Below are 138,993 nucleotides of genomic sequence, written 5' to 3' on the forward strand. Positions count from 1 at the left end.
TATCCCTGAAATCCCAACACCCAGCCGATCCAGGGAGTATGAAGCAATACCATCCAGTGGTCCATCAGGCATTTGCCAGTTGGTCAGTTCAAGGAAAGTCAACAACGCTTGGTAAACAGTGAGATTTCTGGCCGGTAAGGTTTCCGAATCCCCACCAAAATCTATAGAGATTTATTTTAATTTATTATCTTAATCTATTATTTTTTTGTGTTCTTATTCATTTTATAGCTGTTAATTCAATCACTCAAACTGCATTTTACTGCTTCTGTTACTGCTTACTGTAAAAAAAAAAGCTTCATTTCTTAGACATTTTTTCTCTCTCTTGAAAACACCATCAACATGTCTTGCTAAAGAGGAACATTTGCCACGAGGGAAATATACCTTTTATAACCAGAAGCAAATTCAAATTACTTGGTAGGGAAGAAGTTCCGTTTGGAAATAAAAGTTATTTTTCAAAATTTAGAATTAGATCATAAAAATGATAGGTTAAATGTTGCAGTACTGACTTTCTTTTTAATAGAAAATCATGGGGAATAATAACAAATAATAATACTCAATTGAATCCCACAGATCAAATTTTTCACTGCATATCATACACAATTAGGTAAACGATGGTGTATCTGGTGGTGTTATGTATGCTGTACGGTGGGACTGCTTTGTCGAGTGTGTTGTAATGTCACAATCAGTCACTTTAATGTAAAAGCCGCACTTTTTTAACGCGAATGGCCATATAGGAGAAACCTTTAGCCCGGTTGTAATAATGGGGGCACCGTTACATTTCTATAGTACCAACAGATTCCGCGGTGCTCTTAAAATTGAGAAGAGCTAAAATATTTAAGAAGGAGAATTTGAAAGTGGCAGTAGTTTGAACACGTGTTAAGACATGATGCTACTGAATGGAAAGAGGGCCCTGCTCTTGGGAGCTTACAATCGATTTGGTGATAAAGGAGGAATTCGACAGTAGGAGAGGGCCGCTTGGGCGATGATGACTTGATTGTCCCCAGGGCTATATGGATAATGTTGATTTTTGCAGCTGGGCATGGTGGATGGCTTCCTTAGGACTTAGGGTATTAGTGGGGTAGGTTATATGCTTGGGTTGCTTTTTAGTGAGCATTAAATGTTAGTAAGTAGGAGAGAGTCCAACTTCTTATTGTATCATTTTGTAATGTATACATACAATGTAATTATACATTTCCCTGTTCTATTTGTTATAGCCATTTCTTTCTTTCACAGGCTAACTGTTTCCCATCAACAACATTAATTACTTCCAGTGTGATAACACATATCCTCTATTCTGTTCTGAGTAATGGCCGTTGAATGATTGTTAAATGGTAGATTAACTCTCCAGGCACAGGTTTGTAGAAATGTATACCACTGCAAATCTTCTCTCTCTTATCACACTTACTTAGCACTCTATGGATTGCAATCACCCTACAATTATGTCAATACATTATTAATGAACTATGTATGTATTAGCCAATAAATCTTTAGGATGTCAAAATAGAGGCAACTTAGAAATGGTAATGATCGTTTCCACTTGAAGCGATTGTGTACTTGTGTACGAAGGTTAAACAATGTCATTGATAGATTTTGATGGGTATCCAAAAGTTAAAAGGATGCCATCAATGGTAATGGTCATTTTAACCAACACAAGGAATCTCACACACTCTCCCACTCTCTGCTTCATGCACTCTCACATTCTCATTCACTGTCTCTCACGCTCTCTTAGAATGTGCCACGTATCTTCTTGTTCTTCTGTCTTTTTTCTTTTCTTGTCCCCTACTACAAAAAGTCTTCTTTGTTCATCTGCGTCTCTGTGGACAATGAGATATGACCTGTCGGTAAACTTCTGCAAAATGGCGGAGCTTCTTGGCACACGCTGTCCCTCGAATGGAGGAACAGGGGAGAGGGTGTAAGGAGTAATTTCTTGGAAACCCAAGTGGGATTAGGTGATAAATAACAGGTGATAGCGGTGTAAGGCAGAAACAAGACTGAAGATTTTTTTTTAGAAAAAGAATGAGGAGGGAATAATTGATGGTATTTAATAACTAGGAAGAGGGCTGCAAGTTATTTTGACTGCTATTCTTAAAGAAGGTTTATTTCTGAATACTTTCAAACCTGTGGGTCTACATTTATTTTCATCAGCGGAACTCAAAACCTACATTGTTTGCAATCAGAAAAGTTATATGCAGTTTAGCTAATACTAATCATTCAGTTTTCACAATTTAGCTACACATAGTTTACCCAATGATTTCAGCCTAGACCAGTTCTGAAACTGATCCCCTATAATAAAACATCATTAACATATTTGCACAAAATGTTTAACTTAATAACATTTTAAATGCCAAGAAAATACAACAATTAGAAATAAGGATATAATATTATAAATCTGTAGTCTAAATAAAGGGGGAATACATGAAGAACATAATTTCTTCCCTACCTACAAACTAATTTATACATAAACGACATATAATCAAGTCCAGTAGTTGTTTTGATGTAGAGTATGATGTTGACGTAGTTCTTGCACTTTCCAATGTTGAGGTTGGTACTATAGTTGCACCAGAGGATGCTGTAACTGGTGTTCTAGTTGATGGTGATTCGGTTGTAGAGGCTAATGTAGATGACGTTGTTGATTCAGTTGTAGAAACCTGTGTAGACGGTGTTGTTGATTTAGATGTAGAAGCTAGTGTTGACGGTGTTGTTGATTCAGTTGTACAAGGCAGCGTTGATGGTGTCATAGATTCAGTTGTAGACGTTGCTGTAGATGGTGTTGTTGATTCAGTAAAAGCTAATGTAGATGTTGTCAGTTTGGTTGTTGGGACTTGTGTTGATGGTGCTGTTGTAGAAGCCAAGGTAGATGGTGGTGTTGATTCAGTTGTAGAAGCCAGCGTAAATGGTGGTGTTGATTTAGTTGAAGAAGCCAGTGTAGATTGTGTTAATTCACTCATTGAGGTTAGTGTAGATAGTGTTGATTCAGCTGTGAAAAACAGTGTAGATTGCGTTAATGATTCAGTTGTAGAAGGTGGTGTTGATTGTGTCATATATTCAGTTGTAGAAGTCACTATAGATGATATTGTTGATTTAGTTGTAGAAGAAAGTGTAGATGGTGCTGTTGATTCAGTTGTAGAATCCAGGGTGGATGATGGTGTTGATTTAGTCATAGAGGTTAATCTAGATGGTGTTGTAGATTCCGTTGTGGAAGTTAGTATTGATGGTCCTGTTGATTCTGAAATAGAGGGTGGTGTAGATGGTGTTGTTGATTCAGTTTCAGAAGCCAGCGTAGCTGTTGTTGATTCAGTTGTAGAAGCCAATGTAGATGGTGTTGTAGATGTTGCTATTGTAGACCGTGGTGCAGATGGTGTTACTAATTCAATTGCAGAGGCTAGTGCACACAGTGTTGATTCAGTTGTAGAAGCCAATATAGATGGTGTTGATTCAGATGTAGAGGCTAGTGTAGATGGTGTTATTGATTCAGTTCTAGAAGCTAGTGTAGAATGTTTTGTTGTTTCAGTTGTAGATGGTGTTGTTTCAGTTGTAAAAGCCAGTGTAAATGGGGTTGTTGATTCAGTTGTAGAAGGTAGTATTGATTGTGTGAGAGATTCAGTAGTAGAATTTGCTATAGATGGTGTTGATTCAGTTGTAGAAGCTAGTATAGATGGCATTGTTGATACAGTTGCAGAGGTTAATGCAGACAGTGTTGTTGATTCAGTTGTAGAAGCCAGTGTAGATGGGGTTGTTGATTCAGTTGTAGAAGCTAGTATAGATTGTGTTGTTGTTTCAGTTGTATATGCTTCTATTGTAAATATTGTGGAACTTGGTGTAGATGATATTGATTCAGTTGTAGATGCTAGTGTAGATGAGGTTGTTGATACTGTTGCAGAGGTTAATGCACACAGTGTTGTTGATTCAGTTGTAGAATCCAGTGTAGATGGGGTTGTTGATTCAGTTCTTGAAGGTAGTGTTGATTGTGTGATAGATTCAGTTGAAGAAGGTACTATAGATGTGGTTGCTAATGTAGACAATGTTGTTAATTCAGTTGTAGAGGCTAGTGTAGATGGTGTTGCTGATTCAGTTGTAGACCTTAGTAGAGATGTTGTTGCTGACTCAGTCGTAGAGGCTAATGCAGATGGTGTTGTTGATTCAGATGTAGAGGCTAATATAGATGGTGTTGTTGATTCAGTTGTAGAAGTTAGTGTAGATTTTGTTGCTGTTTTCGTTGTAGATGTTGCTAGTGTAGACCGTGGTGCAGATGGTGTTACTAATTCAATTGCAGAGGCTAGTGTAGATGGCGTTGTTGATACAGTTGCAGAGGTTAATGCAGACAGTGTTGTTGATTCAGTTGTAGAAGCCAATATAGATGGTGTTGATTCAGATGTAGAGGTAAGGGTAGATGGAGTCATTGATTCAGTTGTAGATGGTGTTGTTGATTCCAGAATAGAGGTTAATGTAGATGGTGTTGTTAATTCAATTGTAGAAGCTAGTGTAGATTGTGTTGAGTTTTCAGTTGTATACCTTGGTATAGATGGTGTTATTGATTTAGATGTGTAGGCTAGTGTAGATAGTGGTATCGGCCTAGTTGCCACAGCCAGTGTAGATGGTGTTGTTGATTCAGATGTAGAGGCTAGTGTAAATTGGTTTGTTGTTTCAGTTGCAGAACTTGGTGTGGATGTTGTTATTGATTCAATTGTAGACACTAGTGTAGATAGTGCTGCTGATTCAGATGTAGATGGTGTTGTTGATTTAGATGCACAGGCTAGTGTAGATGGTGTTTCAGTTGTAGAAGCCAGTGTAGACAATTTTGTTAATTCAGTTGTAGGGGCTAGAGTAGATGGTGTTGCTGATTCAGTTGCAGAAGTTAGTGTAGATTGTGATCTTGTTTTGGTTGTAGATGTTACTATTTCAGTTGTAGACCTTGGTGCAGATGGTGTCATTGATTCAGTTGTAGACGCTACTGTAGATGATGTTGTTGATTCCGGGATAGAAGTTAATGTAGATGGTGTTGTCAATTCAGTTGTAGAAGCTAGTGTAGATTGTGTTGTTTCGTCAGTTGTATACCTGGGTATATATGGTGTTGTTGCTTTAGATGTGGAGGCTAGTGTAGACAGTGGTATTGGCTCAGTTGCCGCAGCCAGTGTAGGCGGTGGTGTTGATTCAGATGTAAAAGTCGGTGCCGATTGTATTGTTAATTCAATTATCGAGTTTAGTGCAGATGCTGTTGCAGAGGCTAATGTGGATGGTGTTAATTCTGTTGTAGATGTTAATGTAGGTCGTGTTGTTGATTCAGTTGTAGAAGATAGTGTAGATTGTGTTGTTTCGTCAGTTGTATACCTGGGTATATATGGTGTTGTTGATTTAGATGTGGAGGCTAGTGTAGACAGTGGTATTGGCTCAGTTGCCGCAGCCAGTGTAGGCGGTGGTGTTGATTCAGATGTAAAAGTCGGTGCCGATTGTATTGTTAATTCAATTATCGAGTTTAGTGCAGATGCTGTTGCAGAGGCTAATGTGGATGGTGTTAATTCTGTTGTAGATGTTAATGTAGGTCGTGTTGTTGATTCAGTTGTAGAAGATAGTGTAGATTGTGTTGTTTCGTCAGTTGTACACCTTGGTATAGATGGTGTTATTGATTTAGATGTGGATGCTAGTGTAGATAGTGGTATTGGCTCAGTTGCCGCAGCCAGTGTAGGCGGTGGTGTTGATTCAGATGTAAAAGTCGGTGCCGATTGTATTGTTAATTCAATTATCGAGTTTAGTGCAGATGCTGTTGCAGAGGCTAATGTGGATGGTGTTAATTCTGTTGTAGATGTTAATGTAGGTCGTGTTGTTGATTCAGTTGTAGAAGCTAGTGTAGATTGTGTTGTTTCGTCAGTTGTATACCTGGGTATATATGGTGTTGTTGATTTAGATGTGGAGGCTAGTGTTGATAGTGGTATTGGCTCAGTTGCCGCAGCCAGTGTAGGCGGTGGTGTTGATTCAGATGTAAAAGTCGGTGCCGATTGTATTGTTAATTCAATTATCGAGTTTAGTGCAGATGCTGTTGCAGAGGCTAATGTGGATGGTGTTAATTCTGTTGTAGTTAATGTGGGTCGTGTTGTTGATTCAGTTGTAGAAGCTAGTGTAGATTGTGTTGTTGATTCAGATGGAGAGAGTAGCGTAGCGGGTACTGTTGATTCAGTTGTAGAGGCTACATCTGATGGTCTTGTTGATTCAGTTGTCGAAGCCAGTGTAGATGGTGTTATTTCAGAAGTAAAGACAAGAGTAGGTAGTGTTGCTGATTCAGTTGTAAAGGCAAATGTGGATGGTGTTGATTCAGCTGTAGATGTTAATGTCGTTTGTGTTGTTGACTCAATTGTAGAAGCTAGCGTAGATAGTTTTGTTAATTCAGTTATAGTAGCCAGTGTAGACTGTGTTTTTGATTCATTACTAGAAGTCAGTGTTGATGTTATTAGTTCAGTTGTAGAGGCTAGTGTAAATGGTGTTGATTCAGTTGTAGTAGCCAGTATAGATTGTGCTGTTGATTCGCTTGTAGAAAGTAATGTGGATGGTGTTGTTACTTCAGTTGCAGAGGCTGGTGTAACTGGTGATTCAGTTGTAGTAGCCAGTGTTGATGGTGTTGTTGACCCAGTTATAGATGCTAATGCGGATGATGTTCTTGGTTCAGTTGTAAATGTTAGAGTAGGTGATATTGTTAATTCAGCTGTAGAGGCTAATGTAGATGGGGTTGTTGATTCAGCTGTAGAAGCCAGTGTAGATGGTGTTGTTAATTTAGTTGTGGAAGCTAATGTAGATGGCGTTGTAGTTGATGTTATTAATTCAGTTGTAGAGGCCAGTGAAGATGATGTTGATTCAGTTTTAGAAGTTAGTGTAGATGGTGTTGATTCAGTTGTAGATGCTAATGTGGATGTTGTTGTTGATTCAGTTTTAGAAGTTAGTGTAGATGGTGTTGATTCAGTTGTAGGTGTTAATGTGGATGATGTTCTTGATTCTGTTGTAGATGTTAGAGTAGGTGCTATTGTTAATTCAGCCGTGGAGGCTAGAGTAGGTGTTGATTCAGAGGCTTGTGTAGATGGTGTTGATTCAGTTAAAGGGGTCTGTGTATATTGTGTTGTTGATTCAGTTGTAGAGGCTAATGTAGATGGGGTTGTTGATCCAGATGTAGAGGCTAATGTAGATGGGGTTGTTGATCCAGATGTAGAGGATAGTTTAGGTTGTGTTGTTGATTCAGTTGTAGAGGCTACTGTAAATGGTGTTGTTAATTCAGCTGTGGAGTCTACAGTGAACAGTGTTGTTGATTCAGTTGTTGAGGCTGGGGTAGATGGTGCTGTGGATTCGGATGTAGTAGCCAGTGTAGATGGTATTATTGATTCATTTGTAGAAGCCAGTGTAGATGGCGCTGTTAATTCAGCTGTGGAAGCTAGCATAGATGATGTTATTAATGCAGTTGTAGAGACTGGTGAAGATGGTGTTTCAGTTGTAGAGGCTAGAGTAGATTGTGTTGTTGCTTCAGTTGTAGAGGCTAGTGTAAAGGGTGTTGTTAATTCAGCTGTAGAGGCTACAGTAGACAATGTTATTGATTCAGTTGTAGAGGCTAAGGTAGATGGTGTTGTTGATTGTGTTGTAGAAGCCAGTGTAGGTGGTGTTGTTAGTTCAGTTATAGACACCAGTGTAGATAGTGTTGTTGATTCATTGGTAGAAGCCATTGTTGATGATGTTCCTAATTCAGTTGTAGAGGTTAGTGCTGATGGTGTTAACCCAGTTGTAGTAGCCAGTGTAGATTGTGTTGTTGATTCAGTTGTAGATGCTGTTGAAGAAGGTGTTGTTGATAAAGTTGTAGAGGCTAAAGTAGATCTTTTTAATTCAGTTTTAGAGGCTAGAGTAGATGATGATATTGATTCAGTTGTTAAAGCTGATGTAGATGGTGGTGTTGAAGCCAGTATAGAGGGTGTTGATGGTTCGGTTGTAGAAGCTAGTGTAGACTGTATTGTTGATTCAGTCATAGAAGCTAGTGCAGTTTGAGTTGTTGATTCAGTTTTTGAAGCCAGTGTAGATGGTGCTATTAATGATGATGTAGATGGTGATAATTCATTTGACGATGTTAGTATAGGTGGGGATGTTGTTTTAGTAGTAAAAGCCAGTGTAGATTGTGATGTTGTTTCTGTTTTATGTGCCGGTGTAGTTGGTGATATTCCAGTTGATGCTAATGTAGGTGAAGTTTGTATTGCTAATGTTTGTGGTGTAAAGGATCTCTTTGTGATAATGGTTTGTAGTGTTTTAGGTCGTGTAATTCTTGATGTTAAAGTTGTTGGTGGAGTTGTAGCTAATGATTTGTTAGGCGATACTTTGCAAATGTTATCATCAGAAAGGACTGTTGTGATATTGTAATTCCATTGTGGAATTTGTCCAAAATCACTTTCCTTTTTATGAAAAAGTTGTGCAAATATCATTGCCGGCACATTCTTAACATAGTAGTTCATGAATAGAGTTTTCACCTAAAATATAAAATAAAAATTGTGTGATTCAAATGTAAATAATTTAAAAAATAATTTAAAATAATTATTATATAATTAACCCATATGATTTTCACGTCACATGATACATCAGGACGTCTTTCAGTTTGCTTGCTTGCATTTCGCTACATAAAATTTTACCTAGACATTTTTTTTTTTATTCTGTAATTTTAATATTCTGATTCTTTTGAGCGGAGAGTTTTGATTAGGATGGCAGGTATCCAGAGATACCGGCATATTTTTTATTATTTAAAATTATTCAACCTGAATTCCATTCTGAAGTGCAATCAGATAGCTTTATAAATTGCACGTCTTCATCTCTTTCACCCAGTTAAGACAAATTAAGATATATAAGTCAAATATTCTCTGACAACCACATGCATTGGAAATGCCCGATTATAGTCAATCATATGTTTTTGATGACCGATCTGTTGTTTCAATTGAGAGGAAGCAGGCAGAGCTTACATGGTTATTTAAAAGAAAATATCAGCCATCATATGCATTTACGCTTAGTGGTGCCTTTATATTTTTGTGGTGCCCCCTTGCAATCCGCAGAATCCCCCATATGCATTTGCCCCTTAAGCTACCCCGGTTATTTTTGGTGCAAGAGACATGTTTGGCTTTAATAAATGCATTTTAAAATACTAACAAAGTACCTTAAATGCTGGCCTACATTTAATTGTCTATTATTTGCTATAACTAGAACTTTATACACTTACTTCAACTGAGATGCTAAAGGCTCGAATTAAAATCAAGTCTTCCTCACATGTGTTTTTTACGTAATGCTGGGTTCCTATGGGAAAATACACAACGTCTCCGATGCCAATATCAAGCTCAACGGCTTCTTCATTGATTAACCCCACCTGGTATAAAGAAAGATCTGCTTATGAAATATGTAGAAATAATAATATGACAATGCTCAATATTAGTAACTAATATGACAATATTAGTGCTCACAAAGTCATCTTCACACACATTGCCTTTTATTTTCTGTTCCAATTTATAGGTGAATTGTCAATACATGCCAAGGAGATCATAGGAGACCTTGTTGTTATATCGTCTTTTGGGACAACTCAACCTAACCCATCCAATGTGGACAACTCTAAATTCCACTTAATCAAACTCAACCAAAATAATACTTATGGCAAGTTGGGAAAATATGGGTAAATATAAAAACCGTTGCTAGCCACAGATTCATTATGCTCATGGTTTACTCATAAAGACTCAAACTTTAGTCTTAGATTCAGGATAGCCGTATCCCAATCCTTTTCCGCTTCTGATGGAAGGCTGTTCCACTTAATACTTCTGAGCCTCTAGTTTTCTATTATGGGCAAAGTATCCATAATATTTCACAAGCACTTTCCCATTCTAATGTACTGTGCCACGGAATCTCTTATCCGCATATACCCGTTACTTGCAGGGCCGGCCCTATAATGGGGCAGACTGGGGCAATTGCCCCAGGCGGCACTTTAGAAGGGGCGGCACTTTGCCGCCCCAAGCGCTTTTTTTTTGTTTTTTTTTTTGAAGCGGAGGAGAGAGAGAGGGGCACCGAGTGGTTTTCGCTTACCCGCTCGGCGCCCCTCTCTCTCTCTCCTCTGCGGCGAGTCTCCCTGTTCGGTCCCGGTGCCGGCTTGTAATGCAGAGCGCCGGAAGTGACGTCAATTTCCGGCGCTCAGCATTACAAGCCGGCACCGTGGCAGAGCAGGGAGACTCGCCGCAGGACTGTTTAAAGGTAAGTACCGGGGGGGGCGGGGGTAGATAATGGCGTCGGCGAAGTTTAAAATGCCGCCCCCCCCGGCGTCGGCGGGGGGGTTCGGGGGGGGCGGCGTTTTAAACTTCGCCCCAGGCGGCGTTAAGTCTTCGGCCGGCCCTGGTTACTTGATACATCATTTTGAGATGAGCACAAGGTTGGAATTGTGCGAGTGTCTGAACGTTTCGCCTACATTCACATCTATTTCACTCTTCAGTGCTGGATAGGAGCAGCTCTGATCTATGCAGGTAAACATGATACTAGCAATGTTGGGTTTTTTTATATGGAGAACTGACTTCTGCCCTGTGGTAAAGATGATTCAGGTTGTCTCTTCATCATACACAGTGATCTCAGGAAAGTGAAATGTATCAGTCTCCTGCAAAACCCACATGAACCCCTGGTTTATTGAAAACATCCAAATGAACCCCAATACTTACATTTTCAATATGTAAACATAATTTATATCATAGATGGAAATAGCTACATTTGTGTTACCTTTCCACAGCCTCTGAGCACGTATCCCATCTCGTGGGCATTCAAGTGGTAGTGTGGTAGCCACAGATCAAAGGGGCGCAGTCTAAGTACCCCCAGGCTCAAAGTATCTGGATGCTGAAAGTAAATGTGCAAATGTTGGTATCTTCTTTTAAGGCAGTTAATACCTACCCCAACATTTGAGGTGTCCTAAGTGAGTATTGAGGAGGTCCTTTTACAGGTAGGGAGGGGTGGGAAAACCCCATGAGGGTTTGGGACCACCAGCCCGCCATTCCCAAAGAGCCACCGCTCTTTGCAGGTAAACAAAGAAGAAAACGCTGCTGATCGACCACAGACTGACTTCTTGAACTAGCAATGTAAACAGGTTGCCATACTTACAGACAGGTGTAGTTTCTTTCTAACGAGATTTTGTTTGTTGGAATTTTACCCCCTTCTTATGTGTATCTATATGGACTGCCTGTGCGATCTACATGTACTGTATAGTATGTACAACCGCATCTATTGGTGGTGAATCTGTTTTCGTGTACATATCATGTATTGGATGCACAGCTATTTAAAAGTAATAAAGTATTTTACCGAGGATAAAGACTCTCCATATACAACTTCGCTTTCCTTTCTTCCAGTATTGTTTTTGTAGAAACCTGCCCAGGTAATTTCACCTCCATTGTAGACTAATTTTCTTGCACCTGAAAAAGAAAAGCAACATTGATCTTGCACACATTTTAATAAAAAGTGTAATAATTAAATTATAAACAATTACAATGTTATTTTATCTACCGCTATGAGTTATGTGGCCTGCCCAATCAAAAAAAATAATTTGCTTACATTTCTAAGCACTATTTTTGAGGCCACACTTACCCCTTTTGCCTGCCTTTTTGGGGGCATATCCCCTCTATCTGCCCATTAAAGCTGCCTGATGATAGAGCGCACTGACAAGTGCAATAAATTATTAAAGTTTCCAATTCCAGCATAGAATGTAAAAAATATAAGGAATCGGTCCCAATATTTGTCAGGTGGGTTGGAAGATTAACATACCAAGTTGCTTGTGTGCTACCGGAAGGAGGATTTCAAGCATTTTCTACTCTTTCCCGGCATTGCATATAGTAACAGAGGAAAAAATATTCAAACGCAGATGGATATTCTCAGCGTATTCTTCTTTCCATTCCCTATGGCGGTGTAAAGCAGTTGAAATGGTTGGAGATGCTTAGTCCCCATAATTAATTACTGGATTGGAAAGGTGATGGGAGCCGGCGTTGATGAAATTCTAAATAGTCTAAAAGTAGAGGGCTGGAGTTTTAGATGTAACGTAAGGAAGGTGGGTAGCTAAATGGAACACCCTTCTGCAGTGGAAGAGGTCAATACAGTGAGGAAATACAATATTGTTTCTGCGCTTAGTGAATGGAGCCCAATTGCTCCTGTCTTTAAAAAAAAATGCAACATTTGGGAAACTATTAACAGAGAAAAACAAATATGCACAAATTATACACAGAAACAAGTAATAAAAATTCCAGAATACATTATATTAAAGGGTGTGTAAGTCACATGTTCTTAAACAGGCATCACAAACGAAGAAAGGGAGATGGCGTATGGATTTTAGTCGTACCTTCAAGATCATAAAAATACTTCCAGACCAACTTATTTTCTGATTGTGGGTACCGGCGTGTCGCTGGCTCTGTTAGGTTTTGGGGAAGATTAATTATATTTCCTTGTTTTTCATGCCTGAAACCTCTGATAAAGTCAACTCCAGCTTTTGGCTGCAGAAAACAAAATAAAATGTAAAAAAAGGGAAGCATCCCTAAAAGCTATCTATCTATAGATCCTTCTGTCTTATGCTCTGTCCCTTTATCTGTCTGTTACCAAGTTCTTTTTGGCAGCTAAAGATTAGTCAAGAGGGGCAATAACTGTCCAGCCCAGTTGGGTAAAGCCCAACTTCAATCTACTTTATAACTTTTATTCAAGGTGTTGGTGGCTGTCTTTAGGTTTTGTATGTAAATCTGGTCCTCATAATTACGTTAAAAAACAAAATCTTGTTTTCTACGCATTAGGTGCGCTTCACATGCAAGAAGGGCTAAGCTATATGGGACTGGGGACCAAACACCTTTCCCCAACCACGACATTGAACACACTGACCTGGAGGGCCAACAATCAGCTCTGCGTTCTACAGCCTCCAGGTAAAATCAGAAGTGTTCTTAGGTATGACTGTTCTGTCACAAGGAGTTATTAAAATCTGATCACTGTAAGCTTGAGTTTTGTTCACTTACGTTAAGCGTTCTTGTCAATATGTCTTCAGGAGTCGATGAAAAAAGGAGATCTACTTCAGCCGTGAAAAACTCATTGTGTGTAGAGAAAAAGAGCACAATAACCGACTCCACGTCCCCAATGTTCTTTATCCAGTGAAGGTTATTTCGGGGTATGAAGAAGATCTGACCACAAGTCACATTGTATGTGATAGCTGGCTCTCCGTTTTCATGCATTACCCCTATCCATACGGTCCCCTTAAAAATCATGAAGAAAAAAAATATTACAATACAATTGTTGATATAATGTATTCAATTCATCTTTTTTCCTAAAACATGCATTTAAAAATACCTGTACACATACATAGAGCTAAGCAATTTTTATACTGTTCTACTCTTGGAATTTTAGAACATGGCCACATACTTATTAACATTAAAAGGAATATTGATATTTTTAGTTCATGTGACCGATTTCTTACATTTTGATTGTAGTAATTTGGAATGCTGTTACTTTTCTTTTACCTGGGAAACAAAACCATGAGTGTTTGCCTGTAAGTTCCAGTGGGGAACGCGCAAGCCCCCACGTTTTATACGCAAGATACACAGAGATATTTGTGACTGGTGTTCGTGAATGCTTGCACCAAACAGTCTAGCTTCTTCACTCGCGTAATCACTGTCCTTCATTCTGTATCTTGCACATCGCAGGTCTCCTCCTTCAAATTCCTCCACCTGGGCACAAAACAAACAAGAACAAAATGGTAAAACTAGGAAATGATATCCATTTACTCGTCTTTGCGCCAAAGTCTGTGAATAAAATACAATACTCAGTTATTTAATTTAATTTTCTGTTATTTACCATGAATCCAAATAAAATACCGTACCTGAGATTTCCAGAGGTGCATCACATACTGGAATGTAACATCTACATTTTTAGCGATTTCTGCAGCGGGTGGTTGGGTGGTAGGAGTGTACGGGTGCTGGGGGGCTGGAGTTTCTGAATTAACAGCTTTTGGTGGCAGACGTCCAATGAAAATAGCCGAAATTATGGCTATTCCTATGGCGGTGATGATAGTGCTGGTCGTGAGACAAATGATAAAGGTTTTACATCCTTGCCAGTATCTCTCTTCCTGGAAGAAAAACAAAAATAATGGGTTTTGTGCTCCATTGTGTCATTTGCGATACCTTATAAACGAATCCTAGGGTTGTCGTTACGTGTAGAATTAATTATGACATCAGGGTGATGCAATCGTAGCTTCTGCCCTAATGGCATAAAATTGTGGATTAAAGCTGGGGTAGCGGTTGGGATGATGTAGGAGATAAAACCCATCTCATCTCTCTTCTCTGTCATATCAGCAACAATCCCTAACCAAATAAAAGGGATGGGGATCCTACAGAGTCTTTCTCATTACATTATTATTCATTAATACAAGTTATAGCTTATGCATTTTGATATTTCAATATAAATGGTTTTGGACGAACACAAGATTATTTTACCACGAACAGTCTATGGATGGATTAACATAGGGGCTGATGGAGCTGAAGCTCAGGACCCATGACTCTTTAGTAGACCCAACAGCGGCCAAGCAAAATTACTTCTCCTGACATAAGACGTAGGCTGTTGTAAGAATGAGGAGAGGTGCTGTCGTAAGGGCCCACTTTTTCTTAAAGTACCTGCCCCCCTTCTTTTACTATAAAGAATCAGCGTTCTTTTTTATGTTTATTATATGCTTGGTAAAGGATGTAGACACTTTTCTTGAACATGCCTGCTCAACAACCCTTTCTATTATTAACAACGCATTGTACACTTTTGTTTGCTACTGTATATACAATCATTCTGAGTATCATTACCACTACTTGGAATATTCCACACTTTCAAGTGTGTGACTCATTTAGCTTCTAATTAAGCCTTTTATTGCAATGGGGATACGAGCCAAAGAAGAACCCATTATAGATCGAAATGACTCATGTTTAAGTATGCATAAGCCGGTAAAGCATGGCATTGAAGTTTAATGATAACTTACATGACTGCTTTCATCTTGAAGTTCACAGTTGTTTGGTTGCCATTGCTGACTAACCTAGAACATATAAAAAATATAAAAAGGAAAGTTATTACTTTAGTCCCCGTGATTTTATTGGTTGTTATTATTGATCAATTTGTCTCTCTACAATAAAATGCTCCGCGAATTGTATCGTAATACTAAAACCCCGGGAACCCCATAAACAAACAATGTATTTGAAAGTACTTTTAAGGTATTTTTATATGCATTGTTTAGAGTTGAAAGAATGTACTTACCATTGTTCAGTGCCACTGATTGGCTGCTTGAAGCAGCCAATCAGTGGAAGGAAAGCGCTTTGCTAAAAATTAATCAACAGGGGTCTCCACCGAGGGTCTCCCAAGCTAGTCGTTGCAGGTGCTTATTGGGCCGGGAGTAAGAGGGGAAGTGAGTGGTGAGTGGGAGGGTGGCCAAAAAAATTTTCCTCACTCAAAGACTGTGGGAAGTAGCACTTCACCCAGAGACTCCAGATCAAATAAATATCATATAAATATAAATATCATTCATGTTCTGGCATGATACACGTGATTTAGGATATTTTTTAAACACTCAAATCCTAATCTAACAAAATGAATATAGTCAAATAATTAAAACAGTAAAATATTAACAATTCGGGTCTATTTACTAACATCTTTTATTAAAAGTCGATCAACCTCAATATCAACTCATTCCTCACTGAGGACAACAACATAAATGTTACCTAGAGAGATGGTGGTCGATAAGTGGAAGAAGATTCATAGAGTGAGGTCATTTAAACATATATAGAGTAGCCATAAAGTTATCCTAACTATAAGATAAATAAGACAAATAAAACCTGAGGTTTTTACAGCTGGAAAAAAATGTCCAAATGGTTCTTATTTGCTGTAAAATTCTATGTTTCCATATTTCCAACTCGGGTATATTTAACAGCACTTACTGATGATCAAAAAAATATTGTGTGAAATTGTTTTACGTTTCCAATGCTTTTAGGACAACTTAACCCCTATGTACCTGTTTGTCCTTGAGGCATGTCCTGCCCTACTTTCCTATGAACCAATTTAACTATTTTGGAAGCTATTCAATAAAATGCGTCTAATTATCTGACTGTTACCGGCTGTAACCAATTTTTGAAGCTGAAACCAATTTAAAAGGAATTCGCAAATAGAATAAAAAAATGTGATAACCATTACATTTCAATATGGCGCGTGGGGTTTTTTTTACCATTCAAATATCAAAAGCTATATGAAAAAATAAACTACAACCTACTGCAACTACAAAACTTAAATATAAAAAATACAAAAATATTCAAAACAAAAGTAAAAAATTATTGAATTGAATTGTTGGAATTTCAAAAATTATAATTTATTAAATAAAAGCATATTAGCTATGCTATTATAACATAAATGTCTCAATAACATGCCATTAAGCTTCAATGTAAAAAAAAAAAAAGTGCAAGTTTGTAACCAAGAGAAACATAAAAGTACTCTCATGTCATATTACTAAACATATATAGAATGATAGAATTTGATGGCCCCATTCATCCATCTAGTCTGCCAATTTTTCCTTCTGTAAACCTTAATCAGATCTTGGGCATTCGGGAGCCATATGCCAATCTTTAAATTCCCTTAAATACTGTATTAAACTTTACTACTTCGGCTTGGTGGCTGTTCCAGTTATCCATCAACCTTTCAATAAAGTAATTTAATTTCGTTAATTTTTAATATGGATCACCACGTACTTACCCTGTTAAAATAGTGGGATAAGAATGTCTTGGGCATTTGGGCTTCTCAGTTGTGCGGCGTCCAAGCCTGACCGCAGTCCTACACAGAGAGTGTTCGATTTATGTTTTTATAATCATATATTATGTTAGTTGTTTAACTGGACCGTTGGGATACTTTTCAATGATGAATTAAAATGACTAATGCATAGAAATGTCATATTTTACAATTCACCTTAAATACATTAAGGAATCCTCCCCACGTTGTTAACTAGCCGTTTAACACATGTGCCTGATCTGAATGATCTCACGTTATTTTTCAGAATTTCACTAGACCTGATTGTTTGTTTAAAACGTTGCTATTCATTTAACCCAGAACAATAATTGTCCTGACAATTAAAGCCAGATGCTTCTCAAGTGGACTCACCTGGAACATTGCTGAGTTCAACAATAAATTCAAAGGCTTTCATCAACGCAGACGATGTCTTCTTGTTGCATCAAAATTAATTTGTTGGTTTTAGAGATGTTCTGCTAAACAAAAAGGGATGTCTAATATATATTTATTATATTATATATATATTTTTTTTTTTTAACAAACTGCCCGCGTCTCAGAATTTAGTATCCATTTAAATTTATTTTTTAAAGAGCAAATATATGCAAGGTTTGGTAAATTAGAGATATGACAACAAATAGAACTGAGTGAGAACAAAATAAATTTTAGATTGTAATATTATTTGGGAACCTCTTGTTTTCAAGAACTTCTGGACTAACTCCTTCTGGAATCAAGACCCCTTTTGTAGTCTTTTTTACTTCATCCTAACGTTCAGAACACAAATGGCAATTAAAACTGAGCAGCAGAAACGTAAGAATTGGGAATCTGAGAGAATCTGTTAACTAATAACAAACCATCACAACCAGCGTGTAGAAGCCTGTACTCCGTGGACCTACATTATAGGCTTTGTTAATTAAAAAACATCTCTGTCTCCTTTTGAACATGATCAATACCTGCCTTTAGCCATGCCCTGAAACAAGGATGATGAAATATCCAAAGTATGATTTCTGCTAAAAAAAAATAAATATTATTTTATAGAATTCTAAAACCATCCCCATGAGCTAAATGCTTTTTCTTATTATTAAGGACAACTCACGCGGCTATAATATTTGAGTAGTAAACGTTGTGAAATGTGCTGTACCGTATAGTTCATGTCGTATTGCTAACATAAAACTGAAGCTAAAAATCAATAATAATTGTTTGACTCTAGAAGATTGATTTTAATTGTGATATTTAAGAGCTGCCAAACCCATGGGCGTGCAATGTGTGCAACGCCTGGGGATGAGATGTCAGGATCTACAGCATTGTATTATCATAATTACCGTATTAACCTAAAACTACACCCCTTATTAAGGATAAGTAACCACAAAGACATGCGATTGTGGTCACCCTTGTTAAGATCATTGTTAAGAAATTAGTTATCTGTTATAATTTAGTTTGATCCCTCAGAAATGGCGGATCTCCGTCAGCTTCGTTCTAGTGTAGGTTTTTCTTTCCTTAATGAATTGATTTGCTTTGAGAAATGCTTGCAATAAAACTGTTATCTGAGACATGGCTTAATACCCTCATGACCTTAAAAATAAATTATTAATTGCCACTGAATTGTTTCATTAGGTTCAACTTTTACTGAAATCTCAAATTTGTGATTTTTCATTCAAGTTTCAATGTATTCTCTTTTTTATTCTGCAATAATTCCTACTCTTCCTCTTCAAACTGGCTATTGGGATATATTTAGTCAGGCCGAGTTTGGCCATTGTCCCAATATCTGGTTCCTCCATGGACAATCATGGAGAATGGTCCTCAAACCATATCTATCTGTTTGCCCCTTTGAACATTATTTGACTCTTGTTTATACCCCAGTATGAGGTTTTTTGGAACCTCATTACCATAGCGTACCTTAAATATGTATGTATCTGTCCTGATCACTTATCACCGCTTGGGAAAGGGGGTTGTCATGGACAACAGTTCTCCTGCCTCCAATTTCATCTAAAACCCAATAAAATAGAAACTTGTGCGCTCTACAGCTGTGATGATCAATGACAACAGTGGCAACATTATACAGTATCTTATTTGGATGAAGCCCCGCCCCATAGGAACGGGTGGGTTGTATTAGCTCCACCCATGCCCCACCCTGTCCTACCTATGCCCCACCCCTTGCCCCCTCCCTGAAAAAAAAGCCCATGGCCATCTCAGATTTTTTTTTTCTATTTTAAAAGCACCACAAGGCAAACCTAGAGACTTGATAAATCTTGTGGTGAAAACTGGTAAGAGGTTCAGTAGATGAAAGACAGGAAGGGGAATGCAGTATATCTCTGTATGATATGTTTATTACGTCTTATAACACCTGTGGTAACATGTTGCATGTTGGAAAATGTTACTCTGCGCGGATCTTGCCGCATGTATACACGCCTGAATCAGGTGCCCGTGGCATATTGCTGTGACAAGTGTGAGCAAGCTGTCTGCTTGGAATCTAAGATACTGGAATGCTGAAAAAGATAAAAAAAAAGATTTCACTGCTCCAAATGGCAAGATCCAAGGACCCCCCTTGGTCCTATTTTCTCGAATATTAACCATATCCCACACTACGCCAGAGAGGCGATGACGGAGATTAATACGTGTCTAAAAATTGGGCCAAGTCTGGGGACACGGCATTTATATTATGTTTATATATTTGTTGCCAACTTTATTAGGGTGAGAAGCGCAGACAGTATTTTGTTTTTTGGACACGGCATACTTTACAGATTACATACGCTATAGTAGGGATGGGCGGCAACTCAATGATGGGTTTAGGAAAATCGAAACTATAATTTGGGGGAAGGTTGATAGAATTAATGGAGTAGCTGGTGTAGATTCGAGGTTGGACTTCCGTTATTCATTAGAGGGAATGGTGGAATCAGAGAGGATTGGTTTGGTCCATCTAGAAGAATTTGCAAAGTCCTGGCGGTCTTGGTACCCGAAGACTCAAATGTGACGTGTTACTGTTACAGAAAGAAAACCTTCATTTTTGGCCTGTCCCCACTTATTGCTGAATAAATTGGTATTTGCTTGAACCAAGGTTGAGCCCAATACCTGGCTCAGCCCTGTTTTATAATTCAATTTCAATATTAATGAAAATAAATCCATATAGTTCATCAAGTTACACATTGTTGTGTAAAAGATTTCACACAAATCACAAAAAAATATGCAAATGATACATTAGATGAACAAAATAATACACCAGGCATAGGGTCAGCAGAACATTTTCTTTAAAAAAAAATTTAGTTTGGTGTGATATTAAGATTCCCCTATTTGTATCCCCTCTGGCCCTTGTTCAAAGTAAAGTCGTCATTATCTTCTCTTTCATCATGCTATCAGAAGTTTTGTAATGTTTAGTATTTTCTATTATTTCTATTATTTTGTAATAACTATTGATTTCCTTATAATCTGCTATATCGCTGTATATTCCACTTTCATGAAAAAACGACCACCCCATATTTAAAGCCATATATTAAATTTGATAAGACGACCCCTCTTAAGTAGTGAATTCCAAATCTGGAATGGCGCTCGCTTTGTGCGTTGGGGTCATGATGGAATAGAAAAGGATCTTCCCCAAACTGTTCCCACAAATTGAAAGCAGAGCATTGTCCAAAATGTCACTGGAAGTAAGGGGTCCAAACCCTGATTTCAGTAATTTTTAGGGGATGTCCCAATACTTTTGTCCATATAGTGGCACACAAAGCAAGGCTGATAAAGATATGGCTGGACTAGTTTGGAAGAACTTGACCTCAATTCCATCGAACACCTTTGGGATGAATCTTTCGGCCTTCTCGTTCAACAAGTGCCTGATGTATATATATACGCTACCGTTCAAAAGTTTGGGGTCACAGAGACATGTCCTTGTTTTTGAAAGAAAAGCACATTGTGTCCATAAAAATAACATGAAATGGATCAGAAATGCAGCGCACACCCCAAACGGTAGCGGATATATCACCCAGCGAGCAGATACCGTGTATTTATCGTAAAACACATCTATGCATCTTGCCAGGCGTCAGAGCTGAAGTCATGTTAATTAGAAGCTGGTAATTCATTACATACGGTGTTTGCGGTTGAGCTAATCTTCCATGTCAGTATATTTCTGTTTTCTATAGTAACAGGTGTAATTTGACATTTATACTATAATTATTGTAATAAAATGCTGTAGATCCTTATATCTTGTCCCCCGGGCGCTCACTGCTTTACACACCCAGGTGTTTTGCGGTTTTTTTAAATGTTACAATTATATAAATCTTCTAGAGCCAATCAAGATAATTCTTAACACCAGTTATACTATGTCATTAAACTATAAAAACATAAATGCCCGGGATATTAGCTTTAACCGTATCTCTAAACCTTGACATGTATGCCTGTTAGCAAATTTTTTCTCCATCCTCTTTTTTTTCTTTCATTCATTACGGTTTTCTCGTCCCTTTCTCCTGTGTCTTCTCCTTAACCATGCTTTCCAGTCTTAACCGTTCATAAATACCCTTGTATGGTCCATACTATACAATGCTACTCTAAACTGTCTTTTTAGCTGCTTTCTAGAATTTGATTGACCAGTTTTTATTTATAGACAGAAAGCAATTTAACAAATTACATATGTGTTTATATATCACCGTTATTTGTGTTGCATATATGTAAACTCTGCAAAATGTTCCCATAGGCCTTGAGTATACCAGTTGATTCCTCAGGGGCAAGGCTCTAGTCCCTGGGTGGGTTGATTATGTTTAGCTCCGCCCAATTCCGGTTCCGTTCTAATCACTTTTGCCACCTTTCATACTCAGGCTAGTTATACCCTTGCTATCTATCTATCTATCTGTAACCCTGGTATCTATATACCTCCAGTTACCATAGATACAGACTTCCTGGGCAAAGAGAGTGATCACTGGAGCACTGGGCATGACTTGGGGCCAATAGGAAGTAAGGCCCTTCCCCCAGACTGCCTGGGGAGTAGAGAGAGAGAGACTGGAGGTGGCTGAGCTGGGGAAAAAGGAAGGGTGACTTGGTCTCTACAGAAAAGCACCCCAAGAGATCTCTGTACCTTCCCTGTTGCTGAGGATCCCACAAGTCTCTGCTATGAGGAGCTGATTGATTCCTGGGTCAGGCTGCTAGGTGTCTGAAGGCAGATGTGCTGCAGTGAGCTTGCCATGTGGTTCCAGTTGGAATACTGAATCCAGCATACAGCAGAAGGCCTACAGAAGCTAAAGCTGCCAGACTGCACCAGATATCAGAGGAAGGTACTCAGGATTAGTTACAGGCACTGAGACCATCACTACCCATTTCAAGGGAAGTATTACCTCCATCAAGGGCCCCAACATCTATGTGCACCAACGTTACCCCAGGGGACTGATAACTATACAAGGTTGGGTTCCTAATTATTTGGGGAGGCGGGTGATTTGGACTGGGCTTGATTCAGCTATATTTTGTTTGCTGTATACCTGTTGATATTATTGAAATGCTGTTGGTTCCTGATCTAAACTAATACACGAGTTCATCTGTTTGACAACTTTACATTCTTTGTGTTTGAGTTATATATGTGTCCTAGTACACTACACTCTAATTCCCTGGAGTAATTACTAGGTGGAGGCACTGCCAAACGGTCATATTAACCCCTAACTCTCCACTATGCAGAGGCCAGGATCTCCTGGAGGCGCCAGCCAGGGTGTACACACTATGATGGATGTCAGGCCCAAAGTAAAAAGTGTTACATATCTATCTATCTATCTATCCAGTCATCCATTCAAGGGGTTTCCTTGAGTACACAAGAAACAGAATAAATCAGTAAATAGCACTACGTTAGCTCCATAATAACAATAATGTAATTGCAGAAATAATTATTTTATTATAAATAAGGCTAAAAACAAGCAGCATAATGTCAGAAAAAAGCATACGATGAATACATCATAAATATATATTTTAATGAAACTTCATTAATTATAAAAAAGTTCCTAAAGGGTCTATCCAGACCGTGTTGGGACCTTTGATGACCATCTCGCACATCACAGCTATTATGATTAGCAATGCAGAGATATAGAGCTTTGTGATCACCTGCAGTGGGGATCAGAGTCCAAAAAAAGGGGAACAAAGAGTATCCCTCTTCCAAAAAATAAGACTAAAAATGAATAACTAATTAAACTGAGTTTAATCCAATAATAAACTACAGTTATGTCACCATGACATCATAAAGGGTACTGTCTGGTTCCAAGAGCAATCCCTGAGGTCTATAAAGACCCCAAAAATACCTCCTGAAAAAATGTGAAAAAGAAAAGAAATAATAATAATAATTAAGGCAATTTAAACAGCGAATGCTTGCATGGTATTATTCTACAGAGACGATATTGCTAAATTTAAATCTCATTTTTTTAATATTTATTCATACTAAATGATTCCATATCAAAAATTGTATCAAAAATAGCCATGTTTAGTGGATAAACTAAAGATAAAAAGGGGAATCATGAACAAACATTTGGTAAACATGGAAAAAAAATCACTGGCGACTGGGGTGGGAAAACCCCTGGTCATGAAGGGAACAGACGAGGATTAGCTTCACCTCAAAAAAACACGTTAATTATTTTAATTAGAAGAAATACATCTCCTTGCAAAAAAGTCGTCGTACGAGTGCTCGTAAGTATTACTATTTAGGGAATATGTTACAAATATTTTCACCTCGCTTTAATTATGATTTTAATTTCATTGCTTATTCGGCCTTTTGGGAAACTCTACCTTGTTTTGGTCCTGAAGCAGGTAATGAAATTTAATAGAAAAAAAAATCAATTCCCTTTAAAACTATTTGGATCAGCAGTTTCTGGTTATTTCTTCCCATCGCAACTATTAAGCATAGTAAGTAGGCCATCCATAGAACTCCAACTACTATCAGGATCCACATATAATAGTTTCATTTATTAAAATTTACAATCTTGTGCATTTTGCTTGGCAACCAGTGCAGTGGTTTTGAAAATATTTTTTAAAAAAGTTTACCTAAAGGCAGCTGAGATCCCTGTCCGCGTCTTCACTTTTATCCCCTGCCCATCCTTGCAAAGTCTGCCTCGGCCAATCAAAAACAATCAGTATTCACACGAGAAGTTTGGGGGGATAATCATGCAGATCCTGGGAACGGAAAGTTTAGTTGGCTGCTCTCATGCTTTACTTCTAAAATGTGTTTCTCTTCTTTTTATTATTATTTATTTTATTATTATTATTATTTATTGCTTTATTATTTCAAATGGACAGATGTGCTTTAAAAAAAACGACTGAACCGCTGAAAAAAAAAATGAACATCCTTGAGCTTTTCTCTGTATTACGTCTTATTCATATGCGGGTAGTCGGCAGCTTTTGATCCATTCTACGATGTATAATAAAACATTGATTTCTCCATGAATTCCAGTCTATCACATGGCATCGGCCGCATAAATCAGTGTGCATGAATAAGCAATGCAGGTCAACGGAGAGCTGTTCATCACGTATTCAACGTATGGGTGACTACTAACATCAGCCATCCTTTGGTCGATTACTAAATGGGTTAGGATATGATCAGGATTACTGTTTAATGAAAGCTATTAATCATAGTTCAAGCATGTGAGCGGCACTTTTCTATGGACTCGAGCGTCTGAACAATTCCAAATGGAATTTTCTAACGTTGCGCGTGTTGAACGATACTATGACATAGAATAACCTTAGTGAATAGAGAAGAAGGTTCCTCCGCATGGGTGGATAAACAGATTTTGGGTAAAGGTTATTATGTAGATTTTTTTTAGATATAAGCCTAAATAATGTTCTGGATCACCATAGAAAACATGTTTAGCAACTGATCCTTTCATCGCTGAGGATTAGGAAGGATTAAATGTAATTCCTCATGTGACCGTCATATGTCAAGTATATACGACATGGTTTCTCTACTTTGTCCGGGTGATTATTAGTGTTCAATCAGCTATATGTAATTGTATTGCAAAGAATGAGAAGCAGATAAAACTGGGCTATTGAAAGAGACACGAAAAAGTAAATACACAATGATGCTTTAAATAAAAAACAACATATACATTTCACGTTATTGATTATTTAAAGTACTGCCCCCTACAGTGTGTGAGTGGTATAAGCCCACAGATGGAAATCTGTTACTCATTCATGCATCCTATATAACAGTAGAATGTAAACTGCATACAAGTGAAATGTTTATGTGGTCGCCCTAAACTTAAGAGACCAAAATCAATCAGATAAATCAATTGGACCCCAATGGGATGCTTTGGCGTCTTCTTGCAAAGCCTTTATCAGATTTATCCAAGCAGTCGCTACAAGAGTAGGTCCAGAAGATTGGAAGTTGACAATTGTTGTACATTGAGACAGAGGATGAGAGAGTGTGAATGAGAGTATGAGAGTGAGAATGAAAAAAAAAACAGAAATGCAAATAAAAAGTCAGAGCTCTCTGGTTTGTTTTCTTGGTTGTTTTGTCGGAATATTTTCAGACAGTTTTTATTACGAATCCGAATAGTCGTGTTTTAAAGAGGCTGGGCTGGCCCTGTATACTGCATAGTTAATGTGTAGTGATTTCCTAGTTGCAAAATATGTGTTATGCGGGGCAAGCTCAGACCCTACTTGACAATTCTTAACACCCAGCGAAATAAAGGAGCAGACAATTTAAGCTCATCTGCAACCTCCTTGTTTAGTGATCACAGCTCAGATTCATGACTCCTCGGCACTTTTTCTATTTCTCATACAGAGGAACACTTGGGAAGCATTCATTCCCTGTTCCCACATAGCCTTTATCGTGCGCCTCAATATTTTAAACTGTTAGATTGTTTGGACTGCCTCAAGTCTATATTGAAACTTTGAAACCTTGATAGGTTACTTGTCAACGACCTGAAAAAATCCTTCACTTATATTGTTTCCCGGAACCCTTTTGCGTCCTGTGTACATTAATTTATACATTTTACTGAACCTGTCACTTTTCCCAAATCCTACACTAAATAAATCTATATAGTGATGAATTTATTCAAATAAACACAACGTATGTGCATACCAGGGACCTCCCAGGATCTGGCCACCCGAAGCCCTCCCTGGACAGCCATGTGAGGGGGTAGGACTAGCCACATATGTGGACGCAGTAGCCGTATACATGGGAAAGGTTAATCCTAAACGCAGTTTAAACGCAATGCACTGTACATAGGCAGCACTTTTATGATGGGACAGACCCAAATTTGACGGGATAGGACCCAAAAACAGGACTGTCCCAGTAAATTTGGGACATTTTTCAACTATATGCGTTGGAGTTTTTAAAAGTAAGTAAAACAAAAACACCAATATTACTAAATATTCTGAATGAATTAACCTATAGTCATATAACATCAGATGCAAATCTTTGGTGACATCTGCTGGTAGGTTTGGATATTGCACACCTAGCTTCTATTATTTCAATGTTTGTATTAAAATATGAATAAACTGGATATTTATCTAATGTATATTTTTGCTGTCTGGCGTTGGAGCCACCATACAGTTTTTCTCATGGAAACATTCTGTGGGTTCAAGGAGGCGATGGGGTTCTTTGCATTTATACACAAAAGGAAGGGTCATGTAAAAAAATCTGCATACCTCTGAACTTTTTAAATGCTATGTGACTATTCTTGCAATAATAGGATCTGTCAATAACTTAATGTGTCAGCTTGCTGTATATATATATATATATATATATATATACATGGAGATGGAACTCTTATCACTTCAGAAAATAACTGCTATTATAAACTGCCTATATCATTTATTTTTTTACTTAAAATAGCAAAAGCAATTTCCTTTATGATTTCTTATCCTGTGATCAAACTAATGTGCACTTTGCTTCCTTTTAATTAGATTTTTTCAGTGTATTCTATGGTAATTTCCTTCATTTTTAATATACATCATCATGCGCATCTCTGTTTTTGCCGAACTAGCCCATGTGTGAGGTCATAATGAAACTATAATGCTGTGTTTCTATGAGGTACGGAGCGCAGGTCTGCTTACAAAATAATTGGTCCATTTGTATGTCATTTAATTACATACAAAATGGTTTATTTCATATTATGTTTATTTTTGTCATCTGCTCTTTTTAGTCCATACCAGGCAAAATCAGAAACAGGAAATCAGGTTTAAGGGGGAATTCCTTATTATTATTATTATTATTATTATTATACATATAGGTCAGTACGTATCTTTACATATTTTTATAGGAAAACTTATTATTATTGTTGACCAATGAAATGAATACTGGGTTATTAATGAATACTCTGTGATATTTTCTCTGAAATACTAACGTTCTATCTATTGATTTAACTCCGTATTAGTCTAACGTTCTATCTAGTAATAGAAATAGATTTCTACTATCATTTTCTGGAGTGATATTTTCCTATTGTAAGGCACATCTATATCCCCCTAATTAGAAAGTGACGTCTGTTGTTCTAGAGCAACGCTGTCCAACATCTTCTTTGTAGAGGGCCAGATTTTATCGGACTAACAATTTCACTATTTCACTATATGACCAAAAGTATTTGGACACCTGACCATCACAAAGTTGGAAGCATACAATTGCCTCTGTATGCTGTAGCGTTAACATTACCCGGAAAAACAGCCCCAGACTATTATCACTCCTCCATCAAACTTTGGGATAGGCACTATAGGTACTACGGGTGGGTACCGTAGCATCTGCCAAACCCAGATGTCTCTATAAGACTCCTGGTGAAGCCGGATTCATCACTCCAGAGTCCAGAGGCGGTGGGCAAATGTTTGTCTATGGAGGTGGCTGCCTATGGGCTTGGCTTTATGAACCTGTTAGCCCAATGTATAACCACCTCCAGGGGCCAAGGCTGGCCCTGATACAAGGCAGCGGGCCTGATAATACTTCCCTGTCCTGGTTATCAAAGCAGAACCAGAGACTAAGTAACCAGCTGTGATTCCCAGAGGCTCCAGACCATATTGTGACAACGCGCACTACACATCCTTGTCCAATTCACAGGAACACACATAAAAAAACAATTACCTTCTTACAGTGGCAGAAAATCCTGAAATTCAAACATCCCACAGGCCATTTAGCACCGTACCTTTGCAGAGTCCATGTTTGCCAATTTCCCCAATTAAAAAATAATAATGTCTTTAAAACCATTGTCATAAAAAATATTTTTATTACATGATCTACAGAATACAAGAACATCGGCATAAGATCTCAAACATATACATTTAATAACACTGGAACGATTTAGAAAAAAATATATAACAGTCATTACAAATTGTCAACCGTATTCCGTTGGTTAATAATGTTGCATAAAAGTATATAGTTATAAATATCTGCAAATATGGCTCCGTTATTCTTTGCCAAACCAATCTGACCTCGATGCCCACAATGGGATCTGGGGGGACGTCAAGGCCAACGCAAACTCTACTGAGAAGACTCCATGAGTAGCCACATTACAGATTAGTAACTTCACAACTCAAAGAATTCTACCTACCGTGCTACCTACCCACGGGATGTTTTTAACGTATAAAGCAACTTTATAATCATCTTTAATCAACATTATCAAAAGAAAAACAGTTCATAGAAAATAATAATCGTTCAGAATCAATTGTAAGTTAGTGATGCATTCCTAATACTTTGTCAATAGTGTTAATAAACCGTTACTCCAGATCTGAACATATTAAAATATAATTTAACCATTTCAGTGTCAGAGCTAGGCATAGCCCTACCGTCACCAGATCTGAGCATATTAAAATACATTTTAACCATTTCAGTGTCACAGCAATGCTTTGCCCTGTCGTCACCAGATCTGAACATAGTAAAATGGATTTTAACCATTTCAGTGACAGAGCAATGTTTTGCCCTACCGTCACCAGATCTGAACATATTAAAATGGATTTTAACCATTTCAGTGACAGAGCAATGTTTTGCACTACCGTCACCAGATCTGAACATATTAAAATACACTTTAACCATTTCAGTGTCAGAGCAATGCTTTGCCCTCTCAACACCAGATCAGAACATATTAAAATGGATTTTAACTATTTCAGCGTCACAACAATGCTTTCCCCTTCCTTTGCCAGATCAGAACATATTAAAATATATTTTAACCATTTCAATGTCACAGCAACGCTTTGCCCTACCGGCACCAGTTTACCATTCATGACACCATGTTTTAGAGCCTCCCTAAACTTGCATTTTATTTATCTTGCTCTTTGCAGGTACAGAACAGGGGTGTTCTTTGCTTACAAGGCGCAAGCAGTCTATTGCTTTCTGATTTCATTTTAATGCATGTATGAAATAATTGATAGCCTCTGTATACAAGCAGAACTATAAAAAAGTGGAATAAATAAACAAGGATAGTAAAAATCTATCATACGCTGCAATCAACATAGACTTATGTAGATAGTCAAAGGGGCATTTCTCAAATCTTCCCATATTTACAACAAGCAAATGTGACCAAGGTCAATAACTGCTGTCCTTTACAATACTTTAACGAGGATATCTGGTAGTATTCAGGTTTGAACTAATGTTTAGCAATGTGAACGAGTGTATCGATCTGTCCAGCATTTAGGGTATATTCACAGCCTGGTCATCTGCAAATCTTGGAATCTTCTTAAATTCATCTTGGTTCTTTTGGAAAAGCTGTGCAAGGATGTGATCGGCTGTAGCGTGGAAATAATCATCCATATCCAAGGTTTCCAACTAGAACAAAAAAAAGTATTTTTAAAATCGTTATTTTGTGTAATAAAATTATCATTTATATATAGTAACAAAGTAGCAGCAACAGAACTTTACAGAAAGTAAGTAGCAAACCAGAACTTTAACACCAATTTCTTTTCTGACAATTGTTAACTGTTCAAATATATATTTATATATATATATACCGTATTTGCTCGATTATAAGACGAGGTTTTTTCCAGAGCAAATGCTCTGAAAAATACCCCTCGTCTTATAATCGGGGTCGTCTTCTAATCAGACCCCAAAAAAATGCTGGCGCCATGCTGCTTACCGGTCGCGAGCAGCGTCTCTTCTGTTAGAAGCAGGGCAGGAAGCTTGCAGCGTCCTCACAGAACTCTATCTCCCCCCTCCCTCCTCTGAGGGCGGGGCCAGAGAAGTTGCTACAGCCGGTCCCCTGCAGAAGTCTGCGAGTGGGAGATCTGCAGTTCAGGTGAGGGGGTGGGGGAGGGTTTTTGAGTATGTGTGAAGTGTGTGTGATTAAGGGAATGAATGAGTATTTAAATGTTTGTGAATGAGTGTGAGTGTGTGTGTGATAGCATGGATGTGTAAGGGGGGTGGGGGTTGTAGCATGGCATATGGAGGCTGTAATCCCACTGCTATCATCCCCAGGTTCCAGCATGTACTGGCTGCCTTGGCTTGATAGGAGTGTGATTGCTGTTAGCAGTTTGATATATATATATATATCAAACTGCTAACAGCAATCACACTCCTATCAAGCCAAGGCAGCCAGTACATGCTGGGTTAAAAGGCATATCATGGGGCTGAGTGGCATATAGGGGGTTAAAATGCATTTCTGGACCTCCAGAAATGCATTTTAACCCCCTATATGCCACTCAGCCCCATGATATGCCTATATACCTCCAGAAATGCTTTATACCCCCCTATATGCCACTCAGCCCCATGATATGCCTTTTAACCCCCTATATGCCAGAGTGGCATACAGGGGTATAAGGCATATCATGGGGCAGAGTGGCAAATAGGGGGGTATAAAGCATTTCTGGGGGCAGAGTGGCATAACTGGGGGGGGGCAGGTTGGCAAATAAAAGGAAATTTAAAAAATATATTTTTCTCAATCATAGCTTTTATTAAACATGAAAATAATTTACATTAATTAATATTTACTGGTAAAACTTTTTCCCTATAGGGTAGTCTTATATTCAGGCTTTTTGTTTTTTTCCTAAATTAATATTTTGATTTTGGGGGGTCGTCTTATAATCGGGGTCGTCTTATAATCGAGCAAATACGGTATATATGTGTATGTATATATATATATATATATATATATATAAATTTTCATGGGGGTTTTACATTAATAAAAATACCAAAAGACAATACATCTGAAGAAATTGTAAAATACTGACCTTAAAACTTTACTTTAGCTAATAGGATACATTTCAATGTTTACCAAATAATCTATTTATCTGAATATTGTAAATATACTGTATGTGGTTTGAGGTCTGCTTTATCCTTGAGAAATGTTAGGGGAGTGATGGTGCCCTCTAGTGGTAAATAATGTAGTTGTGCAACCTCCTATGATAACAATAACTTATTTGTTACAAGTTGATACTTTTATTGGCTACCAAATATAATAGATTGCAAGCTTTTGAGACAATCTAGGGCTCTTCTTCATGCATATTAATGACTCCTCACCTGCTGTTTCTGTAAGTCAAATTGTTATGTTATATACTACTTGTTATGTTCTGTCTACCCATTGTACAGCGCTACGGAATTTGATGGCGCCATATAAAACAATAAATAATAATAAAATAATAATGACTTTTATTGCTTTTTTTTCTGAAGCACAGTCAATTAGAACCAGAAAACTATACCATACCTGCTAACATTTCAAAAAGTATAAAGAGGGACACCTTTGTTCTGGGGGTGTGGTTAGAGGTGTGGCTGGGGCGGGGCTTTTTACCTTGTAACTATTTATAAATATTATGAGTAAGGCACTGAGAGAAGTAGAATATTCTTTCTTAGATGTAATGTAAAGGAGTTTTACTTTGCTGAGAGGGTGGCAGATAAGTGGACCAGCTTCCCAGCAGAAGTGGTAGAGGTTAATACAGTGAGGGAACTTAAACATGCATGGGATGGGCATACGGCTCCTGAATCCAAGACAAGGACTGATTAAGTCCTGAACAGCAAGAAAAATACCAGACTAGACGGGCAGAGTGGTTCTTATCTGCCATCTTTCTTGATTTAATTCAATGCTTTTTTAATTTATTTTTTTTTATTAATAAATTTTATGAATTAATACGTTTTGATTAATTTTAATTTAATACAATTTAATGCTTGTAACTTATGTTTAGTGCTGCTACAAATAGTTTTATATTTTGTTAGAACCTCCAAGTTTAATATTTATCTAGAAAGGGAGAGGGCCGGATTTTCCAGGCAAGAGACGTTCCTCAGGGGCGGGGCCGTGTGAATGTGTGTGGAGCTAAATGTTAACTCCTTATACACCACATCATTATGTTTGATATGTTAGGTCTCCATGATGTTTGCCTTGCGTGTTCTGGTCATTCTGTTGCTAATAAAGTTGCCTGGGATTTAAATATGATACACACCTGGTTTCCGGTGCTGAAGGCCAGGATCATGTATAAATCTTCATCGCAGACACTTTTAATGTAATGCTGTGTTCCAATTGGGAAGAAGAACACGTCGCCAACACCCACTGAGAACTCGGAAACTGGTTCTTCTCCTACAATTCCAATCTGAAAATAAATGAATTATTAGTGCGTTTATCCTCGGGGCTCGGCAGGAATAAATCCAGAAGATGGCCCTGATTAATAACCAGTGATAAACACAAAATAACACATCCCGCTGAAATAATTATATCACAGCAAGGTGAAAATCCAGCAGAATAAGTCTCCATCCTCCAAGGTGGTTTATTTACTAAACCGTGGGGCCACAATAAAATTGGTGAGAAACCTTGAATCCCATCTCCCCATCTTTACTTGGCCAACGTCTTTCCTCGAGTCATCTACAAACTATTCTTTAGTGAATATCCAAAAAACTCTCTATGACCTTCTGCAGCCTTCTACACTCTCCGTCGTTCAAAAAGAAAGATGGGATATAATAGTACGCAGAGATCTGGTTAAGAATGATTGAGCGAATCAAGATAATTTGATTGAACCCAATTAAGATAATTACCAAGCCGCATCCACTGATGACGTATCCCATCTCGTGAGCGTTGAAATGGAAATGTGGCTGTCTCAGGCCGTTGCTGTATATCCGTAGGGTTCCCAGGGTGAGCGAGTCCTTATGCTAAGCACAAAACAGAGCAAGTTCAGTTGAAACTTGGCAGCGCTATTGCCACGATCGGTTACTGTGTATCGGTCTGTATACTTTTTCTACTAATTCATTGTGAAGATAAATGCTTGGCGCAGAACGATACTGATTTTAAGATTGTAAGCTTGCGAGCCGGGCTCTCTCCACCTAATGTATCGGTTTGTCTTAGTCTGTCAATTCCCATCTTGTCATATCCCTTGAATATATGTATTGTATTAAGTGCTGCGTAAACTGTTGGCGCTATATAAATAAAAGATAATAATAATAATAATCTTATCTACAAAAGGGACAGACACATGTTGGGTCTTCAAGCTTCACGTGATGCTGTTAAAAAGAATTAACTGAAGAGACCGAGCAGTAGAGTGAAATACATCATTCAAATAGTGGAATGGAAGATTACTGATATGTTATAGACGTATAGATGATGTATATAAAAAAAAATAGTGTTTCCTTTAATATAAATATAACAAAAACATTCACAAGACCACCAGTAAGGTTTTGAGGATCACCCTATCCGGGAGAACTTTTTTTTGCCCAGTCATTTGGGAAATTAAAAATTGACCCTAAAGCATTTTCCAGTCCGATGCCTAAAGTTGAAAACTAATTAATTGTACTTTTATATCGCTAAAAAAAGACTCGAACTATTTACCATATTTAAGGATTCACTGTAGACTTTCTCATTGTTGTTCAGACCAGCTCCGTTTCTGCGATAACGCGCCCACTGAATGATACCTCCGGGAAAAACAAATTCTCTCGATCCTTAAAAAAAAATAAATAATAATATTTACTAAATATTCGGAAGTGTCGTAATCCCAGGATATCTACAAGAAGAAGCAGAAGTGTTTTCTCCTCTGCAGGTCGTATGATTGACATAGCCTCATGATGTCATACCAGGGCCCCATCGGTAAGAGTGACCTCAAGTGGTCTGGATTGTGAAAATATTGACTTGGCAGGTAATTAGATATACGTGGTTTTTCGTGTTTATTTGTGGTTTTATTGCTGGCATGCGCAAAAATAAGGGTTTCTATAATAAGGAATATTGTGGAAGATGTTATCCATCCCCGCATGAACTACCCTGGGGTTTCATTTAAAGGTCATTGTTCTAAATATGTTCTTTATATGTAAAATATAAGAATTTAACACAATTCTGGAAATATGTTTTTACATTTTTATTTATAAAAGCAAAGATTGTTAAAGTTGAATAATACTATTTGAATAGCTCAAGTTCCTCTAGAACGTCAGCTTCTGAGCCGAGTCCTCTTTACCTAATGTATCGCTTTGTCCGTTCTAGGAGCGCTGGCGGAATTGTTGGCGCAATATAAATAAAAGATAATAATAATAATAAATACCTTTCAGGTCATAAAAGTATTTCCAGACTAGACTGTCCTCGGACTGCACGTAGCTAGCGTTCTGGATGAGCTCCATGAGATTCGATGGGAGATTGATGGCTTGATCTTCATTCGGTTTCTGGAAGGTCCGGATGAAGCCCACCCCTCCTTCCGGCTAAAATAAACACAATAAAACAAAGGAGCCCATTGAAAGCCCATTCAGAAAAACACATCTCCGGGTCTGTGTGTATGCGGGGGTTAATAAAGGGGCCGATGTGTTCGCTCTATACCAAGACCGGACCGGCAGATATATCGCGGTATTTATTAACGAGGACAATTAGGGGTTATGGATAACGATCACTTCTGGTGCAAAGTCCTTGAAGCCGAGCATTCCAATAGCTGTCACTAACACAAGGGGTTAAATTGGGTATTTGCCCGATGGCCAGTCTGGATCACCTTTAATCATATGTATGGACTGTATGGCGCTATATAAATAAAATATAATAATAATAATAATAATAATAATGATAATACAATAATATGAATCAACTGTTCTTTCCGTAAGTTAAAATGTTCTTTTATCTTCTATGCATTTAAGTATTTTTCTCTCTATATATTTATTATATGTATTATATATATCTTGTCTCCCCTTTCTCCTCCAGCGGGTACATATAACACACCAATAGAATATCCCGATTCTCCCTTTTTTTATCCATAAAGCCCGATGTTTGATCCTCTGCTTACTGACCTTTAAGGAGCGCGAAGCGATATCCTCCGGGGTCAGGAAGAACGCGTCGTCCACGTCGAGAGTCTTAAGCTCGTCGTGTGTTGTGAAGAAGAGGAGGAAAAGGCAGTCTTCATCGCCCACATTCTTCACCCAGTGGAGGGTGTTCTTTGGGAAGAAGATGACCTGGCCGGCCGTCACGTTGTATGTGGTCACGGTGTTGGCACCATCGTCGACAATGCCAATCCATGCCGTACCCTGCGAGAGCAAACCCAGCAGATGGCGATTACCAGGGATTCTTATCTAATCGCATTAAGATCATCGGCATTAACGCATTTAGATAAACGCCCTCAGACATTCCTTCCAGAGACGTCCTTTGAGGGTCCATTGAGGTCTTGGAAGCTGGTGTGACTCGACGTGTTGGTCCACCATCTTCTTCATGTTCTCTATGACCCACAGGGCCGAATCCGCAATATCTGTACCCGGCGGCGTAACGTTACATTGTTTCGCCCGCCGTTATTTCGAACGCTGCCTGGATTTACCTACAATAAGCCGAGGTGTTTCTAGAGATATCAACGGCATGGCGGCCCCGCGTACCTGTATGAGAAAGCCGTGCTCGTTGGCGTTGAAATGCCAGTGCGGGGCTCTTAACCCTTTGCTCACGATCCGAAGCGTCGCGATGGTCATCTTGGACTGGTGGTTGTTGATGCTGGCCCCGAAACGCATTTCGTTCTCGTCGGAATATTCGCTGGGGTTCCTCCTGAACCTGGCCCACTGGATCTCGCCTCCTTGGTACTCAAACACCTTGAAAACAAGCGAGAGACTCTCAGACGTGACACTTTATTTCCTAAAGGAATTCATTTGCAATAAAACACGAAGCACATCAGGTGGTTTGAAATAATAATATCGATTAATTGATATGTTCAGTGTCTCTGGGTTGCTATGTTTTGCCAGAAGTGGTTGTTTCATAGCGCAGCATTACGTCAGCTGAGATAATAAGCCCCATTGCGCAAGACGGTAGGAGCCGAGAGATACAGGCTATAAAATGTAATTATTCAATCTAGATATGGCTGATAATGTTAGCTGCCTGTAAGTTTTTTCCATCATTGTTTTTTATGATCTCTTGCTTAACTTTAATAACTACATCTACTGAAGGGGTAGTACGGAAATGGAGCGGCCAAGCAGCAGAAGTGGTAGAGGGTAATACAGCGAGGGGGATTTAAACATGCATGGGATAGACATACGGCTCCTGAATCTAAGACGAGACCAAGGACCGGTTAAGCCTTTACAGCAGGAATAATTGGGCAGACTAGATGGGGCAGAATAGGTCGAATCTGCCCTTAAATGATATGTTTCTATAATATATGTAATAATCCATGCAATAACCACATATTAGTATATTGGGTTAAAACAGTGCATATTTTTGTTGTCGGCAAGAGTAAAGGGGGCATCAACAAAGTGTACCCTAGAAAGTCCCCACCTGTCCAAAAAGGGGTCATAAGGGGTTGGCCCCCAGCAGAAGGAAGCACGCACTGTGTTTTTTGGACTACAACACAAATTAATCTGAGAAAACCAGAGGACCTTCATCCTGAGGCCCTTTCAGCTGGCTGAGACTAATGAGAGTTGGTGTCTCGCAGGGAAACATGTCGTCGGCCGTTTTTAACATACGTTCCTTCGCCGGATTTCAAAAACCCTTGCTCAGCACTCTCCGCGGAGCTCCGACGTGAAATTCAAACCCCATCTCCCGGCAACAAAGCGAAGGAAATGGAGCAACACAGAGCGACCTCGCTGGACGTTCCTACAACAAATACGCGGCCGGCTTCACCAGAAAAGGAAACGGCCCGTCTCGGCTCATGTGTTTTTTATGCAATAGTTTATTTTTTTCATATTACCCGGTGTGGGACTGGATCCAGGAATGTGATTTTGCTGACTCAGCACTTAAAAAATATGTTTTCCGCGGACCTGTTATTTGTTTTTTTTATAGATATAATTTTGTTTTTACAGCAGTTTTGCTGACAGCACGTCCCGCAATGAACTGCGCCGCTGCACGCTGGATTCTATACAATGGCCGTCCTTGTCCTGACCTGGAGGCCGACCAGTGTATGTTTGTGGTCTCCAGTATTTTGGGCTCCAAGTTGCCGAGCCGGGCACTATTACGATTATTACACGGTATACAATAATCTATGCAGTGCAAATGACTCTCACAGAAAGGATCCAGTACTGGAGTATAAAATGCTAAATGTAAACAGGCTATTATATTTGCTATTTTAACTGTAAGATGTGAAAGTTTTAGTTTTGCGGAGAGATTTAGAACATGGGACGGGCATAACGTTTCCCTGAATAGAAGACGAGGATCAAATAATGTTTCAGGTGTTTAGAACCGGGCAGATCTGATGGGCTGAAGGACGCTTATGTGCCATATGTTTCTATGGTCATAACGGTGATTTATTTAGGTGCTGTCCTAGGCTTGGCCCCTCTCATCCCTTGGGGTTTGCCTCTTCAGCCACCGTCCCCTCTGCTGTGATCTGGGATATGACATCATAGCCCCTGTTTTCCCGCATCACCTCCCGATCACCCAATCAATGCTTCCTGTTGGTTGGGACATTCTCTTGGCTCTTACGACGATAGGACCACTTTAAAGCTTTGCATTAGGATTGCACGAAATAATCTCCGGTGTATATTAAACGTACGCTTCCCTTACCTTAGATTTGCCGAGATGGTTCATGAAGCTATAGCGGCTGTCAGCGGGTTTTTGTGGCGGTTTGGCGTCCATGCCGGGACTCATCGTGTCCTGAGCGGTTTTCTCATTGAAATGCCCGACGTAGACCAAGGACAGGATCAGCACTCCGATGGCTGTGGTTATGAGGCAAGCCAGAAAACAAACCAGGAAGATTCTCAGGAGCGACCATGAAGGTTTTTTCTTTTCCTGAAAGTGGAGAATAGAAGCCCGTTATCTCCATGTCTGGTTCCTCAACCCCCATCACGGACCATCCGTCCTTCCATTTCTTTCAACACCTGAGCAATTTGGATTCTGTCCCAACATTAATTATAAAACAAACATTTCAACTCCCTAATTATTACTTATTCCGTTAGATAGCACCATCATATTCCACAGCGAAGTACAAAGGGGTAATATTACTATGCATTATGAAGGGCCGTCCCAAGCGAGCTTTTGTATTAAGGGATGAGCTGGTTCTGTATCATGCAAGCGGAGACATCGCTGCTTTACTTATGCATTATGCAGGGCCAGCTCAGCCCTTCTACTAGTTTATACCCAATCCCATTGTAAATCAATAATGAATCAATGATCAATACCAAATGATCATTTCTCAACTGATTTATATAAAGAACTTTTATTATTCGGGCATTATCCTTTAGATGCTGCGGACACATTCACAAGAATAAGTATTATTATTATTATTATTATTGCGCCATGATTACTAATTATAATTTTGAATTTCCAATTTTTATTTATTTTTTTACAATTAAACTCTCATGTTTTGCCCACCTACATAGATGTCTAAAAAAAACCTGGGGTCAAACTTTATAATAAAATAATAGGATATATAATAATATAAATAAAATATTGGACAGCCTTAACCTACAAGAAAAATAAAAGTTTGAAACATAATAGCAATATATAACACAATTAAATATATATATATATATAACAGCAATATATAACACAATTAAATATATATATATATAATAGCAATATATAACACAATTAAATATATATATATATATATAACAGTAATATATAACACAATTAAATATATATATATATATATAACAGTAATATATAACACAATTAAATATATATATATATATATAACAGTAATATATAACACAATTAAATATATATATATATATAAAACAGTAATATATAACACAATTAAATATATTTTTATATAAATCGATGTATCGATGATATTGAGCATACCTGAAAAGAATAAGGGTACATTTTGTTTTGTTGCGTTTTGGGGTTAAAGCCCGCAGCCCCTTCTTCTTGCATTTCAAACCCTCCGTTCTCCATTTCTGAGACGGTCTGTAGGGTAGATGAATGTCTGCTAAACGGTTCGCTCTCTACCAGTTCCAATGATGTTCCTCGAGGACCTGCCACCTTTTTATAGCCGTTTCACAAGGAAGTAATCGGTGTTTATTAGACGTAGTATGAATACGTTTCAGTGAAGAAGAAAAAAAGGTATATCCAAAAGACTGGATGAAATGTTAAGGGCAAGGTCACGTCTCGCCATCACTGCAGTTTCCTCAATAAACGCTGTGTGAGTCACAGAAGGAAAATGTTTAAGAAATCCACATTTCACAATATTCTCACTTTACACAGATCACAGAAAAATAAATATATATATCTACCCTGCACCGAGTTAACCTGAACATGTAATGGCATTTCCCTCTTTTATATGATATATTACGAAATATTGCCCACTTGTGTCTAAAATATATGCTGGGAGTTATGTTAAAGAATAAACTTGCAAATTAAAAAAAGTATTATAGTAAATCAGTTAGAATGAAATGATTTATCTATATAAATGTTATGTTTACATATATTTTTTTTGGCGTATATTGGCAGCGATCTCCCAATAGTTCTTCATGCGCCATCTTTACGGCAGAAAAAGTGAAAGGAGAATTTGCGATGGAAATACATTTTTTTTCTCTCCATGCGCATATACAGTAATGTAGTTTGACAAAAACTTTGTTTTTAACTAAATCTGTTCCAATAAGCCCCCTTTATCTGCAGACCTGGAGGCAGCCATTGTTGTCAGTCATGTGATATTTTGAATGACTTTCGTGCTCCAACACCACACTGAGCTGATGCTTTATGGCAATGCTAATGAAGTCCGTTCCTCCAGACACTCATTTAAACAGAGTGTCTGGCTGGTTGGTTAAGCCTGAGCCATTCTATTCTTTACCACAGGCAGTATGAGAAATATAATAGTATGCAGGTTTCTGAAAGCATTATATTAAAGAATTATCACAATATTTTTGAAAATGGGTTTTAACGAGATACTAGTAATGAAAAAAATAATGAGAGTTCCCATTTAGGCAGGTCCCGGTGGAAGCATAGAATTTAAGATCCAAACTCATTTATTTCATTATGTATCAACATTTCATTAAATGGCTATACGGCAGGGAGGCGCACCCCAACAACTAGGGGAATGGAAATACAGCCCCTGACGCATTTCACGCTACATCTGTCCGTACCTGGGAACTCTCCGGTTTAGCCAGGACACTCAGGGTGAAACGCTGGGTTTTCTGGGTCTCCGGGTGACTACTGGGCAACTCTGGGTGGCGAGAGCGGCATTCCCAGCTTCCCACCCACTTCATCAATGGAGTGTGTCCCGCCACATTGGTGGGGCCACCCACAACGTCAATGGGACCGTCTACCCGCATCCCGCAAGGGACGTAGCCAGAAAGTCTCCAGCTACGCACCTAGCGTTTAATCACACGCCTGCCTCTCCACCTGGCATGATTCCCTCCATATAATCTTCCAAGAGGTTCTCAGGGCCAGACTGAAGGGGTAACGCCATCTGATGACGTAAGTGCTGGATATGTGTTTACATGGTTACCAGAGTAGCAAATTGGGTGAGCGTGTACGTAAATATATATATGTTATGAATAAAATAGAAAACATACATGACATATTAAGTGCGCTGATTACAAAACCTATCTTCCATAAATTGGAATCACACAGACAGATCCATAAACACTCCCTAATGACCTTGTAGGCTCAGTGGATTTCAAAACTGGTGAATTCCTGTCTCCGATTAACAGATTATTATGCAAATGTATTAAATCCTTGGCAATCATATAACTAGAAGATAATTTCAAAAAGAGATCAATACATTTAATTAATTAATGAAATTAAATTATTTAAATATGTTATAGTGAAGAAACAGTCCAAAAATAAGTTGAAAAGCGTTAAATATGGCACCACGCATTAAGAATTGAATTCCAGGCTAGGGTTACTGGGATGGGGAAAGCAAAAGCAATATCATCAAAAATACCAAAAATCTAACTTTTAATAAAAATAGCATACCACAAATATTTCTCAGATTGCTACCTTTGGGAATTGCATCTTTTGTGCTGAAATGCTGGGGTCTGGGGTCTGAGGCGATTGGGAAAACATTTGGTCTATTGTATGTTTTTCTTGGTCCTATATGCTTGTCATGTTCACCTCTGATTGAGGGTCCACCATGACTTCTGCTGCTTCACTCTAATCAAAGTAGAGCTAAGGGGCAACTGAACTTGGGGTCTAAGTTCCGGCCAGATGTCTAGGGCAGCCAAAGTCAACAGGTGAATCAGAGATGTCAACATTGAAATGAAGAGCGACCAAAGATCATTAAGACACTGTCTCACTAGATGAGCAATGGGGGATGACAATGTCACTAAGACTCAAAGTACAATACAGCAGTGTCATGATGCCGGACCGTACGTAGAGCGTATGTATGTTTAGTAGACATTCTTTATGGTTGAATGTCATCAAGCAGACCTATTCCCAGTAATTTATGTTTGCCCAGGCCTAGGGCAGTAGGTCCAGGAGGGTGGCAGTGCCTCTGCCATAAAATTAGGGTCAGTTTTCCTTCCTGAGCGCTGCTCAATAGGCTGGTGACAATGGAGATCTCTGATATCCTCGATCAGACCATTCACATTATGAAGGACTATGCAAAGTGGGCTCTACTTCCATAGGACAAGGTAAAATGCACCTTTAAGACAATGGAGAGCCACAGCAATAAGGCTGTCATGCGAGGACGGGACGGCTGGGGCTACTGCCCTGGGTCCGGTCTAGAGGGGCGCCCAAGATAAATACATTACGGCCTATTCCACTGACCAAAAATGGTCGTTCCTTGCCTTTCAGAAATGTTGTGGGCTTTTTTGATTCATAAATGAAATTCGTTGTCACTCACTCCCACGCACTCTCCCTCACACTCTCCCTCACACTCTCCCTCACACTCTCTCTCACACTCTCCCTCACACTCTCTCGTCTCTATATCTTCTCCTGCAGCCGCTTCAGTGCCTCCAATTCTTGTTTTTCTCCCGGCTCTCCGCTGCGTTTCCGCACTTCTCTTCTTCTATGGTGAGCATGAGAGAGTATGAGAGAAAAAAAAACAACAAATTTCATTTTAGTTTTCATTTTTTTCCTACAAATTAACAAAATTGGCGAATTTTGTTAAAATTAAACTCTGTACAAATCCTGATCCACAAGTCTATTAGAAACATCATTCCTAGTACCAGAAATAATTATTTAAAATCCTGCCTCATTCATAATTTATGTGGGATAATTAATAGTAATACGGCGCGGGAGTCGGCATTGAGAGGTTGTCGCCGTATAACCTGAGAAAAGTTTCTTAAAGGTTTCTGTGTTGCTTTTTGTGTTTAAATGACTTGGCATACATGCAATAAACATTTGGTCTATTGTATGTTTTTGTTGGTCCTATATGATATAAATCAATAAATAATAATAATAATAATATAATGCTAATTCCTGGGCTGTTTTAAAAAAAATGACATAGCCCAAACCATGGCACATGGAAATTCAATAAGATACGGTAGTGAAGCCCTTTGTTAATGATGATTACTGGTCTATTCTAAATTCACTAGCCCACCCAGACTCCCTAACCTGAACCCTGTATTTCTTAATACCTTAATTTAAACATGTCTTTAAACTAAGGTCCCCTGTCCTATAACTAATAACCTGCTGTACCTATTTTTGTGATGTCATTAGCATGATGTCATTTTAACCCGTCTCCTGCTCCAAATTCTTTCCCCCAAGGAGAGTTCAGGAATGGGACGATGGATGTTAAAGCGGGAGGCTAACAGGGCTGTTTCCCCGAATCGAGACTCTGGAGCCATGAATCCCAGCTCCGGAGATGCCTTTTTTTTTTGGCATCGCCATCTAAAAAATGCGTTACTACTACAAGGAAAAGAAAGTAAGAGAAAGATACAATAAGAATACGATGCAATAAAGGCAGTATAAACATTAAATGAATAGTTCCAAAGGTAGGTAAAGTAATTGATCAAGAAAATACGTGTTTGGTGACGGCAAGAATAAGAATTGTGCAACAATGGGAAGCTCACTAGTGATAATAAAGCCGTGTACTTGAATTGTTTTAGTATATGAAAGTTTGACGTAATTTAGAAATTTCCTGGTTTTTGAAAGAAAAACTAATTTTGTCCATTAAAATAAAATAAAATGGATCAGAAATCCAGCACAGACGGAGTGAAGGAATTTAAACATTCATGGCATGGGCATACGGCTCCTGAATCTATAACGAGACCAATGACTGTTTAAGGTTTGAGTCTTTACAGCAGCAAAAACGGGCAGACTAGACGGGGGCCGAATGGATCTGATCTGCTGGCACATTCTATGATTCTATGTAAAAAAAATTAACGGGGTGAGGGCTTTACAACAGCAGTATTATAAACAAATGCAAATAAATTATAGTTAAGTGGGTAATGGTCATATGTGGAAACTTCCCAGAGCAGCCCACCCAAGCGGCTCCCTCTTCTTGGGGGGGTGTCTTTGTAAAGGGCCCGGTGGCCCCAGGCAGCCTTTGGTTGATGGGCAGTGGAAGGAAAGAGGGCGGGGAGTGGGCGGGGCCAAACATCAGTCCCCTGCCGGAGAACGAAGAAATGAACCCAGGAGACCCAAAAAAGCAACATTTCACCCGGAGACTCCCTATTAAGATATAATGTGGGCCTAACGAATAGTATGTGCAGATTATATGATGCTCAAGAAAGGTTTGGGAAATGATTTCATTTATTACACAATTATATAACAGCGGTTTTTTTTTTTAAACAGTTTTGTGTGCGTTGTATGCATTTTTAAATTACGAAATATTTGGTGATTGATATTGAAGATGGATTCCATTTCTTTCCGTTGGCAGTGTTTTTTAACTTTGTATGTTAAAGCAATTGCGTTTGTTTTAAGTCCATGCGCTGGAAAGTGGTTGTTAGAAATAAGCACTCCCGCCTACGAGATATTGTAAACCTTAAGGAAAAGTGTACAGGACACAATAAATATATTGCAAGATTATCGAAACTTGCTATTGCTACTAATAGATAAGACACAATGGATTGTGTTAATAATTAAGTCAAAGTTCTACTTCCATCATTGAGGGGAATTTACCCTGTCTGATTTATACTTTTATTAATGTAAATTAGCAAAGGGCATGGCACAAATCAGTGTGAAACACATACTTTTAGTGAATTTAGTAAACCCATACAAGTTACCGTATATATTGGGTTTTTTTCAGAACAAGAAGTGTTTTCTTCAAATACTATTTTTTATCATATCATCTAATTTACTATTAAAATATACTGTATGCACTAGTTCTCACTTTTCTTTGACAAATATTTTACTCATCTACAAAAACTAATGAAAAAATCTGCTAAATAGATTATACTATTTGTTCTGAGTTTTGAAATATCCAATGTTTTAATGTTTTTTTTGCCTTTTTTTTTTGCAAGTTATAGGACATTAAATACAAGTAGCAGTTTGCTATTTTTTTTATTTTTTTTTTACAAATCTGGTCATTTTGCCCCCATGTGCTATGTGGGACATATTTGAAACTGGCCAGTTCAGTTTACCCCATCAAACCATATACTTGTGAAAACTATACACCCCAGGGTATTTCAAATGCTGATATTTTAACTCTTCACATGCACTAATTCTTCCACCAGCTTTTGTCAAAGTTTGTGGTAGTCATACTTCAGGTATGAATTCATAGCTCCTGGTATATGTCATTGTCAAACCACAGCCCAATATGTTTTCATCAACATCCCCTGAGCACGGTGATATCACCCATACATGGGTTTGTCAGGTTGTTTGTGATGGAAAAGGCCATATTTGGGAGGATTTTTAAATAATTTTAAGGTCAGTCTGTGCTTATACCCTATTTGAGACATCTCCAAATCTGGCCAATTCAATTTGCCCCATAAAACCACACTTTAAAAAAATAAATAAATAGACACTCCATTGGTGTTTGAAAGCTAGTATTTTAATTCTTATAATGCCAGTATTTTTGGGAATATACAGCATTAATATTAGCACTTCCTCATAAAAATAATCTTGTCATTTTTTTTATTTTATTTTTTTTATATTTTTAGGCTTTTTTCTTACCTTTTTTTGGACCTGGATGGTTCCACTGATGACATCGCTGCATAATTTTTAATGCATAATGTTTTTAAATGCTACTAGTTATTTTATTTTTTAACTCTTTTTATTTTTGTTCCATTAATTTTAATTTTAGTAATCACATTGTGATTAGAAAGCTGTGTCCAACCTGCAAGGGGAGTCCAGAGTTTTTAGAGGGATCTGGAGAGTTTATTTTTTTAAAGGGCGCCGCCATCTCTCGCAGGGGCGCTTGTCCTGGGGTGGGTTTTCGGTGTCACCGAATGCCTCACTATCGAGGCATTCCAGCCACACATCTAAGCTCTTAGTGTATGGCGGACGTTGACATCTGGGGGAGGGGTCACACGGTGCCCCTGCTGCCGATCTCGGTGCATTTCAGCATTGTTTAAGCAAATAAAGCAATCATAGATCACTTTCTAAGCTTCCTTAATGCCATGAAGTGCCGGCACGTCATTGGTCTTTAACTGACTGTTTTTACGTGAAGTGTCTGGCACGTCATTGGTCGTTAAGGGGTTAAAAAATCCCATGCATTAATATTATTATAAAATGGTACACCCCGAGGCTTCCCCCTAGGTCTCCCCCTCTCTTGCCTCTTACAGGAAGCAAGAGAGGGCATGGAGGAAGGAACTGGTGGGACTAACAGGGATAGTAGACCCTAATAGACTTAAAATGGAAAGGAAGTTGGTGGAGCCTTGGGGGCGGTGGGCCCAACCTGGGATGGGAGTATGACTGCCCAAGTGCAAATCCTTCTCATTGACCCTCTTAGTCTCCAAGGGTAATGCAGAGAGTTCCTTAGTATATTTACATGATTGGTTAGATGTTCACCAAAATTCCAGAACACGAAATACATTCCCTCATATCTTGACCACTTATCATATATAAATATTCTGGTTCTATGCAATTTTGGTTGGATGGAGTGGAGTTGGGTGGCCAGTTGGAGTAAGAGAGGTGGCCCAAGCTAACTCTATGTAGCCCCAAGCATGGGTCAAATATAGGGGCATTCAGGTATTACATACAATTACTAGCCCTTTTTTGCACACGTTTGTTAATCAAAGGAAAAATAATTTGTCCTTTCTGGTTATCGCCCTCTACATGAAAGGACTGTTGCTGCCGGAAACAAAGATGTAATTTATCAGCAGGGTCTTATGTGACACCCCTAATTCCCTCACAGTACTTTAAAGATATCAAGATTGTGTTAAGTCATAGACAAAATGATTTATTTAGACAATAGACATTTGATACTTTTCATGGCATTTGATACTTTTATCTAATCAAGCAGACCAACGTGCTTTCTCTGTCACTTGATTTCCTTGTTTGTTTGTTTTTTTTATTCTCTTTTGCACTTTTATTGATTCCAAAGTTCTTTTACTCACTCAGCTCAAATGTCCAGCAGGCTGTAAGGTTCCATTAAAAATATAAATGCCTTGGTCCTCCTTTGTAATCAGATAAAAATCCCTATAGAACCCAAGAGTAATAAAAATATATTTAATAAAAATTATTCATTTTTTGTACCATCCAAAAAAAACCCATTATGGATCAAATTTTTATTTAGCATAACTGTAATGTACCATGCTCTTGGTTACACACATCTCTTGCTTACCAGCGTGCTTGCGCCATGCTCTGTGCCAGCCAGTTCTACAGGGGGTCTAACTGGAGCCCATGTCCATATTCACAAAAAAGGGCTTTTAATTTTATTTTAATTTTTAAATATTTTTTATATATATTTTAATTTTAATGGTAGCATTTTCCTGCCAGTGATTGGCTGCTGCTTGGGTGTTTATCAAAACAACCTTTTGTAAGGAAGGTTACAATAAGAAGCCATCCAGAAGGATGCATGCTGGGGTACCTTAACAGTCTGCAGGAAAAGTTACAAATATTATTACAAGTTTGTAGTAGGTCGCTTCCAAAGGATTACAACTTTAACAACACAGGGGATAATTGGCAGAGATCCAACAATTAAGCTCTCGATTTTGTAGTCGCAGGCTTAACAGTTTCCATTGTTTCTTTTAGTTAAAGCAACTTGCTCTGACACCGCCAAGTCCTGAGTACATTACAGATATTTAATTTCCACTGCCACTCCTGCTCCTGGGGGGCTATTCACCAACGGTAAACATATCAGGAGGATTTGCAGGCAAGCTGTGGTTTTGATTTTTTCTGGTCTACTTACTAATGAGCGTGCTTGCAGAAAAAAATGTGAGTTTGCAATAGCAATGTGTAACTCGTTTATTCACTGAAGCCAACTTGCATTAGCACTTAAATAGCACTGGCTGCAGTGGAAGTCCTGGGGTCCCCCTTTTCATAAAAAATTTTTTTACATTAGTTTTGCAATAATTCTGTGAGTTAAAGGCGAGGACATGCGAGTCCACAAGGCATGCACATGCTCTTAGAAATCCACAATCGTAAGCCCTTGCAAATAATTCAGCAGCTGTTTTGCAAATGTTAGCATGCGAGAGAAGGTGACTATGGCGGAGTCTGCTCAGTTGACTTTACTTCATAATAAATAGACCCACCTAACTTTGCTATGCATTATGAGGGGCCAGACCAAGTAAAAAGCTTTATTTGACCTGTATAATGCATAGTTAAATCACTTTTTTTTTACCCATTCATCCTGGTTATTAATATGAAATAGGCGCCACATCATTTTCGCATTCTTGTGCAATCCATCTATTCTGATAGCCTTTATTCTTTAGTAACTAATAACTCTTACCAGATAAAACTTTGCCGAAGAATACAATCCTTGCCGTTCTTTTCCGGTGCAAAGTTTAACTTTTCTTTATTAATGTAAATAATTAAACTTACGTAGATGACGATTTAGAACAATTAGAAGGTAAAATTAGCATGTTATTGCTAGCTGTTAGGACCGGCGTTATTGCAACATTTTTCTTTTCTTCCTTGTTATTCAGAGCCAATCAGACTTTTTATCTTGATCATCGTCTTGTTTTAGATACCTACATGTGAGTAACAGGACATGGCCCTATTTCTGTGGAATTCCCAATCGTCTCACTTCTAGTTGCTTATCTCGGCCACGCTGGCCTAACACCGCTGCTATAATGCGACTTTGGCAAACGGCACAATTCCATGGGTGACCGTTGCAAACGTGTAAGTAAATGGCAAACCGCATATGGTTTATTTCCACCAGACTGCTTAATAGTTTAGATTAGCTGGAAGCAAGATTTACAGAGACCACGAATATGAAAGATCAATTTAATGAAAACACTTCAACGGCAAAATATATGTAATTATACACATACGCTTCCGGTTTTCACAAAAATATAAAGCCATTCATATATTTAATTTAAAAAAATACATTAAACGTTTCATTCAAAAACAATTAACAAGTGTTATATATTATGGTTCTTGATTATTTTCCTTATCCTGTCTCACATTGCTGTCTCCCACAAGCTCTTTGAGTCTTGATAAATGATGCATCGCCCTTAAAAAATATAAAGAAATACTAATAAATAAAATATAAATAAATAAAACACACGCACAGAGGACTTAACGTTAAGAAAGACAATACGTAACGCCGGAGCTCCTAACCACAAATTCCACCTAAAGAATCTTTTTTTTTTTTTTTTTTTGGCCAAATAAAAGAATCATCTTTAATAAACTCAATAACCAAAAATCTAGGAATGAGCTAAAAAAATCTAGTCTGTCCAGGATGTACCAGAGGTACGCATCAATGGATGTCAAACATTTAGCACACCGGGAGTAGACTGATCTAATTATCTAAACCACCGTCCAAAAGTTTGGGGTCACTCATCTGTTTTCACAGAAAACAAGGAAATTTCTAGCTGTAATATGACTGTAAAATTGTTTTCTAACAATCAATTAGCCTTTTAAACTTAAACTTGGATCAGTGAACACAACGTGCCATTGGAACACAGGAGTGATGGGAGTGATAAAGGGCCATTGGAACACAGGAGTGATGGGAGTGATAAAGGGCCTCTGTACGCCTATGAAGAGATTCCATTAAAAATCAGCCGTTTTTCAGGTACAATAGTCATTTACAGCATTAACCCTGTCTGCGCTGGATTTATGATCCATTTTATGTTATTTTAATGGACGCAATTTGCTTTTATTCCAAAAACAAGTAGATTTCTAAGTGACCCCAAACTTTTGATCGGTAGCGTATATCTAATATATAAGACGTGTCACCATGCTGACATCACAGCCTCACAGAGAGCGCTGATGGTTTGCAGACCTGGATCTTACTATGCGCTTCCTCGGCAGGACAACTAGTTCTAAACACAGCGATTCCGGCCGGAGAACACCAACAAACGGGTAAAGGATTTCACTTACTTCTGTAGAGACTTATTTACTGGAAACGCTTCTTGCTCCAGGTGAGATTTTCCAGAATTACCTTCCTTATGAATCTAGAACACAAATGAACTGGAAATAAATGCGCGTTTCCTGTAAAGTTTGTTAACATGTTTGGCCATATCAACGCATGAAGTATTATTACATTTATCTACATAGCGCCAGCCTATTCCATAGCGCTGTTACAGCAGAGTCAGTAAAATAATTTAAAATCACACACAATAACAAACTGGCAGAAAAGGAGAAGAGGGCCTTGCTCTTGTGAGCTTGCAATCTAATCGGTGGTTGACAGGGTCGTTCAGATGGCTTGATTGGGATGATGGCTGAGAGTGTTAGGAGGAAAAGTCTTACGCTCCTCGAAAAAGGCAGGTTTTCAGAAACCTTTGGAAATTTAGATACAAGGAAGAAAGTCTGGCCGGAATTCCAGAATTGCAGCCTGGGGCAAATGGGGAATATGGGAGCGGGAAGAGGTAATGACTGGTCATGAGAGAAACGAAGAGGGCAGTTAGGAGTGTATTTGGGTAAGAGGGTAGAGGTGGGGGGCAGAGTTTTTAAGGGCTCTGTAGGTCAGGATTAAGGTAGAACGATGTTCTTTTACACAAAGCAAGACCACTACTTACACCGTTCACCTCCTTTCCCTGCTCCGTGTTTGTACCCTCATTGAAATGTTGTTGAAAGGACTGAAGGTTGAACAACATATGTTTCAATGCTTCCACCGGACCATGGTGATGACCCCCAGAGAAGGTGCTTCCCTGGGGAGGAAAGACAGACATTTACTAAACACTGGAGGACTAGCCGCGCAACACAGATTTTTCTCTTTTCTAATAATTTAAAGGACAAACGCACCCCAAGAGTCTTTCACCCGATAACAGGATAACCTGACTGCCGGTTAGTTTCCCCATAAACTGCTACTTTTTTCTTTTTTTACTTATTTCTAGTAATATAAGCTACCAAAAATTACAAAAAAAACAGAGGGACTAAATATTGTGGAGTTTATGACTTGATCCATAAGCTGTTCCTGGGAAATGCATAAATGCCGAGAGTAAAGGCCTCCACTAATGCAGATACAGCGAGACCCGGAGGTTCATATTAGCGCAAGGAGAACTTTCGTGCAGGGCCTGCTGCATTATATTTATTATTATTATTATACCGTATTTATAAAGCGCCGACAGATTCCGCAGAGCAGTACAAGATGAAGTTTTTACAGATAACGACAAGTACAGTACAGCAATTGACATACAAATACAAGAGGAATGAAGGGCCCTGTTCCCGCACGTTTTGATATGAAAAGTAACTCAGAGGATGGTAGAATAAATGGAGCTGCCTCCCAGCAGATGCGGTACTGGTTAATACAGTGAGGGAATTTAAACATGCATGGGATAGGAATACGGCTCCTGAACCGGAGACACTTTTGACACTAGATGGGCAGATTATTTACAAACGGAGATGCGATAAAATCTTACAGGCGCAAGGTCCTTCTTTTTCATACAATCGCTGAGAAACGCTTCAGGATTTGACCCAGAGGATTTGCCCAAACCTCGATCCTCTTCTTCACATAACACAAGAACGGGAGATTTTCTGAAGGACAGAAAGAACATTCGCGTTAAAAACGCACCCAACAGGAAAGCCTGTTATATCCGAACGCCCCGCCGGAAACGTACATCGCAAATGGCAGCTTCTCCCATGACCTTTCGCCTTCAAGTATGTCTTCTGTTCGAGGGCTGCCGTTAGGTACAGGGATAGCCAAGTCCTTCTTTCCAAAGTTATTGGGACTTTTGGAGCTCTGAAGGACGACCTCTACAGAATCATCTTAAGAAGAAGAAAAAAAAAACCCCCATCAACAAACTCCAAACATACAGATGTTACAAAATCTGGACAGCAATGTGGGTTCTTCCATTCATCTGATATACCGTAATAATCATTTTCCCAAAGCACCAAAAGGCACATGGATAACCTTTTACCTGGCCTGAAACCTTCAATTCTTTATTAATTGTGTAATATCCCTGCTACAAGGGGTTAATAATACTAACCACTCAGTCCTCATCCCTTCAAAATAAAAGGTTGTGTTAAAAAAAATATATATATTTTTTTTTTTTTAAAAGTCAACATATTCTATTGCTCCTGTAGCTCTCCAAAGATAAAGGAGAATGAGCCACCTCTGGTGTTTTAATAGTTAAGGGGTCTGGTCACTTAGGGCCCGGTGATCTCCCAAAGACGAAAAGAATTTTCATTATCTCTGGGTATTCTGCATTCACATGGACAATCCTGCTCTTATTAAAGGGTTAACTCACGTTCTAGGTTAATTTAACCCTTCTATTTAAGCCCTAATTTATTTCCCTATAAAGTTTTGTTCGTTTTGTTTGATATGAACATTCATTTTTAAACTCATTTAGTTAGATCGAGAAAAAAGGAAGGTAGTATTGCACATCAATGAAAATAGAAGGGAAACAGAATTCGCTTATTTTTGTGATAATTCCAGTTCTTCATTACGGTCAACTCCAGAACTCAATAAGTTTCCGGAATTGACCATAATTGAAGAACTGGGATTATCAGATAAATAAGGAGAAGCATTTAGTTACCCTTCTATCCTAATTGACGTACGCTACTATCTACCTTTTTTTTTCTTGATGAATTATCTATAATTTTGTTCTAAAATTAAAAAACTCTCAACGTTGTCTGCCAAATTGTCAACAACCACCCCCATCCTACCAGAATTTTGCTTATAAACTCTTTCATGATCAAGGGGGTTATATGACCTGTGACGTGGCGAGAGAACACACTTACCTCTCAGTAGCCTCTCTAAATGTTTGTATGCCCCCGGGTTGGTTGCTACTTTTTCATTTATAATGTTATCTGGGATGACTTTGTCAAACCCTTCCCGGTCACCATAAGCGCCCAGTTGCGGCACACGAAGATCGGTCATTCTACCTGTAAATGGCGCACTATGCACCTTTTTGGCAATACGTGGCTGTCGAACAGTCTCTAGTGATCTATATTCTTTAGAAATAGCGTCACTGTCTGAATCAGAGGGCAGATTGAGGGCATTTAACCAGACCGGGTATTTCACATCGGGAATACTAGTGAGTCCGGACACACTCAGTTCAGACTTCTCGCTTGTTAACCATCTCGGGTAGCTCTTTGGCAAAGCGGAGTTTTTCAGAGAATACTTGGAAGGATTTTTATTATTAAATACAAGTTTATTTTCTGAGCCCGTTGCATACGGGATATATCGGGGCTTCCTTTTTTCTTTAAACACATCTGGATAATCCTGGGTCTGAAGGTCCAGGAGACTCAGCTTTGACGTTCCATTCAACGACGAAGCCGGACGTGAGGTCAGAGGAGCAGGCATTCTAGAAGAGGAACCATTATGTTTCCGGCGAGCGCTTGCATGCTTGTGTTCCGATAGACGGGCGCGAGGCGCAGGCAATGACCCGTCTGAAGGGAAACCCAGCAAGTCATCTGTGGTGAGGCTCAGCAGATCCGGGTCTCGAGGCGTACGTCTTCTTAACGATGTGACGCGCTCACCCTTCACCGGAGAACCTGCTGTGGTTTGAGAGGAAACAAGAAAGAGCTGTTTTTTTATCCACGCATAAAAAAGAAGAGAAGGAGAGCTGTGGCTGTATTTTATGTAAATTTCTCTGGTACATTTGCCATGAAGACTTTCTGCCATCTAGTGTCTCCATTTGAGTGTAAAAGTACAGCAAATAAACAAAAACCGGTGCACTCTATCGTTCGGATAGTTTCCTTTTCTAGCACAATCTATGCATGTGTATGCTTCAATTCAGTGTCCTATGCCAATGTTATTAAAGGTCCATATCGGCCTATTTTCATATCAAATGCACACCGGAGTCCATATTGCACAAGCTCAGATTCATCCCACATGCATTCTTTACTTCCTTCTGTAATGTTTATGCCTCCCCTGCCCGTCTATGGGGGGCTATTTATGTGTACGCTTCTGAACTGTACTCCGTGATGACCCTACTTAAAATCAAAGGCTGATGCGGACGTATCGCTGTATCGCTGCGCATACCTCTTCTCGTAGCAGGCGGGAGCCTTGATGATGCGGTTAAGGTGATCTTCCCAGAGCTCACAGGAGACCGGAGGTTTTGCTCGTAGTCCTCTATATACGCCTCCAGCGCCCTGCTGGCAGAGTCATATAGCCGGTCCTTGTACACGATAGATGGGAATGATGTCCGTGTAGAGCTGCTGCCCAGGCTGCAACTGGCCAGGAGGGAGGATATGGAAACCGATGAGTCGGGAGAACCGGATCGGGCCATGTTTCTAAACACGTGTCAGCTTCTCCCAACCATGTTCATTAACTGTAACGAAAAGAAACACCACAGCAAAGTCATGAGGTTCATATGCGATGGATCATGGGAGCCCATACATGTTCACTATTCATTATTGTAGTGCGTCTACAGGCGATGAATCACCCACAACACCACAGGGTGGCAGCGATTCATTGCGTGTTGCGTGTATATATATACCGTATTGGCTCGGAATTGACCCGAATATAGGCCGCCCCCTAAAAGTTAGGTGCTTTTTAAAGAAAAAAAGTTTCTGCCCCCCCCCGAGATATGCTGCCACTCTGTCCCGAAGATGTACCCCCCACGAGATATGCTGCCACTCTATCCCCCCCTCCGAGATATGCTGCCACTCTACCCCCCCCGAGATATGCTGCCACTCTGTCCCCAAGATGTCCCCCCCACCAGACTTACCGGGGCAGACTCCACGGGGTCTTACGGGGCCGGCGGGGGACACCTACGCATAACGCGTATTCAACTTCCGGTGCCGGCACTTCCGCCGTGGGAAGTACCGGCAAGGAAGATTGTTCTCGCAGACGTTCACCGGCAGCGGCGATGCGAGCATAAACAACCTCCGCTGCCGGCACGTCTGCAAGATGTGCTTTAAAATCTCCCTTGCCGGGACTCCCCCCGTGGGAATTCCCAGCAAGGGAGATTGTTAAAGCACATCGAGCAGACGTGTCGGCAGCGGAGGTCGTTCACGCTCATCGCAGCTGCCGGTGAACGTCTGCCCGATGCGCTTAGACAATCTCCCGTGCCTGCACTCCCCCCGTGGAAAGTGCTGGCAGGGGAGGCTGTCTGAGCGTATCAGAGAGTAGGATACAGGTCCCCTGCACCGCTGCGGGGGATCTGCATCCTAACCCTGCTGCCTGCCCGGCGCCCGGGACTGCATGCAAAGACTTAAAGTGGGGGGGGGAGTGCGGCCTATATTCGGGCCAATACGGTATATAATATAATATTATATATAATATTTAATGAATTTCATTATCGATTATCTAGCATGTGCTGGCTGCCTGGGCATGATAGGAGTGTGATTGCTGCTAACAATCATATAAGTAATATCGTTATTGAAATCACACCCCTATCATGCCCAGGTTCTAGCATGTACTGGTTGCCTCTTAATTATATATATAATTGCATTTTTTGTCCCATTTTGGTGTGTTACTTACTTTTAATAAAAGTGTGGTTATTTTTTTTATTTTTACTTTTTTTATGAGGAGGGGGTCATTTTCGGTTTGGTTTTGGCCAAGTGAATCCTGAATTTTTGGTCCAGAATTCTCATTTCGGTGCATCCCTACTGATAAGTCTTCGCGTCTCTACTTTACCGTGAAGAAAGAAAAGCAATTACTAAAAGGCTTTAAATGTTTCTGATTCGCTGTAAACACAGAGATCAAGTTTGATTTCATAAAACATATTAATCATCAAAAAAAAGTAATGAATTATTAAAAATTAACTTTTATTTTTGTTTGTTTCCAATTAAATGTATTTGACAATGTAACATAAGGCCTCTTAGATTAGACTGAATGTCATACTCCGGATAATGCTGTCGAGCCGTGCAGGAAATTGCCGGAGTACATTGTAACTGAAAATTCTCTTTTATTATACTTTTAATTAATTTTTAATTATCTTACTTTTGCTTTTGATGATTAATGTTAAGTAGACGGGTTTCCCACGTTATCTTTTGGACCCTGGGATTGGTCTTTTCGTACATACGGCACATTCTTTAGTAGTTAAAAACCCCACACGCATACCATGTTCTATTAGATGGATTTTTCGGCGAGGTCTTCTCGCTACCTGGGGTAATTTTGTATTTAATTACTAATTAAAGATACAGTACAAGATTATATTTTCCCAAACGACCAAGAGATTTGTCCGATTATTATGGTACAAAGCGACCCTCCAACTCTCTCCTCTCCAGCTATTTGACATGATGGGGTCAGCTGACTGCTGTGGGAGGAGTCTGATAAGACCCAACATGTGCAGAAAATGCTCCCACCAACAGGGGGTGCTTTCCTGCCTCTGATTGGCTGCTTCAAGCAGCCAATCTGTGGCAAGAATCACTGGATCATGGAAGAGAAGGGCAGCAGCTTCTACATAGATTAAGTGCTTCAGGGTGTTTTCCTTACAGCTTTACTATACTTACCAACAGAGTGATTAATAATATTAAGGAGGGGACGTCACCGCACTCTGGATTCGCACCGGAAGCTGGGCTGCAGGCCCAATACTTAAAAAACCGGACTCAATCCCCATCACAACATTTAAATAGCGTAGCTGCCGTATTATAAAAAAAAGCGACCAACCAGAAACCAGAGTCGGCGATACAGCAGCCAATCGGTAGATTGAAAGAACAAGACAACGACGGAACGCAGAATTATACATCCCTGACCAATCAGCGCGCGGCGACAGGCAGCCAATCACACATTTTACATGTACAGGCGCCCAATCAGGCGCGTTTACCAAGAAGTGCCAAAAGTGGATAGAGGGAAAAGTGCTACTGAGTCAAACGGCATTTAGACATTAACCCGTTCGGTACAGGTGTGCGTGCGGCTATCAAACTACAGCCGCGCCACAGGTAAATAGCCTCGGCCTCACCTGAAGTAGTAGACATCGCTCTTGCCCGCACTCAGTCCGGACTTCCTGATGACCTCCTCCTTCTTACAGCCGGGCACTCCATCCTCCCAGTTCACCATGGGTGACGGGTGGGCTCCCGCGGCCCGTAGCCGCCCCTTCTCGCACAGTGATCCGGGCAGTGTGTGCCCCCCCTCCCGCTGACGCAGCGTCCCTTAGCAACCGTGCGTCCTGACGCTTCCGCCACGACTCTCGTAAAGTAGTCCCTATCTACCGAGCGATCAACCTGGGTCAACGCCATCCCCGGGAAAACTCATTGTTTGTCCCGGTCTACTCTGATTTATATTTCACATCATTTACACTTTATAAAAAATAAAAATAAACGTTTTTTCTCAGGAAAAATTAAGCTTTGTTTAGATGTCAAGTTTAATTCTCACTTAGTAAATAATCAAATGAATGCTTATGAAATAATGTAATAAAAAGCCCCCCTCCTTGGATCCGGTACATGCCGTTATACGCTATGCAGGCGTCAGTAGCGAGTATATCCTGCCTCAGCCTGTGGGGTTGGGGCCAAGGCCGGTGCTATTATGTCTCCGGATGGGTCTATTGGACTCAGGCGGCACTTATGGGGGTAAAAGGGCCGGTCTGGGTACCAAGCGACCCGGCTACGGTCACCCAACGGCGTCACGTAGCACAAGTTACGTGACCCATTGTACAGCGCTACGATATATGATGGCACTATATAAAACAAATAATAATGACCCAGAGCTGCGAGAGGGTCTTTTTGGGGGGGGCAGCCGTGGGTAGAACCTCAACAAATTCTCAAACTTAAGTGTCAAAATCTTTTAAGGGGTGCGTTTTTAGGGAATATATAGTTTTGCGGCGTTAACTTGAAACAAGGGATCTCTACGGTGTCTTGATTGAGACATGGGGCACAGTAAAGTAATCTCATCTGTCAAAATTCCAATTTTTGACCCCAAAAATGTCTGATGTTGAGCCCCAAACATATGAGAAACATGACTTACTCATGCATGTGGGGTGTCGCTGTACTCGGGAGTTGTTACCGAATGCAAATCATGAGTTGTTTCAGGAATTTCATGTGCCCAGGGAAAGAAATGTACTGAAATACTGCGTTTGCATAGAATGTGTTTGTCAAAAATGGAGAAAAAAATGACTGCAATGTTTGGGAGACATTGGGCGCTAAAATGGTTAAATAAAAAGTGTTAAAAAATGGATGTCAACTTTACAAAAAGCATGGAACAGCCTTCTTTTTACTGGTTACTATGGAAATTGCCAGCCATGTTACACAGAAAATGTTTTTTTTTTAGCAGTGATATCTGGTTCAGTGTTAGATATGATTGGTCCTGAGAAGATGGCCACATATCATATCTTCTTACCTAGTTGTCACTGAAAGAGTTAATGGTATCTGAGGATTCTGATTGGTGTAGCTTTTTTTTCAATAAATGTACCCTTTAAAATCCTTTTACAGGCTTTTGACCACCATTTCGCCTTTTAAAAAAAAAAAATGAAATTCCGGTTGAGCCGCATGGACTGGAAACTAGAAAATGTAATATTTATCGAATGCGAGTAACAAGGGATGAGTTACACGGTTATAAATACTACGAGACGACATATGATGTCATATCCCGGAAGGAATGTGCCATATGGCCACAGCCCTCCGTAGTCTTTAGGTAGTTAGTTAAACTTAAGTAAAACACGTATTTTATGCATTCTACAAAATATATTGCACTGCAGCAAAATGCTTAATTTCCAAACAGTTTCTGCTTTAAACACAAGGTGGCGCTATTTTGCAAAGAAAACAAAAACAAACAAAAAACAACCCAATTCACGGCTTTCACACCAAAAATAAAGAAAATAGACAGTAAATAATTTATTGTAAATTAACATAATGCATTTTATAGATTATCATTAAGTTTCCTTTTAATTGCAACAATAAACATTTTGTTTATGTCTTCCCGGGCGGATCAGGTAACACATGTAAACTGAATTATGCTCTCAAAATCAGGAAAAAAGGGAGAAAAAAATAAATCTAATCAGTTATTCACGGAAAAGGAAAACAGATCTGGCTGCAAAACCATGATTTATTGTATTAATTATTGAATGACTCTAATAATTACATTTATTATTTTATAGAAAAAAAAATCACACACGTATAATAGTTAAATTTCACCTATGAATGTAGAATTGCAGTTGGGTCTTTTGCACAACTAGGGTTGTTAAATTAGCCCTCCACGCCTACGTTAAATGCATAGTGGAGTCTGTATTGCATTGACTCCAACGTGTTTTACTGCACCCGAATCAGTGCATGCATTCTTTAGTTATTGGAGCTCTCCTGCCTCTTAGCTCCTCCCCCTGTTGCCTATGCCGGAGGCAGGGAGCATACTGCAGTATGCTTCTTGCACATGCTCAGCATTCTAATCAATGGGAACTGAGTTCTTACTGAAGTTAATGACAGTAGCAGGAGCCAAACAAGTGTACTCACTGGAGTTCTGCTAGCATACATGTGATTGGCTGCTGCTCCATCGACTTCAATGGGAGTGCTACTGAGCACGTGCAGGACGCTTACATGCAACTAGAGATTTATTGTGGCCAAGCAGCAGATTACAGACCTCTCCCTCTCTCTTTCACTCTACTTTTCTCTCTCTCTCTTTCTCTCCCTCCCTCTCTTTCCTTCTCCTTCATTTTAAAAGCAAAGGTGTAGTTAGTTGATAATGGTGAGCGCCTTCACCCATGGCTCAGAACTCAACCGTGCAGGATATCAGGATCACTTCACATTGAACAATGGCCACCGCCTCACAAGGAGATCCTGAAAGCCTGAGATGCTGCTGACACCCAACGTATTTTGAGTTTGAGAAAAGGACCGTATACCAAGTTCAGGGTATCCCCTGCTGGCTTTAGCACCTTGTCGAGGTAGATGAGACATCCCTTTAGAGATGTCACAATGACAGAACAACTAAAAACAATGGATCGTTACAATAAAGAATGTTCTGGGAAGATATTACGCTGTTTCCCCCGTTCCATATCGTACCACTCAACGTCAACGGAGGATTTAGAAGGGATCGTTTAAAAATAGAAACTTAGAATCCGACTGGCGTTAAGAACCATTCGGCCCGTCTAGTCTACCTGTTTTGCTGCGGGTCTTACACCAAAGGAGTATAAAATTTATATAAGAGAGGCGAACATACTTTTTAACAGATTTTCAACATTATTAGGGATATATCTCTGAAATGACTTAATGCATTTCAATGCACTCTTTTGGGGAGGGAAATATTGCTTTTCTCAACTAATGTATGTTATTACATGTATATAGATCGTTCCAGGCATGCTTTAGTTGTTGCTGTTGATAAAATGAGACTCTCGCTTCATTTAGCTCCTCCCCCAACTGGCTGTACTGAAACCAAGGAGCATTCCTGTGTACACTTCCTGCACATGCTCAGTCGGCAGAGCTAACATTGAAGTAAACGGGAGCAGCGGCAGCGTGCTATCTGAATGCAACTGGCTGCTTCTACTCGGACACAACATATAGAGCTACTGAGCATGTGCAGAAAGTGTGCTTACTACTTATACTCCCTGGTTTCAGTAGTTGCAGCCAGGGGAGGAATAAAACTACAGAACTAAAGAATACCTGTACTAACCGGCATGCATTGAAATGCTTCCGGAAATGTACTGCAGTATGTATTATGATAAAAAAAAATTAACAAAAATATTATTATGGGACAAATCCCAGGATGGTATTGGCATACCTAGGGGCTCTCAGGGTTAAGTAATTTATAGTCTACATTGCTCTGATGATATCTAACGTGCATATACCCCGCAGAATCACTCCCTGATGATATCTCCTAATTAGTGCTTTTGCAGTATGTCACGGCCACTGTTTGAATGAATGTTAAATTCAAATAAGTGTATCTTTCAATAATGACAAGTCGAGGCTCCCATGAGGACGGATATTAGAGCCATTTGGCGAATCACTACATAGAATCTTTATGATGGGCTATTAACAGACTGGGGAACTTTTAGGCTCCGGCTACCCAGAGCCCCCCTTGCAGGATACAGCCAGGGCTACCCATTGACGTCAGTCAGCGGCCCTGTTGATGTCAGTGGGCGTTCGCGGCAAGCCCCCCAATTTAAGAGGGAAATAGGCGGAGACTGGGGTGTGTCAGGACCTGCTCCTGCGACCCAGAGGATTCTGGTGTCGACCCTGAGAAGCAGCAAAACCGCAGCGTTGCCACGTGTGGCTATTAAAGGGTTAATATTTAAAGAGTCTCAGCATCAGCCCACAAATGGGAGAGAATACGGCCCAACTTGGGACTTGGCGGACAGACACTCTGCGAGTATAAATTTCCTTTCTTATTATGGTGATTGACAAACAGAATTTTGTTACAATTTCTTTATATTTGCTTTCTGGTGTTTGGGTCCCTGATGACATAAGGGAGCAGGAAATGACATCATCAAACATTAAATCTATTTAAAATATATTGGACCGTATAAAATTAGAAGTAGGCAGTGAAATGCCATCCTGTAATACCTGCACCCATCTTAATCTCTTTCTTGATTACATAAAGAATGTAGAAATTTGCCATTTCTGGAATGCCGTCTTTTGGTTGCGTGGCTTGTATAGCTGCCTGATGTTTATCTTCCAGACCCTGTATGGTACAGTCCTTGGGGAGGAAAAAGCTTATATCTTCTCTTTAGGATAAAAGCTTTTTTAATCCCACCCTGACATCATTGATCAGGTTAATAACATTGTTGGGGAGAGCAGATTCCACGACGGAGCGCGGCAGTAATCCTCCGAGTTCAGGTTGGATGAAAACCACAAATCGGGTCTGGGCTGGATTCCTGAAGATAGAAATTTCTGATTCTGTGAATGGTTTATAAGACGCGAGAGCCATGAAACCATCTTGCAATGCCCCGTGAAATTAAGCGTGTATCCGTACAACACGCCATACATATCCCGCATCTGTATCCCGCATCTGTATCCCGCATCTGTATCCCGCATCTGTATCCCACATCTATATGTCGCATCAATATGTCACAACTATATCCCGCATCTATATCCCGCATCTATATCCCGCATCTATATCCCGCATTCTATATCCCGCATCTATATCTCGCATTCTATATCTCGCATTCTATATCCCGCATCTATATCCCGCATCTATATCCCGCATCTATATCTCGCATTCTATATCCCGCATCTATATCTCGCATTCTATATCTCGCATTCTATATCTCGCATTCTATATCCCGCATCTATATCCCGCATTCTATATCCCGCATCTATATCTCACATCTATATCCCGCATCTATATCCCGCATTCTATATCCCGCATTCTATATCCCGCATTCTATATCCTGCATTCTATATCCCGCATCTATATCTCGCATTCTATATCTCGCATTCTATATCCCGCATTCTATATCCCGCATCTATATCTCGCATTCTATACCTCGCATTCTATATCCCGCATTCTATATCCCGCATTCTGTATCCCGCATTCTGTATCCCGCATTCTGTATCCCGCATTCTGTATCCCGCGTGTACTTACTCAGGCAAAGGAGAACAAACATATCCGCAGGGATTATTAAAGCCGCGAACGTATGAGGGGGATACAGGACATGTTGGGTATTCTACACTTATCGCTGTACAAAATAAATCAAAAAAATTGTATCAGAACAAATAAAAGCTGAATCTATAAACAGGGATATTCTGCGCTGTTCCTCATACTTACATCGGGTTCGCTTTCAGCCAAGCGCTATTAATGGAACAGAAGTAATCAGGGTTTGACTTTCATCTAGAGGTTATATGCAAAAGAAATATTCCGATGTAAAGTTTGAAAGCGGTCTTATCACCATAGCAACAATGGAAGGCGCAATCAAGAGGGTCTTTCCATTGTGTGATAAGACCGCGTGTCAGGCTTTGCCCCGGTATCGCTCTTTCTACGTTAACCCCAACGTTTGATCAGCTGTCTTGATACTCAGTACAATGAATATTATGATATCCAATTCTCAAAGCGCACGGTTCCAAATTACAATTAAACATGGAAATCCTGTGCTTAAAAACACAACGTGAGGCAGGAACTATGACGTCAAACTGATGTAAGTCGAGATCAGCTCTAAAACAGAGGCTCGAGGTAAGTGTGAATCACAGTTTAAAGATATCATGTAGTAAAAGAACAATTTTATTAACTAGTATTTCGAATGATGAAATGTCATTAATTTATTATTATTATTTATTGTTTTATATAGCGCCACCATATTCCATAGCGATGTACACCGCTGCGCCCAACTGGAGACCTACGTGCCAGATATGATCCTAAAAAAATATTTTTTATGCTGCCCAGTCTGATCTAGAGCAATGTAAGTTGGGTAAATTTCATCGGTGGTCCACAGACGTATTCATCTTCAAAGTTCGTGGCTGTGGTTGCGACCATTTTTGGGGTTAAAAATTTACCAGGCATGATTGGCCCCAACCTAATTAATGCAAATACATATTTTTGATAAAACATTGACCTCGCTCGCTATGGAGTACGGATGAGGTCAACCCCAACTGACCTCTACAAGAAGGGTTGAGCAGACTCCTCGTTTAGTGACTGCACCCGTTTCAGCTTCCATGTAACCCTGAGCATGCGCATGATATGCTAAACAGGAGATGTCTTGTAACAGGTTAAATACACATTAGGATTCTGCTGCACTCGCAGTGTTCGGGACAGTCGTGAAAGTAGGTTATAGATCATAGGTCTGTCTCTTGGCTTTGTGTTATCTCTGCCGCTGTCTCCTGCATTCAGTTACTCCGATATAAATTCACTTTTTGGTTAAAAAAAGAAAGGTAGGTTCTGTAAAACGTCGGCTTTTAAGACATTTGACTTACAGTTGGTGGTTATGACTCCCCCGTCATACTTCTTGATATGTGTCACATCAATGAATTCCCGCGGAGAGATTAAACCCATTCCATAGCTGTGAGTGAGACTCTGCGAGATGACCGTGTCCTTCACAAAAGGAGAATTCCATCAGACATAAACTATATTTATTAACTAATATACAAGAATATAAAGGGATGAGTAATACCGCTCATATAAGTATTCCCATACAGGGGACCATGCCAAGGGAGTGGACCCATAGGCCATTTATGTGTTAACCCTTTAGTAACCATTAATAAAAAGCTATTGTAGTGACTCGGTAAGGCGGGCAACTAAATGGAGATGATAATGGTAATAAGGAGATAAAAGTGTTCTGATCTGATCCACCTTTATTCAAGCAGGGATGTTAGCAGTGAGAGAAGCACAAGATGGAAGTTCATGTATCATTGAACCAGAGTAGAATATGAAGAAGTCAGCTCTAAGCTGGGTGACCCCGTGAATCTGACCATTTCCCCCCAAATTCAGAGTACAATCCCGAAGACTCAGGGGCAAACACCACCATTTGTGCAGGAAAATCCAAATTTTGCCCCTCTATCCCACTATCCTGCCGAGCTCTACCTCTGGTCGTCGGGATTAAAGCGCTACCTCCCAGGGTTTGCCTTCCGCGTCCCCATTTTCCAGGTATGTACAATGGCGGTTATGTATGAAGGACAACTCTGAAGTCAAGTATTAAAAGTGGAGCATTCAGCATGGACATTCCACCAGTTGCTATGGCGATTGCACTGCTTTTACCACTTTGTACCACATAACTCATGTAGATAAAGCGCGGGTAGACGGATTACCTTGTCAATTTGTTCTAGTAACGAGTAGGATTGCAGTGCCTTGTCCCACTTGGTTCTATATTCAGGTAGATACAAAAACGGGATGATTTTTTCTGGGGTTCCCTCAACTATTCCTTCTCCTCGATATCTGGTGTTAAATAAAATAAATCAGAATACTGTCAAATTATTTGCAAAAAAACCTTGTCTTGAATAACAACCCTTGTGTCGCATTCTCTCGCATTTCCCACTGAAACTGCTTGTGTTGATTTTACACTTTCAAACATGGATTGGCAAACATTTTGGGCCTGAGTGCCCAATTTTCTTACATACACACGCACACACACACACACGCACACACACATACTAACATACAAACTTCAAAACTGAAAATGTGAATCAAAGGTGCACTGTGTGAAATGTGAAGAAACTCATCTCTATCTCATTTCTTTATCTCTTCCCTTTGTCCCCATCGCTCCTCCTTTTCATTATCTCTCCAATCTCTCCCCATCGCTCCTCCTTTTCATTCTCTCCACTTTCTCTTTATCTCTCATCTTTCTCATTTTCTCCCCCTTTCTTCCCATCTCTCTTTTTTCTCATTTCCACTTCCCTCTATCTCTCCCCTTTCTCCCCATCTCCCTTCTTTCTTATTATCTCCCCTTCTCACTATCTCCCCCTTTTCTCTATCTCTGCCCAATAACAACATTTTTGATTTTTTTTCGAAAGTCTCATAGTCTCTAGAGAAGTCAGTATGAAGTTCCACCTCAAAGATAAAAGTCATGACCCCATCGCCATATTGGAAGCCAACAGTACTCTCAACTTACCCTGTCCATTATGCATGTCTATAATAGCAGTACTGGTTCTACACTGTATGGTAATAGTAGGGATGCTCTATACCCCAATCTATAATCTATGATTATAGACTAAACACAACTATGTAGTATATATTAGCACTTTATGAGAAAACTAATGTTATTAGTTAATTTCACCCACAACTGAACCCTACAGGATCGCTCCGTTTTCTTATTACATATTAATTTTTTTCAGGCTCCACTCTGTATATCTCAATATTAAGACAAATTACTTACATGTTTCCCGAATATTCGTTAGACGGTTTCCAGGAAACTACTACATTTTTCTGAAAAGGAAGGAACATCCAGTTAGGGGACTGGGGGGGGGAAAGACACATTTTTTTAAGTGCGTTATTATACTTACTGAAGTCTTTCCTGTTTTCCATCCTACTGTATCTTCGCTGTATGATAAAATCTTTCGCGAAACATCGGCTGCGATCTTCGGGTAATCCATCTTTAACAATAATAAATGGTAATAAATATGACTGTAGGCAAGAAAAAGGTAAATTAACCCTTTGGTTTAGCTTTGTTAAATTGGAGAGCAGCTGCTTTCTCTGCGGTGTCCTGCCATGGGCTCCATGTCTGTTCAATGTTTTGCGGAGGGTAGACTCATGAACAGAGATGTTAACCGGTTCCAGTGATTCCTTAAAGCCTTTAGCTGTTACTCTAGGGTTCTTTTTTACATCATGCACTTGGAGTCATCTTGGCTGGGTGCCCACTTCTTGGGAGAGTAGCCGCAGTACTAAGTTGTCTCCATTTATAAACAACATATCTCCCTGATGAATATGTAAACTCTTTCAGATTACTTTGTAATCCTTTCCAGCTTTAGGTAAATCAACAATTCGTGATTGATATCAGCAGATGCTTCTTGAGAATAACAAACTTAAAATGCTTGAGTGTTTTTTTATGTCAATGTAGTTGTAACACACACTTACAATTCTGTTTCATTGACTGGACTCCATGTTTGCTAACTCCTGACTCCAATTAGCTTTTGTTGAAGTGATTAGCCTACACTGTGAATGTTTGAATAATGTATTCAATATGGGCAAGAACAATACAATAATGTGTGTTATTACTTAAAACAGATTGTGTTTGTACATTATTGTTACTAAGATGAAGATCATATCATATTTATATGATATATATATATATATATATATATAGTGTTCATTTACTTTTTCTTGCCACTGTATATGTAATTGTAACTCTTCCCACAAGCTGTAAAGTTAAAAGAAGGCCACATACCCTGGAAAATAGGAAGGAACACATTCTAACCCTGGTAATGCAAGAAAGGTATGTGGTGCTTTTCTTTAGATGTTTATAGGGTTAAACTACAAAGGAGACTGGCCTGATGCTTTTAAGAAACTGGTGGTGGGTTCATTTCTTCACATAATAAACTAAGAGCACGTCTTAGCAGGGAGTTCAGGGAATGTATCATGTACTTTAGCGCACGTGTGTGCATGTGCTGTACAATCATGTTTCAACCTTGAAGAATAAGCATATTTAACCCTTATGTAATAAAGTTTACAGTATAAAAATATTCAATATGTTTGATTGTTATCATTACACTGAACTATATATTTATTCCACAAAACTTTTAAAATAAGCTGGTCTCAGGACTGAACTCAGTAGTGACCCATCTAGTCAACATGAGAACGTTCCACATCATGGAAGAATACTTTGCATAAATATGCTTTTCTTCACTAAAAGGATGGTGGGTAAGTGGAATAGCCTTCCACCAGAAGTGGAAGAGGTTAATATGGTAAGGGAATTTAGGCATGTGATAGTCTACAGAGTAAGTCAAGACCTAGGACTAAATAAAATGTATTAACAGCAGGAAAAAAATCTGAATATTTTTCAATCTACCATCAAATTCTATGGTTTTATTTATCAGGGGATTTCAGGATTTAGACCTTTATTTGGTCTAATTGTATCTATTATACGTAAGCTTTTTGTCGATTTTCTTTCCGAGATATATCTTCTGACTACACCACCGTTCTGAGCACCGTTGGGAGCGAGAACCCTGTTCATCTATTAAGAGTGAGACCTTCAGCTTAAACACATGATGGTCTGGTGTCCATGGACCTCATTTATTAATGTGTGAGCCTCTTGATTGCTGCTTGAGGTATGCATGTGATGTCACTGACTTCACCATATCCAATGCATGCTGATGGGACGGCCGGAGTCTCTGACCAGGTCACTTCTGCATACCTAGGCAGTGCCAGGACTTTTACCTGAATCACAGGGTCTCAGGGTGAAGTTCTGAGGGTCCCACAGACCCCAGATGACATACTCTACTCTGATTTTATGTTATCTGGGCATCTCACTGGTGAAACTCCTGCTTAAATACAGTTGACTATACAGAATACCTTTACTTCCTGGTATGTATAGCACATGCAGTTAAATATAATTGGGAATTTATGATGAAATGGCAACGTATTAATATCTGAAGGGTATCAGGTAAGCACATTTAGTGGGTATGTCCCTCAGTTGAGCCTCATACTAGATGCAGATAATACACTCCACTCATAATGCTACGAGAGAGTCCTGGGTGTCATTTGGACCCAGGAATGCAAATTTGCTGGGTTACAGGAATAGTACGCAGGGAAATAAAATGACTCTCCTGCAAATATTCCCATAAGGAATAGGTCCGTCAGCTTGCTGCGACCTTCATCAACAGGGAAGTGATTCAAAACTGCACTCTAATGTCAAACCTACTTTACACATAAATGCCGATAGTAATGGAGAGTATTTCTACTCCACAATGTCAGCTTTACGATATATACGTATACGTAAAAAGGAAATGTTTTCTATGTATCTAGTACTGGTATTTGATCTAGTCACGGAGAGTAAAAATCTATATATACACTATATTTATAATACATATATATGTATATACATACACACTATATATATATCTATATCTATCTATCTATCTATCTATCTATCTATCTATATATATATATATATATATACATACATAACTCATGACACAGACATTAAGACACATTTCTGGGTAATGTAACATCGCAGGCTAAAATCCCTGATTGTCTACATGAAAGGACACAAAGCATTCATTCAAGCATTTATCGCGCCATAAATCTCAATAATCCGCCCAATTAAATCCATGAGCTGGGAAAGTCTCACCTACTCGTCTGAAGTTTGGAGAATTCTGCAATAGAAGCCCAATGCTCTCTCGCCCCGTCTCGCACTTTGACCGGAAAACACCTAGTAAGGAAGTTTGCCAAGTCATAATATTCAGCCTGCAGCTGTTTACATTCGTGTGTAAACCGGTTTGCATGTGACGGGATTTCGTGTTCAGATCATCCATGTTTAGTATGGGCAAAATACACGATTAAAGCTATTTATGGGGGGCAGGGAACATGTGAACTGCAAATAAGGTGAGTTACCACTAAACCAACTGATTTTCATTAGAGAAAACAGGGACTAAGGAAGTTTTACTTTACTGAGAGGGTGGAAGATAAGTGGAACAGCCAACAAGCAGAAGTGGTAGAGGCTAATGCAGTGAGAGAATTTCTACATAGATGGGATAGACATACGGCTCCTGAATCTGAGACAAGACCAACTACTGGTTAAGGTTTGTGTCTTTACAGAAGGAAAAGAGTCCTTTTTAGCACCCATGTAAAAAAAATTAAAATATCAAAATATCTTGTCTTGGACAAAATTGGGTCTGTGCTCATGTGGTGGGCTTTTTCACTATGCTTATCATAAGGGTCAATACCACGACTTTTTTAAGCTTATGGGGGTCAGTGGTGTGTCAGGGCTGGCTTCTGCCCCCTTGGTAAGCTAGGGGGCTGTATTTTGAATTGGACGTAGCGGAATGTCCATAAGGGACTGAAGGGGTTAATTTCAAATTCACTTTTTTGTCTACTCGCTCCTTGGTGGATTGAAGAGAAACCAAAAGAAACAAGCAAAACAGAAACTCACACAACAACTATATATACTACTGCCCCCCCCAAACACTACTGTTCAAAAGTTTGGGGTCACTTAGACATTTCCTTATTTTTGAAAGAAAAGCCATTTTGTCCATTAAAATAACATGAAATTAATCAGAAATCCAGCGCAGATGGGGTTAATGTTGTAAATGACTTCTAGCGGGTGATTTTTAATGGAATTTCTTCATAGGCGTACAGAGGCTCTTTATCACCCCCATCACTCCTGTGTTCCAATGGCCCTTTATCACTCCCATCACTCCTGTATTCCAATGGCCCTTTATCACTCCCATCACTCCTGTGTTCCAATGGCCCTTTATCACTCCCATCACTCCTGTGTTCCAATGGCCCTTTATCACTCCCATCACTCCTGTGTTCCAATGGCCCTTTATCACTCCCATCACTCCTGTGTTCCAATGGCCCTTTATCACTCCCATCACTCCTGTGTTCCAATGCCACGTTGTGTTCGCTGATCCAAGTTTAAGTTTAAAAGGCTCATTGATCGTTAGAAACCCTTTTGTAATTAAGTTACAGCGAGAGATGCCCTTATTTCCCACAAAAACGGCTAAATGACCTTAACATTTTAAACAGTAGCGTATTAGCAGACTGTTCTGTAGGCTTGTGAGAAGGACCCTCTGTCAATTCTCTGCTGCTATATACAGGCTTGTTAAAATGTTCTGCTGCAGAACCTGGCATACCAACCTTTAGGCTACCAGAATATTATCGGGGCTATAGTTTAAAAGAACTCTTATCTAGCCGGAGGGCCGCTTTTTGTCCAGATCCACCTTTGGGGATTGCAGGGTGGTCATAACACTTCTTAAACAGTCTCTGGCTTTTCTTCTCTGCCGGAACATGTTAATAATACATGGAAATTTGATCCGAATATTCAGACTATAGATTTTACTATAAAGCTTCTGAATATACGGTTATGAATTAGCAGCCAGGCGTGCCTATTATGAGTTACGGCTGGTAATAAAAGTATGCGTTATAAAATCTTATATAAAGATTATATGAAGTGTCTCGTGATTAAATGCATAAAAACAACTTATTATTCCAAGTGTTCTAACGCTATCCTTGTAATTAAAACTGTTAGTAATAAAACAGCAAGTCACTAAAACAGTTACTAATGAAACATTTTATAAACGCAAAAGCCTGTCTGATCTGCACGGCCTTCGATTTGCTTTGAGCTTTTTAGACCATTTTTAGAATGATGGGTTGGTGGAAAAGCATTAAAAATAAAGCTGGAAAGCTAAACAATTATTACAAATATTATAAGAATATATGGAGCTTTCTGTATATTTTTTGTTGCAATTTGTTACAGAATCTTCCAAATTTCTATTACAGAACTTTCCTAGTACACAGTATGGAAAGATTTTGCAATACAGGTATACAAGGTAGGTAGGTATCCAGGTAGGACAATTTGCCGTTCACGTCGCTACAGATCATATATATGCACTTATTTTTGTATATTCGGCACCCGCTTCTTAATTAAGTCCAATAAGGAACATTCTTATAATTATAGAAATTGGAATTAATTTTGAGGATTAGCAGTTCATTCCTAATCAGCCATTAACATCATTTTCTGACAACATAAATAATTGTTTATTTGAACAGAACCAAGGAACTGAAACTCTGCGCTTTACTCAATATATGGATTTTTTTTTTTTTATTGTTACATTTTCTTGTTTTGCAAAGTATATGGAGTACAGGCCAGAAACAGTAAATATTTCTAAATGTATAATTATTTACATTACATATATATAAAAAAATATTTTTACATTCCCTAATTACACATTAATAGTAGGTAACGGATCGTGTTAGTATTTACACGATCCGTTACCTAGCTCGGCTTGAAATACTTTAGTACGCTGTTAGGCAGTTTTGATACGAGAGTCTTTTTACCCTTCGCCACTCTTGATTTCTCTGGTGGTTTCTTGCTCTGCGCTTTCATTTTGGAAGTGTGCTTTTGCTGTTTCCACTCAGATAGGAGTTCTTTCTGTAGCTCCGAAGGTAGCTCTGAAAATACTCCCTGATCAACGCTCTTTGGAAGTAACAGGGATGTCTCTCGGCTGCCCGATTCCGTGCAATCCATTTCTGCTGCTACATCAGAATATGGAGTGTTTATGGTACAACTACCATCAGGCTGATCGTGCGGGTTGGAGGTACTGGTACCCGCGGACTCTCCTGCGATGCTGCTGCTGGATTTGGTATCTTCATACTGAGGGACTTCTACTTGATTGTTTAAGGAAACCCGTGGATGTTCCTTACTCAATGATTTACTTGTAGATGGATCATCTGGCGTTACTTTACTGAAGAAACTGCGTATGCCTTTAGAGGGTGGCACCGTCTGGTTACTCTTATGTGTTTGTGAGACTGCTGGACTTCGGAGAATCTCGTTCCGGATATCCTCAGGTAGCTGGCTAAGCACATCCATGTCAATATCCTCGGGTAGGGAGACTGAACACGTCTTATCGGAAGGGGGGAAATCTTTACCCGGACTGCGATCTGCTTCAGAGAAAGCTGCTGGATTTTTCTTTGGGAACAGAAAGAGGGAGCACAATTAATATTAATAGTGAGAAATGCTTTACAACAACGTAACGTTACATGGGATGTAATAGATGTAATAGTGCAGGGTTACAATGTTTTCACTCTTTAGCGGACCTTTTACTGGGCCGCCGATATGGCTATATCCATTCTACTTATTAAAGTTTGCACTTGTAACTCTTACAACACAATAAGAATATCGCACTAATGTTACAGAGAGTAAGGAGTTACCTTTGTGTGCGGAGGGCTCTTTGCTTGTGTTTTCTGACTTAGGTAGAACCCTATTGAATTTCGGGAAGAGGTAGGAGCCTTCAGGTTGGAGAAGCAGACATTCAGAAGCGTGAGGTGGAAAGGCATCTTTACATTGATCATCTTTTCAAACAGCTTCATTAGTAATTCCATCAGAGGTGCTGCGGGACCATCCAATTCTAGGTAAATAACATATTACTAATCTACTAAAGGAGAAACATGGGTTAAATGACACAAGATTTATATATATAAGAGGTGTAAAGCTGGACATATGTAGCGGGGAAATTTAGTTCAATACAGACAAATGAGAAGTTATGCATTATGGGAAAATATCTCCCTTGGGAAAAGAGGTGCCCAATGCCAGTCAGCAGCTGCTAAGTCCAAGTCAATGGTAAAACATCACCTTAAAAAGGGCTACAAAACTAATAAGGGGACTGGAAGATTTATTATGAAGAGAGGCTATATATTACATCTACGTGCGCTAGAAAAACTGTGTCTTATTATAAGTGATATTGTATAAATATGTGCATTATTACATTATATAAATATGTGCATTATCACCTTGTATAAATATGTGTGGGGCAAACGTAAAGAGCTCTCCAGCGACCTAAACATTAACAGAAATGTACAAAGAACAAGGAGGTCGGACGGGAAGAGCAAAGACGTAATACACAACATAGGAAAGGATTCTTTACAGTGAGGGCAATAAAATTGGGATGCACCGAAATCGAAAATTCAGCATTCACTTTTATTAAACGTAAATAACACACCAAAATTGGACAAAAAAAATCCAATAACAATATATATATATATAACAGCAATAACACTCCTATCATACCCAAATTCCAGTATGTACTGGCTGATTTAGCATGATAGGAGTGTGATTGCTGTTAACAATTATATATATATATATATATATATATATATATATATATATAATTAATATTGTTATTGAATTTTCCTGTCCAATTTTGGTGTGTTACTTACTTTTAATAAAAGTGTGGTTAACGCAACAATATTATATATATATATATATATATATATATATATATATATATATATACTCCTACCATGCCCAGGCAGTCAGTACATGCTAGAACGCTAGAACCTGAGCATGATAGGAGTGTGATTACAAGCTCCCTATGCCATGCTACCCCCCCACTTACACATCTATGCTATAACACACACATTTACTCATTCACAAACATTCATTCACTCATTTATATATTCATTCATTTCCTTAATCACACATACTTGCTCATACACCCTCCCAAACCCCCTTACCTGACCTGCAGATCTCTCACTCGCAGACTTCTGCAGGGGCCCTGCTGCTTCCATCTGTGCGAACAACTTCTCTCACCGGGGTACGAAGCATAAACGTGACGCTGCTGGGTCCCTGCTTCTCCTGGCCAGTACACGAGATGCTGCTCGCACATAGCAAAGCACAGGTAAGCAGCCTGGCCCCTGCAGATGATTTTTTCGGCTGTTTTTTTTTCTTTTTGGTGCATCCCTACAATATAGGTATGGAATTCACTGCCAAGGGTGCTATCAATGTATCAAATACAATAAATGCCTTCAAAAAAGGGCCTGGAATTTGTTTGTTTTTTCAAGAAGCAGAATACTATAAGTGATAGAATAAATATTAACATTTTAGAGCTTCTTCATCCAAGGAGAAATCTAAATGGAATGCAGAATGGAGCTTGTAACTAAGTATCAGATTTCCCTATTTGGATGTTTAACATTCTGTGTCTCAATAAGAGCGGGTACTGAACTAAACTCACTGTCTGTATATATAGGCAGAGCAGGTATTATGGTGGGATTATAATTAATATAAAGAGAAGAGCCCTCACCTGCACCCATGTTCTGGATTATGTGATTTGGAATAGCGCACTGGCGGCTTTCTCGATTGAACCATTTATTGGTCGGGTGGAACTGGCGTATGGTCAGGCGCAGCGTGTGTGGAATTCTTCCATCTTTGGACAATCTAAACAAAGCGAACATTTCACTGATGCGAATACAATGTACAATGACTGAAGTCTGATTCTGCTTAGGGTCCTTATGGAACCTGTACACAAAGAGCCTTATCAAAAATATTGCTATGATTCCCTCAGCCTAACTGAAAATCTTCACGGATGTTTAACCCCTTAAGAACCAGACTATAGTACCAGAGCATTTGTTAGGTTTTTGCTATTTCTTCGACTGTTGTTTTCTCTCTTATTTGGTGAATCCACACAAATTATATTTTTTGTGACAAGCCTTTTTTTTCTATTCATACATATATTCATAAATGTATGACATTTTTTTTTTTAAGAAAACAAATATACAAAAATTGGATTAAAAAAAAATAAACGTGTTCAGTTTTACAGGTATATAAATTATTCACAGCTAGTATAAAAGTTAAAACATACTAAAAATATTTGTTTACTTGCCCTTTTAAAAAAAAAAACACCTTATGTTCATATATAACTCATGTATTTTACGTTTTCTTATTTTTTATGTAATTCTAAATCTAAGTTCCCACTAACCCCAACCACAATTACTACCCAATATGCACTCAAATTACATAACAAAAATGGTAAAAAACATTTTAAAAAGTGTAATTTTTTTTTAAACTGTTTTTTTTACAGGTTAACAGTATCCATGCGTACGACTGGCTGTAGCAGCGATCACATGCGCAGAAGTACAGGGGATCTGCAATAGGATGGAGAATTCAGCTATGTGATTTCTTTCAGCTCCATCGGCCCTCTAGGGACATCTTTTCCCTTTTTGGTATTGAAGGGGTTAATTATATATATTACACACACACACACTCTCATAAAAGAATGCACTGAAAAAGAAAATTTACTGTTCAATGCAGCCTCACCATGAACGCATACTTACGTGTTTACTTTAATATATATTCTTCAACCTGTTTGAAAATAAATACTTCACTTTAGAAGACACTGCAGGTGAAAATGTTAATTTAAAGGGCACATCCATCACATGCATTAAGGTACATGTAATGCCCGAAATGCCCCAAACATTCATTTTACCATAGAGCAAAGTTTAGTGAACACAGCCTCCTAACAGCGCTAAAACACAGATCTTTATAACATGGTTTATATCAGAAATGTGTTTACTCACCGGTTCAGCAGACTGTCAAGGAGCTCTTTAATTTTTGTTTTTACTTCTAATACTGTTGAGCATTTTTTAAAGGAATCTTCGTCACTTAGAGACTGTTGAATACACAAAACAGGGAATCAAATACGGGTGAGAATAATAATAAGATACTGAGTGAAAATGACTATTACTGCAAAATGTGAAAAAAAAAATTCTACCTAATAAATGTTGGTTTTTAAAGATTGGTAAAACATTTTTTTTTTCAATTACTTGAACAATAGGGTGACCTCCGTAGCCATTTTTTTCAACACGCATGCATTTACCATGTCGCTGATCCTTACGTGTAAAGTGCTGCCCCCTGCTGTATGTGGGATGTATAAACCCACAGACAGGAATCTGTTACTCAGTTATACATCCCATATACTGCAGGAAAGTATGGAAAAACATTACCGCTAGTTCTGATTATACTTTATTATTAAACATGGCATTTTTACTGGGAAAATAAGGTTAATTTTACAATGATCTCCAATACAGTAGTAATGCGATTGACATCTCTACATATTTGGCACTAAATAACACATAATTGAAACTACTTTTTCATGTGAGATCTGCTTTTTCTGAAAGTCTAAATTTTAGATGGGTCACTGAATCAAGCCCCTTATGTATAAAATAAAATAAAAAAGCATTAGATATTTTGGAGGCAGCCCTACCAAAAGCTATTAAAATGGTACATGGTTTATAGCAGGGGTCTCCCAACTATTGCCTATTTCTGGCTCGCAGCAACTTGCCCAGGCAGGGCCAGAATGGGCTACCTGTGAAATTTCTGGGTAGGCTGCCTCATCCGAATGTGTGTGGCTGCGGCCATAAAAGAGGTCTGTGCCGATTGAGATACAGATCCGCTGCGCGCCTGCCAGTCAGCGTAGCAGTGAATATAACATCATATCCGGCACTGATGACTGGAGCGGGACTGCACCGCAGGCCTTCAGGCAGGCAGACTGACAGACTCGCCAGGCGACAGGGAGGTATTAACACAAACATAAAAATATGAATTGGGGAAAGGCTGGGGGGGTATGAAGGGCAAATAACGCTGGGTTCAGAGATGGAGGGGGTTATAGAGGATGGAAATTATGGGGGAGGAATATGATGATGAGGTATGAATATGGTAGTTGGCGGGCATGGCATATGAATTATGATGTGAGTTGTTGTTAAAATGGTTAAGGGCAGCGCTACACTTACACACTCGCACACACACAGCTACCCCAACACCATACACTTGCACACACATACATGCAGACCCTCTCTAAACACTATACACATACATTTTTTTTTAAATTAAAATTGTGTATCTTTTTAGGATATTAAAATAGAATGTTACATGCATTTATGTTAATCTGTATGCTTCTGAGTTGATCTACACCTGCAATGCGGGGTTTGGAACGTGATATTCAGTTGATCTGTTTCCATGTTGTTCTCATTTGATCTATACACAGAAAATGCAGGCTTTGTACGTGTTATTCAGTTGATCTCTATATTTCATTTTAAGAACAGCATCCTTTCTTTGTAATCATCACATTTCTCTTGTTCTGAATCATATCGCACTGATTAGCCCCAAAACATCCAAATAAAACATATTCATTCATTTTTAAAACTGTTTTTTTTTCTTTGGCCTGCAAAAATGTGTAAAAAATACAATGTGGCCTCTTACTGGAAACTTCGTTTGGAGACCCCTGGCTTACAGGATAAAAATTAGCAAGAAAAATACAAAATAATCTTTGTACAGATTCCTTGTACAGAGCAAGGAAGAGAATGAGTGAATTATAGGAATGTGTAAGCACATAATGGGGCTAATAACATATTTCAAAGAAGGTAAACCTGCTAGGACAAGAGGTCATAGTTAAAAAGAGGCATAGATGTAATGTAAGAAAACATTGCTTTGCTGAGTAGGTGGTGGACAAACATACCGGCCTTCCAGCAGAAGTGGTAGCGGAGTAGCCGTATGGGACTGCACCTAAGATAAGGACATGTGCCGAGTAACATATGAGGTTTTATAGCAAAAAGAAAATAGATGGCCTTGTCTGTAATTAAATCAGTTACTACTTGGTCAAGCGTTTGAATAAGCCTCTGATACCTGGGGAGGTCCAGATGGTGTAACTGGTGAATTGTCTTCTCCTCTGCTGAGCATCTGCATCCGGAGCGCAGCTGACCTTCCAAACTCCTTCTCCAGCATCGACAAGGGACAGCTTTGCAAGTCTCTGATGTGGCTAAGGTTCAGAGATTCAAGACGCTGAGAGGTTTTGTAGCCAATACCTAAAGTATATAAATCATCAGTAAAGTGTAAATATAACCTCTTTAATTTCCTAACACTAACAAATAAATACATATCAATCAATATATATATATATATATATATATATATATATATATATATATATATATATATATATATATATATAGGATCCTGGAGTATGCTCTATCCACTATCCACTGTATGAAACACTTTACAGAAAGAAATGAGTAAAGGTCCCAGGTTCTGTGAAAACAGGGTTCAGAATAAAAATAAAATTGGCAAAATGTGTACTTTGTTCCTCAAATATTTGCTTGTAGCTGCTCCTCTCTGGCAGAACTCTGAAGCCACCCAACAATGTAAGAATTGTGAATTTCCTTAGATAAATACAGGTGGATCAGTAAGGTCTTAATTTATGCTAATTAAGGAGAAGATTCATACCTGTTTTTGTTTAGTTATTTATGGTGGGGGGTGTTATTAATGTTCCCCAAAAACTCTGCATTAAGCAGTCCAAGGCTTCTCTAGTAGCACTTAAAGTGCACACTTATGAAAAGTAGACGGAAAAAAACATATCGCACATGGTATTAAAATCATATAAAATGGGAGACTGTGGACCAGGGACTGAGCTTTTCTAGACCCCAAAAGCCCGCGGGTTGGCAAAAAAAGGACTCAAGTGTGAGTTACAAGGCTTGCGGAAATCATTAATAGCTATGGGGTACTTAGAAAAATGTCCAGCACAAACCCCCTGCCATAGCCTTCCCGACAATCGCTGCATTAATGTCTAAGCCCTAATGCCAATGCATTTTTTTTAAAATAATATAAGGGCTTTCCCTTAATAAAGATGTTCTTCTGCATTTCTCTACCCCCTGTAAGAGGAAGGACGTTTGGAGGCTGGTCTAATCGCTTACCTGGGACTTTCTTCACATGATTAAGACCATTAATAAGATGACTGCTGTTTTCTGGGAACAGGACTGTTTGCTGGTTTGGTTTAAACGTTCCAGAAACCAACTTGGATAACAGCTTATTGGATGCAATTCCCGCGCATGAGGTGACACCCAGCCTATTACACAAAGCTGCTCTGATTTCAGCCGCAATCTGAGATCCAACCGCGATCCGCATGTGAGCCCCGTCTTCCGGGTTAAAAGCTGTGCAAACGGAAAGTAGTTATTAGTGGCAGAGCTCAGTAAAATACGCAATGTGAGTTTCTAAGGTTGGATACGTAAGGCTGCGACCGAGTGATTTTGTTCATTGTGGTAAAGATGGCTAGTTTGTTGGATAGATCAAGGCAAGCTTGCAATAAAGTAATCACAAATCACTTATCTAAACAGCTTATTACATTCAATTTTATTTATAATGCCGTTTGCCAAAACTCAATCTCTCCAAAACCAAACTTCTCGTCTTCCCTCCCTCCAACGCTAAGATTTGCTCATCAGCTTAATGCTTGCTGCCTTTGTGTCAACCTTAACTCTGACTTCTAGCTCACCCCCGCATTGAGTTTGTCTGCCACCAAGGCTCTTATCCATGCCCTCATTACCTCCTACATTGACTATTGTAATCCTTTCTTGGTGACCTACAACATTTTAGGATAAATTATAGTGTCTTTTACAGGTTATCTCTATATATTATAGACAATTTGATTTACTTCATTATAGAACTATAAAAAGTTTTTTATAAATAAAAAGCCATTGGAATGATCAGTATGATTTTGAACAATCCTAGAACACTAGAGACCAAAGGAAATCAGATACATATGCCTGATTTATCTGCAATGCTGTAGAACACAGCAGAAAGTAACAAACAATAAAAAAAAATACTATATAACGGCTTACTTTGGTCATTGTACACATGACCACACACAGAGACCTCTAGATTGCTTTCCTTCCGAGGCTCCTGCTGTAATTTCTTATCAACCAGATCGGTGACATCGATGAAGTTTTCATCAAATCCAAGCCTTTCCACCTTTGGACTGAATTCTTCCAACAATTCTGAAACAAAGAAAAACTTATCAACAAGAGCAACCAACCAAAACCCTACTGACACCAGTAGAGATGAATTATTGCTTTATTCCTTCAACATCTTGACTCACTAAAACCAAGGAGATCGATGCATTTCCAAGGACAAAAAACAAAAAAAAGGTTTCTTAAAGGAACCCTTCAGCCAATATATATGCACTTTTAAATTTCCCCTTTCCTCACCGCTCAGCTAATAGCCCTGCAGGAGATGCGTTCGGCCGAATACATCAGGCTGCACGATATACTCACCTTCAGCTCTGGCTCTGCAAAAGCTTTGAGCGGTGTAATGTTAGGAACCAGGTGCGCATGCGTGGAAAGTGCTGCCATTGATTTCGATGGGAGGACTTCCCTGTCACTAACTCCTTGCTTCAAGCAGCCAATCAGAGGCAAGAAATGTGAGATCATGGAGTAGAGCAGCAGCTGCAGCAGCAGGGCAGCATCTTCTACAATAGGTAATTACTGTGCTTTTATTATATTTTTGTTTTGGAATATATTAAAGTACTCACAGAGGGTTAGGGTCACTCACAGTGTATTTCAAAGTGCACTTTACCTACTAATCACTCATTGAGGTTTATTCACAAAAAGAACAGTCATGAGAGTTTGCAGGAGAATTATGTTTGATCTTAATTCATTTGAAAAGTTATTTTCATAACTATCCTTTGATTTAAATCACATCTAACTAATATAGAAAACAATTTTAAAAATGGCCACCGTGGGAAATTTGCACAAATCATTAAATGCCTTTTTTCTAGGTACAATAACTCAAAATGTTAATTTCCCTTCCAGAATATTAACAAGTACCCGTAATTCTGTAAGACATTTCTCGGTAGGGAGTCAGATCCTCTCCACTAACCAGTACTAGGTCTGGACACTTCTCTTTGGCGTCTTTAATCAACATCAGTTTTGTTACGCCCATCCTTCTGGCTTCATAATTACAAGTCACCACGATAAATTTCTGCTGAACACCTAAAAAATAAAGGGGAAAAAAACAAGATATTACACATTAAAAGTGATTCATTTCTTTACAAAAGGCTTCTGAGAGGAATATCAATTTATTTCATGTTTCGTAAAAAGTACAAGAGTTGATAGGAAGTTCAGGAAACTGTTAGGTGAGCAAAACGTTTTATAGACAAGAGGTTAAAGCAGGTTTTAAAAAAAAATTTACAAAAGGAAAAAAATGGGAAATGTGTGGACCTAAAAAAATGATTTGGGTCCAAGGCTAAAGATGACCATGGTCAACTAAACTAGTACCGGATCGAGGGAAAAAATTCCATCCAACGGTGTCTTTATGGACTTTGGTTTGTGCACCTTTGGGATGAACCGGAATGGAGCCGGGCGTCTCGTCCAACATCAGTGCCTGACCTCACAAATCCTCTACTGGTTGAATGGGAAAAAATTCCCACAGAAACTCCCCAAAATCTTGTAGAAAGGTTTCCCAGAAGAGCGGAAGCTGTTATAGCTGCAAAGGGGGCCAATTACATGTTAATGTCTATGTATTTAGAATGTGATGTCATCAAAGGCCCTGTTGGTGTAATGGCCAGGTGTCCTAATATTTTGTCCTTTGTTGGCTTGGGAGGGAGAAGCCCGCCAGCAACGGCAGTACTTCTGCTCGCTTGAGGTCCTCACATGTGCCAAAAATGACATCACATCCCTGCACTCAGACTCGGTCAGCGTGGCCTGCTGGCCCATCGTTAGTTAACCCAGCGCTGCCCATGTTCAGCAAAGCCCTAGGTGCCCGGAAGACATTTCTTGTCTCCCTGACAACCTTGACGCATGGGGTTTGTCAAGCCCCATCCTAAGGCGTTCCTATTTTTTCAGCCGAACTGCTATGACGTTCATAGGTAAAATGCATAATAAATGAACTTATTCCACCCCTACTCTATAATAATAATAATACAAAAAGTAGAAAGGTCTAAACAAACGATCACGTTACCGAGAGGTATATCCTTCAGCTCCGGGTTGCGAATCATCTCGACCTGGGCGTAGAAGCAGTCCATGTCTATGTGTATGATAACTCGGTTCTCAGCGGAACACGATGTCCCCGAATTTCTTGAAACTAAATGAAAATCCGTTCCGTTATTAACACAATTTATAAAACAGTTATCTTTTCTACGTATAAAGCGCCCCGGCCTGAATATCCTTTCTTTTGACCCTACAAAACAAGCGACTTTGTCTGAGTTTTTATTTTATTCAGTAAAGCGGGGTTCGTTTTTATTAATTCACTATTTATTCTGTCCCCGGTGTGTTTCTCCCAGGTCTAAGCTGCCCTGCATGATGTATACCAGAAAATCTCAGATTCACTAATGCACTATACAGGGTGCTTGGCCCTTCACCATGCACAGTAAACACACTCAGCTTGGCCGGCATCCAGAAAGATGGACATAAAATAACCAAATTTCCAAAGGCAGCCCCATTTACCTAATGAATTGTTTTGACAATTTGCATTCGTGACACCGTATTAAATATACACTAGCCGGGGTGAATTTTTGGTGCAGGTAAATTTTCACACAGATCAGAATTGTTTTTAAATATTTCAGAAAGCCGTCTTTTTAAGAATATTTCTTTTTTTAATTTTATTTTCCTGAAACTTTCATTAGAATTGGTTCGCATTCTGTCAGTAAGTGACGCGCCGGGTACCGGAGGCCTCCGCCTGGCGATGATGAAGGGAGGCAATGACAAACTCCACAAAAAAACATCACGTGACTGCACTGGCCATTACTACAGAGAAGCTGCCATGTGAACGCATCGATCGCTCCAAACCCCTAAAGCTTTATTAAACTTACTCATTATTAACAATCAGGGGAGTCAGTTACTGTGTATATAGGCCAACCCCGTGCAGCCTTGGGTACCCTGAATGACACAGGGAGGGGGTATCTATGCATAAATGTCCCTAGGCAGTGTATCTACACTATGCACTCTTAATACCCCAGCGAGAAGGCATTTACACCGAGCAGCAGGGTGTCCGCTTGGGGCGTCAGGGGCCACATCTCGGGCCAGCCAGTCAGTGTCTTCTTCCTCATCCTCTATATCCCGCGGCGAGTCCATAGCAGCCCGCGATACACAGCCCGTCACACACAGCGAGGCGGAACAGGGGAGTCAGTCCGGGAGCGGGAGGCGGGGAGCAGGGGGCGTGCCTTCTGAGTGACAGCTGGTAGCAGGGGCAGAGTTTCCGAAGGAAAACTTTGACAGAGGCGTGACTTCTGAAAGACAGGGGGCGGAGTTGTGAGCAGCATGACTGGCGGCAATAGGGGAAGTGGTGCGTACACCCTGACAGCTGAGCACAGAAAGAGTACTGCGCACTGTGATGGGCGGATGCAGAGGCGGGGCTCCGAGGCGTTTAGCGACAGTCGACTGGGGCACCCTGACAAGCCAGGGTCAGGGGGCGTGGCTCTAGGCACTGTTGGAAAAGAGCGGGAAGCGCGTTAACCACCGGCTTGTGTGTAGAGATAGTTGGTGTTAGCAGTGGGGGTTGGAACTTGATTAGCACTTTCAATTTGTATAGTGCCTCCCAGAATGCTCAGCCTGTGTTAGACTGAGTATACAGGCAGGTGTGATTCTCAGCACCAAAACTGTAAGAGGGTGTTTGCCTCAGCAGAAATAATTAACTTATGGCGGAGGGCCTGCTGAGGCATTGTAGTTGGGGCTGGACTTCACTGGTGCCTAAAACAAGAAGAGCAGCCAGAAACGCTGCTTTCTCATTTCTCATACTTTTTAATATGGCTTTTGGGGTTATATCCCCCCGACACACAGACATAATGCAATAGTATGATGTAATAGTATTTCGGCTGTATAGTCAGGCGGTAATTTACACAATCTTAAATCTCTCAGCCATTGGCTGATTTTCTTAAGAGGGACCACAAATGTCTCCAACATTCAGGAGCTGTGTGCAGGCTGCGTGCGATTAACCCCTTGACTGCTAACGACGGCATGGTGCCGTCGCTAGCAGTCCCAGTCAGGTGCTAACGACGGCACCATGCCGTCGCTAGCACTCTCCTACCTTGATGGGGGTCTGTGGACCCCCATCACCACCTACCCCGGCGATCTGCCCCTCATTTTGAAGGGCATCGCTGGGACCACCCGATCCGGCCGGTGACGTCGCGCGTAATGACGCGATGACGTCACCGCGCAACTTTATTGAAAACTGACAATTGTCAGTTTTCACGGTATGGGGGCATGCTGCTTAGATGCCTGTATCTCAGGCATCTGAGTAGCTACAGACCCCCAACATATACCGTTGGAAAGGTAATCGCCTCACCTTTCCAACGGTATAATGCTTGTAAAAAAAGAATAAAAATTATTATGTTAAAAAAATAAAAATGTACAAAAAAGTAAAAAAAATGATTTGGGGGTCTCTAAAGGCAGATAAATAAAGATCAAAATTGCCTAGAGACCCCCAAATTAAATTATCTAAACATAAACTGGTTTAACTTTAAAAAAAAAAAAAAAAGTTTAAGTATTCTAGCTAAATGATCACTGTGGTAGCCAATGTTACCACAGCGATCATATAGCTATAAAAAGTCACATTCCCTTTTTAAAAATGGGCGATACTAAATTTTAAAGTGATCATGGGGTTAAATTTAGCCAAAGGTAGCCAAAATTAGCCAAAAGTAGCCAAAATTAGCCAAATTTAGCCAATTTACGCCTGTAGTACGTAAGTTAACCATGTCATCCCTGGAGCCCCTTGCATTTTTACTGCAAAACTTATTTTTGCTGTAAAAGTGATTTTTTTCTCCCTCCCCATCTCTTTGGGATTGTAAGGGGAAAGAATGGTGCGTGCTTCTGCGAGTGAATGTATGGAAAGTATGGTGTGTGCTTCTGCGAGTGAATGGAGATATGAAAAGCGTGTGAATGGTCAGTAATTAGGGTTGAAGCCTTGACGTGGCATTACTGCTCACGTAAGAAGTTAAATTATGGCACAAAAAGTACATATTTTCAAAAACTACACCCCTCGGCGCATCAAATGAGGGGCTGCGTGTGTTTCTAGGACAAACCTGGAGTGCGCAAGACACAAATGAACATGTCGCTATGGTTAGAAAAAACATATTTTCTAGCCAAAGCGACATATTCCATCATTATCTGTGAACTTAACTTTTGTCCTAGAAATACATGTAACCCCTCATTTGAAGCTCCAAGGGGTGTAGTTTCTTGAAATGTGTACTTTATGTACCCTAATTTAACTTCCCTGATGTCTCGACCACCTTAACTTCAGAAATGGCAGATTGGAGAATCTTGTTAAAAAATTGTCTTAAAACATTTAGGGGTGATGGCTGCATTTAGACAGCTCTAGACAGCTGGGAAGTTAAATTATGGTACATAAAGTATATATTTTCAGAAACTACACCCCTTGGCGCATCAAATGAGGGGCTGCATGTGTTTCTAGGACAAACCTGGAGTGCGGAAGACATAAATGAACTTGTCGCTTTTAATTTTATTTATTTTTTATTTTTATTTGTGTGATATTCACTTATTTGTTGTGCAAGTCAGATTTGTGATACAAATACAAATAAGACCTCATTTGCTGCGGCTGGGGGTGTAGTTTCTAAAAATATATAGTTTTGTTGGCATATTTTAACATCCCGGGCAGCTAGAGCTGTTTAATTGACGGCAGCCATGCATTAAATTTAAAGATGAATTTTGTGATAGTCTAATAAATTTAACTTTTAGCAATAAAATATTAGAAAAACACAGTCTACTGTTCTCAATTTCTGTTTATTTTAGACCGGTTACCTACTACAAATATTTAGCAACACAGGTTTTGATATTAGAGTTTAGAAAAATAACATTACAAACTAGTTTTTATTGAGTTGGAAGTGAAAAATTACACTTTTTTCCCATTTTTGGTTGTATTTTGCAAACCTAATGAGACATACACATATAAAAATGGTATATTTGGAATCTGCTGGGTGTGCTGAAAAAAACAATATATGGTTTGTATAGTTTATTCCCAAGAAATTTACTTGAAACACGTTTAAACGTGAGATGCACCAAAATGCCGAAAACTAGCTTAGCACCAGGGTGTGAAATGGCTTAGCAGCCAAGGGGTTAAATACAAGACAGCCTCTGGGAGGGAGGGACATGGCTGCTGGTTCACATCGTGGTGAAGGCTTCACTATGTCTGACAGAGTCCTTGAGCACAGGCTTTGTTGAGATCCCTGGAAAGTGAACTATAATGGGTTTTGTCCTCTTTTATAATTGGGAATGAGGAGAGATCGGTGAATTTGCACTATGAATGCTGATCCTTCACTGGGTTTTGATATCTGTTTTTTTTGGGGTAACAGTAAAAATAATACATTTTAAACATGATTTGCATTTTATTTCTATCACATTCTTATTCTTAATGTTGGATCCAGCGTATCCTCTTCTGTTGGGTAGCGCATGAAGAACGGGTAGATCACACTCCAGGCTTTTGGAGGCAGGTCAATTCCATATGGAAGAGAAGATAAAACAGATACCATTAGAACTTACAATCTGGTGCATTCTACCCTCTCTGTCTCCATAACTTTAAGTGTAATTACATCTCTATATCCCCTCTTTCCGGCATGTTGCGTGCCCCAGTTCCACTTTACTTATCTTTATAATGTAGGACGGGGTGCGTGAATAACGAGTAGACTTCAGTCTCTAGACTTTTGCAGGAGAGTCAGTTTCACATGGAAGAGAAGATAAAGCAGGTACCATTAGAACGGATTTCATCCTCCCTTTCCACATGACATCCTTTTCTCTTATTTACTATCTTATATTCTATAAATATATATATATATATATATATATATATATATAAATATAAAAATCTGATCAATGGGACCACTACCTGATACAGTGCTTAAAATTGGGACTTTACCATGAAATCTGAGACTGTTGAGAGGTATGCTTGCATGTGTAGTAATTTTTTTTCTGCAGGAGGACTCCAGATCATGGAACAAATGAGAAAAGGAATAAGGATCTTTATGTTGGACATTGCATTTAACACAAGGACTTTTTAAAATACAAAGTCTGCCTTTCTATGTAACCGGCCTACAATCATCTTATACAAAACCCTGACCCTAAATCCTTGCAAGAATGATTTTTAAGCCTTTTTGATGATGATGATGATGACGACGACGATGAAAAACTAAAATAAATGTTAATTCTATTTAAGGGTGCCACCCCACCTGGTGTGTTTAATTTACCAAATTTATTATTAAATGCAGCATCAGAAACGTAAGTGAATGGGTTCTTTAAAATCATATAAAGTCTTGCCTCATTGATACTTTTTCAGGGAACACTTGCCACGTGGCACAGGAGCAGACGCTGCGTGAAAAGGCTTCTTAAAGGTTTCTGTGATGTTTGATACGTCTGCTAAGGTTTATTCACTTAAGGTGTTAGAGAGCTTTTATTATTCAGGCTTAGTGGAACCGCAGCTGTAAATATCTTTATAAGATTATGGTTTCCAGCAGAGATTGATACTTGATGATATTCCTGTTTGGTTTATTTTTTTAAAATGGTGACACCGAGCTTTTATTCGGGCGTGACACATTCTGATTAATTGTCTAATTATTTTTACAGTAGTTTGGTCTTGCCCAGAGTGAACAGTCATTCTAGTATAAGGATTGGATTTTCCCTTAGCCCCAACAACTATCAATATACATTATTAACCCCCAGCGCTGTATACAGTAATATAACCCCAGTGCTGTATACAGTAATTTAACCCCCAGCGCTGTATGCAGTAATATAACCCCCAGTGCTGTATGCAGTAATATAACCCCCAGCGCTGTATGCAGTAATATAACCCCCAGCGCTGTATACAGTAATAACCCCCAGCGCTGTATACAGTAATATAACCCTCCAGTGCTGAATACAGAAATATAACCCCCAGCGCTGTATACAGAAATATAACCCCCAGTGCTGTATACAGTAATATACCCCCCAGCGCTGTATACAGTAATATAACCCCCCCAGCACTGTATACAGTAATATAACCCCCAGCACTGTATACAGTAATAACCCCCCCAGCGCTGTATACAGTAATATAACCCCCCAGCGCTGTATATAGTAATATAACCCCCCAGCGCTGTATACAGTAATAATAACCCCACCAGCGCTGTATACAGTAATAACCCCCAGCGCTATATACAGTAATATAACCCCCAGCGCTGTATACGTTAATAACCCCCAGCGCTGTATACACCACACTGAGCTGATGCTTTATGGCAATGCTAATGAAGTCTATTCCTCTATATTCAGAGCATCTGTCTGGGTGATTAAGACTGAGGTATTCTATTGTTTACCACAAGGCAGTATCATAAGGAGATTGGGCTAAAATACGGTAATGAAGAAATGTATGAGAGTAGATCAGGAAGTCGTGGGTTTTGTAGTCTGCCTTGCAGATGCTGAGCATAATTCCTGGGGATTTCCACGGGTGTCATGAGATCGCATGACATCGCATAGCTTCAGAGTGAGCAGCCACGGGATCCGAGACAGTGGGCAACTATTGGCCAAAGCAAACAATAACCAAGGACAGGTAGACAACGTAAAACATGTGATTTCTAATATCTTTTTTATAGTTTATTGAGACAATTAGCAGAAATGTTAATAAACGAGGGCTTCTCTCTTCAGGGAATTTCAGGGCTAGACGGGGAAAAATTGGCATTCCTGGCACTTTAAGGCCAGCGACCACAGGCTGGATACGCATGGCCACACGTTACATTTTCTGTCCACACATATTCTGCGGGCGGAACGCACCCCCCAGCACCTGATCTTCCGCTTGTCCACTTTCCCCCCCCCCACCGCACATTTGCCCACCGGACCAGATGGCCAAAAAATTGGAAGAGTAACATTTTGAGTCATCTTTTATTCTGTTTCTTTGGAGCTAGTTTTACTTTTGTCCTGGCCCCTGAGTTTCGGCTGCGGCATTAAAGTAATGAACCCAGCAGGGGTCAAGATTCTGAGTGTAGAATAATGAATCATTCACCGCAGCGCCTCATTCAGTTACCTTTAGGTAATTAAGTTGCAATAAATACTAATTGAAATGGGAGGCGGATACTTCAAAGCAGCCGCGAGATCTCCAAGTGAAGTCACATAGGCGACCAGTGGGTGGATTTCATCTTAGTCCTTTTCCTGCTATTAACCATTTGTATTAACCAGGCCTGAATCAGCCATCAGCAAACATCCATTGCAGCGGTACCAATGGTGCCTTCCCCTCGTCAAACACACTGGAATATTAACACACGTTCTAACAAACGCACACTAACCCTCGCTCTAACATACACACACTCACCTTTCTGTTTCACGGAGTCCTAGAGCAGATACCGCGGGGTTACTTACAGTCATGCCCCTCTTTGGAGACTTAAGACTATTCCCCCTGCCCATTCACACACACACACACTCATACACACATACACACACACACACACGTGCCCATGCATGGGAACATGGAATGTTTTCATCCATCCCTTTCTCATGGGTCTAAGTAAAGTTTGTTGTGATTCTAGACTTTACCTGCAAGATCTGTGATTTTAGATTTCAAAAGTAGAGAAGCTCTGGTTGTTTTGTGACTTTTATTGGGTTATTGTTGCTTCTATTAAGAATTCTACCAGATCGGCAGATGACGTGACCTATCAGGATGCACGTTATATTCAACATCACGCCCAGTCTCCGTCTGAGACATCTGAACCAGCCTGACAAGTCTGGCCAACTTTAAACACCAGGCTCCGCCCACCAATACGGGACAGTTGGCAGCTATGCAACATTATAAGTAGAATTTGTATATTAAGAATACCGACATTCTGGGGGGAGGGCGACTAAAATGGGGAATGGTTTACAGGGTAAAAATGACCAGGAAAGGGGTCTTAATCTGTAGACTGGAGGAGAGGAGACAGCGGGGGATGGGATGGAAACATTTAAATACTTAAAGGGGTTTATTAACAAAGTACAGGAGGGGAAGTTAGAACATGAGGCCCGGATCTTACACTAGAGGGTCAGCGGCTGAGATGGAATGAAAGACTTACTGAGAGGGCGTAAAAAAATAAAATGAAATAAATTAGTTCTTTAGTTTTCCTATTCTGATAAATGTTCTATATGTATTTTATTTATTCTAGAGTTCCTAGAGGCAAATTTTAAAGGAATGCTCTGAAATGGTTAAAACCTGCTGGAATATTTGCATTTTACAAACAAAGTAAAAAAACTAAAAAATTTTGTTATAAAAAAGTTTTATTATTTTTATTATTATCTTTTTTGTAAAAGTACATGTATGATGTGAAATATGGGCAGTGGAGTTGTTGAACCTCCACTAAGGGGTAACCGGACGCGGGGTGATTTGCTTGCAGCACGCTTCGGAGAGGAAGGGGTTAAGGTTCTCTCAGGTACTTTTTCGTCGGTCTGCAGCGTAGTACGCACTATGACCTGTGTTCCTCCGCCGGACCGATCGAATAACGCTCTCCGCTCGTGAGTGTCGTGGCGGAGGCGTCCGGAGGTGCGGTTGCTAGGGGGCGCTGCGTCAGCGGGGAGGCGGGTTCGCGGGTTCGCGTACACACACACACACACACTGCCCGGATCGCTTTGCGAGAAGAAGGGGCGGCTCCGGGCCGCGGGAAGCCCACCCATGGTGTACTGCTGACAGAAGCCGCTCCATGGAGAAGCGGAGGATGGAGTGCCCGGCTCTGCCACCGGGCTGGAAGAAGGAGGAGGTCATCAGGAAGTCCGGGCTGAGTGCGGGCAAGAGTGATGTCTACTACTTCAGGTGAGGCCGGGGCCCCTGGGGGCCACCTGGCACTGCGGGAGTGGGATAGAGTGTTATGTAGGTCTCGGGTACCGGGCTCAGTCCGGTGGGGGCAGTTTAGGCGTTCAGTTGACGGTAGGGTGTGTGGGGTGTTTGGAGGTAGGAGGGGGCGCGCCGTGCCAAGTAGCCCAGTGTAAAGTATGACAGGGTGTTACCCAGTGTCCGGTGTGATAGGGGTTTGTCCGGTCCCCCTGTGTGTGGCGGGGAGGGGAGGGGAGCCCCGTTCCCCCTGTGAGCCCGGGACACTGTATGGCAGAGTGGTACTTTGTATAAGGTGTCAGTGTGTATCGCATGGCAGCGGGTGACGAGTGCCGTGTATATGGCAGGAGGGGTAGAGAGAACACGGTGTAGGATACATGGTGTGTATTTGCTCGCTGTTTGTGGCAGTTGTGTTGAGGGGCACCTGGTTCACAGTTATGAAATACTCAGTGTGCCCGGCTATGAGAGAGTGCCCCATCTATATAGCAGCACCCCGTGTATATGGCTGCACCCTGTATATCACATAGCGCTCCGTCTATATGGCCGCACCCCGTGTATATGGTAGGGGTTACGCCACCCCGTATATACCGGTGTATATGGCAGATGCATGGTAATTGTATAAGGTGATATAACGCGCATGTTGTATTGAGTGTCTCTACTGGCAAAGACTGTGACGGGGCCAGAGATGTGGTGTATGATGTCACTGTGTGTTGGGTGAGGTTGTACCCCATGTTCATGGCGGGGAGTGCGACACGGTGTGAATCACAGGCACGTTTAGCTTTTGTGGCAGATGGTGGCAAACTTCAAGGTTGGAGTGTATAACGCAGAGTATACAGGATTAGGATGACTGACAGAGAGTGATTTGCTTCATGAAATGAAACAGGACCCAGTATAGATGCATAGATGCCGTGTATGTGACTCAGGAACACGCGTGTGAGGGTGATGGCTGTACTAATGATGGAGATAATGCGTGTTCAAAAATGGAGTCGGGAAGTGCCTGAGACCGGTCAGCGAAGGAGCAGCGCCCGGTGACATCACATGGCGTTAATGTGTGAAGCCTTCCTTCTGACCTCCTGTGTCTGCATGCCCTCCGCCATCGGCCCTCATACAGCCCCCAGTAACAGAGTAACAGTGTGTGACTTGCTGCATACCACATACTGCAGGGCAGCGCTTTACATGCACCGATCAGCCACGTGTGAACGCTCCGTGGGCACGCTCACCTAAGTGCAGTCATTGGCCTTTCGCCCTCCGCTTCCCGTCTCTGCTGCATTAGTCACCGACGTGCTCAGATGATGTCATACTTCACTCCCTATCACCCTTGGCCGCTCGCTGCACAGGCTGGGGGGGGGAGATTTTTTTTTTTTTGTATTTAAGCGGAATAATAGTTTTAGGTATTAGGATTGGTCAACTGGTCCTTAGAGGGGGCACAAAAAATAATTTAAGAATACTGGGCCTCGCTGCTTCCTTCTGAAAATATAAATCTATATAAATCCATCATAAATCCATCTCTGGGGTGTGGCGTTTTATGGACGTTCTCCTTGTTCCTCCCCAGTGTTAGTGATATGTTTGTCTTTGTTCGGACACGTAACCCCGCGTACCGACAGCATTTAAATGCCCCGGAGGAAGCGCGGCGTCCCTTCCTGCGGTGTCAGCGCTCGGGCTACAGGAAGAATCCGTCAGCGTAGACCCCTGCCAGGATTTCTCATGACCCCCTGCTGCTCATCATACGTGCCGTGATCAGGAAAGCACGGCTGCGGAAGCCTGCCTGTCGATCGCTGTGTGATCAGCACGCAGGGACATCGGGATACAATCAGATAGAATGCAGACGTCTCTCTCTCGGCCACCAAGCGATTAAAAATCCATTAAGACATTTTTATAGGGGGTTGAGCGACTTCACGGTGATAACATCTAGTCTACAAAATCTCAAAGGGCGCCCTGAGTCATCTCGGCTGCTCTCTGGTGAGAAAAATGCCAAAAAAGGTTAAAAACTCTTAAAATGTTATATTCTATTATTCGGGGTCTCTGACCTTTTACCTTTAACCCCCCCCCGGCTTCGCTACCCCGAAGTAGCTGAAGGAAAATAAGCTCTCACGTCCCGGACTCTGCTGGCAGCCTATAGCGGCATTTTCCATCTACTAGCCCTATAGCTGGCTGAGGGTTGTAGGAGTCGTTCTTCGCCAGATGTTTTCAGGCTGAGTAACACTTGGACACGCGGCGAGTGGGCATCGGACGCAGCGGCTATGAGTCAGCCTCGCAGAAAAGACTTTAACTCCTTCACGGCTAAGAGGAACAGAGTGCCGGCAGCGCTCTCGCTGGCCCGTCCCGTCTGCGAGGGGAACGCGAGCTGCTTCGGGTTCGCAAACGTCGTAAAGAAAGCAGTCAGCCGTGAAGTATTCGCAGCAACGTTTTACTAATCTCGCCTTGATTGCTAGGGTTTACTATTATTCCGTCACAGCTCTTTTTATCACCAGTCCCTTCATGCGCCACATTAGAGAATAGAGATGTAATCGGACTCAGAATCAGAATTTTCCAACCCCACGAGACTCTTATGAACTAGGCCTTATTGTGGGGTGGCTCACGGCCTGAGCAGTCGGACTGGTCCGCCGGGGGCCGCGGTGAAATCACCGCCGCGCCCCCGAATTTCTCTCTCACCGTGTTTCTTGGAGAGAGCCTCGGCGAGGGAGGAGATCTGCGGATAACTCCCATTCCTACCAGATCCCTTCTTGCCCACAGCTATGAAGCAACCGAGAACATTCCTGCGCTTCCAACAAAATTTACCCTTCGGCTGCTGGAGAAAGCCACGGCTCTTCGTACTTCCTGCGTGTAAAGATTTTTAATGATTCATAGGCGTTCAGAGTCCCTTTTTCACTCCCATCACTCCTGTGTTCCAGTGGCCCTTTATCACTCCTGTGTTCCAATGGCACGTTGTGTTCGCTGATCCAAGTTTAAGTTTAAAAGGCTAATTGATGGGTAGAAACCCTTTTGCGAATTGTTACAGCCAGAAATGTCCTTGTTTTCCATGAAAACAGCCAAGCGACCCCAAACTTATATATATATACATACATACATACAGGATGCTCTCTGGTTCTTTTTGCTTGAAAGTCAGATGTTTCTTTAAGACCTACTGCAGGGTTGGAGAAGCGTGAAGCGCGTCTGGGTGATCTGCATGCGAATCGGAGTAAAGGTGAACGATCAGAGCCGTTGTGAAATAGACGGCTCGGCAGGTCTGCGTGCGGACGGTGATACCTGATCCTACGGCGCGGCTTTAACTGCTGGGAACTATTAACCTGACATCGGTGCCATGTAATAAATAGATATTATGAGGCATGCTGCTTGTTTAATTTACAGCTTTAATTATATTTTATGTGCAGATGGGAACAATTACAATACAGAATTTGACAGGTTTTTAGTTTTTTTTTTTTTTTTTGCCAAAAAAAAAATGGACACACCTAAAATATAATAAAGCAGAAATAATCACTACCAAATGTATCCAATAAAACTCCTTATCTCCTTTCCTCCTGCGCTTACCCCTTAAAGCGACACTCTAGTGATCACGTTACTGCGCATGATGGCCGTGTCGGACTTCTTAGTCTGGTGTCTTCCTCGCGAGTGTATGGGGGGATCCTACAGAACCCCCCCCCCCGTATATATATCTGCCCCTGCAGCTCGTTTCCATGCCGGAGCACAATGTTACATGAAATGTTACATGATGGCTCAACTCGGCTTAGTGACCAACCCCCCCCCCCTTTTTTGTCTGACTTATTCCTCTTTCACTTCTTCTCTCCAGTCATCCGATCTTCGGCTTCTGCCGATGTCTTCAAAGTGTGGGCCGTAGTCACACACCAGCTCTAGCCAGCTATTTATATAGCCAGCGACACAAGATGCAGCCGGGCGTTTAGTTCATGCACCCCTTCACTGCCGGATTTAGCCTCGGCGGCCTGCTCACCCCGCAGTGATAAACCCTTTCTCTAGAAACAAAGATTCCCTGTGCATATGGTGAGCAAACATGGAATGGACACGGCACGGACCGTGCGTTCCATGAGACAGATGTGTATTCCCGTTACACTGACGTGAGCAACCCTCTTCTAGAATCATTCATTAGTCTCTTGGTGTCTTATTGTCTCCATCATTTACCAAATTCATCATTTTAAGTCCAGTTTTAGAATTTGCGTGATTATTCTTTGCCGATCTTGTGAGCTTCAGGTTCCTCTGAGATAAAATCCCTTTACTCTTACCAAGTATCGCCAAAACAACTACAGTGACGGCCGGCAGCGAGTATCAGGAGGGCGCTGGCAGCAGGAGATCCTCCATGCGTTGGCAAAGAGGACCACATGAAAGCTTTTATAAAGGGGCCACTCGGATATCATCATGATGGTTGGAGTATCGCTTTAATTATGGTAACTGCTGTGAGGTCACAATACCTCCTAGAATACTTCTAATTAATCAAGGCTCATATCCCAAATGTATCCCGTACGGAGAATCCGGTCCCTGATAGATCCACGTGCTTGTTACTCCCGAACTAAGTGAATAAGCCGTCGCCAGGCCGTGTTTGTTTTCACTTTCATCACCCAATAGGGTTGGTTTCGCCATAATGTTGGGTTAAGGAATTATAGATGTACTGGGTTTATAGGAGTCATTGAAATATATATATGCTAATTCCAACATTTTGCCACATTTGGGTAAAAGAAAATAATAGATACAACTGAAACCTTGGCTATACACTGATTCTTTTAGTTTCAGTTTCTATGGACCGGCTGCAGTTTACAGACTGTTCTTCTTCCGCAACAGGAACCGCGTGAAATCAAACGCTTTAAAACTGGCAGCTTTGTAAGCCTTAAAGGATCCCTTGGCTTCTGTGTCCCATTTTTAAAAAAAAATGTGTTACTATTATTTAAAAAACATTTTTTTTTGGTATGTTAGCCTGTTTATGCAGAGAATACCCTGTGATGCTGCCTCCTCCTGACTCGCTAATGAGGTGCTGTCTGCTTCTCCCATAAGACCAGCTGGATATTACTGTTCCTTCAACATTCGGAGCAGCGGAGGCTTCCCGTATCACACGGCCCCCGGTTGGGCGCAGTGAATGGAGCTCTGTATTCAGTTCTAAAGTACCGGATTGTCCCCCTTCCCCAAAGAACGTACACATAACACAGTATACTGTCACTACGGGGATGTGCTGTCCGTCATGTACCATGAACTCTCCGGAAACACTCATGGAAATACATTTACGGTTCTTCAGTAAAATATGTCAAGGCTGTAGATTGTATCCTATTTGAACTCTGTGGCAGAGTTCATTAAGAGTCGATAGCAGGTCTCCAGATTTTATTTCACTTAAATTGCCTATGATTATTATTATTATGATTATTAAAAAAAAATTGGTAAAAATTTTATATATATATATATATATATATATATATAATTTTTTTTTTTTTTTGAGGTCATAGAAAATTTTAGCACCAGACTGTTGCCTCGAATGGGTACTGAGGGTAATAGTGTGCAAGACATAAAGGAACTGTAAATCGGCACGTTTATGGTTTCTTTAAGAGATGCCGGCAGTAGATTTGGGGATATATTTGCGACGTGTCTTTCCGGAACTCTCCGCCGTAACCGATCCAGTGTCTGCTGCTGACTCGGCTTTACTTGCAGGAGAAGCTCTCCGAGGTTTGGCCTCTCTAATGCATATTTGGATGGGTGCGTTCGAATACTCAGCTCTCCTGCAGGCTTCTAGTGTAGAAAATAAATGATAAAAGGAGCCGAGCGAGCCCGACTTGCAGCTTGTAATGGGGATATATTCACTAATATCGCAGGAGCGTTTAATGTTCACCTCTCTGAAATCACTCTGTATTACCGAGGCCATTCCTGACGCCAGAAGGGCCGAGTCGGCCCGTATAATACACATTTAGCACATTAAGCGCTGCGTAAATTGTTGGCGCTATATAAATAAAAGATAATAATAATAATCCCATGTTATGATGAAGCAGTCGAGTGACGCTGATACTGTTACTTTTTGATAGGACAGTTTTACTGCCACTTATATTGTCATTAAACGCTACATTCTATATTACTGTTAGCCTTGCCTTAATTTAAAGATACTGTTCCACCTTTTAGGTGTTTTTTTATTTTCTTCCCTCCAATTTTCTGAAAGACTTAAATTATTATGTAGTACTCTTGTGTCCATGTTAAATAAACATACTCCTGTTTTAAAATAATCTACCATGTTTCTGTACTTTCTTGTTCAAAACCTTTCCTGGGGTCCTCTTGTCCCCTCTGCACTACCCAGCATCACAGAAGGGCTGTTAAAGGTCTATTAGCTTAAAGGGGGCTGCGAGTGGTCAGACTGATACTATACAGAGGCAGGGGCGTAATAATCATGGTCGCAGGGGCTGCAGCTGTCACTGGACCTGCCGCTCTATGTGCCCTGGGCCAACCTCTGCGCCCACATCATCAGATGTCTCACGGTCTCTCACTGGACGTTGTGTCTGATCCAGCATGCAGGAAGTGACATCACATGCACTTCCTGCATTCTGGCTCGGTCCTCGAGGGTATGGACAGGGGGAAGGATAGCACAGGCAGGCTGTTTGGGGGAGAAAACCAAAATGACTTTTTTTTTTTTTTTTTTTTTTTTTTTTTTACTACTTCTCTTTACATAATGAAGCGGTTATGTGGTGGTATTTTATGAGGCACCCTAGGTGGAACAGCACCTTTCAGAGCCATGGAGGAGATGGATTTGTGCCGAATTCAAGCCTTTTGGTCAGTTTGTGGGATTCTTTGTTTTTTTTTTTTAACCAATTTACATCACGCCTTTTTAAAAACAATCGGGAAAACCCTCGGGGTGATTATGAGATTTCGTCTGTCTGTGGGATGCGATCCTCTGATGAGGGAATGCTGGTGAGTCACAGCAGCACAATCCTAACATGAAACTGCCATTAAAGCAGAAAATTCTGAAATTAGCTTTCTGAAATGGTTTTGGTTTGATGTTCTGTGGAACGGAACACAGAAGAACAATTCCTCTAAACTCTTCCTAGCGGGTAGATGCCAGGGTTTGGCACGCAGCTCCCTCATCCTGATCCAGCCCCCGTTTTTATTTTTATATATATTTTTAAAAGTTTATTATACAGCAGGGATGGAAAGCACTTTTTGTAAAACTCAGTAGCTGGCGTAGTTCCACCGGCAAACCCAGATACAAAACCGTGCTGGCAGCTCACCCAAACAAGGAGATCTGCAGCGATTCACCCGCTGCTCCAGGTCGCAGAGGAGACGGTCAGCTCACCTTAATACAGATGGCATATCCATGATGTCATAAGATGCCATCTTTCTACCCTTCACTAGTAATGTAAACCTCGCAGCTCAGACTGAATATATCGTTTTCATCGTGTATAAGCTTCCATATGGCTGGTTTCAAAACCTGACCCCAGTGCTGTATATAGTAACGTGGGTTAGCATTTTTTTTGGGTGACTTTCCCGGTTAAGGCACCACACTGAGCTGATGCTTTATGGTGATGTTAATGAAGTCCGTTCGTCCGTAGGCTATCATTAGAGGGTCCGGGTGGGTGATTAAGGCCGAATCGTTGAATTTTTCCCCGCAGCCAGTATGGTGAGGAGTCAGGGGGTTTGTCTAGTAGATTGCATTCTATTTCAGGAACGTCTAAATGTTTGGAAGTGTAGAAACACGTCTGTTACAGGGATGTATGAACATAGATCATGGGTTTCCAATAGGTTCATATGCAGCTGTTTTGGAATGACGGCTCCCATCATACTCTGGTTGTCTTACTGCAGATCGTGGGACCTGTTGGCCGTCTCTGATGGACGGCTATAGTACTAAACCAGCCTTATTTCCATGTTTTTGCATGCATGTTGGTGTCCGTGTTTTTGCATGGACTGCGGTATATTTGACTGCGGTATATTTGACCGTGCGTTTTTTTTTGTTATAAGTAGGAAAACAAGACTTCATTAAAGTTTAATTTAAAGGGACGGCCCTGCTAAAGAAGGATGTGTATCGGAGTGCTCTGTAAGCGCTCTCACGGGTTTACTCTTGAAAAATAGGCTCTTTTTTAAGAAGAGAAGGATTTGATCGGTCTGCCTTAAAGTCGCCAATATGGCTGCTCCCTACCATAGTGTCCAAGAATGGTTTAATGTGAGATCAGCTGTCTACCACGCTGGAAAAAACCCTGATTCCCCCCCCCCCCATTTTTTTTTTGTATTTTTTTTTTTGTATTTTTTTTATGCTCTGACTTTAGGACCATGACTCATCATACATGGGGAAAAATACAGATGAGTGATGGGATTTGTAGTCTGAAAAAAAGGTGGCATACTAACGGCCACTTGTACTTTCTACCTGTATTTGTTTGCTTTATCTCGATACCCCTTATGTCTCTAAAATCTGATGTCTCTTGAGATCTGAATTGATGTACAGCCACATCTATTAGATAAACTAAGTAAGGGGGAGGGAGCTTAATCCCCCCCCCACACAATATATTATGCTTTTGCTGATTTTGCAGAAAAGGGTCTTTTCCGCGTAGACGTACAATGCAGGAGTAAGCTTGCTGCCGGACCCCATTCAAACGCTTCTCCTGCCCTATTGTCATCCAGGCTTTTCTGGAATGGTCTGGTTTTTGTAGGTTACGCATTATTTGGGCTTTGCTGTCGTATACGTGGTAATTAAATGTATTGCTGGAGACTGGTGGGCTAATGGAAAGATTTTTAGGAAATTTAAAGTAAATATGCAATATAATAAAACGCAAAGACATTAAGGTTTTCCTTAAGATGTGCGGATCGTAGCGCAGAGTTTTGATGGTTGTGAATGACTCTCGTTCTATGGGCAATGTGTGTTTTTTTTTTTTTAACCAGTTAAAGTATGCATTGTACAGGGCCGACCGCTGCTTCTCCATGGAGAAACTATGGCATCGGCGATTTTTTTTTTTTTTTTTTTTTTTTTTTTTTTTTTTTTATCTCTCGACCTGGGGGGGGGTTGTGTAAGCGACCCGTAGAGCTGCATCATTGACCTTATTCTTGAAAGCTGTGCTTAAAAAGCACACCTGTGCCCGAATTACCTGAGATGAGAACTTTTAAGGATGCTCGCCATTACTGGAGCCCATTTTTTTAAAAACAGTACTAAAATATTTTCTTCTTTTTAGTCCAACCGGTAAGAAGTTCAGAAGCAAGCCTCAGTTGGCCAGGTACCTGGGGAACACTGTTGACCTCAGCAGTTTTGACTTCAGAACGGGAAAGATGATGCCCAGTAAATTACAGAAGAACAAACAGAGACTAAGAAATGACCCTCTCAATCAAAATAAGGTTTGTTAGCAGCTCCCCTGCTATTTTAGAGCCTTTTATACGTTGCTCTGTACGGGTTAAGCTTCCGTCGGAACGCGTTTCGAGTGTCCGGCTTTCAGACTTTGTTCTGCTGTCCTGTGATAGAGGGGAGTATTAATGGCACTCAGCGGACCCTTCGTTCACGCTGATCTTTTATAAAGCGTGTATAGAACAAATCTCCAATTTCCCGCTGTAGCGGCTATATTGTCAGGCTGTGCTTTCCTTAATTTCTTGCATCTTTTCGCGCTTTTCTGTGATTTCTTGTAAAGGAGTTTGTGGATTGAGTAGATAAAAGGATCTTCTGTTTATATAGCTGGTTTAAATTACACTACGCAGCCCACCTACTTTCATAGCTAGGGCGTGGTGGAGGGTCCCTGGGACACCCCAAGCTGAGGACGCTGTGACATTAGCGCTGGATACTAAGTAGCGACATGACTTTATATTTATATAGATGTAAAGTCTTGACGGTTCACTGCTACACAGATTTTCTGGTAGTGGCTCAGGATAGCTATAAATCCATGACCGCAGACACCAGGTTGAGGTTTCAGTCCCGACAATATTTTAATCTCAGTTGCGGTCCTAAGTCTGCCTGAGGGGAATGTTTCGCTATTCCGACGGATGTGGTCTTCATCTAATTCCAGTTTCATGATTGTCCCTCGGCAATAGTTATTGTGCCTGGACCTTCCATTGGGGTGTATATTGGTGCTGGGGTCTCATAGTGTGGCCCCCAGTAGCTGGCGTCCTGTATTAACTTACCTGTGTGTAGCGAGAATTAAACATTGGGGTGACGGGCACTCTGAAAACAGAAACAGGACGAGTGAAGCGGGGCGGAGAATTACAGTATCAGGGAGAGTGAATGAATGAATCTTCAAGTTAATTGATACTACATGACATTGGTGCTGCGTATCTCTACCCCCTTATTTTTGCGTGAAAGCATGTTCCATCATCTTTACCCCACCATAACTTTTTGTTACCCGGGTGTCCGGCAGAGTCACCGGTCGGTAGTAAGGAGTGTGTGTGTGTATATATATATATATATATATATATATATATATATATATATATATATATATATATATATATATATATATATATATATATATATATATATATATATATATATAATCACATAGCAAGTCCACACGTATATAAACCCGAGACTGGAAATCTGTCTCGGGTTTAGTATACGTGTGGACTTGCTATGTGGTTTTCCAGAACGGCGGCCCCTGGTCTCTCTTTAACGAGGCACAAAATCCAATGTTGCCCTTCGGTGACTCTGAAATAACCCTCCTGCGTTTCAGGCGTACGTGTAGCATTTTTGAAATACTCGGTATGGAAGTTGTCTGTGGTTTCACCGGTTCGTTATTTAATTTAGTGCATTCCTGCATGCTATGTCATAACTTTTCTTTTGTCAAAATACTTGTAGTAACAACTAAATAAATTGGTGGTGTTTCTCTAATCGTCTGGAATACAGCATGCAAAGAAAAATGGGAAATAGCATTTCTACTTTCAACAGACTTAAAAGGTTGATTCAGGCTGTACAGCTCTACAGAATATAATGTTGCTATATTAGCTAACATTTAAAAAAGAGGGTTACGGTATTCCTAATAAAGGTGGGACTTTCTCTTATTAGCCAATTCATTTTAGTGTCGTAGAGACGCAGGCTGACAAAAACTCATGTACCAGCCCCGCTTGCAGAGCATCTCTTTTCTTGCTGCTGCGCACAGTAACTCTGATCCGTACCGTTTCCGTACACGCCGAGAGCCGCACAGCTTCCGCTGAGGTGTCTATGACCTGATAGGAAGCCCGTTCCGCCGTGACTGATGCCCGTGAGGAAGTCTTTCTGTGGCTTTTGGTTTTTCAGCTTTTGTAGATGAGTAAAAAGATTTTTCAAAACTTTTTTCTTTTCGTTTCTTTCACCATTTTTTTTATATTTAGATATATTTAAAATGGTTTCTAAAGAATACTAAAGTGCTACGGGCTGGAGCTAGATAGTTCCGCTCCTGGGGATTAAGTGCATTTGTATTATCGAAGGACAGCCAGAACCTTCACAGAGGGGAAAACATTTAATTCTCGATGGAGAGAAGTCATCGTTTTGGGTCTAGATTGCGAGCTCTTGAGCAGGCTGTCCGCATTTTCTTTCTGCAAGTCCTACTCTTTCTGCGATGCGTTAATTATGTATTCTGCTTATGTTCAGTCAAGCTAAAAAAAAAAAAACAAAACTGTTTTAACAGAATTTATTCTTTGCAGGGTAAACCTGACTTGAACACAACTTTGCCTATTCGACAAACCGCGTCGATTTTCAAGCAGCCCGTTACCAAAGTTACCAACCACCCCTGTAACAAAGTGAAGTCCGATCCCCAACGAGTGATCGAGCAGCCACGTCAGGTGGGGAACCGTAGCGAGATCCCGTAAGGTGGCCGAACGGAACACATAACAGAGCTATCTATGAAATTATTACTATTAACCCCAAATAACTGATTTGCCTGGTGCGTCGTGGGGATAAAGGAGCTTAGAAAGCAATCGGCTATCACTTTCTGCCTGTTAGCCGGTGTTGCTTCCGTGCCTCGAAATCAAGACATTGCAGCAACACCGAAAACTTAAACAGGGGGCGCCATGTGATCGCTCTACGCAGTATGCCTTTTAAATATGGCGGCACCCTGCTGCTGAAAATCGATCAACGACTGCTTCCTTCGTTCAGCCAGTGTTATATCGAGGCATTCTCCCCCACCCCCACCCTCTCTCTCTCTATCTCCCCCCACCCTCTCTCTATCTCCCCCCTCTTCTCTCTTTCTCTCACACTATATTGGAAGCCAGCATGCCTGAAAGGTGGTTCCCTGTAACCACAACACACGTGCAAACACTGGTTCCAGCTACCTTTTGTAGAGGAGGAGGACGAAAGGATATGAGTAGGTAGCGTAATTTACTAAGACACCCAAGGGATTGCTACTTTGAAGAAATGAAAGTGATAGTGCTAAAAAGGCGACGGTCCCCCTTACTGCTTAAAATCATAAGCTGCGCATCGGTATGAATCCACTCAACACAAACCAAGAGGAATCAACAGACCGGCACCACGTGCCCGGCGAGAGGATATTATATATTACTATATATGTAATTACAGAAACGCATGGATAGGAATGCTGCATTAAATGAGCTAAAAAGAATGTTCAATGGCTCGCTGAGATTTAGCGGATGAAAGCTAATGCTGGCTTTTCTTTGCACTGCATTGTTATGTACAACATACTATGTAGGGGGTGCAGGGCTACACATTTCTATACCACACCGTAAGCGTGTTAATATACTCTATATATCGCTTAAAAACTCGTATTGCAATGGCAAGTGACTTATGTAAATGAGTGTGTCATAATAATGCACTTGGGGCATAAAAATCCCGAGGCAGAATATAGCATTGGCGACACTGTTCTGTCGGTGGCATCGGAAGAGAGGGATTTGGTAAGCAGTCAGTGTCGGGGGGGGGGGGGCGTCGCAGGGTGCTGGGGTGTATGGTCAGTGGCATTAATAGCAGGAAGAGGGAGGAGGTTCTGCCACGTAACAGATCTCTGGTCAGACCTCAGCTAGAGTATTGGGGGCAGTTCTGGAGACCCCATCTTCAGAAGAATAGACACACTGGAGAGAGTTCATAGGGTAATGAAAACGGCGAATGGCTTGCAGGATAAAAATAAGAAAACTGAGGGATACGTATGGCTTTGGGGAGAGGTGAGGACAAATAGACGGGTTTGAGGACCTAATGCTTCTTATCTGCCATCAAATCCTATGTTAAAGGGCCCATTGTGTCCGCCGTGTACATTGTACTGCTTTGGGGTGTCCTATCGTTTAGGGTGTCGATTGGCCGCAGTCTTTCACCCTCCCGGCAGGAAAGGCTCACGTTCCAGAATGTATGGCTAATAGCAAATGTACATATTCCACCCTAAAATCAGTGCCGATTGACTATGGTTAGTTGTTTATACATGCTCTGTGTTTGATAACTCCTGATTAATAAACACTTGGATCTGACAGGAGACTTTACTGAGAAAGCAGTAGACAAGTGGAACAGCCTTCCAGCATAAATGGTATATCCTGGAATTAAGATGAGACCAAGGATGTATTAAGGTCCGAGACTTTACAGCGGGAAAAGCAGGCAGACTAGACGGGCCGAAATGTTGTTGAAGGTGTTGTGTCTTCTCTCATCTCTATTCTCTCTGGGGCTGTACAAATCCCATGAGCCAAGTAGCCATGGCTCCTGAAGTGTTGTCACCGGCACGTAACTTTTTGAGCTATTTTAAATTGATATCTTGGGATTCGTCGCTTTCTGGCTTCCGTTTTCTTATCCTTCCCTGCGATCGCTGTAAGATTCCGCGTACCGTAGATGTATTGCGTAACCGTTACTGAAGATGCGTTCAAGTTCAGCTTTGTTCGTTCCCCTTTTTCAAAGTAGGCATAAATATCCCCGAAGTCATAACAAATTGTAACCTCCAGATTGGGGGCGAGATTGGGGAGGTTTTCTAGAGGCTTCTGGAGTGTTACCGTTATTAAGCTGTGCTTGTAGAAGGTACGTTTATACTGAACGGTAGTTCAGCCTTCCTTACAGCGTCTCGGCGATGATTACTAGAATGTTTAAATAATTCCTGCGTATCATAATCACAAAATCGGATTAAAGGGACAGTTTAATGTCTCCGACACCCCTGCTATGCATATAAAAGTACTTAGTAGCCCAAAGCTGCCAATCAGCTGCCACCGACAGCCATGGCCGCACTTTCCACACGTGTGCCTGGGGGGTCTGAACACGCATGTGAGTACATCACACGCTGGGAGGCTTTCATATGCATTAAAGTTCATGTGTTGGTTAAAGAGTCACTTTAAGAATGTTGCTGAATTCCGGAGCGTTGCTAAGTGTGGGAGAGGGACGTGGGTCTCTCTCCCCAGTAACAAAAGATTCTTCTGAAGGGTCTTCCTTCTCCATAATGCTGGGTAAGACAGACGCTTAATATTAAGAGAAGTGTTTTTTGTACTCGTGTTGGTAGAAACGGCCTTTTCTGTGACTCGCGGTAAATGTTCTTGTGTTTCAGCTTTTCTGGGAGAAGAGGCTGGAGGGGCTGTCGGCGTCGGACACCGCAGAACAAGTCATGAAACCGATGGAGCTTCCCAAAGGCTTGCAAGGTATGCAGAAGGAACCTCGGCGCTCTGTTTTCGTTGCTGATCATGTTTGGTTAAATATTATCGGCTTTATTCCCATTTTAAATCATAGAAAAGCAAACCGATCTGTCAGCCCCCCGCAGCCTCACAGAATAACACTTCTTTGCACTACGTACAGTGCTGTATACATTAATGTAGTTGGCCGTTGAGCAGTAAACTGGATTTTAGGTAGTCATGTGATACTTTTGGCCACCGTTTCTTGCTACAGGAACACATTGAGCTGATGCTTTGACTGCTCTGAGTCCTTCTTATCCAATGAAACCCTTTCCTCCATAGACTTTTATTAGCCAGAGTGTCACAGGTGATTAAGTCCGAGGCATTCTTTTGTTTATCACAAGGCAGTAAGCTAAGGAGCCAGGATGTTTGTCTAGTAGGTAGACAAATATGAATGTTTTATTATGTGGCAACTACGAGTGTTTAGAAACGGAAAACGCATGTTTAAAAATCCCCTCACTTTATATTATAAATTATATAAATGGTGGAAGTTCCTCTATAAATTGTCACCATGGTGAGCGGATCTTTTATTCCCCGCCAATGGACCTCCGGAATATAAAATGTTCCTGCGCAGACCTTTGCCTCTGATTGCCAAGCTGCATGGGGTCTCCATGCCTTCGAGAGACGCATTAGACCCTTCAGAACTTTCTGATACCTTTTTTTATATGGGTCAGCGTATAAAATGGGTCAGAAGGAAACTCGCTGGGGGCTTCAATCTTATTTATGATGCTTCACGATTTTTGCAAAGCGGTTCTCCTCACTAATTTCTCAATATACTCCTGCCCGGTCTCACTCCACTCCTCTGAGTCCTCTGCTCTGATTTCTGCTTCCCATGCTGGCTTTCCAGACTAATTTAGGGCTGCCTCCATCCTCTGTGAGGCCATTTCCATCTCCCCTTACCTCCAGTCCTTCCAAAAATCCCTCAAGACCAACTTCTTCAGGGATACCGGACTGGTTATCTCACCTTTCCTAGTCTGTCCAGCAATATTGGCTACTAATTTGTCCTTTTTATACCTGAACTCCCCCTATATTGTAAACGTGTTGCCCTCCTTTTGTTCCAAATTGCTATCTTATGCATTACCTGTGGAATATGAAGGCGCTATATTAATAATAAAGTGACAGAACATTTTTATACTGTGAGATAACACGTGTGTGTGCGTTTTTTTGGACTCTTGAATAATAGTGCAAATTCAACCCATTTTATTTCAAAGTATCGGTGAGAATATAAAAATGAGACCGTCAGGGATTTACCCCTTTTTTTTTTTTCTTTTTCCTGGATTGTGGGGTAAGTGGCAGATTTCTGGGTGACGGGAAGATCCGTGATGCTTTGTTCTCTCTCTCCGTAGGTGTTGGACCCGGTAATAATGACGATACCCTCCTCGCAGCGATTGCAAGCGCGTTGCACACAAGTTCTGCTCCGATCACAGGCCAGCTCTCTGCCGCCGTGGAAAAGAACCCAGCCGTCTGGTTAAACACGACGCAGCCGCTCTGTAAAGCGTTTGTGGTCACGGATGAGGATATCAGGTGAGGTTATTAGGTGATTCCCCCCCCCCCGGTCTGGGTGTGCGGCGCTGTCGCGTCCCCCCCCCCCCCGGTTCTAGGTAAATGTTCTCTGTGTGTATAAGAGACTCCCGAGTGCCAGTAGCCCTCCCCTATACAGCCATCAGAGAAAGATACTGCTTGAAGGCACCTCCCTTAGTGAAAATATTGCACAAAATGTAATTGCGACACAAAATTACCCCTCCGAATTTCATCTGAACCAAAATGAATACACTAAAAACAAAAAGAAAAATTTGTCTGAATTGGTTTTGCTCGGCGAGTTCCGAGTTCGGCCCGTCAAGTATTCCTAATTTCATTAATCCAGTTGTGCTTTCAAGACGTTGCCACTAGATGGCAGCCTGGAGTAACAGTTAATATTAAGCCAAATTACTCTTGTAAACAAAAATGGGATTTGGGGCATTATAAAGGAGCTGAGCTGTGCCTGGAGCTTTTACGTTACATTAAAAGGGTATAAAACACATTTGAGATGCTCACCGAGAGAGCAACGAGGTCCATGCGTGGATTCACCTCTGCCTCACCTGAGAAATCTCTAGAGTGTGAAGGTGAGTCTGGACGTGGACCTCCTAGCTCCCTTGTGCCGAAAGGGATACCAACCGGACCACACTGATGAGGCCACTGAAGACCGAAAGGTACATCTGGGGTTGTTCCCTCTAGTAGCGGCATTTGCCTCACAGCTCCGTTCTGGATGGCCCTTAGGGCCAGATCAGACTGATATATGATTTTTCCCCTGTAATGGCAGAAGAGAGCTTAAACCGTAGATGCTCCCAATCCGGGACGCACCGTAGGACAGGCTATGAAGCGGCTGTCCGTTCCTAGTTGGGGGTCTTACTTTTTTTTTTTTTTGTATTAAATGTAAAACGCCAGTTTATGGGATGTTTTGGAGGCGGAATGTTGCCTCCAGCGATGGCTGCGTTTGATAAATGATGATTTTGATATTTTGCTGCAGGCTTGTTTGCTAATGTGTCTTGCAGGCTTGTTTTGGCGCACTTATGTAATAGTCATACCGTGCATGCTCAAGAAAACACAAAACGTAATCTTTATTCAAAAGTGATAAACTTTATCTTGTAAGACATTCCCACCTCCTGCGCAAGTAAAGGTACCTAATAGCATCGTGTCTGCCTGTCATAAAGAAACACAACAAAATAGTAATACTGGTCTTCATAACATAACGGAAATTCACGCCGCTGTGTATAAAACACGCTTATTTCAATTAATGTGTTGGAAAACACCAAAAAAAACAAATCTGCTTAAGACTTTGGCGCCGTACTAAGTGTATATGGTATGTATGTATGTATGTGTATGTATATATATATATATATATATATATATATTATATATATATATATATATATATATATATATATATATATATATATATATGTGTGTGTATAATTTTATTATTTTACATTTTTTATTCTCACTAAAGTACGCATGGAATAACAGGTATTGTAAATGACAGACGTCGGCCAGAACACAACGCTATGATTTTTTTAAATTTTTTTCACGCTAAGAAGCGTCTGCCTCTGTGGGTTTCTTTGTGCAGACTGTTCTGTGATAAGTGATCTGCAGCTAAAGCCCTTTACAAAAAAACTTCCCCCGGGCTTTACACCGCCGCTCGCGTCACCAGGACCGGGATATAGAACTTGGCAGGTTTCTGTTGCTTGAAAGCGAAAGAATCACAGAGGACCACCCGCGGCTTCCAGAAGCTTTACAGACGGAGTAGAGACGCGAATGAAACCATCGTAAAAATGCCTTTTTGGGTCGAAAGAACCAAACTCCCACGTGTCATCTAAATAAAGCTTTTTATAAAGGAAATATTTTCCCTGTGCAGGGCATACATAATAGTCTTAAAGGGCCAGTAACAACGTTAATTTAGCCGGTTGGCTGAAGCCAGCAGCTGATGGAGCAGTCTTCTTTTGCTGCTCCTTCAGAGAGAATTGCTTGTTTTGGCTCACAAGCGGAGGGGATCCAGGTGATCTCCTAAAAACAATGCATGTTTCCGTAGTCGGTCATTGGCAGGAAAGCCCTTCCATTAAAATGTCATTAGACTCTACGCACCCCACCCCCGGCACGCTGCAGTCGCCGAGCTGGCCCTGGAGCTGCCGGGCGGTACATGTATGGCGTTTCACTCGCTGTGAACAACTATTTACAAATCCAAAAGCACAAGCTCCCTTTTCAAAATTTAAAGGGCATTTGGGTATCGCAACAGCCCCAAAAGCTTTTTCTTATTCCATGCCGTATCCCGCTGACCCTTTGTATAGAAATTCTATTTCTAAGCATTTTTTTTTTTACAATTCTCTTTTCCCTTTAGAATGTATATTTTTACCTTTCCAAAAACCTTGGTCCGCCGTGTCTGCCCCGAGGCGGCGTTGCGGCAGTTTAGGTAATGGCGTGCTCATTAGTATTTCATGTAACCCGGTCGCTTAATCAATAGATGAATGGATCCCGTTCACTACTGCAAGTCTCGCTTGAAGGGGCAGATAAGCTCTGCCAGGAATACAAAACCTTGAAGAGTCAGACTTTCAGAGTAACGGATCCTGTATGTTTTTTAAAACTTTTTTTTGTCAATTCTTGCAGTTGGATGTATATTTAGAATGATTGTAACTTCCCTGTTCTCCTGTAAAGACTCGAACCTTAATCAGTCGTTGGTCTCGTCTTAGATTCAGGAGCCGTATGCCTATCCCATGCGTGTTTAATCCCCTCACTGTATTACACTCTACCACTTCTGCTGGGAGGCTGTTCTGATTCTCTACCACTCTCTCAGTAATTATTCCATCTCAGCCTCTTACCCTCTAGTTTTACATCATGACTACTACGTCTAACATTTCTCTTCCGGAAAATAAATGTCCCTCCTTTGCTAAATCCCTTTTTAAGTATTTAACTGTTTCTCTCCCGTCTAAGATTTGAGTCTTTATGGCTGAAAAAGAAAAGCCAGACTAGACGGGCCGAATGGGTCTGATCTGAAGTAAAATCTTATGTTTCAATTTTTTTTTGTGTAATTGCGTATTGTTTGATGGCGTTAATCTAGCTATTATTTACTGGTTTTTGTGTTTACTGTACTGAGACAAATTTCTTCTACTTTGGACTCCCCCCCCCTTGTATTTTCCGAGTCGTTTACTTCTCGTACCAACCAAAACGGCGTCTTTGTGACTTTCAGAAAGCAGGAAGAGCGGGTCCAACATGTCCGAAAGAAACTCGAAGAAGCTTTAATGGCTGACATTTTGGCGCACACGGCCGAACCCTCAAACAGCACGAGCGTGGATGTGGACAGCGGTAGCGATTAGAGGCCTGATCAGGTAATCTTGCTGATTAATTAAATACTATGGAGAAATGGACTTTATTAGTGTTGCCATAAAGCATCAGCTCAGTGTGGTGACTGAGCCAGGAAACTCACCCAAAAGATCACATGACCGACAACAATGGCCGCCTCCAGGTCTGCAGATAAAGGGAGTTTGTTTATTAGCAGAAAAAATAGTTCGGTTTAAAAAAAGTAAAAAATTCATGGGACTTCATAAAGGCAATGAAAGGCTGTATTACAAAGACTTGGTAGCCTGTATTAGTTACGTGGCAAAAAAAGTATAACACCTAAAATATCTGGCTGATAGTATAGTTTGAAAAGCAAACGCAAGTAAGCAGAGAACACATTTTTAAACGTATGCAGAAAAACAAATAGGTTGTAATTATAAATGTTTTTTTCCCTCCAAAGGTACGTCAAACATTGGAAAACGGCGACATTCACGGAAACAAATCTTTGGCCTACGCTTCTAAACAATGCACATTTTATAACTTTATTTTTTTTGTTAAATAGCAACATACCAATGCCTTCATAGAAATCTATATTTTTAATGTAAATATCTATATTATTATTGAAGAAAATCTTTATTTTGTGTCTGACTTTTTAAATGTAATGCAATTATAATAAACCAATATCGTGGTTGCCGTCGGCTTCTATCCTAGAAAAAGATATTTTATATTAATATTGGTGAAATAAAGAGTTTGTGTATTTCCGATTGGCGTTTATGGCGATTTCGGGTTATTTAATACAAATTGTGGATCTCTATTGCGAGACTCTGTGTACGTTCTTTAAATGTTTTTATGTAGACTGTTCTATATGTAACCTTATGTGCTATTTACGTTTCCAGTACGTTAATACATATATAATGGAACAATTGTGGGCAACAACCGTTAATCCGCTTATTCTTCTGTTTATTTTTTTAATAAGGCGTCAGTGCAATATCTAACCTTAATGCTTAAGGCAATTGAGGGCTCAGAATGATTTTTTTTATATATATATAATATGCAAAATATAAGTTCCTTTGTTTAAGGAGTCTATAGATATATATTTCTATTGCAATATGTGTCATTGGAAACCTTTTTTTTTAATGTATATTTTTATTTTTTAAATTATGCAGCCAGTGCTGGCAGATTTGATCTAAAGGAAAATTAAAGTAATATTAAAAATATTTTCTTAGTCTGTCTTTTTATTTATTGATTTTTCTTACCCTTGTAATAAATATTTTGTGGCGTGAAAAGAAAAAAAAAAAAGGCTCCACACAAGGTTGGTGGGGGTAAGAGTAAGAGATCTGCGAGAGGGGAGGGAGTCAGTGGCTGAGACGAGGTGTGCGTGTGTGTATGTTTGAGCGTGTGTATTTGTGTACCAGTGTATAGTGTTAGCGTGTGTGTGGGATGATAGGGAGGGATAGGAAACAGAGAATACAGAGTGAATCGTGGGTGCGGGTGGGAAGAACACAAACGTAACGCCCTAATGGAGAGGATGCTGGGGGTATAAATACCCCCTAACACCCCTCCCACGAATACAGACTGTAAACAGCCTTTACACATTATATATCTATCTATAAAGTGCGTGTGCGTGTGTGTGTGTGTAAAACCTTCACTGCATGGAGCCAACATGATCTGTGCCACTTTTTGTCCTGAAATTCCCTGTTCCAGCACAATGTAGATTTAGTGCGTTGAACTTTAAAATCTCAAGTTAGCAGGGCGACTTTAGCCTCGTTTTCTCCGCGTCCTACGCGATGATTCCTCCGCGTTACGTCTTCCCTTTTGTTATGTTGCTGAATGCTGTTGATTAATACACCCTGACCCAAGACAGAGGTCATTATATTACGTGTCCTCCGTCTTGGCTTTGAAGGCAAAGGGCGGTCACCCCAAATATTGATTTGATTTACTTTTTCTTCTGTTCACTCGGTAGCTTATTTTAATCATTTAAAAAAATGGAACAGCACCTTTAATGATACCACATTGTGCATGGGTGGCTAACAGTGTCCCATTTATCTAATCTGTCCCTCGCCTTGCAAAGAGGTGACCATATTCCGTACACAGACTTTATCTCCTTTTATTATCTGATCTCCTTTATCGTTTCATCCTGATGAGTCGCAGAAAACCGTTATTAGTCTTAAATCCTTTCAAATTCTCTTTCCCAAAACGTTCTTGTTCTATTAATGCCGCTAATTGCAATAGCCCAACACACCAAACGTGTACCGATCCATCTGTCCGCATCACTAATGATCCAGAGTCCCCATCATTATCAGTATTTTCCTCCATCTTTCTTTTGGTAACGTATTACTTCTAAGGGAATCTGAGCCTTGAAGCAAAAGACAAAGTCTTTCCCTAATTTTTTTTTTCTAGCGACGCTATCAAAATTGAGAAGATTGAGAAGTTTTCAGATAAGCTTCAGGTCAGTTTAAAAGAGCCGGTTCTCCAGAACAGATGGTAACGCCAGATCGTGCTTCTTTTAAGCAGAAAGCATACCGTTTAATGCGCTTCTCCCGGAGCATCCTCTGAATTCTAATTAGTCTGGAGAGCAGAGTCTGGATTATGGCTAATTCCGCACATCCGCTGCGTGAAAACTGAACGAAAAACTTTTTTCCCCACGTATTTCTTACACAAGAGCCGTATAAGAACGGGTGATCACACCGAATGTTGATTTGATTTAGATTTTTCTAAGGTTCGACCGCTTTGCATTTTCTTAAATAATAAAAAAAAAGAAAAAAAAAAAAACTATTAACATGTCTATTTTTGAAAAAAATCTCACTTTACAGCATTTTTTCCACACCTGCCTAAAACTTTTACACAGAAAAAAATAGATATATATATTGGGAGCCCTGTGATGTCATCATGACGGATGTAAAGAAAAAAATTTGAATATAAAAAAAAAATATGTGGGGTATTAATGTAAATGTTGCTGGTGATTGCTCAGTACAGATCTACAGTATAGATAAATTACCAAAAAATGGGTTCCCACCCTATTTTTGTATGATATATATAAATATACATATATTACTATTATGTTTTATGTATTTGTAAATAATGTTTAATATATGTGGCTACATGGTTTAATAAGCATATAGAAAAGAAAAATGAAAAAAGAAAAAAATATGAAAACCCCCCCAAAAACATATCTAACAAAAAAAAAACCTCCAGCCCTAGGACATGAAAAATTCCCAGTTGTGAAAGGGTTAAACTCCCTTAGTCTTTATCCCGCGAATCATTGAATCATTACCATATACAATGCAAGCGATCACCTTTTCCAGAAAAGCTTTCTCTTTCAGGAGCGTTTCAGTCCTCGAGAGGTCACTGCAGCGCTGCACAATTTTTGACAAACGTTCTAATTTAAAATGATGAGTTGCGTTAACGTTTCCATCACAGCACGTCCGGCGCGACGATAAGAGCGCACGTTCTGCTCGGTGACATGAATGATTTCCTCCGCACGACTATTCAGACGTTTATTAAAATGTATTCTCCCAAAGAATAACGTGCATTATCATAAATGTGTTTAATTCCTTACTCGATAACATTAACAGCCGATTCGATCACTCGGTAGGGTTCCGCGATTGTTTTTTTTATTCTGCAATCTAGAATGCTTGTCTTTAATAACTCTTCACTCTGTCCCCTGCTCAGCCCCGCAACGTTTCCAACAGGGTTATAAAATCCGCCCCTGCCGCGTCTTGATTTCTAATCCTCTCGGTCGTTTTTAATTCATACGATTGCCAGCTATGATTAGGAAGGTTAACCCCATTAACTGGTTATGTGCCAGGGGGCTTGCACTTTATTCGGTTGGGCCACATCTAACGGTGAAACGATTTAACAGCCAACTTTCACTCTCGTAAGTATAACTCTTGGTACATGGCAGCATGTGCCGTCAGATAGTCCTTCGACACAGAATCTATATAAATCTGCACAGTGGGGCATGATTTGTGGCTTATATTGTTCTTAACGGTATGCTTTCTCCCTGTCTTCTCTTGGCCTGTACTGTTATTCTACTGTGAGGGTGGTAGGTAAATGGAACAGCCTCCCAGGAGAAGTGCTAGGCTCAAGTTAAACATGTATGGGATAGGATATGGCTCCTGAATCTAAGATGAAACCAAAGACTGATTAAGGGTTGAGTCTTTTCATCAAGAAAAATATATATTTTTTGGATCCTTCTAATTTAGTCCTTTGGTTCGGTGCGGACACTTTTTTTTTTTTTTTTTTTTTTTTTACAAAACTGCCAGGTTTAACAAGTTCAGTAACGTGCCTTGGATCCTTTAACATGAAAATTTTCCCTTACTTAGAAATTCTGTTATGACACCAGCCATGTGCCGGGGCTGATCCGGCAAACGTTAACATTTCACTGGCACTTTTTTGTTTAGCGCATGTGTGGATTTATCGTCGAAAATACCACAGCAGAGATAGATCCTTGAAGGCTCATTTGTTGTTGGGGGTGGATTGTACCTTTTCGCCGACACTCATACCTGAAGTATAGCACAATTTTGACCCCTCCTTTACACAGGGTGTTTTGTGCCCCAAAACCTGACTTTTTTTCTGCATTTTACACTATGTCTCCCGAACCAAGACTCTCCTTTTTACATTTTTTGTGCACCTGCACAAATTGTACATAGGTTTTTTCAAGGAGCAATTTTTTCTAATATTTTACTATGAAAACGGTCCTCAAAACAGTTCAGTTGACCAAAATTTTACAAAATAAATGAATGTGTGTCTTGAATTTGCAAAAACCCAACATGCATAGTTTTTGTTAATGTTTTTTTGGAAGTTATGAGGCAAAAAATTGATTTTTTTAAATTTTGTTTTGTGGCGCCTATGTCCCATTTGGGACTGTTTAGCAGCCTGCCAGCTCAAAATGCCCCCACAAAAGTATATATTTTTGAATATAAAACAACCCAGGGTATTTTACTAGGAGTATTTGGACACATATCATGCAACCAGTTAGTCACCAATCCCCGGAACTGTGATGTTAATTTTCGTTGCTTGTTTTCACCAAACTTTCCATTTTTTGTTCAAACAGATTACATACAACTGCAGTGAAACGACCAAAATGTATTCAGCTCCGTCTCCAGATTACAGGGATACCCCACATACATAGGTGTTTATATACATTTTATACAAATAAAGGGTTAAAGGACAATACACTATACAAACACAGTTTAGAAAACAGAAGACACACTTTCATAATCATCCCAGACTTATGCTTTTCTTGTGTGTAAAATGTGTGTATAACGTGGATGTAATAAAAGTACGTGATGGCACGTGGCACTTTCCCGGGTTCCATAGATAATGTTGGTTTCTCTTATTATAATTAAACATACATGTCATTTCTTATAAAAAAAACTCTACAAAACTTGTTTTGTTCTCAATTCACCAAAGTGCTAAAAACTGGTTCGTTTTCTTTAAAATGTAAAAAAAAAAAAAAAAATTAATAATTTTTTTTTAGAGAGCCCTACAATACAGTGACTTGAAATGAAAATATAAACTCTCTTGAAAAAAATATCAACTCTCATTTCATCAAATTTATAAAAGATAGTTTTTAAACTATTTTTCTGGATATGACTATTTCTAGATGTAGTCTACAAATGAAGTTAACAATAATGTTTAGGGCAGGGTTCTGAAGCAGCTTTCATTATCTCTAGAATGAACAGGCTACCGGATGACATGTCAACGTTTTTTTAAAATAATGATTCTTTATTTTCTTTCAGAATCTTTTAGCTTCTATATTTTCTTCTATACGTTGAGTCATTTTGTTTTCTGTTCTGAAGTAGACAGAAGTAGCACTTACTTCCCAGTAATCACAATTTCCCAAAGTGCATGGAGACGGCATTTCTGGAACCTTATACTTTTCACTAAGATGGATTTGAACACTTTGTGTAATTCGGGGTTATGAATTGAAAAACTTCTCAGCCGAGTAACCTCAAGACTTCGACTAAATTGAAAACGAGCAACCTGATCCACCAAGACCCTTAAGGGGCTACCGATTAGGTTTAACGCTCTTTGTTCACCAAACTTTAATGTGTCTGTCCATAGCTGGAAGTAAATAGACCGTCTTTTCTTTACTGTGGCGTTAAAAAAAATAAAAATTAGACCCGTTAATCTCAATTTCACACAATAACAGAAAAGCCTTTCTGCTGTTTAATCAAAAACCATTCATTTCAAACTTTATCCAGAGCCTAAAAGAGTCTTATTATTAATTGATCTATATTCCGCAGCACGGTACAACGAGTGGAATATCACAATACATCGTGTAACAATTTGGACAGAAATCAAAAATCTAGAAAGTCACATTACATTTATTTATATAGCGCCAGCAGATTCCGTAGCGCTGTTACAATCAGTTAAATATTTTTTTTTATTATTATTATTTTTAATTTTAAAAATTACATAAATACATATGAATAATCCATACAATATATAAAACACATAACTTAGTACATTATGTTAATAATGATTCCTTATTTCAGTTATATAATATAGCTACTTATTTTTATAATTTTATATTATTTTTCCTAGAATGTGCATAGGCCATCCATGGGGACCAAATTTTAGATATTTCTTATATTTAGATATACTTATATAATAGTTAAATAATTAAATAGTTAAATAATTTTAATTCACACACTTTAACAAACTGGTACAAAAGAAGAAGAAAGCACTGCTCTTGCGAGATTACAATGTAGCCGGTGGTTGAGTGGGAGGTGAGACGGTAGGAGAGGACGGCTGGGATTGGGATGAGTCTGTCGGGTCCGGATGATCTGTAGGGGTTGTTGGTTGTTCAGATGGCTTGATTAGGATGATGGCTGAGAGTGTTAGGAGGAAAGGTTGCACGCTTCTCGAAGAAGGTGGGTTTTCAGAGAGCAGACAGATAGCAAATGGGATTGTGATTTTTGGGGATGAGATGCCGTCACCTGGTTAGTGGCGGGGAGAGTATGAGGAACAGAGGATAGGGCATGTAAGATAAGGTGATGGCAGAAGGGAGGGGGAGATGTGGACTGTGGAGGGGACATGTAAGGGTTCATAGTAAGGATTTGGGCGATTGGGACAAGAGATTAGGTGGGTTACCTGTTGATTGCACAGGGAGATGGTGTTGCGGTTTCTCTCCAGTTTAACTCCATTGTATCTCTTATCTGTCCATTTATAAAGAGTCCATATCAGGTGAAAACAAGGGGTTACAGCAGGAGATGAGGGGTCCGGGGTGGCCACACCGCTCAGGTGCTGCAGCTTCACCATAAAAACATATCCAGCATATGTCGTCATGCAGCCGTTGGCCTCAATGTGCCAGGGCCACTCCATCATTGCCAGTCCTGGTTAGTAATCTTAAAATGTGTCCAAAAACTACAAAGCCGTTTACCAATATTATACTTTCTTCAGGTGTAAGATTGTACAAAATTCCTTCAATTCATGGGTTAAATATTATGAGGAATATCAAAATATGGGCTTGGCAGGGAGTAATTAGATGTAAATGTAGATGTAAAAAGGAAATCTATTCACTATTATCCGGATAGAGGTCTCTTAATCATTTGGAACCTTAATAACAGGATGAAAAAACGAGCAACTCGCTCACTCAATTAAAAGATAGACATGGGGATTTGATCTTTTAATTGACTTTAGATTTTATGTTTGGGTAAGGAATAAAATGACTTGTAATGTAGGGTCTCTTATACCTAAAACTGAATTTGGGAAGGATACTTGTAAGTGTAACTCTTCTCATAGCTCTTAAGTGTCCCACTTTTTGGATTCTATCCCTCTTTCCTCCCCTGATCTGATCTCCCTTTTTTCTAGGGATTTAGAATGTTTGCTGGCTATGAGGGTATCACAGGACTCTAAAGCCCTAAAAGCCACAATAATATGTATAGACACAGCAGGAGAGTGCCTTACACTAATATTGGCACCTGTTAGGATTCCACCCTGACTTCCTGGACTATGTGATAGTTATACCTACCGTCATGCCTACCTGCAGCCACTAGTGGCCACCCTTCCCTCTCAGGAGGACTTGTTACTAATTACATTGGACAGCAGAGCCGTCACCTGGGTATTAGCCCTGCCCTTAAGTACCCTCTCTGCCCTCCAGTCTGGGCATTTGCATTGTGGTGCATTCAGTTCTGCGTCTGGTTCTTGCATCCTGATTTGGCCTACTTGTGATCTTCTGGTACTTCCCCGGTTTGCTCGACTACGTCTTCTCGTGCCTCGCCAGCGGGCTATCCTGCCGTGTGTGCCCTGCCTGTACCAAGTCTACCAAGTCCGAGGAGCCTGAACCAGCTGTGTTCCTGCCGTGTTAATGTTCCTCAGCTCCCAGCCACAGCTCCCTGTCAAGGGACTTTCCAACCTGTGTATTACCTACAGCCTGTATCCTCTTCATGTCTTGTTCTGCTGTGTAACCTAGTCCTGTTTTTATTACCCGATCCGCCAGAACACTCCAATAAAGACTGTTTATTGAGACAATGTAGACACGCGTTCCCTTCCAAATTGATTCATAACCATACCTGGGAACTTCTGGGCTCCGGCTACCCTTGCGGGACGCAGCAAGGACTACCCACTGAAGTCAGTGGATGGTCCCACTCACGTCCTTGCTCTTACCCGCTGTGATGAGTAATTAAGGGAATTTAGCCTAATAGTTATACTCCTGTGGAACAGGAAGTCTTGGTTGAACAACTTCCTGTTCCTAGTGACCCAGGTGTACTAAAAAATGTAAAATATCAATGGGAATATACTTTTCATATTAATTGATAGGGTTGCCAATAATTGCACTACTTTTGTGTATTTGAATGTTATGTAGATGTTGCTCACAAACACAGACAAGCAGTGGAACATAACTTCCTTTCTTTACTTCAGTAACCACATGCAACACATTAAGATATATACACAAGAGACCTAACACAACAGAACAAGTGCACATTTCCATTATGCTGCCATCTACTGGCAAAACAGACTACATAGTACCCCAATACATAACAACTACACATATATTTAACATTTTTTTTTATAAATCGTTGTTGAGTATTTTTGTGAATTTTTTGAAGAAACAGATCAAAAGGTTAATCAATAAAGTTAATTTTTCACAGCCTTATTTGCTCATATTTAGAAGGCTGCCAATATTAGTGGAGGGCACTATAAATATCAATGGGTATAAAGTCACCCCTAGCCAAACCTCAACTACACTCAAAAAAAAAAAAAAAAGAATCCTTCTTTGGCTATTTGAAATATTGGGATCGGCCACACACACACACTCCCCCGGTCTGCCACTCCAGTGGGTGCACACTACCTGAGTGTAGACTTCGGGCGCACTTATGTTATCAGGCGGCCGCTGGCGTTAAAGTACCAAGGCCGCCCTGTCATCGCTAGTCTGGTCCTGTTGGGTGGTATGACTTTGGCTATTTTTGGGACAAATTCCAATTTTTTCACCTTGTAGTCATGCCGCATTCAGTGTTCCTTGACTTTTTTTTTTTACTCTTCCTTTTGTCTGTTTGTGTTTATATCTTACATAAAATATTCTGGCAAAGAACGTTCTTTTTTTTATGATATTGGATTTATTCATTTTTAATGCATTTGATTTATTCTCTGTTCTGTGCCACTACAAAATATGCATTCCTAGCTCATCCATTACATTTATATTAATAAAATCATTTTATGTCTGGGAAAAAAAATGTTAAAGGGAATAACAAGACTGTCAGAAATGCCCTTGAAACTTAAATCCAAGTATACTATAAAAAATACGAATATAGAGAAAAAGCTTCATCTCACTAGATCTTCTTAATGCTTCTCGCTGTTTGCCATCAATCCCAAAACCCCAGCAGAGTACAATGTTGTGGTTTAACCTCTCTCGGTTACGAGCGCAATGGAGTTTAACGAAAGTTAAATATAACGAAAAACCCATTTTTTTAGGCGATCGTATCACATGTAAGAATGATGTCGTTTACTGCAGTTCATGAATGCAAAGGATTAATATTATAAACCTCTGCAACAAACCAAGAGATTAAAGAGCTATGAAGTGTAAGCGAGGACACGTTATGGTCATGTCTGGATCACGTCCGATTACTCTGCCTGGGGGTCAGTGTATTTAATCTCTGGACGGGGAGCGACATTTGGCCCTGTCTGTTCTGTTTTAATACAGATATATATATATATATATATATATATGCTCCTCAATGTTTTAGGGGCCAACCCTGACTCTCAAACTCCGAAATACCCTTACTGCCTCCCAAATGTTGTGAAATAGGCAAGGCTTGGGGGGAGGGAGGAGTTAAGGTCCTGGGAAGATATCTGGGTTGGGCTGGCCTGGAGGGTGGGGGGCAGGTGGGCAATTGAGAGGGTGAGGGGGTAGTATATACATTATATATGACTGTATTTATGTTAGCGTGAGAGTGTATATATGAATGTGCATGTGGGAGTGTGAATGGCTATGTGGATGTGTGTCAGCATGAATGTGTAAGTGTGTGTTAGTAAGTATGTAAGTGTGAATGAGTATGTGTGTTAGCGTGAGTGTATATGTTTGTGCAAATGTGAGATACGGGGGGGGGGGGTGATTGGCTTTAGCTGCTTTAAGGTGCCAGCCCTCTTCTGAAAGTCATACTAGTTTTAGATATTCAAATTATATCTGTGGTGTACTAAATGTTACCATCCCCGTATATACAGTCTTATTCTGTTTTTTAGTTTCTCAAAATTCCACCCTAAGAAAAGACTTATGACTTAAAAAATCCTAATGCGGGGCTATGATCACAGCAGGGGTAGAATAGGAAGGCGACAGCTCCAGACTGTGTGTCCCTGAGAATCTGCCCCTTCACCCTGAGATTGGGGTAAACGCCTTGAGACCCACGGTAGCCGGGTAGCCGGGGCCCACAGGTTCCCAGGTATGTTGCTTATTTTGTTCGGATAAATTGACAGACCTGCTACTTAATCGAACAAATTTCAAGAAAGGGGCCCCCTGGACCAGTAAGGAAGGGGGACATGACTGCTGGCCTAGGCCTAATGGCTTGTCAGTGTCCCCTGTCCTTATTGGCTGTTCCTTGCAACTTTGTTGCAGGACCTAGGGGTTATAGGAAGGTGAAGGGGGATCATCTCCCTCTTTGCCTTCCTGGAGCTGCCACAGCACCTGTGATTGTCCCGCCCTCCCACCCATTGGTTCATCTGTCAGGTCAGGTTGTTTTTTCTTGTTTTCTGTCTCTCTGTTTTTTATTGTCACAGCAGCGGTGTTGTTCCCCCCCTGGCCAGCGCTTATGAGTTCGTTATCTGGAATTTGCCCTACGGGCTTGGGGAGGCGTGTCCTGAAGACGGCTGATGGCATCGGATGGACTAGGACTCTTGGTGCACGTGGTACAATAACCGCCTATCGGGCCCAAAAGGTTCGGTAGCTGGCGGGTCGTTTAAGTATATAATTATGTCATTTATTGGTTTATGTTCTGCTGGTCAATAAAGGGGGGGAATTGTAATAAAGCTGTGGCCTATGCCCTACCCACTACAATTGTGTCTTGTTTCTTATTTTGGGTATTGGGTGGTGTGACAGTGTGAACCCCAGGGAGATGATTAGCATGGCATCTGAGTACAGCTGCTATGCAGATTATACATATGGGTCCCTGGGGTGGAGCAATTGGAGAGCAGGGTGGGCCAATGCTCCATTTCCCTATTTTGTGGAAACTCCATGCCGGGTTTTCCACGAGGCAAGAAGTCCACAGGATCCGGTCCGGGATTTCTATGAGGCTGACATCAGGCACAGGTGCTGGACATTAAAAACCCCTGGAGCATGATACTCAGGGAGACTGTTGGGGGAAGAGGAAGCTCCCTGCGCTCCCAGGGCAAGGAGAGGCCCTGAACAAGATCATCCCTGAGCCAAGTGAGGCAATACCTGCCTGGACATTGTGTGTGCTGTCTGGGGAGGTTTTCCAGAGCCTGGCGTAGCTGGGTCTGGCTGGGAGGTTGAGATAGTGGGTGATTAGGCTGGTCAGTCTGCACCAGCGTAGTTTAGTTAGAGAGGGCTCCAATTGGGAGCTAGGTTTTTGTTTTATGATTTGGTTTTGGGGTTTGAGCGATTAAAAATAAAGCGCTATTTTGTTCAAAGCTGCTGTTCCTGACTCTGATTGCCCTAGAGGACTGTGCTTAGGACCCCTAAAACGTGACATGCGTGGCCCTCATGCTACAGGGTTTGTCACATATGGTGGAGAATGCGGGCAAAGCACTGCTATGGTCTGTGGGCAGAAAGCAGGAACCAAGTGAACAACTGAGTGGATGCTGGTGACGAGTGCTACACTGGATCCAGGAACCCCAAGTGTTGTGCGGCCTGAAGCTACCAAGCTGCAGTGGATGTGCCAGAAGAGATTACAGCTTAACCCGGAGGATTGAGTGGAAACTCTGCAAAGACTGTTGCATGGTATGTGCCCTTGTGTATTGCTGGCTGAAATACATATGCTTATGGAGGATGGCCTTGATGTGTTTGATGACTTATTGATGATCCGGACGTGAAGTTTCTATTTCCTGGATAAAAGTATTGCATAGCTGTGAAACCTGCAAAAGAAAAGCATTTTGTCGCTATGACCTGCTGGTAATTACTTGATTACATACTGCAGAGGGAGCGATTAAAGACTCTGGGATTTGTGTATTGCACTGACTGTTGGTCTAATGCAAGATGGGAAAAGGACAGCAAAGCGGAAATAAAATGTCCTTTCCATGTTTCACTCGCCAGCCAACCTGCAGTGGGTGTGTGGAACCACTGAAACTGGCACAAAAGGCATATATAAAGTGTGCAGGGTCCTGTATTGAGGCACAAGAGTTAAAGGAGGAAATTGAATCCTTAAAGTGGCTGCACCAGGGTGAAGTCTTTGATTTGAACTTGCAGCTGAAAGAAGTAACTGATAAACTAAATGCTGCAGAAAAGAAAGTGGGAATGCTACCTATGTCTTGCAATTGTGCTGCACATGGGGACAAAAGAGACTTTACGATAGCTAGAGGAAGTCTTTCACCAGTGGTTCTTCAACTTCAGGAGGAGAAACACAAATTACAGAAAGAGCTTGTCTTCAACAAACAAAAGTATGATGATACTATCAAACAGAGAGACTGTGAAATTAAGAGACTGACAGAGTTGAATGTTTGCTATGACAAACTGAGTCGTGGTGAATGTAACAATGTGGCATGGACTACCAAGCTCAGGAAAGTGGACGCTATGCCAAGAGATGAGCTGAATCAGTATGTGATTGAGCAGTCAGAGTATGTTGGGAAACAGATCTGCAAGAACAAAAAGCTGACTGATGAGTATATGCTAAAAGAACATGAATTAATAGAGGTTAAAAAACAAGCAGCACAATTACAGGTGGAATTGCACCGAACTATTGGCCAGCTTGAGAGAGAGAATCTCACTTTACAAACTGAAGTGGCTGCTTATAGAGGAAAACATGATGTTGACACATCAGCAAAACTTCAAGAGATGCAACAGTTGCAGGAACAAAAGCTGGTGGCTGAAAAACGTCTCGCAGAGGTGTCCCAGAAAGGTAAAGAGGACGCGGAGCGTGTATTTAGGCTCCTTTCTGAGAATAGCAGTGTGAATTTAACACTTGCAGTTGAGCGTCTAGAAAAGGTAAAGCTGCAGGAGACTATAAAAAAACTACAAGATGAAATCCAAGTCTTGTTTAAAGCCAGTAAAGAGAGTGCTGAACTTCGTAAGGCTAATTCAACACTAAAAGACAAGTATTTCCAGAAAAAGGCGGAACTGGAATCGTGCAAGGATCAGCTACAGGCCAGAGAAGGCCAGCTAAAGCAAATGGAGGCAGTTATGCTTCTAAAAGAGGAGGAGTTAGCATTGGCTATCCGCTCCAGAAATCAGGCTTTAAGGGAAAGAGATACGGTCCAATGTAAGCTGGAAGCAATACTGACTAACACAGAGCGGGACAAGCAAACGTTATTGAGGCAGGTTGCTGATATCCAGGCCGAGAGAGACAAAATGGCAGAGAGTCTGGAGAACGCCAAGACTTCGAATGAAAAGCTGCAACAAGTTGGACTTGAACTGCAGAAAGAGAATATATCCCTCAGGCATCGACTGGAGGTATCAACCTTAGAGCTGAGTGAGGTGAAAATAACCCTTGAGGAACAAAGGGTTACTGCAGTAGAAAAACATGGACTACTACAACTCCGGTTAGATGAACTGGGTATACAGCTAGCTGAAGAAAGGGAGGCCAAGCTAGCTCTACAGAAACAGATTAAGGTCCAAGAGGAAATGGACCCAGTATCTAAAATGTTACAAATTGTACAAGCAGCAAGTGAGCAGATACCGTACAAAAGAAGCTGTCTGGAGGAAAAGACTGTGATGAAGAATGGCATGGAAAATAACCGTTATGGCCTAAGTGAAGGAGGGTCCATGCATGGTGCTAGGAGTACTGGCCAACTAGTAGAGCAATATGGCAGTAAGCTGCTCCAGAGAGCAGGTGGTCCCAGTTCCAGTAGAAACTCTACTTCACAGATGGAACCTTCTACAGGCGACAGTAAGGTACACCGTTTACATGCATCTAGGGTAAATGACCATAAACATGGGCTTCGCATCAAATGGAGTGATGGTGAACAAGCTACAGGGAAACAGCTTGAAGATGGTGTGCGCTTGGCTGTATCGTGTAGACCACACAGGGTAGACCTTCTTAATGGGCAAGCTACGATGGTCTTCATTTGTACAGAGAAGCGACGTGGCTGTGCAAAGTGTTACCCATTCACTGATGGTTGCAGAAACCCAGAAGGGCAGATGGATACAAGGAGAAAGTATCTACTACCGGGCCACATTTATGGTGTGTGGAAAGGAAAGCCCCCTGATGCCAACCTAAGAGGGACGTCATCAGCAGAGCTGCTTAGTCCCATGGTCGCTCAGCCCCATGGTTCTGAGCTGGTGGGGAGGATATGTGACAGTGTGAACCCCAGGGAGATGATTAGCATGGCATCTGAGTACAGCTGCTATGCAGATTATACATATGGGTCCCTGGGGTGGAGCAATTGGAGAGCAGGGTGGGCCAATGCTCCATTTCCCTATTTTGTGGAAACTCCATGCCGGGTTTTCCACGAGGCAAGAAGTCCACAGGATCCGGTCCGGGATTTCTATGAGGCTGACATCAGGCACAGGTGCTGGACATTAAAAACCCCTGGAGCATGATACTCAGGGAGACTGTTGGGGGAAGAGGAAGCTCCCTGCGCTCCCAGGGCAAGGAGAGGCCCTGAACAAGATCATCCCTGAGCCAAGTGAGGCAATACCTGCCTGGACATTGTGTGTGCTGTCTGGGGAGGTTTTCCAGAGCCTGGCGTAGCTGGGTCTGGCTGGGAGGTTGAGATAGTGGGTGATTAGGCTGGTCAGTCTGCACCAGCGTAGTTTAGTTAGAGAGGGCTCCAATTGGGAGCTAGGTTTTTGTTTTATGATTTGGTTTTGGGGTTTGAGCGATTAAAAATAAAGCGCTATTTTGTTCAAAGCTGCTGTTCCTGACTCTGATTGCCCTAGAGGACTGTGCTTAGGACCCCTAAAACGTGACATGCGTGGCCCTCATGCTACAGGGTTTGTCACAGTGGGTATTTGCTTTGGGCTATAGGCCTAAGCAGTCAGGTAGTTTATCTCCTACGTTGTCAAATATCAGATTTCAATAAATTCTTGTTTAAAATCGCCATTTTGCATCTAATAAGTTATAAAAACAGCACAATTTAAGCACATTAGCAAAGGAAGAAAATCCCATATAAAAGCCACATTTCACAATGATGGAGTCTTATTAATGGCGTGGATATGGAGTTTCTAACTTAAGCCATAAACATTTATCAGGGAATATAGTCATGCGCTTAACGAAGCCTTAGTGCAATTACTCTGCTAACCTCTGAAAAGCCGCTTCACAGAGATGTACTGCCGCAGTTACGGCCTTCCGCTGAAACATAAAACTCTGCTGTTTTACGAACATGCTTAAGAATGGAATGAAAACTTTTTCATAGAAAATTAATAAAAAAAACTTGAAATATTTGAAAAGTTATTATTCAAGACAAGACTGTATGGGAAATTGGCGTTAAGGGTTCAACATTGAAAAACATATTAAGATCACAATCAAAACACATAATTTTTTGCCACTGTCTATGAGGCTTTTTTACTTGATTGTGATTATAATTAAAGGGACGCTCCAGCCATCAGTGGTCCCTTTGAATTTCCATGGTGTCCCCCTTGCAAAAGCATGGGGGGATTCTGCAGGATCCCCCCGTAAGCATTTGCCCCTTTTCCCCACCCCCAGCTCTTTGTCGGGCACGAGATGTGTTTGCCCCAACACTACTGCCAGTAAGCTCTAGCATTGGCTCGGCAAATGTTTTTGGGGGAGAACGTGTGGAAATAACTCACGTTGTTTTTAATCAAGTCCAGCCAACCAGTGGTGTGAAACAGAGGAGACAGGGGGCTGCAGCTTCTCCCTAAGAGGAGTTGTTTTTCTTTCTTTAGCATCCTAGGCAGCCCCTTAACAATGGAACGTCCCTTTAAAAGAAATGGCAATAAAAGGTAAAATATTTATCAATGGAGAAAGGAGGACCAAATAGACTTTTTGTGATAGGGGGAAACTAACTAGATCAACCATGATAGTGTGGTGGTGCCTCATTGCTTTACGACACCCTCAAGGCGGGAAAAAAAAACTAGGTTATCCTGTATTCTCCATGGCAGCGATTGGCATGATGAGGCTAATGAATATCGCCTTAAGACGCTACCATTTGAATCATCAAGGAGTACGGGAGCCGCACGCGCTTCTGATTGTCGACCTAGGGCAACACGGTTATTTTAATGTAACTGCACTTTTGAGAAAACTTGCTAATCGCATGTGTTGGTTTTATGCTAAGTAGATTTCATTTACATAACTTTAAAAAAAAAATCACCCTCAGCATCCACACATAAAAAACTGGAGGTTACTTTGTCACTCAAGTCAGAAGGTCTCCTCTACAGCAAGGACCCTGCCCAATAATGAAAGGGGCACTTGATCCATTTTCTGTGCTTCCCCCTGCACACTCACCACACTGAACTGATCCTCTATGGGAATTAGTAGCCCCTTGCTTACATAGACTTTTATCAGTCAGACTGGTGATTAAGACCAAGCCATTCCATTCGTAATAGAAGATCCTATTGTGCAGCAACAGGGACGTTTTCCCGGCAGCACACGGAGATCAGTGGTGGTTCCATGGTGACAGATGACGTGTTACATGGTCACACTTCATAATTCAACGTAGAACTGTCCTTCAGGAACTCTCTTCTGGAAACACCAAGGTAATCGAAGGGGTTCCCAGACGGTCAGCCCAGACCAAGCATATGATAAAAATGCGTTAACTCAGATCTTTAAACCCGGGGTCCAGTGAATACCCCACTCTGCAGCAGCTCCAAAACCTTTTTTAATACTTTGGGCTGTAATTGGTGCTAAAATAATAATTGCAAGGATATCTATATCGATTATTAATGGGTTTCTTTGTGTGTCTTCTGAGATAGAAATACGTACGTAATAAAACCTATTTTTTTTCTTATGTTTCACTTAGGACACTCTACCGTACAGAGAAATTTAGTGTCCAATAATTTATTTATTTTTTTAAATATTTTATTCTTTATGAAATTGTCTCACCAGATGGATATTAATTTGGATACAGCTATTCAGCTACGCCTAAATTATATTTAATAATCGCTCGGTGGATTTGCTTTCTCTTTCACATAAAATCCATCACGAATGGGTTTTTTTTATGTTGCGCCAAATACTTTTTAGATGTCATAAAGTCTGCCATTAAAATGTCAACACGTGAATAATTGGTGTCAGTCACAAACACTTTTTCATTTGCTAAAATCAACTAAAATAGTCAGTAGTAAAATCTTTAATCAAAGTGACTATTTTGACTGCAGAGTAGCTGAATCTTGGACATTTCCTTTTGGATTCTTAATTTCCATCGAAATCGGTCAATCTTTCTCCCCAAATGCGAGGTTTCTCCCCAAAAGTGGCCACTTAGGAGGCAGGGTAGTTTGCCTACAAGGAAACACATAGGTGATGGTCATAGAGGACACTTATTTCCTGTATCTACCCAGCCTTCCTCCCAAGACCTACCATATGCCACATGTCCTGTGTTCTGAGCCCCAGGACTAGATACTATGGCCTGGTACTCCTCATGGGGAAAGAGTTCTATGGAGGCTGTGCCACTAGGCATAAACCTTTGTCATGCAAATGTACCTGCCATGAGGAGAAGTTCTGACCTTCCCAACAGGCCCATTGAACAAGCGGACAACCTTGGAGCACATTTTCTAATTGGGCATTCAGCCCCCTGTAATGTCTCAAGCCGACAATACCTAGCTGTACCTACTCTCAAACGCCACTGCTAGCATCAACACCAACGATGTGGAACATGGGCACGTTTATGAAAGGGGTTGGGTGCATTTGCAGTGGGGCACAAAAGGACCACATTGACCCACTAAAGTAAACACATGGCTCAGAAATGCAATACATTCATTATTATTTGGAGCTTTTCCTATTTTTGATCCATTTTCATGAATAGCCATGATTAAGTATTCCACGATAATGGATTCTTAGCCAGATAGAGTTTATTCACTAAAGGGACTGCAGAGTTTGCAGGAAAGTTTATAGTTTTAAAATCCTTGACCACAATATATTATGAAGGTCCAACCCCAGTGAGGTTCTGTTGCAGGAAGAGCTTGGCTGGCCCTGTATAATGCATAGTTAAATCAGTGAGATTTCCGCTTACTCTCTCCTTTTACTTTTCTGTAAGGCAGAAACTTGGTCCTTCACTATTTACCCTACTGGGAAGCGAAAGGGGACCCGTCCATAAAGTATTAATGGCCACTTGCTTCAAAATGAATATTTTGCCACAGTTCTCTAAATACCTTGGAAGTCATACTGTGTGCAGGAATTAGATTAATTATTTAATAAATATTTTTTAAAAATTAAAATAAATATATGTAAATACTTTATTTTATGTAAAAATAGCCCATTAAATCTATCTATGCTATTACTCCAAAAAAAAAAAATAAAAAAAAAATTATTCTTCTTTTCATTTACAATGCAATTCTTTTTTTGGAAGCATAAGATAAAATAACCAATCTTAGCAGAAGTCTTAGTTTATACAGCACTAAAATTATATGCCTTTAGTTGAATTTAAAATATCCAACCAGTGATTATCGTTGACGTTATTCAAATATATTTAACATTTTGCCAAATTGTCAGAATTCACGGTCACTTACCCTTTATTTTGTGATTTGGTAATGCACAGGAGCTTCCGAACATCAAATTTTACCTGCGGTAATATCAGCCTTTACGGCTTGAAGTTATAATTTACTCAAATATGTCTCGCAACATTAGGCTGTCCTTTCAAGTGGATTTGATGTAGTGGACCTATTACCGATTATTGTTATTATTCTATTTAGGTATTAGCTGACAATATCAAGAATACAAGCATTACGGATAAACATTTTTATTCCGGGAACTCGTACGTAAAGGAAGAAATTAATGGATAATGATACAGAAAGGGACAAAATGGAAGCGCATTTGGGTTTTGTGCAGCAGGATGAGAAGGTCATTCCATTTGAAGATAATTGGATGGTTATGAGCTTCGTGATTATTAGAATGGCTTTTTTTTTCTTTTCTTACCAAAGTAACCTATAAACTAAAATTTGAATTTGAAAGAAAGAAAAGCACGTGAAATTGAATGGCACGTTAATATTGCAGCGATTCCAACTGAATGGCCGTATGCATCGGGAGTATTTGGATAAAGTATTAAAATGCCGGCAACCTTAAGTTACGTTAAAAGTTGAAGTATCTGACAGCGTGTTGTGGACATTCCTGTAACTTTTTCTTGACCCACTCTCTCTCGCTTTAAATGGCCAAAGAGGGACACTTCTGCTTTAGAGGCGGTTAGAGGTGTGACGATGGGACAGGACTTTACGCAGGCAGCCCCCCCCATCACACAAAACCGATGGGCAGATTTGTCCTCGTTGGGGGATCGGCTCCCACGGTGTACCACTGCTCAATAGGACGGTCCCAAAGGAGATCTGTGATCCCCCCAATCTACCCATTTACACTATGGAGGCTGTGCTTCCTCCATCATCGAGCGATTCCTTGTGACCAGCGACTGGACAAAGTGGCCGTCTTGCCCTGTGCATCCTCTATAGCCGGTGGACTGTGTCCTTTCTCCGCGTTACGCCTGGATTAGACCCCGCTCCCCCCTCAACAATTTATTTCTCAATATAATAATCTTTTTTATTTTTTTTTCTACTCTACGGTTTCTAAATACACCACTCTGCTATGAAATTCTGTCTTGAGCTATCAAAAAGCACTATTTTCACTTTGTTTTAATCTTATCTGAACGATTCAAAAAAATTAAAATTTGAATACCGTCTTTTTTTATTAGGTTTCAATTAGCGATTGGATTTATTATTCCTTGACTTCTCTTTTCAGAGTTATATTGAAGATGAACTGTAAAACGATGATGGGGGTTTATTCACTAAAGGGAGAGTTTTCAGGAGGGTTACAACTCTCCTCTTAACTATTCATGATGAAGGGCTAACGCCGCCATGTTTCTCCATGAAGGCTAAACCTTTAAACCTAGTAATAAACTATTCCACCCCAAAAAAATATGGCAGCATGTTCTTACGTTCCTATCGAACATTCCCTTAGACTATCCTACTGTATCTCTCATTTATAAAGTTCTCACGTAGTTAAACTGATATAAACAGTGTACTTAATCAGAAGAAATGCCTTGTGTCACATTTGATTTAGCCCTTCAGAGCAATATAGCCGCTAATTTGTTGTCAAGGTGGTATTATAACTGGAATATACTGCCGCGTAGAAAAATAAGCCTAAGTGCCTGTGTTAGCGAAGTGCATAATAGCACATAATTGCTTCTGACCACACTTAAGAGGCTCGAAGGAGCTGAGTAGATGGCGGAAGATTCGGCTGAGCAGTGGAGCTTGCCGGAGAAGTGCAGTCATCGGGAGAATTGTGAAATAATGAGAATTAAATGGGGAACTTCAGTTGCCTGTCAGCCTTTTTTACGATAACTCGGCCCTTTGAATGTTTTGGATTCTGAGGCCCTTCCTTTAACAACGCCGATCAACCAGCAGTCTGATACAATTTGCCTTTTTTGATATTGATATTGGGAAATAGCAAAACGTGTTTGGAATTCTATGAACTCTTCGTTTTCGTCTTCGTGGGGGGAAAAATCTTCGTGTTCCTCGAATATTCGCCCTTTCCTGTCTTCGGTACGGGCGAATAGTCGTGTACATTCTTCGTGTTCCTTTTTTTTGCCATTTTTTGTAGAAGGGGTTAATACGGGGTTAACGCGATACGGACTACGCAGCAGCTTTGACGCCAGGATTTGAAATGTCCGTGCGAGCAACTCTATTGGTGGCCTGCAGGGGCCTCCTCTGCGTCACACAGTGTACCTGGATTATAGGAAACAAATAGCAGACCTTTAACCCCGCAAACGGCCTACTTGGAGTCATAGTGTTTGTTGTTCACCGTTGGCTAATGTTATGGGTGGAATAATCTTTTTTTCATGATTTTTTTTTTCTATAATGGCAAATGCTGAGCAAAAAATGACATGTTATCCAGCTGGTACCATCCTCTAGGGTCTCTTATATAGTATAGGGTCAGGGCAAAAAAGGGCAACTGCTCTAGATCCAGGCGTAACATAACTTGGGGCTCAGCTGCCGCCATGTTTTATGGAGGTCTATGGAGAGATGGAGGTCTATGAAGCTGTTGGCTCAAACCTCTCCTCTTTTGCTTCTCCTTAAAGGCCTGTACACCTTCTGCTGTTGAAAAGTGCCGAGTTATGAAGTCCTATCCTGGCACCCAACGGCAGGCGGCATGCAGACCGCAAACGAGTTATTAAGGGATCGACCTGATAGACCTGAATACAGTCTTGAACATCTATTGCACCTGAATGTTTATATCTCTTTAGGCATGAATAGAATTCTACATGTTTTGGTGAACATTCCAAATTGTCAGACAGCTATGGAACTCCATATTACCGCATGGAATAAAACAAACCAGAAGCGATACGAATAATGGTGTTCGTTCAGAATAGTTGTTGCTTTAATGCTGGCAAACGGCAAATTGAAGAGGAAAAGTAAAATAATCCACAGACAGCTTTCTGTTCAATGTGCCGGACCCAAAGGGTACAAGGGTATTAAAAGTCATTTGAAAGCTTTTTAGAAGATTATTATAGATTGTAGGACGCCATTGTCTGAGCTCCTAATAGGGGTCCTGCTGAGATAAGATGATGAGTTTTGCTAGTCAGCTGAAATGATATTTCCTACTTTTCACAGATATAAAAAAAAAATTGTCGAAGAAGGAACCTCTATTTTCTTTTAAGAATGCACGCGAATATAATACAATATTTCTGGAAAAAAAGAAAACCGTATTAGAGTTACAGCTTAGATTCCATAATGAGGCATGAGGATTTTTTCTTACATATTTCCTCAACAAAACTAGTCTGATCGTGTGCCTGTACATACTGTATATTAATATGTGAATTTTATATAAATAATTGTATATTTATGTGCATTCGTTTTTTTTTTTGGCTTATTCCTGTTTTACTGCAACCTGAATATGTTTTTAAATCACAAACTGCACACAAACTGAAGATCACTATGCTCAATGCCAAGCGTTGGCTGGAGTGGTGGAAAGCCACCCCCGCTAGACTCTGGAGCGATGGAAACGCGTTCTCTGGAGTGATGAATTGCAAGCTCCCTAAAGATGTGGATTGACGAGTTTGGTGTGGAGGAACTTGAGTGGATTCACAGAGCCCTGACATTTACCCCACTGAACACCTTTGGCATGAATTGGAACTCAGATTAAAAACTTCTTGTCCAACGTCAGTGCCTGACCTCAAAAATGCTCTTTTGGCTGACTTCCCAGAAGGTTGGAGGCTGTTTTAGCTGCTTTGTAAGATCCAACTCCATAGTAATGCCCATAGTTTTGGAATGGGATGCCCAACAAGCTCAAATAGGTGTGATACTTTTGCTTTGTCCACATACTTTGGATCATATAGTGTATGTTGATAAAAAAAGAAGGCAAAATGAGACTTTTACGATATGGCTTCCAAGACGCTACTTGTTATATTGTATGTTTATTGTATTGGTCCAAATGTATGAATGATTCGCTGCATGTATGAGACACTTAATCAAAGTGACATCATTTTGTACAACACAATGGGGAAAAGCACTCTAAATGAACCCCAATATACACGTTAAATGATGTCTCCTCTCCTGTAGAAGCAATCAAAGCAACTTGGTCAGGAATATTGAAGTGACGTCACCTGCATGGGCATGAGGGAACGTAGCCCAATGTTGGAAGTCTAGGACTGGAAGACCTCTCGATCAACAAATACACAACCCTTGGCAGTATATAGCATTGGGGTTCACAAAGCCTAAATGTCGCACTTTGTGACATTTATATATGCATGCTGATTTTTAGGACTAAGTTGCCAATATGTATGGAAACTTTGAAAGTCTTTATAAACACGTTTTTGTGAAAAGTTCGACTTTCATTGTAAATGTCCTAAATGAATATAAATAAATCTCATCAAATCAATAAAAGTATAATGCTCTTCAAAATGTCATTGCTTCAGGGAAAAAAATGACGAGCAAGACCTCAGTGAAGCAAAATAATGTACAATTTCGGAGACAGAAATGAGCCGGGGAAATTGGGCAGATTTAGAATGGAATCATGCTTCATTTTCAATTGCAAGAAGGTTGTTATTGTATCAAAAAACACAATCATCTGTCCAAATTTAAAGGGTAATATCTCTGCTTAAAGATTTTCATTTCCCATCTTATAAGTGACTCATAAAAGAAACTCAAACAAAAGTAAATCTGTAGCTTTGTCTTAGATGCATATCAAATACCTATTAGCGGGCCAACACACTCACACAGCAAGCTGTGCAGCCACGTGATGCATGATGGCACCTCTCAAGAAATAGAAACATAGAATTTGATGGCAGACAAGAACCATTTGGACCGTTTAGTAGACTTGTGCATTCGGATTCGTACAAATTGCAAATTTAACAAAACATGCCGATTTCATTTTCCGGTCCCACTCTCTCACACTATCTTAATGTCTCCCGACCTTCTCTGCTGGCTGTTTCTGTGTCTCGCAGTTCCGCTTCTGTGTCTTGTATCTTGTTGTTCTTCTCTCTTTCTTTTCTCTTCTTTCTTTGACCACTTCTGCATGGACATAACCTCCTGGCGAACCAAAATGGTGGCGCTTCCAGTGACGTCCTCTCCTCCCATTGGAGCGTAAGGCTGAAGATGTCACCCGAAGCTCTGCCATTTTGTCCATAAAAGAGTGAGTGAGAGTAAATGTGGGCAATGGAAAATGTTCCTAAAAATGGGCAGGATTATTATATCCCAAGTGCTTTATTTTACATTTATCCACATTAAACGGCAGCTGCCACATAATCGACCATTCTTCTAATTTACTTAATTCATTGGACATTTGACTTGTTCCACCTGGAAGGTCTACCTTGTTACAGACCTCTGTATAATCTGCAAAAAAACATACTATACCATTAAGACCTTTCATAATATCACTAATAAAAATATAAAAAAAAAATACGAGCCCCTAAACTGATCCCTGAGGTACCCCAGTAGTGACAAATTATTTCTATGAATATACAACATTGACAACAAAACTTCTTCCTGTACCCGAGATGTAACAAGGTATAGGTGGAGACCCAAACCTCTTATCGGAAGAATGACATCACACATTCACTAAAAAAGGATACTATATTTTCTACCAATATTATCACCCTTGAGCGAAAGATCAACAGGCTGGCCCTCAAGAGTCCTCTCATGTCCACAAAACCACTAGGACTCAATGAACAAGTAGTCACTCCTACAATACTTGATATACCACCTCCTCCTATTGGGATCTTCATCTGTTTAGCATATAATATTATTTGTCTTATTTTCAGCTTGAGTCATTTAGTTGTATTCACTTTTTTTTTTTTGGAGACGGTAATTTGTAATATTTCTATCCTTCTACTCATTTAATTCCGCTCTTGTTTTATGAGTCATAAAGCAGGGTGAAGAATTACCCAAACAAGATTGCTCACGTGTTTTATTCCCAACTTTTGGCTCGTTGGCTATTTGTAAATTTATATCCAATCAAACTATTCTTCAAAAATGTAAACAAGATGGTCATTTAACGAAATGGATTTCAAAGAGAACTTTAATGAGTGCATGGATGAAAGCTCCGGTTTAAAGGTAATTCAGTATGCAAATATTGATTAGATTAAATATGAAATGCGACATTGATCACAAAAGAAAATGGCTATAAAGGGTAATTACGGTTTTTTTGATGAAGCAAACCAATAAGTATGATCGATTTCCCTACTTCAGCTGTCCTCGTAGTCTTGTGTACGATGTGTAAAAACCTTATTGTTGTTCAGAAACTTAATCAAGGGCTCTTTTTTTTTTGAGAAGTAGAATAATCGGTTCCTTAGACCACAATAAGGAAATTAATGGAACATGTCCATTTGGAAACAAGGGAGTCATAAAACAGACGCGAAAGAGATCGTAAAGGAGTTATCTGGCGTGAACTCCAAATACTGGGCACAAGGACATAGCGGAATGTGCTTGGAGACAATACTAATTATGAAATTTTATAGATGACTAATGGGTGGAAGGAGGTAAATAATGGCCGTATGCAAAAAGCCGTTCTATTCTATATTGTGTTTAGTGTGGCTATTAAAATTTCATTATCTTTCATTCATATTTTTCATTCTTAATCTTAATTTCATGCCGGTTATAAAATGTGTTGATTCGTAGCCAAAGGCACGTCCGACGATCACTCTTAAAGAATGAAGTCACAGCAACCTAATGGATTTTTAAAAAGTTAATTTGGGTTTGCGGTACTAAACGTCTCCAATATTTGTGGAGACTAATTAAGAGCATAAAATATTGTCCAGAGATAATAATACAATCAATATTTTGAAGAACTATATGTCTTCCTTTATCTCACAACAGGCTTATATTAATAGAGGGGTTTTTTTTCTGATTCTTCACAATATTTCCATATTTTTCCATATTTCATTTGGTTCAATCTTTTTCGCTTGTGCATTTTACTTCTGTATACTTTTATCTGATTGTCTCTGAAACCGACCATAAATATTAAAGCCTCATTAACCAAAAACAACGACCATATTAGTAAAGCCTGAGAGTATGACGTTTTATTGGAGATGCTTGTTGATTAAAGATTAAGACAGTAGAAGGTGGCTAGCGGAGTTGGAAGATGGCTGCATAATCCTGTCGCTCCTGCTCGAAACCTGCTACTAAAGCACCAGAACCATACTTACCCTCACCATGGGTAGATCTAAGAAGCCTCAGATTAAACAGGATACCCCAGGGGTCAAGAATATTTTGGCATTCAGGGTGGCCTTTCAGTGGGGTGACGCCTTCATGGATTGCCATGTTGCTCGGGTCAACGCAGATGCTCCTGCGCTCTTCCCATTGTTGCCTAGCCTAGAGAAAACGCGCACACACATACCCCCCCACGAACACAGAAGGCTTGTGGGAGATGTTTAAGAAAATGATATCAGCGCCTTCATTGGAGAGATCTGTCAGACAGTGAAGGATGAGTTGGTGCGAATGAAGGAAGCCATAACAGACCTAGACAAAAGTGCTGCAGCTTTGAAAGAACTCTTCATGTGGATGCACAGGGCTCCTTACATTTATCCACCACACACCAGCGGGCTCAACAAGACCTACGATATCTATCAGAGGATCTGGACAGCAGGGTGGGGGGGCCCAAAGAGTCTGTGGCTTGCAAGTGGGTGAAGACCCTGAAGATCTGAAGAAGATACTCGGCAGACTCTTCAACACAATCCTAAATGGGAACATAGAGGTAGCCATTGACCGGGTTCATAGACACCACGTGGTCCTGAAACAGGTCCCACCGCGTGACATAATCTGCTGCCTGCCTACTTTTTATTATTTGTTCTGTAGCTGCATTGTTCTCCCCTGTTAGGGATATTAATGAGATAAAATAGGCAAAATCAATACTCAATATATCACATACACAAAATGCTGACGCTATTAATGATTGTAGGACCGCATCCACCATATTAATATAAAGAGATATAACCCTATATTTTATCTCTGATCCTAAATCCTTTCAGATCGCGCCAAAAATTATAATTCAAAATGAGATATTATACCATCACGATAGTTAATCAAAATATTATTTATTGTAAAAAAACACAATCTACAAATCTCTGTATGACCGGTGCAGTGCAGAAGATAAAACACAAAAATTATCTTTTAAAAATACAGTGTATTATTTATTAGTTATCAAGTATGAATCATTGTCTTACGAGTCTAACACGTACAAAATGCAACGTTGCATAAACATTTCAGCGTCATCAAACGATATCGCCCTATATGAATGGCATTTGTTAATAGCCAATTAATTTCCAATCCACTCAGCAACCAAAATAAAACCCAAAAATAATAATTATCAGGGTGGTAAAGATCACTATCTCTTTGTATCAGTGTTGCTAATACGACAATTAAAGATAATTTAATAATGTCTTAAGAGTATTAGTGACATTTTTAATAGATGCAAATAATGTCAAATACCCTTTACATTATTGTCATTATCACGGGTTATAAGCTGCAGTCTCACAAGCCGTCATATACAATAATGCTATATACTATTTTCCAGAAGAAGGGAATTCTATATTGAATATATATTCACCTCTATTCAGAATAATAAAACCATAAAACCATTATATTTACATCCCCTTGTTGCTGTAGTCCTACTGGCCCTTGTAGATATCAATCCAGGTTCAGTGGAAAAATTAAGTGGAAAGAAAAATAACTTTCTTAAAGATATATATATATATATATATATACATATATATGTTAGATACTCAAAGTAATTATGAGAGTAAAATATGGTGCCAAGATCTTGTTTAAAACACAAACCTTTAAAGACAGGGCTTATTACCATATTCTCCACCTATTGATTAAAATCCTCCAATCATAATTGTGGATTTTACTCATTAGAATTAGCATATTTGCTGAATAATATATTCAGAGACGCATGTATTCTGATTCAGATTAGGATAAATATGAGTAGAGGCAGGCACTCAATATACCTTCCAACAGTCCCGGTTTTCCTGGGACAGTCTCGGTTTTCAGGCAATGTCCTGGTAGCTGCCCCGCTATCCTGCTTTTGTAAACAATTTGGATCACAGAACAGTTGGGTAGACACTCTGATCCCCTCAGGCTGGCCAAGGGAAAATAAATGTCTGTACTGTTGTAGCACAGGCCTCCATTTCAGCTCCCACGAGGCCATCTCGCGTTTCTTTGAAGTTGAACGCTGAGAGGTGGCTCGTTGGGTAAGGTTGGCGTGTGACTATGCCTATAAACTCTGCCCTCTTGCCACACACCCCAACCCATATGTTCCGACTTGAACACCTGAAATGTTCACGTTCAGAAATGCCACCAGGTAAGCAAATAATCTGTAATTAATGGAAACGTTGTGGATCATTATGTTCTGTGGTAGGATGGCCATACTCTCACCATGCAAGTTTGAAACATTGCAGAAGAAAAATTTAACATTGTAACGGATCTTGGTACCCCGAATAGGTATATCCGGTAAAGTCGCCTTCCTCTGCTACTCCGACCGATGAACCTCTTGTCGCTGCACTTGTCCTCTATTGATGACAGCCTACTTCAGCAATACCAAAGCTAAAACCAATCTCCCCAGCATCTCCATACAAACTGACAAACACATTGGGTTGAGCTGGTCTTAATTCTATTACCCCTACTTCCCTTCTTGCTACCTCACCATCTCTGGGCTCTGGATACATCCTCTACCTGATCTTCGTCCCAGCCTGCACTGACCTTTGACCTTTGCCAGTGTCTGCTCGGTAAATTCGTTTCCATCTTGTCGATGTCCCTTGGTGTTGCCAGCCGTCTCATCTTCGATGCCAAGCAGGATATATTTCTCCATCCGTCATGTCTTCCAAATCATCTTCGATAATTAACTCCTCACTAACCAGTTTTCATTGGTTTGCCCTTAGATTTACCAAGACTCATTTCCCAATGTCCATGACTAATCCCTTTAGTTAATGCCATTTATTTAAAAAAACAATTAAAATATTTAATTTTGGATCAGTTAATTTTATCAGAACGCATACACTTAGTGGACAACACTTCCATTTTAAATCACTTTTATCACTATGTTACTTGTATGCCTTCTTATTTATTGAAACTTTATTTGTTTCAGGCCCAAATTTGTTTTGTGATTATTTAAGGGTTAGACAAAACTGTAATTACACATTGAAACAAACAAAGACATAAAAATAATCACCATTCCCAGCTCTCTACATTCTTCCTATTTACTGAAATAACTCTTCAAGTTTGCCTTGGTGGAGCTACACTTTTAATTATTAATATGCTTGCTTCTTACTTTTATAGTTTAGACATCAAAATTAATCACTGCGCAAGTTCTAAATAAGCTCGGTCCTCTGTATTGGCCGCAGAGCCGCCCCATACATCTTGTAATAGGTATGAAAAGTCAGCATTTGTATTTCAATAAGCTGTTACAGAAATCTTTATTTTCTCGCCGGCGTACACAAGTGACAATAAACATTAATCCCAAAGGCTTATTGGATTTGCGGGGAGGAACTATTGTCTCGGAACCGTAAAATTTGATTACGATAAACCGGAGCCTGCAGAGCTTGCAGAAGTTTGCATTTTGGGGACGTAAACTTGAAAAGAAAGGGTTAATTTCTGGTTACTGTCAAGAAGTAATCTGTTTTTCTCATTTTGTTATTCCAGCTAATTATATTTTGTAAAAAAACCATAAATATGTCAATAGTGGGCGATATATTGTCCACATTTACTTTAATCATGAATGTGATATAGTATATTTTAGAATTGTTTTTACATCAAATAAGATAAATGTAATGAAGTCAAATTAAATTACATAACTAAGTGTAACCGTCTACACGTGGTTTACAAGTTTTATATTAATTTATATTATATGCATATGTAATGTAAACTATAT

At 40.3% G+C, this 138,993-nt stretch overlaps 6 protein-coding genes across 9 annotated transcripts; 1 reads left to right on the top strand and 5 right to left on the bottom strand.

Annotated features, from left to right (window-relative positions):
- Window positions 1-8,818: 8,818 nt before the first annotated feature.
- Window positions 8,819-17,169, bottom strand: LOC128472687 (oxalate decarboxylase OxdC-like). Its single transcript, XM_053454615.1, has 10 exons — window positions 17,161-17,169; window positions 15,005-15,058; window positions 13,865-14,110; window positions 13,506-13,712; window positions 13,008-13,241; window positions 12,350-12,500; window positions 11,323-11,432; window positions 10,750-10,863; window positions 9,224-9,367; window positions 8,819-8,824 (listed from the first exon to the last, which is right to left on the bottom strand). Exons 1-10 carry the CDS (start codon window positions 17,167-17,169, stop codon window positions 8,819-8,821), a joined length of 1,275 nt encoding a protein of 424 aa, XP_053310590.1.
- Window positions 17,170-29,240: 12,071 nt separating this feature from the next.
- Window positions 29,241-38,976, bottom strand: LOC128465935 (uncharacterized). Its single transcript, XM_053448208.1, has 9 exons — window positions 38,799-38,976; window positions 37,557-37,781; window positions 35,453-35,659; window positions 34,880-35,113; window positions 34,153-34,306; window positions 33,453-33,562; window positions 32,666-32,779; window positions 32,080-32,226; window positions 29,241-29,479 (listed from the first exon to the last, which is right to left on the bottom strand). The coding sequence occupies exons 1-9, from the start codon at window positions 38,889-38,891 to the stop codon at window positions 29,345-29,347; spliced, it is 1,419 nt and encodes a 472-aa protein (XP_053304183.1). The 5' UTR covers window positions 38,892-38,976; the 3' UTR covers window positions 29,241-29,344.
- Window positions 38,977-48,198: 9,222 nt separating this feature from the next.
- On the bottom strand, window positions 48,199-56,330 carry C1H18orf54 (chromosome 1 C18orf54 homolog). 2 transcript variants are annotated; one of them, XM_053448206.1, is made up of 8 exons: window positions 56,225-56,330; window positions 53,359-53,647; window positions 52,113-52,871; window positions 50,990-51,137; window positions 50,792-50,906; window positions 49,949-50,080; window positions 49,311-49,384; window positions 48,199-48,441 (listed from the first exon to the last, which is right to left on the bottom strand). In XM_053448206.1, the coding sequence occupies exons 2-8, from the start codon at window positions 53,603-53,605 to the stop codon at window positions 48,357-48,359; spliced, it is 1,560 nt and encodes a 519-aa protein (XP_053304181.1). In that variant the 5' UTR covers window positions 53,606-53,647; window positions 56,225-56,330; the 3' UTR covers window positions 48,199-48,356. The 2 variants fall into 2 exon arrangements, with proteins under 2 accessions (XP_053304181.1, XP_053304182.1); XM_053448207.1 differs by lacking the exon at window positions 56,225-56,330 and adding an exon at window positions 55,776-56,039.
- Window positions 56,331-60,593: 4,263 nt separating this feature from the next.
- Window positions 60,594-68,002, bottom strand: STARD6 (StAR related lipid transfer domain containing 6). Of its 3 annotated transcripts, XM_053448213.1 has the most exons (8): window positions 67,895-67,965; window positions 65,683-65,760; window positions 65,112-65,201; window positions 64,985-65,034; window positions 63,921-64,047; window positions 63,090-63,207; window positions 61,768-61,861; window positions 60,594-61,057 (listed from the first exon to the last, which is right to left on the bottom strand). In XM_053448213.1, exons 3-8 carry the CDS (start codon window positions 65,199-65,201, stop codon window positions 60,910-60,912), a joined length of 627 nt encoding a protein of 208 aa, XP_053304188.1. In that variant the 5' UTR covers window positions 65,683-65,760; window positions 67,895-67,965; the 3' UTR covers window positions 60,594-60,909. The 3 variants fall into 3 exon arrangements, with proteins under 3 accessions (XP_053304188.1, XP_053304187.1, XP_053304190.1); XM_053448212.1 differs by lacking the exon at window positions 65,683-65,760 and having other exon boundaries at window positions 67,895-68,002; XM_053448215.1 differs by lacking the exon at window positions 65,683-65,760 and having other exon boundaries at window positions 67,899-67,952.
- A 2,405-nt stretch (window positions 68,003-70,407) lies between these two features.
- On the bottom strand, window positions 70,408-81,958 carry POLI (DNA polymerase iota). Its single transcript, XM_053448216.1, is given in 10 exon segments — window positions 70,408-71,223; window positions 71,448-71,672; window positions 73,344-73,477; window positions 74,617-74,708; window positions 76,721-76,899; window positions 77,785-78,021; window positions 78,706-78,861; window positions 79,690-79,854; window positions 80,822-80,944; window positions 81,834-81,958. Coding segments are annotated over 10 exon segments (2,094 nt in total). The 5' UTR covers window positions 81,934-81,958; the 3' UTR covers window positions 70,408-70,540.
- A 7,446-nt stretch (window positions 81,959-89,404) lies between these two features.
- MBD2 (methyl-CpG binding domain protein 2) lies at window positions 89,405-109,467 on the top strand. Its single transcript, XM_053448209.1, has 7 exons — window positions 89,405-89,602; window positions 98,752-98,911; window positions 101,180-101,317; window positions 103,996-104,086; window positions 105,463-105,640; window positions 108,834-108,972; window positions 109,383-109,467. Exons 1-6 carry the CDS (start codon window positions 89,493-89,495, stop codon window positions 108,958-108,960), a joined length of 804 nt encoding a protein of 267 aa, XP_053304184.1. The 5' UTR covers window positions 89,405-89,492; the 3' UTR covers window positions 108,961-108,972; window positions 109,383-109,467.
- Window positions 109,468-138,993: the final 29,526 nt, after the last annotated feature.

The sequence above is a fragment of the Spea bombifrons genome, chromosome 1, assembly GCF_027358695.1.
Source record: "Spea bombifrons isolate aSpeBom1 chromosome 1, aSpeBom1.2.pri, whole genome shotgun sequence".
Classification (NCBI taxonomy): Eukaryota; Metazoa; Chordata; class Amphibia; order Anura; family Pelobatidae; genus Spea; species Spea bombifrons.

What these genes read in the sequence shown, in the direction of transcription:
- LOC128472687 (XM_053454615.1), bottom strand. An exon ending in TTCAAGATGAAAGCAGTCAT is followed by an intron (nt 14,111 to 15,004) that starts GTAAGTTATCAT and finishes TTTTTCTTCCAG; the next exon opens with GAAGAGAGATACTGGCAAGG. An exon ending in TGCACCTCTGGAAATCTCAG is followed by an intron (nt 13,713 to 13,864) that starts GTACGGTATTTT and finishes TTTTGTGCCCAG; the next exon opens with GTGGAGGAATTTGAAGGAGG.
- LOC128465935 (XM_053448208.1), bottom strand. Translation starts at nt 38,891, where the DNA reads ATGGAGAACGGAGGGTTTGAAATGCAAGAAGAAGGGGCTGCGGGCTTT. An exon ending in ACCATCTCGGCAAATCTAAG is followed by an intron (nt 35,660 to 37,556) that starts GTAAGGGAAGCG and finishes CTTGTTTTCAAG; the next exon opens with GTGTTTGAGTACCAAGGAGG. An exon ending in ATACTTTTATGACCTGAAAG is followed by an intron (nt 33,563 to 34,152) that starts GTATTTATTATT and finishes TTTTTTTTTAAG; the next exon opens with GATCGAGAGAATTTGTTTTT.
- C1H18orf54 (XM_053448206.1), bottom strand. Translation starts at nt 53,605, where the DNA reads ATGGCCCGATCCGGTTCTCCCGACTCATCGGTTTCCATATCCTCCCTC. An exon ending in CCCGCCTGCTACGAGAAGAG is followed by an intron (nt 52,872 to 53,358) that starts GTATGCGCAGCG and finishes CTCAAACCACAG; the next exon opens with CAGGTTCTCCGGTGAAGGGT. An exon ending in AGGGAAAGGAGGTGAACGGT is followed by an intron (nt 49,385 to 49,948) that starts GTAAGTAGTGGT and finishes TTTGTGTTCTAG; the next exon opens with ATTCATAAGGAAGGTAATTC.
- STARD6 (XM_053448212.1), bottom strand. Translation starts at nt 65,201, where the DNA reads ATGGATTACCCGAAGATCGCAGCCGATGTTTCGCGAAAGATTTTATCA. An exon ending in AACGAATATTCGGGAAACAT is followed by an intron (nt 64,048 to 64,984) that starts GTAAGTAATTTG and finishes ATTTAACACCAG; the next exon opens with ATATCGAGGAGAAGGAATAG. An exon ending in GGGAGTCATAACCACCAACT is followed by an intron (nt 61,862 to 63,089) that starts GTAAGTCAAATG and finishes TATTTTGTACAG; the next exon opens with CGATAAGTGTAGAATACCCA.
- MBD2 (XM_053448209.1), top strand. Translation starts at nt 89,493, where the DNA reads ATGGAGAAGCGGAGGATGGAGTGCCCGGCTCTGCCACCGGGCTGGAAG. An exon ending in ACCCTCTCAATCAAAATAAG is followed by an intron (nt 98,912 to 101,179) that starts GTTTGTTAGCAG and finishes TATTCTTTGCAG; the next exon opens with GGTAAACCTGACTTGAACAC. An exon ending in GTCACGGATGAGGATATCAG is followed by an intron (nt 105,641 to 108,833) that starts GTGAGGTTATTA and finishes TGTGACTTTCAG; the next exon opens with AAAGCAGGAAGAGCGGGTCC.